The sequence below is a fragment of the Heptranchias perlo genome, chromosome 1 (genome assembly GCF_035084215.1).
Source record: "Heptranchias perlo isolate sHepPer1 chromosome 1, sHepPer1.hap1, whole genome shotgun sequence".
Classification (NCBI taxonomy): domain Eukaryota; kingdom Metazoa; phylum Chordata; class Chondrichthyes; order Hexanchiformes; family Hexanchidae; genus Heptranchias; species Heptranchias perlo.
In genome coordinates, this window is record NC_090325.1 from 66,803,563 (window position 1) to 66,947,741 (window position 144,179).

Genomic DNA, 144,179 nt, shown 5'->3' on the forward strand with positions numbered 1-144,179 from the left:
TTTTCTTGGGTAGTTTGATATAGTAATAAGAATTTGTAGCAACACAGGGATTGCTGGACTCAAACAGACATTTTTTCCCCACCCTTGCCGCATAATATAGTTGTACGAAGGTTTCCACACACTGTCTCCCCTGTCCATTTAATCCCTGGGTGATTATAGTGACGGGATCGAGCTCCGCCTTGTACGAGCAGAGTAGACGATGATCGGCGGGCAGCGCACGTCGCTGGCTGCCTGCCCGCCCAGGAGACGGCAAGTAGACGGGATGGAAGGGAAGCTCTCCACAGCAATCACACTTTGCAACCGAGTCCTGCGCTTCTTGCTCCTGATGTCCTTCGCACCCATCGCATGTGATGAAGGTAAGGGCTCAAACAAGCAGCTTCGTTTCCTTGTAACAAGTCCAACTCTTTATCGAAACCCAAGACGCTGGGTCAACTGAACACAAAGGCGAAGTTTCCGCCCTGTGTGAAGTGATTGATGTACTCGCTGTCTAATTAAATAACTAACTACAGTGCCATTCGGGGCACTGGACGAATGAGGGTCGAATAGGCGGGATTTCCTCTAAATTGGACCATCGCTAAGCAACTATTAAGTTTCCAATCAATTCTGGATGACGCGATTACTTATTTTAAAGCTAATTTTTGAGCGCTGCTACTTATTTATACGATGGACAGAATATTATACTTAGCTCGTTCTTTCGAATTCATTCTACTAAATGCAGTAACTGGATGGGATACACAACCTCGATTCATAATGAGGCACAAAACTTGAGACACAAGCGGAGCAGTTATTTACATTATTGAACTGACTTACACCTGTGATGCATTGGCCCCTCTCATTTTTAATCTGTCGTGTTTGTTTAAAGATACAAAACTCTACAAATTAATTCACCGTAGAACAGGATGGAGCCTCTTGGATAGAACAATACCAGGAGTAAGATTTTATAAACAAAATCGCAATTCAAACTGTAACACCCTACAACCCTCTGACTTTCCTCCAATTCTGCCCTCGTGTATCCCCGACTTCCTTCGTGTTGGCTGTGCCTTCAACTGTCTAGACCCTAAGCTCTAGATTACCTCCCTAAACCTCTCTCTCTCTCCATCTTTCAGCTCCTTAAAACCTACCTCTTTGACCACCTGTCCAAATGTCCCCTTCTTTGGCTCGGTGTCAGTTTTTTTGTCCAATTACAGTCCTGTGAAGTGCCTTGGGATTTTTTTTTCATTCTCGGAATGGGGACGGCACTGGCAAGGTCAGCATTTATTGCCCATCCCCAGTTGCCCTTGAGAAGGTGGTGGGCCGCCTTCTTGAACCGCTGCCACCCAGGGGCTATGTGGCCGGGTCCTGCTCCGACTTCTTGTGTTCTTTAGATTTGTGGTTGGGATCAGATCAGCCATGATCTTATTGAATGGCGGAGCAGGCTCGAGGGGCCGATTGGCCTACTCCTGCTCCAATTTCTTATGTTCTTATGTTCTTATGTTCTTATGTGGTGAAGGTGATCCTGCAATGCTGTTCGGTAGGGACGTCTAACAACCGTGAAGGAACGGCGGTATATGTCCAAGTTGGGATGGTGTGTGACTTAGAAGGGAACTTGGAGGTGATGATGTTCCCATGCATCTGCTGCCCTTGTCTTTCTAGGTGGTGGAGATCTTCTATAGGCATGTAAACAGTAAACGGGTAGTAAGAGGAGAGGCGGGGCTGATTAGGGACCAAAAAGGAGATGTACTCATGGAGGCAGAGGGGATGGCTGAGGTACTAAATGAGTACTTTGCATCTGTCTTTACCAAGGAAGAAGATGCTGCCAGAGTCTCAGTGAGGGAAGATGTAGCTGAGATATTGGATGGGCTAAAAATTGATGAAGAGGAGGTACTAGAAAGGTTAGCTGTACTTAAAGTAAATAAGTCACCCAGTCTGGATGGGATGTATCCTAGGTTGCTGAGAGTAAGGGTGCAAATTGCAGAGGTACTGGCCATGATCTCCCAAACACCCTTAGATACGGGGCTGATGCCAGAGGACTGGAGAATTGCAAATGTTACACCCTTGTTCAAAAAAGGGTGTAAGGATAAACCCAGCAACTATAGGCCAGTCAGTTTAACCTCGGTGGTGGGGAAACTTTTGGAAATTATAATCTGGGACAGAATTAGCAGTCACTTGGACAAGTGTGGTTTGATTAGGGAAAGCCAGCACTGATTTGTTAAAGGCAAATTATGTTTAACTAACTTGATAGAGTTTTTTGATGAGGTAACATAGAGGGTAGATGAGGGCAATGGAGTTAATATGTATGTGGACTTTCAAAAGGCGTTTGATAAAGTGCCGCATAATAGGCTTGTCATCAAGATTGAAGTCCATGGAATAAAAGGGGCAGTAGCAGCATGGATACAGAATTGGATAAATGACAGCACGCAGAGGGTATTGGTGAACGGTTGTTTTTCAGACTGGAGGGAGGTGTACAGTGGTGTTCCCCAAGGGTCGGTGCTGGGACCACTGCTTTTCTTGATATATATTAATGACTTGGACTTGGGTGTACAGGGCACAATTTCAAACTTTGCAGATGACACAAAACTTGGAAGGGTACTAAACAGTGATGAGGATAGTGATAGACTTCAAGAGGATATAGACAGGCTGGTTGCATGGGCAGACACGTGGCAGATGAAATTTAACCCAGAAAAATGTGAGGTGATACATTTCGATCGGAAGAATGAGGAGAGGCAATATAAACCAGGGGGCACAGTTCTAAAAGGGGTACAGGAACAGAGAGATCTGGAGGTATATGTACACAAATCGCTGGGGATGGTAGGGCTGGTTGAGAAAAAAGTTAAAAAAGCATACGGGATCCTGGGCTTTTTGAATAGAAGCATAGAGTACAAAAGCAAGGAAGTCACGATGAACCTTTATAAAACACTGGTTCAGCCACAACTGGAGTATTGTGTCCAGTTCTGGGCACCGCACTTTAGGAAAGATGTGAAGGCCTTAGAGAGGGTGCAGAAGAGATTTACTAGAATGATTCCAGGGATGAGGGACTTTAGTTACGTGGATAGACTGGTGAAGCTGGGGTTGTTCTACTTGGAACAGAGAAGGTTGAGAGGAGATTTGATAGAGGTATTCAAAATCATGAAGGGTCTGGACAGAGTAGATAGAGAGAAACTGTTCCCATTGGCGGAAGGGCCAGGGGACATAGATTGAAGGTGAGTGGCAAAAGAATCAAAGGTGACATAAGGAAAAACTTTTTTACACAGCGAGTGGTTAGGATCTGGAATACACTGCCCGAGGGAGTGGTGGAGGCAGATTCAATCATGGCCTTCAAAAGGGAACTGGATATGTACTTGAAAATAAAGAATTTGTAGGGCTATGGGGATAGGGCGGGGGAGTGGAACTAGCTGGATTGCTCTTGCATTGAGCTGGCACAGACTTGTTGGGCTGAATGGCCTCCTTCCATGGTGTAACCTTTCTATGATTCTAGGCTTGGGAGGTGCTGTCGAAGAAGGCTTGGCAAGTTGATGCAGTGCATCTGGTAGATAGTACACACTGCAGCCACAGTGCGCCTGTGGTGGAGGGAGTGGATGTTTAAGGTGGTGGACTGACTCCCGATCAAGCAGACTGCTTTGTGCTGAATGGTGTTGAGCTTCTTGAATGTTGTTGCAGCTGCACTCATCCAGGCAAGTGGAGAGTATTCAATACCCTCCTGACTTGTGCCTTGTAGATGGTGGAAAGGCTTTGGGGAGTCAGGAGGTGAGCCACTCACTGCAGAATACCCAGCCTCTGACCTGCTCTTGTAGCCACAGTATTTGTGTAGCTGGTCCAGTTAAGTTTCTGGTCAATGGTGACCCCCAGGATGTTGATGGTGGGGGATTCGGTGATGATAGTGCCATTGACTGTCAAGGGGAGATGGTTAGAGATAGTCACTGCCTGGCACTTTTCTGGCACGATTGTTACTTGCCACTTATCAGCCCAAGCCTCGATGTTGTCCAGGTCTTGTTGCATGCGGGCACAGACTGCTTCATTATCTGAGGGGTTGCGAATGGAACTGAATACTGTGCAATCATCAGCGAACACCCCCATTTCTGACCTTATGATGGAGGGAAGGTCATTGATGAAGCAGCTGAAGATAGTTGGGCCTAGGACACTGCCCTGAGGAACTCCTACAGTGATGTATTGGGGCTGAGATGATTGTCCTCCAACAACCACAACAATCTTCCTTTGTGTTAGGTATAACTCCAGCTACTGGAGAGTTTTCCCCCTGATTCCTATTGACTTCAGTTTTACTAGGGCTCCTTGGTGCTACACTCAGTCAAATGCTACCTTGATGTCAAGAGCAGTCACTCTCACCTCACCTTTGGAATTCAGCTCTTTTGTCCATGTTTGGACCAAGCCTGTAATGAGGTCTGGGGCAGAGTGGTTCTGGCAGAACCCAAACTGAGCATCGGTGAGTAAATGCTGCTTGATAGCACTTTGCTGATGATTGAGAGTAGGTTGATAGTATGATAATTGGCCGAGTTGGATTTGTCCTGCTTTTTTTGTGTGGACAGGACATACCTGGGCAGTTTTCCACATTGTTGGGTAGATGCCAGTTTTGTAGTTGTACTGGAACAGCTTGACTAAGACGTGGCTCGTTCTGAGCACAAATGTTCAGCACTACAGCTGGGATGTTGTCGGGCCCATAGCCTTTGCTGTGTCCAGTGCACTCAGCTGTTTCTTGATCTCACATGGAGTGAATTGAATTGGCTGAAGACTGGCATCTGTGATGATGGGGACCTCAGGAGGAGTCCGAGATGGACTCAGCACTTCTGGCTGAAGATGGTTGCAAATGCTTCAGCCTTGTCTTTTGCACTCACGTGCTGGGATCCGCCATCATTGAGGATGGGGATGTTCATGGAGCCTCCTCTTCACATTAGTTGTTTAATTGTCCACCACCATTGACGACGGGGTGGCAGGACTGCAGAGCTTTGACCTGATTTGTTGGTTGTGGGATTTCTTAGCTCTGTCTATATCACACTGCTTCCGCTGTTTAACATGCTTGTAGTCCTCTGTTGTAGCTTCACCAGGTTGGCACCTCATTTTCAGGTAGGCCTAGGGCTGCCCCTGGCATGCTCTTCTACAGTCCTCGTTGAACCAGGGTTGGTCACCTGGCTTAATGGTGATGGAGGAATAAGGGATATGCACAAGAGGCCAGAATTGGAGGAGCGCAGAGTTCTCGGAGTGTTGTAGGGCTGGAGGAGGTTACAGAAATGGGGAGGGGCGAAGCCACGGAGGGATTTGAACACAAGGATGAGAATTTTAAAATCGAGGCATTGCTGGACCGGGAGCCAATGCATAGATCACATATTATGGGAGAGGGTAGGAACATAGGAACAGGAGTAGGCCATTCAGCCCCTCGTACCTGCTCTGCCATTTGATAAGGTCATGGCTGATCTGTGATCTAACTCCATATACCTGCCTTTGGCCCATATTCCTTAATACCTTTGGTTGCCAAAAAGCTATCTATCTCAGATTTAAATTTAGCAATTGATCTAGTATCAATTGCCGTTTGCGGAAGAGAGTTCCAAACTTCTACCACCCTTTGTGTGTAGAAATGTTTTCTAAACTCACTCCTGAAAGGTCTGGCTCTAATTTTTAGACTGTGCCCGCTACTCCTAAAATCCCCAACCAGCGGAAATAGTTTCTCTCTATCCACCCTATCTGTTCCCCTTAATATCTTATAAACTTCGATCAGATCACCCCTTAACCTTCGAAACTCCAGAGAATACAACCCCAATTTGTGTAATCTCTCCTCGTAACTTAACCCTTGAAGTCCGGGTATCATTCTAGTAAACCTACGCTGCACTCCCTCCAAGGCCAATATGTCCTTCCGAAGGTGCGGTGCCCAGAACTGCTCACAGTACTCCAGGTGCGGTCTAACCAGGGTTTTGTATAGCTGCAGCATAACTTTTGCCCCCTTGTACTCTCGTCCTCTAGATATAAAGGCCAGCATTCCATTAGCCTTATTGATTATTTTCTGCACCTGTTCATGACACTTCAATGATCTATGTACCTGAACCCCTAAGTCCCTTTGGACATCCACTGTTTTTAACTTTTTACCATTTAGAAAGTACCCTGTTTTATCCTTTTTTGATCCAAAGTGGATGACCTCACATTTGTCTACATTGAATTCCATTTGCCACAGTTTTGCCCATTCACCTAATCTATCAATATCAGTATGTAACCTTATCCCCTAAATTCCTCCCCCCACCCACATTGAGCTGGAAATCTCATCCCCACTGCAACTAGCCTCATCACCATAGTAAAACTGCTTCTAAAGTTCCACCAAGATTGACACTGAAGAACTTTACTACATTACTGAAATTGTCAATGTTGCTACCGCTGGCAGAATTTCCCATTCCACGCCCACCCCACTGGCAGCATTCCTCAGCCTCTTTTCTCCACTCCCACTATGGCAATGTTGTGGCTGTTCCCTAGACATTGACCACCAGATTGCCTTCCCTGCCCCCCTCATTTCCTTCCCCTCCTCATGTCCATTTCCATTCTGCACCTTTCCTGTCCTCCCCTCTCCATCCTTCCCTTCTCCTCCACTCTCCTCACCTCCTCTCTCTTCTCGCTCCACTCCCTCCTCACCCATCTTAGTCCAGTTATATCCCCGCCCTCTAACCCTGCTTGGAATGAATTACTGCCCTTGGTCTTGACTCCTTGGGGTTGAAATTCGTCTTACATTACCACCCGTTTTGCACTACCACGCAATGGCTGCCCGTTATACACCCCAGTTATTCGCTCCGTCCGATGTTCAGTCCCATTGACTTCAATAGAACTGACTCTCGGGTGAGCGTGTTATGGGCGGCCGATGCAATAACACTCGTTTAGCATTACTGTCGAAGATGAGTTTCTATCTCCTTGTGTCTAACACAGTGGGAGATTGGCTCTGTTTCTTTAATTTTATTGCTGTCAGTATTACAGATCTGGAAGGGCAGTGCCACGGGAAAACTACAGCTAGAATTACGACATAGTACCAACAGACAATGTGGTGACATTCCTACTTTCTGGTATTTCAGGTTTTACTATTGGTGTGCTAACGTAAGTACGAGAGTCCATAGCAAATGTACCTCTTGCGAATAAAACTAAGACATAGTTTAGTGTCATATGGTACTACAGTCATGTTAAAAACGGTCTAATCACTGTGTGATTGTTCATTGTATTATACATAAATACAGCTCACAGAAAAGTTTCACTTGTCGACCCCACCCACCCAAAAAGTTTACTGACCTAGCATGAAGGTTGAGTAAATTTTACATTTTGACATTTTCAACATCAAGGTTGCTTTTCAACATGTTCTTCTGGAACCTCTTCTCATGGGACAGAGGGACGGTGACATCCTCTGTCTGATACATTTACCAAAATCATAAACAGTTTACGAAGAAATAATGCACAGAAGAAATCTTCCCCCACAAGGCTAGTTATTAATCTCGATAGTTGTATGTGGATGGCCAGGATGTTCTTTGCAGGATAGGAAACAAATAACCAGAGTAATCTGAAAATTTTTCAGGAAGGTTAAATGATGAACATTTGCTCACCTGGAACCTCCGCAGGTTTCTACCGATCTCCCGCCACTTACTCTGTATCTCTGGGGTTTGTGCCGATCTTCTGCTAAAGTTATGGCAGAAGATTGGGGAAACCCTGCGGATATTCCACCCCGGTAACTTTACAGTCAGTAAAATTGTGGTTTGTTATTTGCATTTGGCTTGATTTGTCGTGTGCAAATAAATGGGACTGGTGAAGTCAGTTGGACACTAGGCTAACTTTCAGTATTTAGTACAGATAACCCAACTTATTAAGTTAAGAGTTGCTTGGAATTTTCACAAGGGTACTTCGGCAGAAACCCTGGAAAAACTGTGTAAACGGCAGGAGATCGAGAGAACAGCATGGAAATTTTATCCCAACGTCTCCAATTCTTTTTGAACGTTCACTGAGTTTGCATTGTGAAATCCCATGCGCATTAGTTCCCACCCAATCATCTAGTTTCCCTGCCGATCCAGAATTGGGTGCAAGGCTTCAGACCTAATTCACTCTGTAGCCACTCGAAGCACAAGTGGAGCCATTGTTTTTTTTGTCGAGGATAAATGATTATGATCCATCAAACGGATAGACACTATTAGAGAAGTGCACAGCAGTGGACCAGACTGCAGTGAGAGGAAATAAAGCATCAGAGGCCAGCGTTTTCTGACAAAATATTAAAGTAGCACCAGTATATTTTAAGGCAGGAGGAAAGCTGTTTTTAGAGCAGGATTATAAAGTTGTTTTGTATTACTCTGAAAACAGGTGCATTCGTAATAATGTATAATCGTATACAGAAATTTCCACATTGTTGCATTGAAACTGGGGAATGGAAAGGTTTCATAGGAACATAGGAACAGGAGTAGGCCATTCAGCCCCTCGTGCCTGCTCCGCCATTTGATAAGATCATTGCTGATCTGTGATCTAACTCCATATACCTGCCTTTGGCCCATATCCCTTAATACCTTTGGTTGCCAAAAAACTAACTATCTCAGATTTAAATTTAGCAATTGAGCTAGTATCAATTGCAGGTTGCGGAAGAGAGTTCCAAACTTCTACCACCCTTTGTGTGTAGAAATGTTTTCTAATCTCACTCCTGAAAGGTTTGGCTCTAATTTTTAGACTGTGCACCCTACTCCTAAAATCCCCAACCAGCGGAAATAGTTTCTCTCTATCCACCCTATCTGTTCCCCTTAATATCTTATAAACTTCGATCAGATCACCCCTTAACCTTCTAAACTCTAGAGAATACAACCCCAATTTGTATAATCTCTCCTCGTAACTTAACACATGAAGTCCGGGTATCATTCTAGTAAACCTACGCTGCACTCCCTCCAAGGCCAATATGTCCTTCCAAAGGTGCAGTGCCCAGAACTGCTCACAGTACTCCAGGTGCGGTCTAACCAGGGTTTTGTATAGCTGCAGCATAACTTCTGCCCCCTTGTACTCCAGTTCTCTAGATATAAAGGTCAGCATTCCATTAGCCTTCTTGATTATTTCCTGCACCTGTTCATGACACGTCAATGATCTATGTACCTGAACCCCTAAGTCCCTTTGGACATCCACTGTTTTTAACTTTTTACCATTTAGAAAGTACCCTGTTCTATCCTTTTTTGATCCAAAGTGGATGACCTCACATTTGTCTACATTGAATTCCATTTGCCACTGTTTTGCCCATTCACCTAATCTATCAATATCACTTTGTAATTTTATGTTTTCATCTACACTGCTTACAATGCCACCAATCTTTGTGTCATCAGCAAACTTAGATACTTTCTATGCCTTTATCTGAGTCATTAATAAATATTGTGAATAATTGAGGCCCCAAGACAGATCCCTGCGGGACTCCACTAGTCACATCCTGCCATTATCCCTACTCTCCGTCGCCTTTCACTCAGCCAACTTCCTAACCAAGTCCGTACTTTTCCCCCAATTCCATGGGCTTCTATCTTAGCTAACAGTCTCTTATGTGGGACCTTATCAAATGCCTTCTGGAAGTCCATATAAATAACATCCATTGACATTCCCCTGTCCACTACTTTAGTCACTTCGTCAAAAAATTCAATCAGGTTTGTCAGGCACAACCTACCTTTCACAAATCCATGCTGGCTCTCTCTGATTAACTGAAAATTCTCGAGGTGTTCAATCACCCTATCCTTAATTATAGACTCCAGCATTTTCCTCACAACAGATGTTAGGCTAACTAGTCTATAATTCCCTGGTTTCCCCCTCTCTCCTTTCTTAAAAAGCAGAGTGACATGTGCAATTTTCCAATCTAGAGGGACAGTTCCTGAATCTAGAGAACTTCGAAAGATTATAGTTAGGGCATCCGCAATGTGCTCACCTACTTCCTTTAAAACCCTGGGATGGAAACCATCTGGTCCTGGGGATTTGTCACTCTTTAGTGCTATTATTTTCTTCATTACTGTTGCTTTACTTATGTTAATTTTATTGAGTCCATGACACTTCAATGATCTATGTACCTAAACCCCTAAGTCCCTTTGGACATCCACCGTATCTCCTCCGTTTCAGTATCTCCTCCATGCTCAGTCTTACAGCGCATGTGATTAGCAGGAAGGGCTTTGGGAGATCACCATATACTGAAACCAGATAGTATTTTTTTTAATACAGAAATTAATTTCATCTGCCTTTACCATGAACAGTTCACAAGATTTTCTCTTAGGAAGGATATCTCAGTCTGCAACCAAGAGTTTTTTAAGCAATGTAAGATTTTTTTTAATAAATACATTTTGTTTTGTTTGGTTGCATATTCATTTATTTTTTGTTCTGTTGTAAACCTAATACAGGAGAGGATACAGGGTCTGTACTGAGAGGGGTTACGGGGTCTGTACTGAGAGAGTACGGGGTCTGTACTGAGAGAGTACGGGGTCTGTACTGAGAGAGTACGGGGTCTGTACTGAGAGGTTGGGGGTACGGGGTCTGTACTGAGAGGTTGGGGGTACGGGGTCTGTACTGAGGTGGGGGGGTACGGGGACTGTACTGAGGGGGGGGGGGTACGGGGACTGTACCTGGAGGGGGAGGGGGCACTGGGTCTGTACTGAGAGGGGGAAGCGGTACAGGGTCTGAAATGAGAGTGGGAGGGGGCACGGCGCCTGTACTGGGAGGCGGAGGGGGCACGGCGCCTGTACTGGGAGGCGGAGGGGGCACGGCGCCTGTACTGGGAGGCGGAGGGGGCACGGGGTGGGGGTGGGTGGGGTGGGGGTATGGGGGGTGGGGTGGGTGGGGGGAGGGGTGGGTTGGGGTGGGGTGGGGGCGATCCTATACGGGTGCGGTAGCATAGCAGTTATCTTACTGGACTAGTAATCTAGAGGCCTGGACTAATAATTCCGAGCCATGAGTTCAAATCCCATCACGGCAGCTGGGGAATTTAAGTTCAGTTAATTAAATAAAAATCTGGAATAAAAAGTTAGTTTCATGGTCACCATAACTGATGCTAATGGATTTTCATAAAAACCCATCTGGTTCACTAATGCCCTTTTAGGGAAGGAAACCCGCTGTCCTTACCCAGTCTGGCTTATATGTGACTCCAGACCCACAGCAATGTGGTTGATTCTCAACTGCCCTCTGAAATGGCCGAGCAAGCCACTCAATTATAAATCTCGCTACTGAAAGTCATAACAAGAATAAAACTGGATGGACCACCCGGCATCAGACCACTAGGCACCGGACACGACAAAGGCAAACCAAGCCCTGCAAAGTCCTCCTCACTAACATCTGGGGATTTGTGCCAAAATTGGGAGAGCTGTCTCACAGACTAGTCAAGCACCAGCCTGACATAGCCATACTCACAGAATCATACCTTTCAGCCAACGTCCCAGACTCTTCCATCACCATCCCTGGGTATGTCCTGTCCCACTGGCAGGACAGACCAACCAGAGGTGGCGGTACAGTGATATACAGTCAGGAGGGAGTGGCCCTGGGAGTCCTCAACATTGACTCCGGACCCCATGAAATCTCATGGCATCAGGTCAAACATGGGCAAGGAAACCTCCTGCTGATTACCACTTACCGCTCTCCCTCAGCTGATGAATCAGTTCTCCTCCATGTTGAGGAAGCACTGAGGGTAGCAAGGGCACAGAATCTACTCTGGGCGGGGGACTTCAATGTCTATCATCAAGAATGGCTCAGTAGCACCACTACTGACCGGGCTGGCCGAGTCCTGAAGGACATAGCTGCCAGACTGGGCCTGCGGCAGGTGGTGAGAGAACCAACACAAGGGGAAACACCTACTCGACCTCGTCCTCACCAATCTACCTGTCGCAGATGCATCTGTCCATGACAATATTGGTAGGAGTGACCACCGCATAGTCCTTGTGGAGACGAAGTCCCTTCTTCACACTGAGGACAGCAACCAACGTGTTGTGTGGCACTACCACCGTGCTAAATGAGATCGGTTCAGAACAGATCTAGCAGCTCAAAACTGGGCATCCATGAGGCGCTGTGGGCCATCAGCAGCAGCAGAATTGTATTCCAGCACAATCTGTAACCTCATGGCCCAGCATATTCCTCACTCTACCATTACCAACAAGCCAGGGGATCAACCCTGGTTCAATGAGGAGTGTAGAAGAGCATGCCAGGAGCAGCACCAGGCGTACCTAAAAATGAGGTGCCAACCTGGTGAAGCTACAACACAGGACTACATGCATGCTAAACAGCAGAAGCAGCATGCTATAGACAGAGCTAAGCGATTCCACAACCAACGGATCAGATCAAAGCTCTGCAGTCCTGCCACATCCAGTCGTGAATGGTGGTGGACAATTAAGCAACTAACAGGAGGAGGCTCTGTAAACATCCCCCTCCTCAATGATGGCAGAGTCCAGCACGTGAGTGCAAAAGGCACGGCTGAAGCGTTTGCAACCATCTTCAGCCAGATGTGCCGAGTGGATGATCCATCTCCGCCTCCTCCCGAGATCCCCACCATCACAGAAGCCAGTCTTCAGCCAATTCGATTCACTCCACATGATATCAAGAAATGGCTGAGTGCACTGGATACAGCAAAGGCTATGGGCCCCGACAACATCCCGGCTGTAGTGCTGAAGACTTGTGCTCCAGAACTAGCCGCCCTTCTAGCCAAACTGTTCCAGTGCAGCTACAACACTGGCATCTACCCGACAATGTGGAAAATTGCCCAGGTATGTCCTGTCCACAAAAGGCAGGACAAATCCAATCCGGCCAATTACTGCCCCATCAGTCTACTCTCAATTATCAACAAAGTGATGGAAGGTGTCATCGACACTGCTATCAAGAGGCTCCAGACCTCATTACAGCCTTGGTCCAAAACTGGACAAAAGAGCTGAATTCCAGAGGTGAGGTGAGAGTGAATGCCTTTGACATCAAGGCGGCATTTGACTGAGTGTGGCATCAAGGAGCCCTAGTAAAATTGAAGTCAATGGGAATCTGGGGGAAAACTCTCCAGTGGCTGGAGTCATACATAGCATAAAGGAAAATGTTAATGGTTGTTGGAGGTCAATCATCTCAGCCCCAGGGCATTGTTGCAGGAGTTCCTCAGGGCTGTGTCCTAAGCCCAACCATCTTCAGCTGCTTCATCAATGACCTTCCCTCCATCATAAGGTCAGAAATGGGGATGGTCGCTGATGATTGTACAGTGTTCAGTTTCATTCGCAACCCCTCAGATAATGAAGCAGTCCGTGCCCGCATGCAGCAAGACCTGGACAACATCCAGGCTTGGGCTGATAAGTGGCAAGTAACAGTCGTGCCAGACAAATGCCAGGCAATGACCATATCCAACAAGACAGAGTCTAACCACCTCCCCTTGACATTCAACGGCATTACCATCACCAAATCCCCCACCATTGACCAGAAATTAAACTGGACCAGCCATATAAATAGTGTGGCTACAAGAACAAGTCAGAGGCTGGGTATTCTACGGCGAGTGATTCACCTCCTGACTCCCCAAAGCCTTTCCACCATCTACAAGGCACAAGTCAGGAGTGTGATGGAATACTCTCCACTTGCCTGGATGAGTGCAGCTCCAACAATACTCAAGAAGCTCGACACCATCCAAGACAAAGCAGCCCACTTGATTGGCAAGCCATCTACCACCTAAAACATTCATCCCTCCATCACCGGCGCACTGCGGCTACAGTGTGTACCATCCACAGGATGCACTGCAGCTACTCGCTAAGGCTTCTTCGACAGCACCTCCCAAACCCGCGACCTCTACCACCTAGAAGGACAAGGGCAGCAGGCACATGGGAACACCACCATCTGCACGTTCCCCTCCAAGTCACACACCACCCTGACTTGGAAATATATCGCCGTTCCTTCATCGTCGCTGGGTCAAAATTCTGGAATATTCTACCTAACAGCACTGTGGGGAACCTTCACCACACGGACTGCAGTCGTTCAAGCATGGGGATCACCACCACCTTCTCGAGGGCAATTAGGGATGGGTAATAAATGCTGGCCTTGCCAGCGACGCCCACATCCCATGAATGAATAAATAAAAATTAAAAAATCCTGCCTGATCAACCTCCTTGGCTCTTTTGAGGAAGTGACAGCCCAAATGAACATGGTAACACACTATGTAGTATGTCTAGACATTCAGAGTGTCTTTGATTACATGCCGCATGAAAAGCTGCTATACAAGTCTACGGCCATAGGAATCCTCTTGCAGGTAGATAAAGAATTAATACATAGAAGTCACAACACGGAAGCAGATCATACGGCCCATCCAATCTGTGTCAGCATTTACTCTCCGCACCAGCAAATAGCCGTAATTGCATTTACCCTCCCTGCTCCCATATCCCTTCACCCCCTTTTTATAGGAAAGATAAGAAACAGCAGGTACTAGTTAGGGGAGTGTTGTTGGGTCATGGAAATATACTGAGTGGAGGGCTCATAGATCAGTGCTGGTAGCCCCATCAGAAACAACCTGGATGCACGAACATAATATATAGTGACCAAATTTACAGAACACCAGACAATATTTGCAAATGTGGAGAACTATAGCACTTGAAATTCAATACAATTATAGGTGCAAAGTCTTATGCATTGGAAGAAAAAAATTGGGCATGTACTTAATGAATGATGTTAAACTAGTTTGAGGCTGAAAGAGATCTGACCATGTCCAGTCATTGCAGAGCAGCAATCAACTGAGCGAACAGAATGTTGAGTTTTATTGCCAAATCAGTAGGGTACAAGTCAGAGGGCACATTGCTGAGGCTGCCCCTTGAGGTAGAATCATAGAATGGTTACAGCACAGAAGAAGGCTATTCGGCCCGTCGAGCCCCTGCCGGCTGTCTGCAAGAGCAATCCTGCTAGTCCCACTCCCCCGCCCTTTCCCTGTAGCCCTGCAAATTTTTTCCCTTCAAGTACTTATCCAATTCTCTTTTAAAAGCCACAATTGAATCTGCCTCCACCAACTCCTCAGGCAGTGCATTCCAGATCATAACCACGAGCTGCGTAAAAAAAAAAAAAATTCCTCGTCACGTTTGGTTCTTTTGCCAATCTGCGTAAATCTGTGCCCTCTGGTTCCTGACTCTTCCGCCAATGGGAACAGCTTCTCTCCATCTACTCTGTCTAGACCCTTCATGTTCTGATTACCAAGGCATAAGGAAAGTATCCAAACCCTGGAAGCAGTGCGGAGAAGGGCATGAGTCTGAGCCTTAAGATCCCAATTTCTGAGACCCTGATGACAGTGGGTGTGAGTGGGGAAATTGAGTCCCCTACCTCATGCAACCAATTTGCCGGGTGCCACATGTTCCGACGCATAATTGTGACCAAAAAATGAGACTGCGCTATTGGCATATAATGTACACGAGAAAGAGTCTCACATGAATTTCGCAACTGTGGGTGAAGCTCCAGCCACAGCAGTCTGCTCCCTATAAAAGCGGTGCAGAGGGAGTTCTGGAACATGGTCTGCTCAAACCTCCCAAATCCGTGGCCACCTTTCCCGCAACTCCCCATGAGAAGCATGGCCTTCTCATTGGGCTTGAGGTGTTATAGATTTGGAGTGCCCCCTCTGGTGGCCTGCCCCTCTCTCATTGACATTATGCACCATTTTCTCCTGCCACAATGAGTAAATTAGATGAAGGCTAACTGTTGAGTATGTGCCAAGTGGCATGGGAGAGTTGAAGTAAGAAATGTGGCGGTATTGCTCGGTTAAAGTGAAGGGAGGTTTTAGGGCATGCAAGTAATTCCTGTTAGGGGAGATGTGTAACTTTATTGTAAGAACCTGAATTAGTGCCCCTCTCCCCCCCCCCCCCCCCTTAAAACCATGGCAAAGTAGCAATCAACAAAGCCAGTATGACGTTGAACTACATAGCCCAAATAGTAAACGTATAGATTAGAGGGGATAACGACCAAACTTTATTGTGCTTTGGTCACTCCGCACTTTGAATGCTGCATCCTATTCTGGTTGCCAAGAAATAAGAGAAACCTCCAAGCGCTGAAGGCAGTGCAGAGAAGAGGCTAATTACCAGCGTTAGGGGTCTGAGTTATGAGAAAAGACTGGAGAAACTTGGGCTTTGCAGCTTGGAAGGAAGATATTTTAGAGTTGATCTTATGGAGGATTTTTATGGGTATAGAAAACGTGAAGCCAAAATTTAACTTTCAATTAAATTGCAGGAGTAGAAATAGGGGACACAGGTTCAAACTAGAGAAGAGTACGTATAGGACTGATATCAGGAAGTTCTTCTTCAAACAAAGATTGATCACCATGTGGAATAAACTTCCAGATAGAGTGGCGGAGGCAGAAACCCTGGAACCATTTAAGAAACAATAGATGCTACAGTGGGGAAGGGGGAGCATTAGGATCTCTCTGGATGGATGAATCTAATGGGCCAAATGGACGCCTTCAACATTAAGCATCTAACGATCTTGCAGATCAAAAGCAAGATCCTGGGTGAGATCCTGAATGAATATTTCACATCGGTATTTACGGTTGAGAAAGGCATGGATGTTAGGGAACTTGGGGAAATAAATAGTGATGTCTTGAGGAGTGTACATATTACAGAGAGGGACGTGCTGGAAGTCTTAACGCGCATCAAGGTAGATAAATCTCCGGGACCTGATGAAATGTATCCCAGGACGTTATGGGAGGTTAGGGAGGAAATTGCGGGTCCCCTAGCAGAGATATTTGAATCATCCACCGCTACAGGTGAGGTGCCTGAAGATTGGAGGGTAGCAAATGTTGTGCCTTTGTTTAAGAAGGGCAGCAGGGAAAAGCCTGGTGAGCCTGACATCTGTAGTGGGTAAGTTGTTAGAGGGTATTCTGAGGGACAGGATCTACAGGCATTTGGAGAGGCAGGGACTAATTAGGAACAGTCAGCATGGTTTTGTGAGAGGAAAATCATGTCTCACGAATTTGATTGAGTTTTTTGAAGGGGTAACCAAGAAGATAGATGAGGGCTGTGCAGTAGACGTGGTCTACATGGACTTCAGCAAAGCATTTGACAAGGTACCGCATGGTAGGTTGTTACATAAGGTTAAATCTCATGGTATCCAAGGTGAGGTAGCCAATTGGATACAAAATTGGATTGACGACAGAAGACAGAGGGTGGTTGTAGAGGGTTGTTTTTCAAACTGGATGCCTGTGTCCAGCGGTGTGCCTCAGGGATCGGTGCTGGGTCCGCTGTTATTTGTTATTTATATTAATGATTTGGATGAGAATTTAGGAGGCATGGTTAGTAAGTTTGCAGATGACACCAAGATTGGTGGCATTGTGGACAGTGAAGAAGGTTATCTAGGATTGCAACGGGATCTTGATAAATTGGGCCAGTGGGCCGATGAATGGCAGATGGAGTTTAATTTAGATAAATGTGAGGTGATACATTTTGGTAGATCGAATCGGGCCAGGACCTACTCCGTTAATGGTAGGGCGTTGGGGAGAGTTATAGAACAAAGAGATCTCGGAGTACAGGTTCATAGCTCCTTGAAAGTGGAGTCACAGGTGGATAGGGTGGTGAAGAAGGCATTCGGCATGCTTGGTTTCATTGGTCAGAACATTGAATGCAGGAGTTGGGATGTCTTGTTGAAGTTGTACAGGGCATTGGTGAGGCCACACTTGGAGTACTGTGTACAGTTCTGGTCACCCTATTATAGAAAGGATATTATTAAACTAGAAAGAGTGCAGAAAAGATTTACTAGGATGCTACCGGGACTTGATGGTTTGACTTATAGGGAGAGGTTAGACAGACTGGGACTTTATTCCCTGGAGAGTAGGAGGTTAAGGGGTGATCTTATAGAAGTCTATAAAATAATGAGGGGCATAGATAAGGTAGATAGTCAAAATCTTTTCCCAAAGGTAGGGGAGTCCATAACGAGGGGGCATAGATTTAAGGTGAGAGGGGAGAGATACAAAAGGGTCCAGAGGGGCAATTTTTTCACTCAAAGGGTGGTGAGTGTCTGGAACGAGCTGCCAGAGGCAGTAGTAGAGGCGGGTACAATTTTGTCTTTTAAAAAGCATTTGGACAGTTACATGGGTAAGATGGGTATAGAGGGATATGGGCCAAGTGCAGGAAATTGGGACTAGCTTAGTGGTATAAACTGGGCGACATGGACATGTGGGGCCGAAGGGCCTGTTTCCATGTTGTAACTTCTATGATTCTATAAAATACTGCAAATGCTGGAAATCTGAAACTGAGGGTCCATACCTGAAACATTAACTCCTCTGTTGTTTGCCTGACCTGCTGAGTGTTTCCAGCATTTTCTTATTTCACTTCAGATTTCTTGCATCTGTAGTGTTTTTGCTATTTGTTAATATTTTAATTTAGGTCTGTTACAGCACCACCTAGTGACCAAGATCAGATGTAACGACGAGTGTGTGAACTGATATGAAGGGCAAAGTAGCATCTGAGCATTGAAGAGAGAATCAGTGCAAAGCATATTACCATGCAGTCTGCAGAATTTTGTATACTTCAGACAAATCAAATTGTCTAGTAACCACCTGGTGACTTTATCACTTGTAAGCTATCTAGACAATCTTATTTGTAGAGAGATATTTATTACAATCACACTATCTGTCAAAATGTAATATTTGTATATTTTCACTGAAAATTAGTTGCCCAGTATAATAAGTGGTAACCTTGCTGGCCACTTAAAAGAAATCAGGGTAAAAAAGGTTAAATTGAGTCATTCAGTCCATCTCGGATTCACTGTTTTAGGGCATATTTTGGATGTGCTTAGAAAATTGTTGTCATTATCTTGCTTTGGAGCTATGCTCTTATTATCTCTTTACTCTTGGTTAGATCAGGAATTGGTTTATAGAAAATATTGGCCCGGAATTTCCTGGAGATTTGGGCCATTGTAATGGTGCATCAATGTTGCAGGAAATTATGATAACTTCAACCATCACTTACGTCACTCCCTAATTTCCTGAGACTTTTGCACCACTCCGCCATTTCCCTTGCTGAAACAGTTGCACAGCTAATTATCATGGCTCCACACCCCGTTAAAATCAATGGCGAGATCAAGTTTGCTGCACTAAAACCACTGAGATTGCCACTGCTACATAGACCATTACATAACGGCACTGGTAGGCTGAGTATACAGGAATCATAGCAGGAATGTATATAAAAAGGCAACATCGTTCCTGAGCATTATAATACAGTTGCTATCTGAATTCTAAATTTTCTTTATCAAAATGATCCATAAGACCATAAGGGATAGGAGCAGGAGTTGGCCATTCGGCCCCTCAAGCCTGCTCCGCCATTTAATGAGATCATAGCTGATTTTTACCTCAACTCCACTTTCCCGCCCTTTCCCCATATCATTTGACTCCTTTGCTGATCAAAAGTTTGTCTAACTCAGCCTTGAATGTATTCAATGACTCAGCCTCCACAGCTTTTTGGGGTAAAGAATTCCAAAGATTCACGACTCTCTGGGAGAAGAAATTCCTCCTCATTTCCGTCTTAAACGGGCGACCCCTTATTCTGAGACTGCCCCCTAGTTTTAGATTCCCCCATGAGGTGTAACATCCTCTCAGCATCTACCCTATCGAGTCCCCTCAGAAGCTTATATGTTTCAATAAGATCTTCTCTCATTCTTCTAAACTCCAATGAGTATAGACCCAACCTGTTCAATCTTTCCTCATAAGACAACCCTTCCATACCCGGAATCAACCTAGTGAACCTTCTCTGAACTGCCTCCAATGCAAGTATGTCCTTCCTTAAATAAGGGCACCAGAACTGTACGCAGTACTCCTGGTGTGGTCTCACCAGCACAGTTGTAGCATAAGTTCCCTGCTTCCCTGCTGATCAAAGCAGAGCCCACATTTTTGAATGTTTAATATAATGCAAATGTGAATGTTATTGATCCTTAATTCTTGCACTGCTAGATACTGTAATTGAAAAAAAAACGATGGTAATCTTTGTAACTCTGTGAAAGTACCTCCTTGGAGTGACTATTTTCTGCATAGCTTCTGAAATTGCTTTATATTGAATCACAGAAGAAGGCTATTTGGCCCATCGTGCCTGTGCCGGCTCTTTGAAAGAGCCATCCAATTAGTCCCACTCCCCCGCTCTCTCCCCAGAGCCCTGCAAATTTTTTCTTTTCAAGTATATATCCAATTCCCTTTTGAAAGTTAATATTGAATCTTTGAAGACAAAGTTTCTCGCTGTTTTTCACTGTAATGTCAGGATGTGTTGTCTTTGATTTAAGTACTGAATCCTGTAGATTTTTCTTTGATTTCAATCAGGAGTAAAGTACAGCACCCATTTGAGAATCCATAGCTCGTGATACAGTATGAGAGTTACAGAAGAACTGTTATTTTCCTAATAATTTTTGTTCTTTTGCCAATACTTATTCAGTATTTATTCCTATCTATATCTTTCAGTAATTTGCTGCCGGATATAAATAAATAAACAAATAAATTAGGCTGAAGTTCCTGCAGAAATCAACAAGCAAAATGAATTCCTAACTATCTCTAGGCCATGCCGCTCCCGATCATATTGCAATGCTCGCTGTGGCGTATTCTAATTATTTTTCCAGCAAATTGTGGTGTAAATTTGCCACCGAAGGATCAAGTAACACAGCGGTCTAACTCATGGCCTTCGTCACCAATATTGCCATTGCAGCGAATTCCGGACCATCACTAGGAGGACCTTCAAAATATAAGTCATACTGTTTTGGTCTCATTTCCTAAGGGAGGATATACTTGCCTTAGACGGGGTGCAACAAAGGTTCACTAGATTGATTCCTGGGATGAGAGAGTTGTCCTATGAGTAGAATGGGCCTATATTCTCTGGAGTTCAGGAAAACGAGAGGTGATCTCATTGAAACGTATAAAATTCTTAAGAGCTTGACAGGGTAGAGAGGCTGTTTCCCCTGGCTGGTGAATCTAGAACTAGGGGTCATAGTCTCAAGATAAGGGATTGGCCATTTAGGACCGAGCTGAGGAGAAATTTCTTCACTCAGAGGGTTGTGGATCTTTGGAATTCTCTACCCCAGAGGGCTGTGGATGCTCAGTCATTGAATATATTCAAGGCTGAGATCAGTGGATTTTTGGACACGAAGGGAAACAAGGGATATGAGGATTGGGCAGGAAAGTGGAGTTGAGGTCGAAGATCAGCCAAAATCTTATTGAATGGCAGAGCAGGCTCGAGGGACCGTGTGGCCTACTCCTGCTCCTATTTCTTATGTTCTTATGTTTCCAAAAATGGTCACGTAACTTGCTGGTGACAAGATTACAAATGAGTTATTGTTGGAGTCACTAGTGGATTTCACTTCTTTTTAAAATATGCCCTGCTTTTATACAGTATACTAAAAGTGTTAGTTGTGAAAAAACATGTCTGAATGTTTCATTGTAGAGTTGTTCCAGCGATGTTGCTCTGAACCATTTGGTGTAAAGAAATTTAAATGGAACTAGAGGCAGCCCGAATTTTAATTAGAATGCAGTTGTACTGTAGTTGCTGTGGCAACAGTGTCCATTCACAGCCTGCGGTACCTTGTTTTTATTGTTTGGCTGCGATTGGGACTGTCCAGTGCAGGATGGAGCTTTGCGCATGTTGTCTTTGTTTCCAGTAAATCAATCAATGTTTCTCATGCCTGTTGCTCATCCTGGTATAGCCCTCATCGTCCTTCAAGTCAGAGAGGTATATTCCTGAGTGTATCTGATGCACACCTAGCCCAGTCCTCAATAGCAAGTAGAAGCAGTAGTAGGTGAGTGGTAGCACAATGTAGCCCCAGGGTGCCCTGCGGTTTGTGTGCGATTGTGTAAACTAGAAAGTTATGTGAAAAGAGTAAAGGAAAGGAAAATGGCCAAACATCCTGCTGTGCTTCTCTATCTCCAGTGCCGCGTGTCCTCTCTCTGCCAATGATATCAATGACGACGTCCTCCACTGGAGTGAGAATTTTCAATGTTCTTCCAGACTCCCTTCTTCTGCGTGCACGCTTATCCTGCAAGAGTGGGACTGGGTTAGTGTGTGACATGTGAAAATCTCTGAGGTAGCTTAACAGAGCGTGCATGCTGAGAGGAAGAAGCAGCAAATGTGTGCAAGGGGGGATGGTCATTGGATGAAAGAAAGCGGTCACAGTGTGAAATATCAAAGAATTTAAGAAAAATGTGAGAATTAATCTAAGTCCAAACAAAGTTAAAGCAGAATGTTGTTTGTACCAGTTTTGAGGGAAGTAGCAGGTATTGAGTCTGTGAAAGTAAGGAAGTGTAGTAAGGTGTCCTGTGGTGATTGGAGGAGAGGCTTGTGCAGCGGAAGAGGGAACAATTGGTAATGTTGGTGGGGCGAGAAGTGTATTGCAGGGCTGTATGCAGAGTGAGAGAGCTGTGAAGTGTATTGCAGGACTGTATGCAGAGTGAGAGAGCTGTGAAGTGTATTGCAGGACTGTATGCAGAGTGAGAGAGCTGTGAAGTGTATTGCAGGACTGTATGCAGATTGAGAGAGCTGTGAAGAGGAGTCTTACCTTGGCAGCCCGGGTAAGGTCATTAAACTCTTTCTGGCAGCAGCAGGTCCTGGAGGTACTGGAAATCTTGTCACTCATTTAAAAGAGGACCAATTATCAAAATCAATCAGGCCTCTGGTTGACAACATCGGGCAGGCGAAGCGGACTCCTGCCTACTGCCCACCCGATATAATCTGCAGACGAAAATATTTAATGTAAGTTCAGTGTTTAATGTTATCTGTTACAGATGTCATGGGACCTCAAGTTGATGTGCAGGTGGAAGTGGAAAACTCTACTACCCTCCATATTGAGTGGGACTCGCATCTTCATTCTATATTGGAATGTGTCCTTTTTGTCTTTGTAAAAGGAAGCAAGGAAGATGAAATATTTTTACTGCCCAGGTAAAACAATGTGCAGGAGATATACACTAAAATTTTATAAATGTTTACAATTCTTTCTCCCCTCATTATTGCTTTTTCCTTTACTGGAATTCAAATCAGAAAATCATTCTTAAAACTGGTGAACATCAGGTATGGATTGCATAATTAAAAGGAATTTCAGACGCGTATGGTAGTCGTAAAGCTGGATGTCTTTGAAATATTTTAATAACATAGTACATTCTATAAGATGCACCACAATAATTGCATTTCGTAATTATATTAATACCTTGTTCAATTTAAAATCAGGGTTTCTGCCCCGCTTCCAGAGAAGTTACGGTGATGGAGCAGGAGCAGCTCCGAGTAAGTTCCCCGCCATAGAAATACGTAGAAGTCACAACACAGAAACGGGCAATACGGCCCAACCAAAGTATGTTGGCATTTACCCTCCATACGAGCAAATAATCCTAATCACATTTACCCACTTTGTTCCCATATCCCTTCATCTCCTTTTCCTTTTTCTATCCAATGTAATCTTGAATGTTGACATAGTTTCTATCTCAACCACAAATGTTGGAAGTGAATTCCACAGCCTCAACTCTGTGTGAAGCGGTTTCTCCTGCCCTCTGTTCCATTACATCTAATTGTGTACCTGTGATCGCTCATTTAGAAATGGTCCCCAGCAGTCAGGTAAGTGGTGGGGAGGGGTGAGGAAGCCAGGGGCAAGGGCGGACCAAGACTTCCTTGTCGAACTATAGCAGGCCCTCCATAATACGCTGAGCATTCCTCCAATATTTTGTTCCTAGCACAGATTAATTTTTCATTTCATCTAAAAATACAAGCCTCAAAGTAAATGTTTTCACTTGCTGATTTTAATTTCCTGTGGAAGATCACCAGATGGCGCTGTTACCCTCTCTACTGTCGCCAGCTGAAGTGCATGAGAAACTAGTTAATGCATTTTCAGGCAGCAGCAAGCAGGCTGCTGGGACAGATGGGAGATAGTCAAATATATATCCTGCATCTAGCTTTGTTCCTCTTGAGAAGGACAGAGTCCAAACTACGGGCCTGTAAGACAGACATGAAGAACCTTTACTGAAAGGCCTGACATCAAAGCTTCTATCAAAGTTAAATTAATTAGCCAAAACAAGATCATATACAAAAAAGTTAAACTTAAAAAATAAACGACTGATGCCAGTGGCATAGATGCTCAGATTTTCGATGCTGTATCTGAGGAACTCGGTGCACCTCTAGCTCATCTATTTTAGCTATCTCCGTCAACTGGTGTCATTCCATCTAACTGGAAAGAAGAAAATTTCAATAAAAGAGACAGAAAAAGGGAGAATAAATGAATCAGATTAGACATTTTTAAGCAGATTGCACTCAAAGTTATTAATATGGGTTCAGAGAAGAGAAGCCAGGTTGATTCCATGGCTCAAAATACTATTCAGAATGAGAGGTTGACAGAATGGGAAAAACAAGGATTTAATGCAGACATGACCCAGGTCCTTAAAATGCAGTAATCCATGAATATAAATAGATTTATTTAAATTTGAAATGTGGGTGTGGACTAGTCCACACATATAGAATTAGCAAGATAGATAGTAGAAGAAATCAATCAAAGTGTAACAATCAAGTATGCCAAATACAGTTTTACAGTTACTTTAGAATGCAACATACTTAATAAATATCTTCATCTGCTGTAAATTTGCTTTCAAAACTTCGATGTAGCTAAAAAAATAAACCTTATTTTGGGCTTATGAGAGAAGCCCTCAAGCAACTCATTGATTGAAATTGTGACTCTCATCCAAAGTTAGTAATTATCCCTGTTTTTTGGGGGAATATGTACCTCTCGTTACTAATGTAATCAAAAGAATCAAGGCGGGTGTTATAAGAATTATTCTTAATCAGAAGGTTGTAGGTTTGAGCGCCACTCCAGGACATCAGCATGTAATCTAGGCTTTCACTTTCATGTAGTACCAAGTGCAATGTTGGAGGTGCTGCCGTGGAGTTACCACCAGGGACGCAATCGGCAAAATGCACCCAGAATGCGCTAGACACTGCGCTGACATTGTGGAGGTGAAGTTATGCTTGAGTTTCTATGCAAACTCATTAGCATAAACTCAAACGTAATCGATTCATGACTGGAACAGGCATGCTCCAGCATCACAAAGAGGAGTGGGATTGACAGGAAATGAGCCATTCTTCAACTGGCTGATCTAATGATCTTGGTCTTACATTTTAAATTGGCTTCAATTGACTGCTTTGATCTGCTCTTGGTACATAAGACCTGTGACCAGCAGTCAATTGAAGCCAAACAGATATGTCCTGTTCTGCTATAATTGACTGAATTTAGACTAATTTAAACTGAATTTTATAGTAATTGCAGAAGTAGCAGGAGAAACAGCCCTGGATCAGGCTTCAGTTGACTGCTGGTCACTGCAGGTAAAGGTGATTAATGCTTGCTTCATGTGACCATGGGTTCCTGGGCGCAATTTGATGAACATCCCTCAACAGGCGCAATCGGCGGAAACTCTCCATTCCAACCTGGAGGTGCGGCCAGTTTTGTGGGCGGGGACTGCTTCGGACAAATGGACTTTTGAACCAACGTAAAAGATTGAGGATACTCCAGCGTAAAGTGGTTATGCGCGTAACTCACTTACGTTTAAAATGTTGCAATCGTTAGGGCTATTTAATTCGATTCTGCACAGATTCCGCTGATATCTGGTCATAAATCATGCAGAAACTCCAAGCTGCTGTCTTTTGGATGAGGTATTAGACTGAGACCCTGTCAGACAGACATAAAAGATTTCATGGTACTTTTCTTCACAGCAGAAAATTTTAGTTGGGGCCTGTAGATACTGGGATACCAGTTCATGTTTTGTAATATTATACAAGATACACAGATGAAGGGAAAGATGATTTATTGCCACTTTCTAAGTGTAATAAGCTACCCATATTATAAACACATTGTTGAAGTAACACTTAATTTTTAAATGGTGACTTGCCAGATAACGTACTTGTGGTGTTTTATGTTTCACATTAACATCTTTTGTTTTACAATATTTTGTAGTCACTTGGTGGCATGTCTGTATATTTAATTAACCTCTTTTTAAAACAATTCAGAAATGGAAGTTTGAAGCTAATGGATCGAAAGTCTGGGACTCTTTACACGATCAGCTTGACTTGTTTTAATGGTGAAACAATTCTCAAGTCTTCAAATGTCAGCATTGACACAGGTATAGTAGTGTAGCTTTTAATCCCTGTTTAGAAAGAAGACATGGTTTTGGTAGTCATGATATCTGGCATTAGCTTTGTCTTGTGTTTAACTATTACCATAAACTGGGGAAATGTAGGAGCATAATTTTAGTTCATTAAATATAAAGAAGAAACCTGTAGGATGTTTAAAAATGGGCACTGTATATTAGGGGAGTGGTTTCATATTTGAGATTTCTGTGGGTATGTTTATTTAATACTAGCAGCAACAGAATAGCTCTGCTTAAATGTTGTTTCTGCTTCATTTGAATCAAGGATCTTTTATTATGTAGTACGCTGCCATTATAATATGGCCTTTTAAAGTTGGGTAAAAGCCACCTTAAAATGAGGGGTGTAAGAAAGCAGGCTCTACTTTCTCTACTTGTGGTCTTTTATATCCTCACTGGAATGTTCATCAGTTCCCATCACCTCTCTGGTCTTTATTGTGATTCTGTAGTAATTAGGTGGGAAGATGGCTTTCAAACCTTGATGTATATCTGTGCCTGTGTGGTCTTTGTAGGATAAGAAGAATTGGGCTGATGTGCACTGATAGAACATATACACCCATCCAATCACTAGTAATCTAGCAGTGATGGGGGTTAACTGTCCTTTGGTGATGATATGTCCATGTTGTACTTGAGTCAACAAGACAGTGATTCTTATCCTTGCGGTATAGCACAAGTGAACCTCCTCCATGAATGATATCATCCATGCTGAGGGTAAAACTACCACCATTTTAACACATGGTATTACGGTAGGTACAGCACAGGAGGATGCCATTCGGCCCATCGTGCCTGTGCCGGCTCTTTGAAAGAGCTATCCAATTAGTCCCATTTCCCTGCTCTTTCCCCATAGCCCTGTAAATTTTTTCCCTTCAAGTATTTATCCAATTCCCTTTTGAAAGTTACTGTTGAATCTGCTTCCACCACCCTGTCAGGCAGTGCATTCCAGATCATTATAACTCGCTGCGTAAACAAAGTTTCCTCATGTCGCCTCTGGCTCTTTTGCCGATCACCTTAAATCTGTGTCCTCTGGTTATCGACCCGTCTGTCACTGGAAACAGTTTCTCCTTATTTACTCTGTCAAATGCTTTCATGATTTTGAACACCCCAATCAAATCTCCCCTTAACCTTCTCTGTTCTAAGGAGAACCACCCCAGCTTCTCCAGTCTCACCACACAACTGAAGTCCCTCATCCCTGGTACCATTCTAGTAAATCTCTTCTGCACCCTCACTAAGGCCTTGACACCTTTCCTAAAGCGTGGTGCTCAGAATTGAACACAATACTCCAGCTGAGGCCTAACCAGTGTTTTATAAAGGTTTGGCATAACTTCCTTGCTTTTGTACTCTATGCCTCTATTAATAAAGCCCAGGTACCCATATGCTTTTTTAACAGCCTTCTCAACTTGTCCTGCCATCTTCAAAGATTTGTGTGTGTGTACTCCCAGGTCTCTCTGTTCCTGCACCCCCTTTAAAATTGTACCATTTAGTTTATATTGCCTCTCCTCATTCTTCCTACCAAAATGCATCACTTCACACTTCTCAGCATTAAATTTCATCTGCCATGTGTCTACCCATTTCACCAGTCTGTCTTTGTCCTCCTGAAGCCTTTTGCCTACATTGTTTACTACATTTCCGAGTTTCATGTCATCTGCAAACTTTGAAATTGTACCCAAGTCCAGGTCATTAATATATATCAAAAAGAGCAGTGGTCCTAATACTGACCCCTGGGGAACACCACTGTATACTTCCCTCCAGTCTGAAAAACAACCGTTCACCACTACTCTCTGCTTTCTGTCCCCTAGCCAGTTTTGTATCCACGCTGCCACTGTCCCTTTAATCCCATGGGCTTTAATTTTGCTAACAAGTCTATCATGTGGTACTTTATTAAATGCCTTTTGAAAGTCCATATGTACAACATCAACTGCACTACCCTCATCAATCCTCTCCATTACTTCATCAAAGAACTCAATCCAGTTAGTCAAACACGATTTTCCGTTAACAAATCCGTGCTGACTTTCATTTAATAGCCCATACTTTTCCAAGTGCCAATTGATTTTGTCCCGGATTGTTGTCTTTAAAAGTTTCCCCACCACCGACATTAGGCTGACTGGCCTGTAATTGCCGGGTTTATCCCTCTCCCCTTTTTTGAACAGAGGTGTAACATTTGTAATCCTCCAGTCCTCCGGCATTGTCACCATATCGAAGGAGGATTGGAAGATTGTGGCCAGAGCCTCCAGAACATCTGGGGTATTTCCAATTCCTGTCTCCTTTCAACTTGGCTACAGTCAAATCCTTTTTGTATTTTTTTTCTCTTGTTGCTTCCTTGCACTGAACCTCCATTTGATGTACTACAAACAAATCAATAAGTGGTCACAGTTTTCACGGAGGGAAAAATGTTTATAAACAAATGAAAAAGGATTTGCCAATTTCACAATATGATGAGGACTGTTTTAGTTGCCTGGTGCCTTCGTGCCAATTCGATATTGTGCTCTTTTCATTGAATTGGAAGATCCAAGATTTTATACTGAATAACTTATACAACTCTGAAGCTCATTTAGGAACTGTATTAAAGCAAAATAAAGAAGGGTGTCACGACTCTGTATTCCTAAAGTTGCATTAAGTTAACTTAATCTGTTTTGTTTACATTGCATTCAAATATCATTTTTTTGCATTCCAGGTATACAGCCAAGTTCTCAACCTTCAACATTACAAGCCACATCAAGAACAAAAACTCAGTCCATTTTAGGTGGCCACCTGAACAACGCCAAGTTACTCAGTTCGTACGTACAGTTTACATACTAGTTTCAAAGTGCGATTAGTGTACAAACTGTTGTGTTTTTTTTATTATTTGTTCATGGGATGTGGGCGTTGCTGGCAAGGCCGGCATTTATTGCCCATCCCTAATTGCCCTTGAGAAGGTGGTGGTGAGCCGCCGCCTTGAACCGCTGCAGTCCATCTGGTGAAGGTTCTCCCACAGTGCTGTTAGGAAGGGAGTTCCAGGATTTTGACCCAGCGACGATGAAGGAACGGCGATATATTTCCAAGTCGGGATGGTGTGTGACTTGGAGGGGAACATGCAGGTAGTGTTGTTCCCACGTACCTGCTGCTCTTCTTCTAGGTGGTAGAGGTTGCGGGTTTGGGAGGTGCTGTCGAAGAAGCCTTGGCGAGTTGCTGCAGTGCATCCTGTGGATGGTACACACTGCAGCCACTGTGCGCCGGTGGTGAAGGGAGTGAATGTTTAGGGTGGTGGATGCGGTCCCAATCAAGCGGGCTGCTTTGTCCTGGATGGTGTCGAGCTTCTTGAGTGTTGTTGGAGCTGCACTCATCCAGGCAAGTGGAGAGTATTCCATCACACTCCTGACTTGTGCCTTGTAGATGCTGGAAAGGCTTTGGGGAGTCAGGAGGTGAGTCATCTGCTCTTGTAGCCACAGTATTTATATGGCTGGTCCAGTTAAGTTTCTGGTCAATGGTGACCCCCAGGATGTTGATGGTGGGGGATTCGGCGATGGTAATGCCGTTGAATGTCAAGGGGAGGTGGTTAGACTCTCTCTTGTTGGAGATGGTCATTGCCTGGCACTTGTCTGGCGTGAATGTTACTTGCCACTTATCAGCCCAAGCCTGGATGTTGTCCAGGTCTTGCTGCATGCGGGCTCGGACTGCCTCATTATCTGAGGGGTTGCGAATGGAACTGAACACTGTGCAGTCATCAGCGAACATCCCCATTTCTGACCTTATGATAGAGGGAAGGTCATTGATGAAGCAGCTGAAGATGGTTGGGCCTAGGACACTGCCTTGAGGAACTCCTGCAGCAATGTCCTGGGGCTGAGATGATTGGCCTCCAACAACCGCTACCATCTTCCTTTGTGCTATGTATGACTCCAGCCACTGGAGAGTTTTCCTCCTGATTCCCATTGACTTCAATTTTACTATGGCTCCTTGGTGCCACACTTGGTCAAACGCTGCCTTGATATTGTCCTCAAACTATGTATATAAGACTTTTGTCAAAATCCCTCAAAATGTAAATTGATTTTAGAAAAAAAACTTTCCAAATTTAAATTGACCTATTGCATTCTACCTTAAAATATCTCCGTACAGGATTTCTGTTTACAATTTGCGGTAAATTGAAAGCTACAGGGAGAAACACCTTTTTGAACATGTTGTAAATGGCAATTGCAAGTGTTCTTTTTACCATCCAATGTCCTGGCTTGGTCCTTCAAATGTACTATATCAACATTAATTCCCTATTCCTGATTTAATCAGCAGAAATCTTGTATGTTTTGGTTTTCAGTTTGTGTATAGTGTGTATCAGACAGTGGCTGGCACAGGAGTTTGTGTAATTTGAGTGACAAATGAACTGATTAAACTTGCTCAAATGTAGATAGATCCATTTCCAGTGGAGAAGAAGTTAATGTCTGAGATAGAAACTGAAATCTCTTACTGATACTAATTATCAGGCAGAATTCAGCAATTTCTCCAGGTAATAACTACCTAGTCTCAGTGTATGTTCTACATTATTCTGTGAATTGTTGCATATCGTGTTGTGTTTAGTGGTTAACATTTCCTTGTATCTGCATAAGACAAGTCATGTGTGAGGAAGGAGAAAAACTTTAAAAGAAAAATGATCTAAACATAAATGTCGTCAAACGTTGGTCCTTTTAATGAAAGGAGTTGGTAAAATACTTGGCTTCAGTATTTTACAGCAGCAGGGTAAATTTTAGAACAAATCCTGTAATTTTATAAAGCTTATGGGCCTAACATTCCGGTTATTTTTGCGGTACAAAGGTGATGTAGTTCTGGGATGGGGGCTGGAATTTAAAGTATTAGTCGGATATGAGTTACACCTGTTCTAAAATGAATGCTAAATTCTGGTCAAGTTTATTGCTGCAGAAGATGCGCCCATCCCCAAAGTGTTGCATGTATGTCAAGGACAGGACAATGAGGGCAAATGCTGCTGTCCCAGAAATGTTACCATTTATGCTAGAATTGCACCTGATTTAAAGTAAGCTTGTAGAAAAGAGGGGTAATATACCTGCAGTCTTGTTAAACCAGGAAGTGTTTGAGGTCACAGGCTTTAATGTCCACAAGCTTTGTCTGAAACATCAGTTTTGACTCAAGCAATTAGAAGCATCTTTTCATAGCTGTGCAACTAAGAATATCCTGCAAACTGTCTATCAGCACTTTCAGGCAGGCAAATCTTTTGCTTCCCGACCTTCTGTTTAAAAAGCACTTACCATGGATATACTAACGGCATTCCCATATATGACCTTATAATGGAGGCCTAGCAGGATCAGAAGGAAGAGGAAATGGCAGGAACGCAGCTACACTAAAGAAAATATGTAGAAATACATAGAAGTTACAATTCTAGAAACAGGCCATTCAGTCCAACTTTTATTTATTAATCCCGTTCCTATATCTGTTCAACCCCATTTCCTCCAGTCGCCTATCCAATCTAATCTTGAATACTGACGGTATCTGCCTCAACCACTAACCCTGGAAGTGTATTCCACAGCCTCACAAGTTTCTGTTCTAAATCTCTTACATTTAATTTGACTCTTAGCCCCTTGTTCTTGACCCCTCAACTGCTGGAAACAGTGTGCTTCTATCTAACCAGTCCCATCCTTTCGTAACTTTAAAACGCTTCTATCATTCTGCAATGTGCATTGTTCTAATGAAAAAAAATCCCAAGTCTTTATTCATATTTGTATTTCCTTTATAGCAGGCAGCATCCTAGTGAATTTGCGTTGTACCCTCTCTAAAGCTTCAATATCTTTCCTATAGTGTGGAGTCCAATACTACATACAGTTCTCTAACTGAGGTCTTAAGATTTTATATAGGCTCATCATTACCCATGGGCTTTTATATTCTGCACTTCTAGAGATAAAACCTAGTATTCCATTAGCTTTTTTAGTGGTCTTATCAATCTGAGGTCCTATGAACCTGTACCACCAAGTTCCTTTGCTCTTCCGCAGCACAGAACCTGCTTCCATGCAGAGTATAATTACTGGTGTTATTTATTTGACCAAAATGCATCACATCACGTTTACTGACATTGAATTCCATCTGCAACTTTCTCGCCCATTCCCCCATTTTATCAACATTCCTTTTTGTTTCCTTTGGTCTTCTGAAGAATTAACTATACCTCCTATTTTGGTATCATCAACAAATTTTGATACCACTCCCTCTAGACCTATATCCAAATCATTGATATATACAGTGGCCCCAGAACTGAACCCTGTGGGACACCACTACCCACTGGTGCAGATGTTCATGGTGCCACCACCTGCTCCAGAGAGCGCTTTATTGTGTCTATCCCTTCTTTGATATTAATTGAACCAAAGGTAGCAAATCTGCCAGTATATATGATATATAATTTACCTTCTTTAGCTTACAGTAGAAGAAAAGTGTGTGGATTGCTTTCTGTACAAGCCACTCCCTGATCTGTCTTTTCTACATTATTTTCAGGCTCATGTATATCAGCCATCTCAGTTCTCTGTTACCCTCTTCAGCCATTCTGCTGAATAAGGTTAAGGGGTCAGCCTGTGTGTGCCCTATAGTGGCTTAATTGCCTTCAGCAGGAGCCATTTCAGATTTGCTACCTTTGGTTCAATTAATATCAAAGAAGGGATAGACACAATACAGCGCTCTCTGGAGCAGGTGGAGGCACCATGAACATCTGCACCCATGGGTAGTGGTGTCCCACAGGGTTCAGTTCTGGGGCCACTATATAGCAATGATTTGGATATAGGTCCAGAGCATTGAGGCCAAAGGAAAAATCGCTATGCTGCATTGAAGGCAGTCTGACTCCAGTGTTCATGTTCTCTGTCCACTTTCAGACCACTTGGCAAGCTCCTTCATTTTTTGTTTTCTCCACCTTTATAATTTGGCTGCTAAATAAATGTACAGGGTTCCAGAGGGGAAAAACTGGAAAAACAGATCCCCGAACAAAATGATTTGAAGGATGTAATTTTTCGGAAAATAAAATATACCTTTCGGACAATCACTCTAAAATGTCTTATCAATATTTTGAAAGTAAATTGAAAGTAAATAAAGGTATACATTGAGTTTGTCGCATTGTAAGACAAAGCTAAAAAGTCATTTCTCCTTAGAACAGAGATGGTTAAGGGGAGATTTGATAGAGTCAATAAGGAGAAATTGTATCCAGTGGCAGAAGGGTTGGTAATCAGAGGATACAGATTTAAGGTAATTGGCAAAAGAACCAGAGGTGACATGAGGGAAAAAATGAATTTACGCAGCAAGTTACGATCTGGAATGCACTGCCTGAAAGGGCGGTGGAAGCAGATTCAATGATAACTTTCAAAAGGGAATTGGATAAACACTTGAAGGGGAAAATTTTTCAGGGCTATGGGGAAAGAGCAGGGGAGTGGGACTAATTGGGTAGCTCTTTCAAAGAGCCAGCACAGGCACGATGGGCTGATTGGCCTCCTGTGCTGTATTATTCTATGATTCCATTTGTAAGTGGTTTTACATTGACTAACTTGCACCAGTAGGGGACAGCAAATCATTAACTTTGACATATCACACCCATGTTAACATCACAAAGAGAAAGATGACTGTCTTGCTTCTGGTCATTATAATTATGGTATGGTATGTTATGCATTGACGAATGACAAATATCAATGGGTAGAGTTTCCGCTAGATTGCCCTGCGTTTTTTCAGCGTAATCCGGCCAGATCAGCGCAAAAGATCGAGGAATTTCGATGGGCGTAAATTATGTTCAGCATAATTCGAGTTTCTGCAATCTTTTGCGCTGACGCCGGCCCTGCCCACAAAACTGGCCACGCCCCCCCGAACGAAATAACGAGGACGGCGAGTTTCCACCCATTACGGCCGTTCGAGGAGGGTCTTCAAATTAAGTTTTTTTTTGCACATAGGCACCAGTAGGCATGTTTTAAACATTTTTAAATATTAAAAATATTTAATTTATCAAGGAACTGACTAATGTACACCAATGAAAGTAGTAAATGTTTTTTAAAGTCATTTTCAGTGATTTAAAATCAAGTTACCCACAAGCGGAGGACCAGACACACACTTATTAAAATGCTTATTTTTCATGATCAACCCATTTCCAGCCGTATTAATAAATCTGCACCAGGTTACCCACTCTTAAATATATCAATGAATATTTTTTATTGCAAAGAAAAAGAAATAAACGATTCGGCTCTGTTAAACTGCTGGATTGCGCTGGTTCATGGAAGATTTTACATTTGTAATTATGTTAATGATTTTAGCAGAAACTCAAACTGTAACCAAGGTTTTCGGGCGTAATTTGCGCCCAGTTGCTGATTGCACCCAAAGCGGAAACTCTACCCCCAAATGTTTAATACCTTTCCGCTGTATATAAACACAATTATTTTTGACAGCATAAAAAGGTATATTTTCCTAGTTCAGTGGTTAGTGAACAATTATAATTGTGGATTTCATTCTTTTTATTGACACTGCCTGTTTATGGTGAGTCACATTTTCTAAGCCACAGTTTTTTTTTCAATAAATGCTAGTAATTTTTTTTGAAATGAATGTCCCTTTTTTCTATCACTTCCTGTCTGATATCTTCCTTAACACAAAACTTTCATTCTATTTATATTTTCTGAACATTTTCTCAGGCTTGCACCTTCTCATCCAACGTAAGCTTTGTAGTTCCCTCTAAATTGAAAATATCAGAATTTCCACAAAACTCTAATAACTGGAAAAATATGTAAAATATGTCTCCAATTGTGTGCCACGTTGTAATTTTTGTCCTGTCACTTCATACATATTAAGAATTATTGGTTGTGGGAGTGGTAATGCGTTGAAGCAACAATGTCCTCCATATGGGAAATGACGAGAATACTCAGCATTAAAATTAACTTTATATTACCAAATCCTCTCTGAAAAAATGGTCAGAAAAACCAGAAACATGACACTTGTGTATTTTGTAGTGATGTGCTTGGTAACTTGTTACATTTCACATACAGAGGACATTGTTGCTTTCAATGTGACACGTAATCAGAAACATATTTCACAATAGAATGAGTTTACTTTTCCACTTACTACAGTTTTTGCAGAATTGATGATATTTACAATGATTCAAACCAAGCTTCATCTTGTTTAGTTTAACTTCGTCAGCCTTTGGAGAGATTGAGGAAATACAAGCAAAAAATGTAGATATCTGGTTTAGATCACAAGGGGGTTCTCTTGTTACTTCTCCAGGCCCCATGATTGTACAAGTAGATATAGGGTAATATAAATCAACTCCCATAAATGCAAGATGCATAGGCTATTTATTGGAGCAACAGACACCACTGAACCAGAGAAAGTATTTGCAGCAGACCAGGGTTTTTAAAAGTTACAAACAGTTACTTCATGATGTTTTGTGCATTTGCTTGTGTCCAAATGATTGTAATGGACACTTGTTTGTCACAAGGTGCTCCTTCTATAGATTTGACCAGTCCTGGATACCGTTCAGTGCTGATTTCTGGGAGTAATAGTGACAAATGTTTTTCATAAATGCACCAATTATCAGTTGGACTGTATAGCCATGCCCCATATAGTATATTTGTTCCCAGTTCATTGGAATATGTTGTTCTAGAGGCACTACTACAACAGTGCTGAACAGTGGCAGGAACTCATCGTTCAGGATTTTAATCTGCTCTCCTGAGGCAAAGACACCTGCCTAAAGATGACGTGGTTCCACTTTACATATGTACAATGATGTCGCCTGGTTCCAATGGCAATTTTAACTGAGGCATGAACAGAGAAGCCGCTGTGACTCTCCTGCCAGGTGAAGGCCAGTCAGAACCTGTGAGGTGGAAAAAGGTGACTTTTTCTTTCCTATGGGGGGCTATGAGGAGCAGGAGGCCTCCCCTACTGCAGGCTCCCCTATTCCCGAATGCGAGATACCCCCGGAACCCAATCCCGCCACTTATCTTGTGTTAGTGGGTGGCCTCTTAACTTTGTAATTTTCTGCCACTTTATGACCATCTGAACCGGAAGTGGATGGCAGCATGTTAATGAGGCCCAGGAGTTAAATTAGCCCAGTCCTCATTTCTGCGCAGTGGATGAGTTTCACACTCTCCTTACTATCCACCCGCCTGGAGTTAAAATCAAAACCTATGAATCTAAAGCAAGTTAAGCAGCTAGAAAATTGCAAAGGAAGAACTACTAAGGACTTATGAAGAAAACAATGCTGAATGACCAGTCAGGCGAACCCATCAATAAAAAAATTGAAAAAAATGAACCAATTGAATTATTCAAAATGTTCTTTTTGGAAAAGTATTCATCCACTATTTTTCTCAGTAACTGAAATTTCTAATATCCAAAATAGGTTTCAAATAAAATAACAGATTCAAAAAATTATATATTTCACAGCTGTATGATTCAATTTACCCACTGAATGATCTTTTTTGTATCTTTTAATGCCTACTGTAAAGTTTTTATTTCAAGGACTCAGCCTATCTCAAAAGCCTGGACTCCAACTGCATATTTTTCCCCAGAATAGTTGCATTTCCAATCATATTTGTGTCTTCCACACATGCTGTTTGCAGAATTTCCAACTATTGATCATGAGGTTGTTATAAATTGGATAGCCCACTGGTGAAGGATAGAATGCTAGAGCCTGATCTTCAGTTGCTTCCGAGCCTTTATTCACAGAGCTCCAAATTTACACCCGCACCACAGCCTAGATCAGCTCTCTTATAAAAGGATACAAGAGCGTTCCCAATTGATACGCACCACCTGAATACAATTAACACTAATTGATGTAAATCACATGGATGCAATTAACATAGGTCTCGGAGTTGAAGTAAAAGTTTTCTCTCCTCATCCTTCGGGAATTTGCAAGTTTCTTTGCTTCTTCCAAAAGATTTTGAAACAAACTGGAGATTGAATTCTCAAAGTTTTATTTCAGGCAAGTCTTATATTTAAAATATTAAAAATTGCTCCTTTCCTATTATGAACTGCTGACTTAAACCATGCCAGTGATTAACACATCTGTGATTAGCAGCACCTGCAGTCTGTTGACAGTTGACAACAAAAATTCTTTATCAAGAATGTATTTCATTTGTTTCCCTCAAAAGTTTGAAGAGGATCTTGGCTTGTTTTTCCAAGTTATTTAAACCCAATAGGAAAATGAGTCTTGAGTTATTGGGATTCTCTTGATTGGATTTGGTCCATTTCAATCACAGCAAGTCACATTGCTCTGCTGAAAAATCCAGTTAAAAAATTATTCTGTTTTGAATTATTCTTGGGGCTTATGGGCAATTTTTTAAATATTAAAAATGTGGAAACTGAATAAACAATGAACTATTGACTGTTTTAAGGTGTAATTTTGGTTTTTAATGAAAATCTATGTTTTTAAAAACTGTAAATTGGCTAGTTCGCTTAGTCCTTTAAGGTAGGAATGTAAAGACAAGAACTCACTGATGATAGGGAATTCAGGGGAGGCTGGTGCCTGCCAGCACAAAGAAGTCTATGGGCAGGTTGGGAGAGGAGATTGACAAGTGGGAACATGGTGGGACTTGGTTCCTAATCATTCAAAAGGAGCCAAGTGCAGTTTGGCTCCCATTGTCCTGGGCCCCTAGCCCTCACAAGACTCCAGTTGCCCAGATGCTTCCAAATCCCCTACCCATTCTGATTGGACATGATGGCCCCTCTCCCCATGATATCCCCCCCCCCCCGACTTCTAGATCTCCATACCCTTCTCAATGCCCTCAATTCCCTAGACCACATTCTCAGTGTTTTCTGGTCCCTAGACCACTCACAAAACTCCAGGATCTTGGGACCTCATTCCCCAATTGCTCACTGATCCCATAATGGTTCACTTCGTAATCCCAGATCCAAGGATCTGCCTCTGGGTTCCCAGAACATCCTCTGCAGTATTCCCAGAACCCTCTTCCCAGTGTTCCCAGATCCTGGGACCTCCACCTCATATTACTACTGGATCTTGAGACCCATTCCAAGTGCCCCCAGTCCCACGACTTCCCTCAATGCTGCTAAATGTGTCCCTCATAATACAATAGCACAGGAACACCATCACCTCCACGTTAATCTTCAAGTCACACATCGGCCTGACTTGTAAGTATATTGCGATTCCTTCATTGTTGCTGGGTCAAAATCCTTGAATTCCCTACTACCACCATCACCATAATGAGTGCAGTGGTTCAAGGAGACGGCCTATTAGGGATGAGCAATAAAAATGCAGCATTACCAGCACACCCACATGCCAAGAAAAAATTAGAAAACTACTTGGCATAATACTCTTCTTCTAAAACCCCGGACTCTCTGTGAGCAATATCTCAAGTGATCTGCCAGTAAATTAAAAGTCTTGCATATGGGATGCATTTCCTATAAGTGTCATACTGACCTCCTGGGGGGTAATTTTAACCCCCGGGGTGGGTGGGCAGTAAAAATTGTCGGTTTCATCAGCGGGACCACGACCCAGTTCCAACGCCCCCACTTCCGGGTTTAGCGCCCTCATCCGAAACCCGGAAGTTGTGTCCCCTATTAATGCTGGCAGGTGGATCGTTAAAGGGGCAATTTACCAACTTCAAATACTTAAGGTAGGTAATTTTTTGTGGATTCTGAACCTGAAACGAATTTTACCTTACCTGCATGGGTTTCCCATGGCTTCTCAAACTCGCCAATAAAACAGGCGAGATTCATGCAGAGCATTTGGCCCTTTAAACCTGTGATTGACACATCTCAAGAAAAGCTCAAGTATTGCAGTTGGTCTTTCAGTTCTCTCAGGCAAATGTTTGGCTGAGAGTTGTTTGTGTTGGGTCTGTATTCACTCATCCAGTCATCACTCAATTAAATTAAATAAACTGAAAATAATCAATTATTGACATCCTGAATCAATGTTGAGTATGTGCACCAGCTTATATTTTTAAGAATGATAACAGCTGAAATATTGGAATATTCTACAGTCAAATTACTTGAAAGAATCATAACATTTTATTAGAACTTGGCTGTTTTGCTAATAAAAATTATAGAACTCCAAATGTGTTTCTAATTCTCATCCATTCTTTCCTTTGTGAGGTCCATCGCTTCCCTTTTTCTGGCTTTCTCTCTCTGACCATCTTTGGCAATAAGCTCGGACTCCTACAACTACTTGGATTGTGTTTCTTCCCACCCCACTTCCAGTAAATACTTCAACCCTTTCTCTAATTTTCTCCTTCTCTGTCATATCTGCTCTGATAAATATATTTTCCACACCAGAGTTCTTAAAGGTTCTTCTTTTTCCTCAGCAGTGATTGACAGGCCCTTTGATTGAATCCACCACATTTCCCATATGCAGCGGAATATAACTGCCAGGGACATCCGTTATGGTTTTCATCTTTTAATGCTAATTAATTAGTGCTGGTGCTCTTAGGAAGTTCAAAAAATGAATGTTACTTACATTGCACTGATCATGAAATCACTTCTCTCCTCCACCTCATCACCTTCTCTCCCTCTCTCCTCCTCCTGCTCCCTCTCTATTCCTACCATCCTCTTTCCTTTTCTCTCTCCTCTCCCTTCATTTCTCCTTCACCCCACCCATCCCATGTCCTCACCCTCTCTCCCCTCCCCACTCCACCCCCTCACTGTCTCTCCCTTCCTTACCCTTCCTTTCCCCCTCACTCAGTCTGCCTTCACTGTTCTCACACTCTCCCTTTCTCTTACCCCTCCCCTCTCTGTCTTGGTTCAAATGTCTCCCTGAAATGTGAAAAGTTGCATTGGTTTAGACTCCCCATATGTGATACCATGGGAGGTCAACTCGGAAAAACTGCAACCAATGAAAAGAAATCTCTTCCCCCGCAGCACCACCGTTGCATCACTTTCTACATCCCCCGGTAGAATAATAAATGTTGCCCCCACTCAACTGAGCAAAAAAATAAAAATCAAAACCCACCTACTAAGTAAAGATTGGGAACCAAGCCAATGAGTATACATCCGGGAACAACCCCCCAAAAAATGACCATAAGGCCAAATGCATCCCCACTGCATAGAACCACAAACACATAGCAGAAATTCCAGGTTAGGACAACAAACCTTCTCCCCCCCACCACTGGGCAGAAATTTTGGCATAGGATCACAAACTCTTATTCAACCTCAACCACCCCATCTCAGAAATTACTGGTTAGGATATTAAACCAGCATTCACGTCGATACCACCCCCACCCCCCCCCGATGGTTGAGACCCCCCTCTTGCAATGGCCGAGATCCCCCCCGGCCATGGTGGAGACCTCACTTGATGGCTGCCTCTGGCATCAAACCCACCCCCCACCCCCCCAACCCACCATGTCCTCCACGGCCCCGATCTCTCCCTCCCTCCCTCTCTCCTCTCTGATTCCCAGCTGTTTTCCCTCCTGACAGCCAGCCAATCACCCGAAACAGGTGGGAGACTGTTTAAATATGCAAATTGGGTTCTGTGCCTGTTGTAGGGCCCCACTGAAACTTTTAAGGTGAAATGGGAGAAACATGCACGGTGCACGTCAGTCCCAATTTCTCTAAGCCTTGAGAGACCTAACCAGCGGTCCTTAAAGGGGCCACTGAAGGTCTCTCCCAAAAGGTAAGTTTATTGTTCTTTTAAATATTTTTTTGGGGTCAGGAGGAACATCCATTACCCCCCAACAAGCCTTAGCAGGCATTCAGCTGCATGCAGTAGCTAGCCGATTTTGTTCCTCAACAGACTGATGAGTTGCCTGTTTGACGCCCATAGCTCAGCGAGTAAATATTAGTGAGGCCCGAACCCGAAAGAGGTTCAGGCCTCCCAACTATCGGCATCCAACCCGATAGTCTCCTCTGGTGTATCTTCTGATTCACCATGAGCAACATCATGATAGGCCTTCCAATTATATGAATATATTGCACACAATATATATCCCAGCAGAATAGTCATTGGGAAAACAGTCCAGGTGTTCAAATTGAATGCAGAATTTATTATTGACTGAAAAGTATGACCTAAAGTAATCTGCCTAATCTCCGAGTTGAGGGAAAGTGACACCACAGTAAAATGAGTTCCTTTAAATCTGAATGACAGCTAATTTGGACAATGTATACAGCCCTTCAGTATTGGATATGGTTGAATACATAAGGTACTTGGCCAATGTTTTTTTTAATGACTTTTTGAAGAGAAAAGGTTTTCACATCTTTAATTATGAAACTTCATTTGAGTTTAGTGACCGCTGCAGTGCCAACTTGTCTGAAAAATTAACAAAATTGGTAAATCAGTAGTGGGGGCGGGGTGGGGGGGGGGGGGGGGGAGAGAGAGAGGAGCGGAAAATATATAGACTACAGAAAAAGTCAGGAGCCAACGTTCCCAGTAGACTAATTAGAATGACACATTGTAAACTGAAATGAATATAGAATACTGTTGCTGGTGCTGACAGTTGAGGTTTTTAGATTTGCATACAGTATGTTCATTTATAAATATTCATTTTGGTTGAATAGAATTACTGTCGCAATTGTTGTATAAGTCACCTTTATGCAGATTCTTAGGACACAATCTTATGGAGCATCTTAAGAATTAATGAACACTAAGCTTCACTGCTGGACAGTTTGACACAACACACAATATCCCCCTTTCACCATTTTGTTATGATTATTTTGACATTGAACACAATTATGACATACATGATATCATGGGATATCACCCAGAAGGAGCAGATGAAGTGGACTATTCTCTGGAATATGATTCCCGTTCTTATGGAAAAGTGACATTATACAAAGGTGCTTTTAATAAGAATGGAAATAGCATTCAGAATTGTTCCAGCTAATTACAGCCATCATCCAATAGGTTTTCTTTTAAGAAATAATATCCATTTTACATTTATTTGATCCACATTAACAAAAGTCACTTTAAAATTTCACCATTTGTTTTCATTTCTGTATGGCTGCACAGACAGACTAGCAATGAAGTTTAAATGCATTTGTGTTCCAACAGTTTAGACACATGCAACAATGAGTCATTATGCATATGGCATGAAAATGAGTAAGATTATATAATGGTCACATTGATTTTATTTGAAATTCATTGTGGATAGTTAAATTGCGCAAAACATATCTAAAAGTAGAGTAAGCCCTCTTCACTGAAAATTTACACAACTTTTCTGTGAATCGGGAGTTTGTTTATAGAGTACATTTGAGTCCACATCTGCTTCAGTTTAGATTAAATGTGACGCAAAGGTTCAACACTGAGTGGGTGTTGACATTTTTACATTGTGCAGTTTGTATTTTCAACAGCTGAGTGAAAATGTGAAGTTGTCCAGTATTGCATCAGCTTTAAAGGTAACAGTGCTGTACACTTTGCACGCTTTGTATCTGTACATTGTAGGCTACAGTGGCAAATTTGGATGGTGCTGTAGTACTGATCCAGAGGAAGTGCCTCAAGTTTTTAGAACGCTTTTTTAATAAAATTTGAAGGTTTGTTATTGTAAATGAAAATACAGTCCTTTATGGTTGTAAAGTTTTTTTTATTCATTCATGGGATGTGGGCGTCGCTGGGAAGGCCGGCATTTTTTGCCTATCCATAATTGCCCTTGAGAAGGTGGTGGTGAGCCGCCTTCTTGAACCGCTGCAGTCCGTGTGGTGAAGGTTCTCCCACAGTGCTGTTAGGTAGAGAGTTCTAGGATTTGACCCAGCGACGATGAAGGAATGATGACCCCCAGAATGTTGATGGTGGGGTATTCGGTGATGGTAATGCCGTTGAATGTCAAGGGGAGGTGGTTAGACTCTCTCTTGTTGGAGGTGTTCATTGCCTGGCACTTGTCCGGTGCAAATGTTACTTGCCACTTATCAGCCCAAGCCTGGATGTTGTCCAGGTCTTGCTGCACGCGGGCGTAGACTGCTTCATTGAGTTTGAGGGGTTGCGAATGGAACTGAACACTGCAGTCATCAGCGAACAGTCCCACTTCTGACCCTATTATGGAGGGAAGGTCATTAATGAAGCAGCTGAAGATGGTTGGGCCTAGGATACTGCCCTGAGGAACTCCTGCAGCGATGTTCTGGGGCTGAGATGATAGGCCTCCAACAACCATTACCATCATCCTTTGTGCTAGGTTTGAAAGTGATATCTAACTAAGGCATTTGTGGGGCATAAAGGTTACCAGTGTAATTATTTAAAAACGGTTCATATCCTCAAATCAATTTATTAATCACTTTTTCCTGCAATCAGTTCTAAATTTGCCTTTTACCAATTTGAACCTATGATCCCTTATCTTACTCCTGCAATTTAATTTAAAGTAATTTTACAGATTCACCTTTTCCACACTGTTTACCATTTTATATCCCTCTGTAAGTTCACCTTTTTCATGCACCAAATTTCTCTAAGGATCAACACTGGAGATCAGTCTCATGGCTCTTCTCTGCATTGACTTCAGTCATTGAATGTCTGTCTTGTGTCTCAGTGATCAGAACTGGACCCAGTACTCAAGGCGTGGTCTGACTATTACAGTATACAATTTGATCAGGTTTTCGCCTGACTTGTATTCTACTGTTTTGATTATACATTTTAATATTTTGGCTTTGTTGATTGCTCCTCTGCATTGGTTGGACACATTGACTGTTAAGTCTACTAAGACTCCCAGATCTTTTTCAACTTTATCTTTATCTATTTTGACACTATTCATGGAGTACTATGCCAAAGCTATTTGTATAATTGGAAGACAAAAGAAGTCCCAGCACAGAAGCCTAGGACACAACACTAAACACATCTTGACAATCTATAAAATATCTGTTTACCCCTAATCTTTGCATTATGTCCCCTAGCCATCACCATCTCCCTATTCATGCATCCTCTTTATGTGCCTTATCAAATGCATTCTGAAAATCTATATATACAATGTCCACCACATTTCCTTTACCTATATACTTTGGGGTAATTTCCTGAGTACATGCTGATGAAAAGGATCCTTGTCCATTGCCAGACATTGTCAGAAAATACTATTTAATGTATATTTCCTCTCCTTATTCTTCCTTCCAAATGTATTACCTCACACTTCTCAGCATTAAGTTTCATCTGATGTCTATTAACCTGATCTATTAATCTGTCTATGTAATCTTGAAGTTGGTTGCACTTCTCTTTATGATTAACCATGGTCCCTATTTTTGTGTTGTCTGCAAATTTCAATATTGTGCCCCCTATACCTGAGTCCATATCACTCATACAAAGAGATACCTGCAGTGGTCCTAACACTAACCCCTGGAAGGCACCACTGTTTATATCCCTGCAATCCAAAAAAATCCATTAAGCGCTACTCTTTTTTTTGTCCTGTAATCAACTTCCTATCCACACTGCCACAGTCCCTTTAATACCGCACCCCTTAATTTTATCCACAAGCCTCCTATGCAGCACCTTATCAAATGCCTTTTGAAAATGCTTATACACAACATCCACTACATTTCCTTTATCAATACATTCCATTATTTCCTTTGAGTAATGTTTCATTCCTGCAACTTAAAAAAAAAATAGTGTAAAAGAGTAGGTCATATGCATTTTATAATGTGAGTAATAATTGATATTTGGAAGGACTTGCAAGGCTTTGTGGAGGGGTTCAAATTATGCTGTGAGCTGCAAGAGTGAAGCCTGATTTGTTTTTGTAACAGTCATTCGATCATCAAGATGACAAGATTTCATTCCAGTGCTGCCTTGACTTCACTTCAGTGTTTTGAAATAGGGCTTTATTCTGTCTTGGGGTTTATATCTTTTGCTAGCAGCATCGTGGCTGCCAGGGCGTACCATGTTGTTGATATATGATGTACAAACTAAAGGATTAACATTTGGAATATGCAAGTTCATTGAGTGATGATCTTGGAAAGAAGTCAGTATATATTCTGAGTAATTTATGATTTAAATTTTTATATCGAAAATATCAAACCATGAATACTCTATCAGAACAGCATGAGCTGAAAGTGGATTACATTAGCAGCATATGGTCTATAGTAATGTAGTGACTTGTTCTTTAAAAATTGAGATTATACATAAACAGGAAGCATATAATTAAACAGCATCGACCCAAAACCAGTTATATAACTGATCCATAAGCTTCCCCTTTAGTGACTCAATACGCAGATACATTTCCACATCTCACATTGGGGATTGAATAGTTAATTTCTATAAAATTGTTTAATTTTCCCAGATCTGTTTAATCATATGCTTCCCGTTTATGTATGATTTCAAGTTTAAAAAACACATTAATTCTCAGGATGTGAGCGATGTTGGCAAGGTCAGCATTTATTGCCCATCCCTAGTTGCCTTAAGAAGATAGTGGTGGGCCTTCTTCTATTTGATACAATCGAGTGGCTTGCTAGGTTACTTCAGAGGGCAGCCAAGAGTCAACGATGCTGTTGTGAGACTGGAGTCACATATAAACCAGACTGGATGAGGACGGCCGGTTTCCTTCAACACTAGTGAACCAGTTGGGGTTTTACAACAATCCAAAAACATCATGGTCACTTTTACTGATTCCAGCTTTTTAAAACTGAAGTCAAATTCTCAAACTGCCATGGTGGTATTTGAAGTCTCGTCCTCTGGATTACTAGTCCAGTAACATAACCACTACACTACTGTACTCCTATGAGTGGAGGCCGCTACAATACTGCAGTCCATATGCTGCTAATGAAATCAATTTTCAGCTCATGCTGTTTCAGAGGAAGAATATTTATGGCTTGATATTTCAAGAGTTGTTGCGAGCATAAATGTGAGGATCTGATGTGAAGATCGACTCTGCCCTCAATTCTCTGATCTTGCTTCGGTCAAATGAGACTCCATACCGGGAACAGAGTTTTGCGGTTTTAGGGCTTAAGAAGGAACTTGTGTTTATATAGCACCTCAGGGTGTTTCAAAGCGCTTTACAGGCTACCAATACTTTTTTCAAGTGTAGTCACTATTGTAATGTAGGGAACACGGCAGCTAATTTGCCTACAGTAAGGTCCCATAAGCAGCAATGAGATAAATGACCAGATAATCTGTTTCAGTGATGTTGGCTGAGAAATTAATATTGGCCAGGACATTGGGAGAACTAGAGGACACAGATTTAAAGGTAACCAGAGGTCATAGATTTAAGATAATTGGCAAAAGAGCTAGAGGCAAGATGAGAATTTTTTTTAATGCAGTGAACTATTGTGATCTGGAATGCATTACCTGAAAGGATGGTGGAAGCAGATTCAGTAGTAACTTTCAAAAGGGAATTGGATAAATATGTGAAGGGGAGAAAATTGCAGGGCTATGAGGAAAGAGCAGGGGAGTGGGACTAATTGGATAGCTCTTTCAAAGAGCCAGCACAGGCACGATGGGCTGAATGACCCTTCTGTGTTGTAAGATTCTGTGATTCTATGAACTCCCCTGCTCTTCTTTGAAGAGTGCCATGGGATCTTGTACATCCACCCAAGAGAGCAGACGGGGCCTCGGTTTAACATCTCATCCAAACGATGGCACCTCTGACGGTGCAGCACTCCCTCAGCACTGCACTGATGTGTCAGCCCAGATTATCTGTTTAAGTTTCTGGAGTGGGGGCTTGAACCTCTAACCTTCTGATTCAGAAGCGAGAGTACTACCGCTGATCCAAGGCTTACATCTGGTACCAGCAGCCTCTTGGAGTGTGGGAGAGGGATAAACCTGATACTACCCTCAGCTAACATTCACATGTTTGCCTTTTCTTGAGGGAATTGCCGGATAACAATCAGTTATAGGAGCCTTGGATGCTTTTTTTTTCCTCCATCCCTCTCTAGTCGGAGTGCTGAGACCAATTGTGGTGACCCCACTAAGAATGTAAGAAATAGGAGCAGGAGTAGGCCATACGGCCCCTCGAGCCTGCTCCACCATTCAATAAGATCATGGTTGATCTTCGACCTCAACTCCACTTTCCTGCCCGATCCCCATGTCCCTTGATTCCCCTAGAGTCCAAAAATCTATCGACCTCAGCCTTGAATATACTCAACGACTCAGCATCCACAGCCCTCTGAGGTAGAGAATTCCAAAGATTCACAACCCTCTGAGTGAAGAAATTGCTCCTCATCTCAGTCCTAAACAGCTGCCCCCTTATCTTGAGACTATGACCCCTGGCTCTAGACTCTCCAGCCAGGGGAAACAACCTCAGTATCTACCCTGTTAAGCCCTCTTAAGAATTTTATACGATTCAATGAGATCATCTCTCATTCTTCTAAACTCCAGAGTATAGGCCCATTGTACTCAATCTCTCCTCATAGGACAACTCTCTCATCCCAGGAATCAATCTAGTGAACCTTTGTAGGACCCCCTCTAAGGCAAATATATATTTTCTTAGGTAAGGAGACGAAAACTGTACACAGTACTCCAGGTGTGGTCTCACCAGAGCCCTATATCTTGTTCCAACTGAGATAAGTTAACTGAGCACAGACTACGGATTGAATCTGGAACCTTTTAGGCTGGTCCGGCTCAATTCCAACGTAGGCTGCATGCTTACCAACAGAACTATTGGGGGAACTATGCGTCATTACTGTTTACTGAAATCATAGTGACAACATGCAACATGTTTAAATGATAAGAGCTGTTTGTTTTTGTTGCCTGGCCGAATTCTGTCTCATTTATTTTAATAGATCTAGTCATAGAATTAATCATCACCCTAGTTCTGTAACTCAGTGCTTCAGAACATTGTGTTTCAAGCTAAAATGGTCCTGTGGAAACAGAATGTCTCCACATTTGCCACAAAGGTGGCTTTAAAGATGGTGGCCACTCAATTTTGGAGAGGCAAGTAATGACTCCCGACCTACTGAGGAGTCTTTAAGGACCATCTCTGCTTGTAGTAGCTTTCATTAAAGGAAAACTCTAAGCTTCATACAACTTCAGTTTAATATACAGAGTACTCCTTCAGTACCTAGTTCTTAGCAATAAATCATCCATTATTAATGTTTCATCTACAGATTAAACACAGGTTTCAAAGTGGATGATTTCCTCTCACTGAGAACAGCCATTGATCGCTGTGGAGAGATTGTTAGCGGTGCTTTGTCAGCTGTGAACACTTCATCTTTTTCCCAGTGGATGCATTTCCTCAGTGATTATGCAGAGGTGAAAAGGAAGGAAAGAGTAGCAATTCAATGGCAAAGGAGAGTGGCAAGCTCTGAATAGAAATAGGATCCCCCTATTGTCCGAGGCACCAAATCAGATGGTTTCAACCTTAGTAGCCAGGAGACTAGAACTGCATGAGCTTGTACTTGCACAGTTTCAAATTGATCCAGCTGAAATGTAAATATTGCAATTTGTACAGCAGTGTTTGAGAGTCAGTATTGAAGAACCACTTTCATACAGGGACAAACTTGATGCTTTAAAATTAAAAATTGACTTTAAGATGCTACTTATAATGGAGTTGAATTTCCACAGGGGTTCTCCCAACTGTCTGCTGTAACTACGGTGGAAGATCCTAGGAAGCCCCAGATAAACACCGTAAATGCCTTTTATGCTATTTTTCTGGGGTCTCTGCGACTTTCTGCTGAATTTTCAGTGGATGAGCGGGAGAACCAGCACGGAAATTCACCCATTATATCACCGATCAGTGGAAGTAATAATAGTGGGGGATTTCAACTTCCCCAATATTAACTGGGATACTCAGAGTGTAAAAGGCTTAGAGGGTACAAAATTCTTAACGTGCATCCAGGAGAGCTTTTTGAGCCAGCATGTAGAAAGTCCTACAAGAGAGGGGGCGGTACTGGACCTAATTCTAGGGAATGTGGCCGGCCAAGTGGAAGAAGTGCTAGTAGGTGAGCACTTTGATGACAGTGACCATAATTCGGTGAGATTTAAGGTGGTCATGGAAAAGGACAGGGAGGGGCCGGAAATAAAGGTTCTAAATTGGGGGAAGGCCGATTTTAATAGGATAAGGCAGGATCTGGCCAAAATGGACTGGGATCAGCTGCTTGTAGGAAAATCCGCATCGGAGCAATGGGAGTCTTTCAGAAGGGAGATTGAGACCATACAATGGCAACATGTTCCCGTAAAGGTCAAGGGTGGTTCCAAGAACTCCAGGGAACCTTGGATGTCAGGGGATATACGAGAATGGATTAGGAAAAAAAGGAGGGCTTTTGGCAGATACAAAAGGCTAAAGACGGAGGAAGCCCTAGAGGAGTACAAAAAGTGCAGGGGGATACTTAAAAAAGAAATTAGGAGATCAAGGAGGGGCCATGAAATAACACTGGCGAGCAAAATAAAGGAAAATCCTAAGATGTTTTATAAGTATATTAAGGGTAAGAGGATGACTAGGGAAAAAATAGGGCCCATTAGGGACAAAAATGGCAATCTGTGTGTGGAGCCGGCAGATGTAGGAGGGGTTCTAAATGAATTTTTTGCATCTGTTTTCACGATGGAGAAGGACGATGTAGACATAGAAATACGGCAGGGGGACTGTGATATACTCGAACATATTAACATCGAGCGGGAGGAGGTATTGGCGGTTTTAGCAGGCCTAAAAATGGATAAATCCCCAGGCCCGGACGAAATGTATCCCAGGCTACTGTGTGAGGCAAAGGAGGAGATTGCGGGGGCTCTGACACATATATTCAGAACCTCTCTGGCCACTGGGGATGTGCCAGAGGACTGGAGAACCGCTAATGTAATACCATTATTCAAGAAGGGGAGTAGGGAAAAACCGGGGAACTACAGGCCAGTGAGCCTAACATCAGTGGTAGGAAAATTATTGGAAAAATTTCTGAAGGACAAAATTAGTCTCCACTTGGAGAAGCAAGGATTAATCAGGGATAGTCAACATGGCTTTGTCAAGGGAAGATCATGTCTGACTAATTTGATTGAATTTTTTGAGGAGGTGACTAGGCGTGTGGATGAGGGTAACGCAGTGGATGTGGTATACATGGATTTCAGTAAGGCCTTCGATAAAGTCCCCCACAGGAGACTGGTCAAGAAGGTACGAGCCCATGGAATCCAGGGTGCCTTGGCACTTTGGATACAAAACTGGCTTAGTGACAGAAGGCAGAGGGTGATGGTCGAAGGTTGTTTTTGTGACTGGAAGCCTGTGGCCAGTGGGGTACCACAGAGATCGGTGCTGGGTCCCTTGCTGTTTGTGGTCTACATTAATGACTTGGATATGAATGTAAAAGGTATGATCAGTAAGTTCGCTGATGATACAAAAATTGGTAGGGTGGTAAATAGCGAGGAGGATAGCCTCAGTCTGCAGGACGATATAGATGGGTTGGTCAGATGGGCGGAACAGTGGCAAATGGAATTTAACCCGGAAAAGTGCGAGGTGATGCACTTTGGAGGGACTAACAAGGCAAGGGAATACACAATGAATGGGAGGACCCTAGGCAAGACAGAGGGTCAGAGGGATCTTGGTGTGCAAGTTCACAGATCCCTGAAGGCGGCGGAACAGGTAGATAAGGTGGTAAAGAAGGCATATGGGATACTTGCCTTTATTAGCCGAGGCATAGAATATAAGAGCAAGGAGGTTATGATGGAGCTGTATAAAACACTGGTTAGGCCACAGCTGAAGTACTGTGTGCAGTTCTGGTCGCCACACTACAGGAAGGATGTGATCGCTTTGGAGAGGGTGCAGAGGAGATTCACCAGGATGTTACCAGGGCTGGAGCGCTTCAGCTATGAAGAGAGACTGGGAAGATTGGGTTTGTTTTCCTTGGAGCAGAGGAGGCTGAGGGGGGACATGATTGAGGTGTACAAAACTATGAGGGGCACAGATAGGATGGATACTAAGGAGCTTTTTCCCTTCGTTGAGGGTTCTATAACAAGGGGACATAGATTCAAGGTAAAAGGCGGGAGGTTTAGAGGGGATTTGAGAAAGAACTTTTTCACCCAGAGGATGGTTGGAGTCTGGAACTCACTGCCTGAAAGGGTTGTGGAGGCAGGAACCCTCACAACATTCAAGAAGCATTTGGATGAGCACTTGAAATGCCATAGCATACAAGGCTACGGACCAAATGCTGGAATATGGGATTAGAGTAGACAGGGCTGATGGCCGGCGCGGACACGATGGGCCGAAGGGCCTCTATCCGTGCTGTATAACTCTATGACTCTATGACTCTATGACTCTAAGTAGTTTTTCCCTTACCTTTGGAAAAACCTCTCACAGCTTTGAACTCCTCTATCAGAACTCTTAACCTCTCTTTTTTCCCACAAGTTCCAGATTCTCTAATGTCTCCTCATAATCAAAGCCTCTCATTTCTGCTGTCATCCTAGTGAATCTCTTCTGAATCCTTTCTATGTCCTTGACATCCTTCCTAGAGTTGCCAAAACTGCGCACAATTTCTGCGGCCTAGCTAACGATTTGTATGCATTTAGCACTAACTATTTGCTTTTGTACTCTAAACACCTACTAATAACGTTTAGAATCCCAATTTAAAAAAAAAACAATTATCAACTTGTGCTTTCACTTTTAAAGTTTTGTCTATTTGAAACCCTAAAGCCCCTATTTTAACCCTGCCAGCCTGACTGGAATGGGAGGGCAGGTGGTTAAAATAGCGGTAGAGTACTTTCTGTAAGTACCCGTCTGCCGCCATATTAACCGTACACTTTTCAGTGTCGACCAAGGTGCCTACCACAGACAGCCGGAGGCCTCATGAATGCATGTCCTATGATGTAATGGGGACCCTCAACGCCATTTTAACTACAAATTGTGGAAGTCCTGCCCAGTCCCATCCCGTCACTAAAACAGTGGCTTCAGTCTCTTGGAGCCACTGAAGCAGCATTACCTGCAGCTGTTAGGATCACAGGATCTTTGTGCTGTTTGGATTGCCAGGTGAGTTGCCAGCTTTCAGATTGTTTCTTTCTCATTTTGTTTTGCCTTAATACGATGACGACTTGCATTTATATAGCGCTTTTCATGATCTCAGGATGTCCCAAAGCGCTTTACAGCCAATGAAGTACCCTCAATAAGCTTTATCTGCTTGTAACAGATGCTATTATTGGTAGTTCATTTGAATGAAGGAACACTTGGAGGAAGAGGAGCAGCAGCAACTGGGCCTATCATAAGACAGCAGGTGAGGGGGGCTGCTCGTAGTAAACCATACCCAGCATACAGGATGTACAGGCCAAGAATCACTTTCTTGGATCTAACTGAGCAGCAGTGCTTTAGGAGGCTGCGTTTCTCCAGGGAGACTTCCTGCAACAAGACCTGCCGCTTGCTGGACCAGGGGTTCATGCTTTGCCAGTGGCTGTCACCACAGCCCTTAACTTCTTTGCCACCGGTTCCTTCTATCTGTTACTGGGGACATCAGCCACATCTCCCAGTCTGCAGTACACAGCTGCATTAACCAGGCCACCGATGCGCTGTTCGCTAGGGCTGACCAATACATCGCCTTCCCCATTGACCTCAACATTCAACAGGAGAGAGCTCGTGGATTTGCAGTAGTGGCTGGCTTCCCGTGCATTCAGGGCATCATTGACTGCACACTTTGTCATAAGGGCACCAGAACACCAGCCAGCAGTATTCATTAATAGAAAAGGCTACCGCTCCATTAATGTCCCGCTAGTGTCTGATCACAGAAACAGGATCATGTGAGTTCGTGCACAGTACTTAGGTTGCTGTCTATGCATTTATACTGTGCCAATCCACCATCCCCACTCCAATATTTGACCCTCCCAGAAACGTGGCAAGATGGCTGCTGGGGGACTACACATGTGGCTCATGACACCCCTCCGCAACCCCACTATGCTTGAGCAACACAGTTATAATCAGAGCCAGGAGATTGACAGGTTCATTATTGAGTACACCATAGGGATGCTGAAGTAGAGATTCAGGTGTCCCGACAGGTCTGCGGGCTCCCTACAATATGCCCCCAATGAGTCTCCTGCATCACAGTGGAGTGTTGCATCCTGCAAACCTCGCCAGACAGAGAGCCCTGCATTTAGAAGAGGCACAGAAGTAGCAGCAACAGTCCTCATCGGATGAGGACGGCCAGGAGGAAGGCAAGGAAGCAGCAGAAGAAGGGCCACCTCAACACCTTGCAGCAAGAGATGTGAGGGGTGCCCAGCAATTCTGGTCACCTGCTCATTCCCCTGCCCTCAAAACTTACATACAGTCCCTCTTCTGTGAAAACTGAGGCGAAGCACCTATTTAGTATTTATGCTATCCATTTTCTAGGAAAAGATTTCCTATTTAATCTTATTACCTTTCTTTTACTATCCTTTTACTTTCCATCTGTTTACAATATGCTTTACTATTCCCTCTGAGTTACCTGCCTGACTTCCTACCTGTTCTTATCCTTTCTAATCTTTTTTTGCTTCCCCTCTATATTTTCTATAACTCTGCTGGATTTTCTTTTGAATTATTAATTTTGTGATATGCCTCTTTTTTTTCCATTGAAATCAATGGAAATGAAAATCGTGGGATTTCTACCACGGGCAGCTGAGCTTCAATGTCAGTTTTTGACCTAGGCGGCAAGTTGTGAACCTACTTATGTTGTCAGACCATATAAATCAGGCCAAAACTACAAAAAGAATTTATTACAAGAGGTTCACACAAGCAAAAAATGAATATAGTAGAGCAATGTTTAACTTACACATTACTAATTTCCTGACTTGAAAATCACAGTGCTCTGAAGTCTTGAAAATAAATTTCCACTTGTGTGCTCCCAACATGGAACTTCCCCTGCTGGGAACATCTATAATTGCAGGCACTTAGTCCATGATTTTTCAACCATTAAAATGAATGGATGACAAATCATGGGTTGCATATCCATAATTTGCCGATGTGCACATCTGGCAGGCGGGGCTTTCCACCAGGATTGTGCAAGCAGAGTCCCTTTCTCCTCAGAAAGTTGAACCTGAGTCCTTTGATCTTTTAGTTAGGTGCAAATACTGAGCTCTATTTCACAGCTGTGAACTCAGTGAATTAAACATCCTGGGGCTGTTACCCAGATATATCCCTCACATTCTTTCTCAAACAACTTGCTCAATTAATGATAGAAATTATTTCTATCACCCGAGTAGATAGGGATGTGGATAGCAGCCCCATCGCTGGAGAGAAGTTTATCAGATTTTACTGTAAGTAAAGTAATAAGAAAGGGAAGATCTGCAGGTTTTATAGCAGATAGTGTTTTTTTTTTAGTGATCCTAGGTCCCTAGTATAGTTAACATTTTCTAATTTCAACGTAATTTAAAAGGGGTAACTCAGCTAAGGCAAGTCATGGCAGCAGACCTCGCACCCGTGATATGCTCCTCCTGCAAGATGTGGGAAGTCATGGACACTACCAGTGTCCCTGCCGACCATGTGTGCGGGAAGTGTGTCCACCTGCAGCTACTGACCGATCGTATCTCGGAGCTGGAGCTGCGGGTGGACTCACTGTGGAGCATCCGCGATGCAGAGAAACTCGTGGATAGCACGTTTAGCGAGTTGGTCACACCGCAGGTAAAGGGTATACAGGCAGGAAGTGAATGGGTGACCACCAGGAAGAGTAAGAGATGCAGGCAGGTAGTGCAGGGGTCCCCTGTGTCCATCCCCCTCTCAAACAGATATGCCACTTTGGATGCTGTTGGGGGGGATGACTTATCAGGGGAAGGCAGCAGCAGCCAACTTCCTGGCACCACGGGTAGCTCTGCTGCACAGGCTGGGAGGAAAAAGAGTGGCAGAGCTATAGTGATAGAGGACTCAATTGTAAGGGGAATAGACAGGCGTTTCTGCGGCCGCAACCGAGACTCCAGGATGGTGTGTTGCCTCCCTGGTGCAAGGATCAAGGATGTCTCGGAGCGGCTACAGAACATTTTGGAGGGGGAGGGCGAACAGCCAGCTGTCGTGGTGCACATTGGAGTTCAGAAGAATGAGAGGCGATCTTATTGAAACATATAAGATTGTGAAGGGTCTTGATCGGGTGGATGCAGTAAGGATGTTCCCAAAGATGGGTGAAACTAGAACTAGGGGGCATAATCTTAGAATAAGGGGCTGCTCTTTCAAAACTGAGATGAGGAGAAACTTCTTCACTCAGAGGGTGGTAGGTCTGTGGAATTTGCTGCCCCAGGAAGCTGTGGAAGCTACATCATTAGATAAATTTAAAACAGAAATAGACAGTTTCCTAGAAGTAAAGGGAATTAGGGGTTATGGGGAGCGGGCAGGAAATTGGACATGAAGCTGAGTTCGGATCGGTCAATGCCCTGTGGGTGGCGGAGAGGGCCCAGGGGCTATGTGGCCGGGTCCTGCTCCGACTTCTTGTGTTCTTTAGATTTGTGGTTGGGATCAGATCAGCCATGATCTTATTGAATGGCGGAGCAGGCTCGAGGGGCCGATTGGCCTACTCCTGCTCCAATTTCTTATGTTCTTATGAGGCCTAAAATGAAAGATTTTTGCAAATTCTGTCAGCTATGCTACCTCCTTAATGGTTATGGCAATTAGTAATGAGTTCTGTTTCTTCAAACAATGGCAAACTTGCCCACATTATCATTTCACAAGCAGAAAGTACTAGCCAGACAACCTTGACCTGATTAAATATTGTTTATAGGTCATAATGTAAACAGAGGTGAGTTGCCTTCTCTTGAACAGATAGCTTTCCTATAGCAGTATTGTATATTGCTTAAAACTGAACCCCAGGGCAAGCACAAGAGAAATTCCTTTCGAAGCAACTGATAGAGATCCATTTTAAATTCAGTCCATTGGCTAAGATACAATTTCATATGAACAAGATGTTTTAATGGTAATTTTACAAACAGATGGAAAGTTGTGATGAGCCCAAACCTCAATTTCCAATATGCGATCCTGGTGGATGAAACTCAGGCTTGGTTTGTGGATTCATAAAATGATTCCTTTTATGATATGACACAGGAGAGAGCTCCACATCTATCACAATGCTAGCATCCTTTTCTGTTTGTTGTGATATGTTATTGTAATGTTTGAACAGTGATTTTTAAAGAAAGGTCTTGTACCTTTGCAGCATCACAGCCTTCAAAGTACTGAAGTAGTGTCATTCTTAAAAAAAAAGAGGCAATTGTTTGTAATTTTGTTTGAAACTGTTTATTTTTATGTGCAGATGCATAGTCTCACTGAGTATATGTAATGCAGACATTGCTGAGTTTCTGGCAATGTAATTTTTGAGCATCGCTTCATTTCTTCAAAGATTATTTTGCTTTTTTTTCTTGATAAGGGATGTACTGACTGGAGCTGTGTTCGGTTGCATTGGTGGTGTAATCCTGATATACCTGTCCTATTCTTTTTATAAAAAGTGGAGAAGAGATGAAAGACTTCGAGCATTCTTAAGGTAAAGCACATTTAGTTGACTCAACAGCTTATTAGTATCTTTTTTTGTTTGGAAAAATTATGGACCATGTTTTCTTGATAAGTGTCTGGGGTTAAAATGAGTTGGCTGCTGAAGTAACTGCAGCTAAGTAGGTTTTATCATAGAATCATAGAATCATAGAAGTTACAACATGGAAACAGGCCCTTCGGCCCAACATATCCATGTCGCCCAGTTTATACCACTAAGCTAGTCCCAATTGCCTGCACTTGGCCCATATAACCTCTATACCCATCTTACCCATGTAACTGTCCAAATGCTTTTTAAAAGACAAAATTGTACCCGCCTCTACTACTGCCTCTGGCAGCTCGTTCCAGGATTGAGCAGATTTTTGCATAGTAATGAGATTTCCATATTTCATTGAGGCCTTACACTTTCAAATAAAAAAATAAATCAGACTTTGCATCTTGGAGGAGGAATTATTCATTAAGTAAATAAATCTGTAGAGGTTCTTGTTTCCAGATTTTTTAAAACTGTTAATATATTTCAATGTATTGGTTTTATTGATGCAAAGATATACCTAAATTTGGGAAGATTGTTCCTCAACTTTCACTATATATTCCTACCTTTCTGCTTCTTGCATTTTCTTTCAATTCATATTCCAGAAAGGTATGAATGTATATAAGGTGCAGAATGCAGAATATCCTGGAGTTAATTACAAGCCAGTAACATGGTTAGGATTTGGGATAAAATCTTAAACCCTAAGAGTGAAACTTGAGTGCTTTGTCAGTCATTTAAACCCGAAATGTATTGTTACCTTGAAACATTGCTATATATGGACAAGAAAAGATCAATATCAGAAAAAGAGGAATGTGACATCTGTGACAGAGACTACACACTAAAATTTAAAGATCTATGCAAGTGTTACTTAGTTTCACTATTTTGTGCATAAATGTGCCAAAAACTGTTGAATAGTTCACTGTAGGAGCTTTTTAATCATAGTTGCTGTTGAACATTGGCTTTGTTGGAATGAACTGGCAGCTGGGGCACAAAGAAACCAGTTGCCAAGTGTATAGAGTTCAAGATAGGATGTGAACTGTTCATTGTGGGATGCAGCATGGGATGAGCTACAAGCCAGTGGTTGGTGGGGAAAGGAGGGGAGGAAATGTTAATATTTGCCCCAAGGGCTGAGATCAGCTGTCCTATTTTAGTTACTAAAATGAAGAGAAGGAAATTCAGTGGTGGTCAGGGGGAGGGGAATGTTTAAGAACAGATGGCACTAGACTTGTCCATGTGAATTTAAAAGAAATTACAGCCCTTCAAGTTGCCTGTAAGGAGCAGCTTCCGCCATCTAATGCCATATTATTAATGGGGATTCATTTCAATGCTGTAGAGCTTCATTCTCTGCTTATTGGGAATCTGCTTCCAGCAGCTGGTGATAATGAATGAATTATGGACACTGGAAGCAATAAGTATAGTCCATCTGTTTGTTGGGCAGAAAAAGTGCATGTTCTGAAGGAAAAGTCAAAGATTCTGCAGGATTATATGTGTTTACGGTAATAGACATGAACTGCAGATTTAATTATTTTTGAAATGCATAGCATTCTTGTGGGATAATTAATGTTGTTGATTTTTAAAAGTAGTCATTAAGGTAACAAGAAAAGGATGAGCCAGACATGCATACATGTGTGCAGCAAAGACATACAAGTCTGCAGCAAAACTTTGATAAATTAGGTCCAAATGTTAAAGAGTTGGAAATGCAGTATTGTGATGTTTTCATTCATTGATGCTGGTACCAATTACTTGTTCAGTATTTGCCACACAGATAGAATGGGGCAGTTTCGTGTATTTTTTTCATGTTTTTAGCTTCTTTTACTCTTCAACTTTGAAATTACACTGCGAATATTGTATGAATCCCTAAAACATTTATATGAAATCTTTTTGTCTGCTGTTTTAATAAAGGCATTAACCCATTTACTTTAAAATAGTTAAAGTAGACAAAGGAATTTCATATGAACTCAAATGCTCATATAGCAGTATTCACAGTGTAATTTCAAGGTCTGTATTTGTGTCATAATATTGGATTTTTGTGCTAGATATTCTCTTGAGTTCATTGTTACTGGTAACTGTGGACTTTGACTAAGATCCATAGGGCATCTTTTACTGCCCAATATCTAGTTAAACAATATCATGACCCAGGTGTCAAAATGGAGAACCTTTGCTCTGTATATTGTCTACTGCAATACGACGTGTGCTGCCCACACGAGTTCACCTCTCATTACTGAAGATGGAACTGAAATAGTGCTTTACCGAGATGAGACACAACTTCAAACTATCAATTGGTTTATTTATATAGAGTACATGAATAAGTTAGAAAACAGTAATAGTTAATGGGTGCTTTTCAGACAGGAGGGATGTAATTAATGGTGTCCCTCATGGGTCAGTTTTGGGACCATTACTCTGAGACCGTGCATGAATGTGTGTGTGTTTATGATTTGATTGATATAAGGGGCAAATATCAAAAGTTACAGACAATGCAAAATAGGGAGTGTGGTTAACTCTGAAAAGGACTGTAAGCGACTTCAGGAGTTAGTAGATTGAGTAATAGATGTCAAGTTCACTAGGATGCAGCCTGGTATGAAGAGATACAAATATGAAGAAGGACTTGAAAAATTGGGGCTTTTTCTGTTAGAATATTGCAGATTAAGGGACAATATGATAGAAGTGTTATTATGAAGGGATGGGAAAGGGAAGATGGAAGTAGACTGTTTCCAGTAGTTGGGGGCCGAGAACAAAGGGCCATAGATACAAGATTAAATGTAGGATATTTAGAGCAGAAGGCAAGAGTTACATCTTTACACAGAGAGTTGTGAAGCTGTGGAATTCACTTCTAGGGTTAGTGCTTGAGGCAGAGGCTATGCCAACATTTAATATTAGATTGAATAGGGGATAAAGGAATATGGGAACAGGGTGGGTAAATGTGATTAACACTGTTTGTTTTGCGTGAAGCGTAAATGCCGATATTAGCTAATTTCAGTGGGATAAAAGGGAACCCAGCCCAGATTAAATGTTTGAAAAAAAAAGGTGGGCAAAATAGACAAAGTACATTCCAACTAGAAGTAAAGGGGGTGCATCCAAAGTGGGTTTTTTCTGGATAGATAGAGAAGTTAGAACAAAAATGAGATTTGAAAAGAGACATATAATATTGCATGGATAATACAAAAGAAAACTATGAATTACATAGAACGTACAGCACAGAAACAGGCCATTCGGCCCAAAAGGCCCATGCTGGTGTTTATGCTCCTCCCTCCTTCATCTAACTCTAGCAACATACCCTTCTATTCCTTTCTCCCTAATGTGTTTATCTAGCTTCCCCTTAAATACATCTATGCTAGCCGCCTCAACTACTCCTTGTGGTAGTGAGTTCCAAATTCTAACCACTGTCTGGGTAAAGAGGTTTCTCCTGAATTTCCTGTTGGATTTATTAGTGACTATCTTATAGTTATGGCCCCTACTTCTGGTCTCCCCTGCAAGTGGAAACATTTTCTCTACGTCTACCCTATCATACCTTTTCATAATCTTAAAGACCTCTATCAGGTCACCGCTCAGTCTTCTCTTTTCTAAAGAAAAGAGCCCCAGCCTGCTCAATCTTTCCTGATAGGTATAATCTCTCAGTTCTGGTATCATCCTAGTAAATATTTTTTGTATCTTCTCCAATGCCTCTATATCCTTTTTATAATATGGAGACCAGGACTGTGCACAGTACTCCAAGTGTGGTCTAACCAAGGTTCCATACAAGTTTAACATAACTTCTCTGCTTTTCAATTCCAACCCTCTAGAAATGAATCCCAGTGCTTGGTTTGCTTATTTTTTGGCTTTATTAACCTGCATCGCTACTTTTAGTGATCTGTGTATCTGTACCCCAGATCCCTTTGATCCTCTACCTCATTTAGACTCTTATTATCCAAGCAGTATGTGGCCCCCTTATTCTTCCTACCAAAATGCACCACCTCACACTTATCTATATTGAAATTCATTTGCCAATTACGCGCCCATTCTGCAAGTTTATTAATGTCTTTGTGTGTATTGTCGCATCCTCCTCAGTATTGACTATAGTCCCCAATTTGGTGTCGTGTGCAAATTTTGAAATTATACTTCCGATTCCCGAGTCCAAATCGTTTATGTAAATGGTGAACAACAGTGGTCCCAGCACCGATCCTTGTGGAACACCACTTCCCACCTTTTGCTAGTCTGAGTAACTACCTTTAACCCCTATTCTCCGTTTTCTGTTTTGTAGCCAGCTTGCTATCCATTCTGCTACCTGTCCCCTGACTCCACATGCTCTGACTTTAATTTACAAAAACCTTTGGAAATGGAAATTGTGCCATATGACTGGAGGATAGAAAATGATATACCCCTGTTCAAAAAAGAGAAATGTGTCTGCCGGGAAATTATGCCCCAATTAATTTTACCTCCATGGAATCATAGAATGATATAGCACAGAGGAGGCCATTTAGCCCATCGTGCCTGTGCCGGCTCTTTGAAAGAGCTATCCAATTAATCCTATTCCCCTGTCCTTTTCTCATGGCCTTGCAATTTTTTTCCCCTTCAAGACCATATATTGGTGAAATTTAGAAAGGCATGGGTTAATCACGGACAGCTGGCATGGGTCTGAAAAGGTCAGGTCGTGCTTAATTTCTTTGAGGAAATCACAGCATATGGAGAAAGAGAATGAATGTTGTGTGGGTGACATTTGATAAGGTGCCACATATGAGAATTGTTACGAAAATTATGGGGTAGTACACATTGTGGGGGGGAGGAGAAGACCATGGAATGGAAGTATACCCCAAATAGTAAGATTTGTAGCAGAGTGGAGCAGAGAGATCTACCAGTACAGAGACATAGGGGGAAACTGACGGTATCGGATTGGCTGCCTGGTAGGTAACTGACGGAAGTAAATTGAAAGTAAAAACGGGCGAGGTGTAAAACAGGCGGCTGATCCCAACCTGTCAGTTTCCCACTGGTGGGACAAGATTAAAATGACCTGCCATGGATCTTTAAAGGTGGGAATTCAGGTAGAAAAGGCCATAAAGAGGGCAAGGGGGATTCTGGGCTTTATATATATAAGATAATTAAATATAAAAGAAAGGATGTTGAATTTGTACAAGAGTTTGTTTCCACTAGTTGTCAAATCAGTAACAAGGGGGCAAGACTAATGACTGTTACTAGAAGACAAAGGAGTCAGTTAGAAGAACATTTCTCTCATAGTGGTTTAGTGAAACATGGGGCGCTTTACTTTAACATGGCGATTGAGGCAGAGCCTATAACATAATTTAAAAGAGAATTGGATAAATATTTGAAAAGGGAAAATATAAAACGATATAGAGAAAGGGCAGGGAATTGGGATTAGAGTAGCTATTCGAGAAAGGAGGGAGAGAGAAAACAGGGAACTATAGACCAGTTAACCTGACATCAGAAGGCGGGAAAATGCTGGAATCCATTATTAAGGAAGTGGTAACAGGGCACTTAGAAAATCATAATTTGATTAGGCAGAGTCAACACAGTTTTATGAAAGGGAAATCGTGTTTGACAAACTTATTAGAGTTTTTTGTAACTAGCAGGGTAGATAAAGGCGAACCAGTGGATGTAGTATATTTGGATTTTCAAAAGGCATTCGATAAGGTGCCACATAAAAGGTTGTTCCACAAGATAAAGGTTCATGGGGTTGGGGGTAATATATTAGCATGGATAGAGGATTGGTTAATAGACAGAAAACAGAGAGTAGGGATAAACGGGTCATTTTCAGGCTGGTAGGCTGTAACTAGCGGGGTGCCACAAGGATCAGTGCTTGGGCCTCAGCTACTTACAATCTACATTAATGACTTAGATGAAGGGACCGAGTGTAATGTACCCAAGTTTACTGTTGCTACAAAGCTAGCTGGGAGAGTAAGCTGTGAGGAGGACACGAAGAGTCTGCAAAGGGATATGGACACATTAAGTGAGTGGGCAAGAAGGTGGCAGATGGAGTATAATCTGGGGAAATGTGAAGATATTCACTTTGGTAGGAAGAATAGAAAAACAGAATATTTTTTAAATGGTGAGAAACTATTAAATGTTGGTGTTCAGAGAGACTTGGGTGTCCTGGTACAAGAAACACAAAAGGTTAACATGCAGGTACAGCAGGCAATTAGGAGAGCAAATAGAATGTTGGTCTTTATTGCAAGGGGGTTGGAGTACAAGAGTAAGGAAGTCTTGCTACAATTGTACAGGGCTTTGGTGAGACCTCACCTGGAGTACTGTGTACAGTTTTGGTTTCCTTATCAAAGGAAGGATATACTTGCCTTAGAGGTGGTGCAGCGAAGGTTCACTAGATTAATTCCTGGGATGAGAGGATTTTCCTACGAGGTGAGATTGAGTAGAATGGGCCTATACTCTCTGGAATTTAGAAGAATGAGAGGTGATCTCATTGAAACATGTAAGATTATTAGGGTCTTGACAGGGTAGATGCTGAGAGATTGTATCCCATGGCTGGTGAGTCTAGAATTAGGGGGCATAGTCTCAGGATAAGGGATTAGCCATTTAAGACTGAGATGAGGAGGAATTTCTTCACTCAGAGGTTTGTGAATCTTTTGAATTCTCTATCCCAGAGGGCTGAGGATGCTCAGTCGTTGAATATATTCAAGGCTAAGATCAATAGATTTCAGGACTCTAGGGGAATCAAGGGATATGGGCATCGGGCAGGAAAGTGGAGTTGAGATCGAAGATCAGCCATGGTCTTATTGAATGGCGGAGCAGGCTCAAGGGACCACGTGGCCTACTCCTGCTCCTATTTCTTATGTTCTAGCTCCAGTTAAAAAATTTAGCACAGGCGCAATGGACCAAATGGCTCCTTCTGTGTTAGAATTTCTATGGTCTAGCCTGTACTCAGATGTTTTACAACGATAACTTGCGTATATATTTATTTAAAGAAGCTTGAGAAATCTTTGGATGCTTGTGTAAATTTCTATTTTGCAATTTCAAGTGTAATTTAATGAAAAAGTTAATATAAACATGCATTTTTGTGTACTTTAGGAGAAGATATGATTGGTCCAAGTTTCTAATTTCCTGTTATATATTTGTCTAGTGACGTAAGACATTGCCGATAGTTTGGTTTGGTCACTTGCATATGGTGATGGGTTTCCAGCTGACCAAAAAATATGGATTAGCAACAGTGATGTGTCACATTTGTGTGTTTCAAGTAATATGCGGGTGTATATTTCAAAACTAGTTTATTTATTAAGTTGTGTTTTACTGTCATTAGTCATTGTTATTGGCAAGCAAAGACATTTTTTTAAAAAAGTTTATATCCTAAACTACTCTGCCACCAGTAATGAATTAGCCAAGAAATATTAGGTCTTGGATTCTACTTGTGTGTTTAGCAAAGAGAAAAACAAATACAGCAGGAGTACTGTATGAAGAGTGTGTGCTTTTTTCCCTCAATAATAAAGCTGAAAGCCTGCATTTTGCATTCTAAAGCAAGAGTGCTTAGAGCTATCATTAAATGCTTTGAAATCCCTTTCTCTGCTATTTTAGCAGAGGTGCAAACATGCTCATTTTATAATGAACAAAGGAATTTCACTTGACTGCGTTAAATGTTCATATGCTAATATCCAAAGAGCCTAATTTCAAGACATTAAAATTGAGGAGTTTGTGTTATTGGATTTCTCTTTTTGAAGGGTAGTCACAGCACATTAAGTAACCAGAGACCAAGTTCTTTAGTTGCAGGGAGGCAAAAACTCTCATGTATTCTGTTATGAAGTCAACTTATAAAGAGAAACATATTGGGGGAAAAATTGGATAGGGCCTGTTTTTGGGTGAGGGTAGCGCGATCCGCTATTACCCCACGCCCAATGGCCCCAACGCAGGAAGGATGAGACTTGCGTCAGGCCTGAGGACTAAGCTGCAATCTGCGTTGGAAATCAGCATTGAACAAGGATTCCATGCAATTTGCACTTTCCACCAGCAGGGGGATATCCAATCTCTTAAAGGCAGGCTGTTTGTTAGAAATCTCTTAAAGGTAGCTGGTTCCTGTTACTTGCTGAAAATAACAGTCTGCTGTCTGAACGGTGATCAGACATCACACACATAAAACACAAATGCAGGTCCCGTCCCTATGTTTACACATTGATGAATTATGTTAAAACATTTAATAAAGGTTGCACACCACTAAATCCCACATTCTCTAATCTGCACTCTAAGACACGTTCAGATGGTTGGGGTTAAGACTGTGCATTGAGTTGAGCGTTATGTCCTAAAATGGTGTCTATAACTTTAAATCAGCGATGCACACTGATTGTATCCATTTCCTCCTTACTTTACATGTTCCCGGCGTTCGTTATCTGCACATGCGCTAACTCCTATACCAAGATGACATCCGGCGCATGTCATGCTGGAAACGTGCGCAGCCAAGACACCATCTTGGCACTTCGGGAGGTCACGTAATGCCAAAACAACGGGTGCTACATGGCCCAATTTGGCGTTCATTATGGCTACTAACCTGTAGAACACAATGAATTTGGGAAGCAATAGACCCCAGTGTCATCAGTGGGGTACCTATCCATAAAGATTCTGACTGCATGTTTTTGTTGAGACTTTTGAGTACAAATTAGGAATTAGGTTACCTTGCCTGTTTTCCTGCAATTAAATATGATTTTAGTCCATGAAAAAGTTGGGGGAAAGGGTTAATGAGGCTGTTACAATTGAGCACAAGAAGGGCTGGTTCAGCCTAACATTACATCAGGGCATATCCATTGCCTCTTGAATGATTGACATGATATAAGGGTCCTGATTTTCCGTGGAGGTTTGTCCGAATTCCTGCCGTAACTTTGGCAGGAGATCAGCTGAAACCCTGGAGAAATGGTGGGAACGGCCACTTTCATCGTTTCTCTGGGAGCTCTGCTGATCTCCTAAAAAGTTACAGTGGGAGCTCGGGACAACTCCCACAGAAATTCAGGGCCAAAAGTATTTGCAGTATTAATTTTATTTTTTTTTACTAGGAAATGTACATGTATATGTACGGTGATTTGAAGCAGAGGCTGTGCTTATTAAGCCCCATAGGTGATTGGCTATTTTCAAGAATGTCCACTTTTGCATGGCAAGACCAGTTATCCTTGTTTCCACTTTTCTTCCCCTCTTTCCCCCCTGCTCCCCCCACAAATCTTGTCCTATAACAAGCTCATAATCATCACTAGGTAAGTTTAACTAGTTAAGATTGAGATTTTGATTTACAAGGGCACCAGGCCACACAGCCAGGGAGTGGAGAGGAGGGACGGAGGGAGAGATAGTGGGTCAATGGGGAAACATCGGGTGGGGGGGCCCTGGAGAGATCGGTGGTCGATGGGGGAGACATCGGGGGCAGAGCCTGGAGAGATTGTGGATCGTGGTGGACGTCGGGTGGGGCCAGAAAGATCGGTTCGGGGTCCGATCGATTGCGGGGATCGGATTACGGGAGGGTTCCGATTGCGGGAGTCTGATCACGGGGTGGGGGGGGGGGGGCGGGGGTGATCATGGGGGTCCGATCGCGGGGAGGTCAGCAGGTTTGCTTGGGGGGCTGGGAGGAAGCACTCATGCTCCTCCTGGCTGACAAACGGGGCTGGAAAGGCACTTACCTGTTCTCACCTCCCTTCAGCTGCCGGGGTTCCCGAGGCCTGGAAAACCCGGCCGGCCAGCGTTAAACCTGAAACAGAGGTAAAATCTGAGCCACGCAGCCTCATTAAAATATTTCAATTAGGGTCTAGCCTCCAGAGAGCAGGTTAATCACCTGCCCCTCAACTCACCTCCGTTAAAACTGGAAGTGGGTTGTTGGAAGCGGGTTGGGGTCGGGTTTCCCATTTTAGAATTTTTAGCCCCCCCGCCCATCCTGGGGGGTTCAAATTCCGCCCCCCCCCACCCAAGGAATCTGAGCTGTTGCAAGCCTCAATTTTATTGATTTATCTTCAACATTACAGGGTATATTTTCCTCCATTCAAGGTGTTCCCACTTCCTATCTTTTCACTAAAATTACCTGAGGAAAATATAGCCCTATGTGTAACATAAAAAAATCTCTTTGTACTTCCATAATGGTTTTGAAAAGAAGTTTAATTGTCGAGATTTTAATACATTCCAGTTAATTCCAGCTGTATTTATCTGCTCTTTCATTCTGAGGGAAGGTTTAATCATGGAGACTATTGCTTACACAAGCAATCCTCAGCGCACTTTAAAGAAAACACAAATGCATTTGATTTGAGATACAAAGATATGCATCTTTCCTGCCAAATCTAACTGTTACACTGTACTTATCAGCCAAACTCTTAATTTTCTCAGTAGAGGCAAGTGACATGTTCCCATTTCACATTTTCCAGTTAGTGATGCATTTATGCTACAAGTAATGTTGTATAAATCCATTGCTATAGAACCTCAAGCTAGTTTTTAGTTGCTTACATTTCCCAGATTTAGATATTCAGCAAATGTTAAAATATTTATAGATGCATTGTCATTTGGAAAAAAAATCTGTGGTATATTTGCTTTTTTAGCAGTTCACTGAAGCATTTTGCCTTTCACTCTGATGTCTGTCAATGGTAATTATTTGTAGTTGTCCAAGCAGCATCAATAAAAATGCTTTACTGTGCCAGAGCAGCCTTTCCTGTAGAGTAGCTGCATCATATATGTGAGAAATTAAAATTCTAGTTTCTTGTTTCTTTTTAAAGTCAGTCGTAACAAGTGATCTGTTGTGTTTATTGCTGCCCCCCAAATCAATGGGAGGGCGGAATCATTCCTTTCCAATTCCTGTGCCTATCTAATGTTCACAAGAAAAGCAGCTGAAATATAGTACATTAGCTTTATTCTGTCAAACATTTATAGAGCAGCTACTTGCTTTCCTGGTTCAAGAATACAACAATAATGGAAATAGGATAACTGGATTTTGTTTCTAATTTGGAGGAAATAAAGATTCATTACATCAGTAAAGCACACATAAAAACTCTGTAGAGACTGTTATAATGTGTTCTTTTTCTTTCCTCACCCAGACTCCGTCGCAATGCAGAGGTGGCACCTTACTTCATTTTTGGCGAGAATGAAGAGAATGCTGGGTGAACTGTCAGTCATCCAGAAGAGAGTGATGCACACAGTAACTTTAATGACTTATTTGCACATTTTAGATTTTTGGATTGTTAATTTTACTTGTCAGGTCGTGCCTATTTTTCAGAACTGCATACAGCTTTAAATCAACCATGTGTGTGTATAAAAAAAATAATTGAAATATTCATGCCAGTTTTTGAAAAGCTGTTGTGAAATCTGAATCATCCCACACAGACTTTGAATGTTGCTTTCAATCTGTTCATGAATCAATGACGCTCTTTGCACTGTGGGATTTTTCACCTTTTCTAATTTTTTTAAAATAGGAGGCTTATTACTGATGAGGTTTAGAGGTTGACAAGAACATTAATAAAATTTTATACAATGTAACTGTTTTATTTCTGTACTGTCATAGTTTTGTACTAAGTTAAATAAGTTTACCTACCAGGATAAGGTGGACTCTCCAATGGCTCACTGATAATGTGTCATGTGGTGTAATACTGAGCAACATAGACCAGGAAGGTCTCAGGTTCAGCTCCTAAACCTCTATGTTAGATTTGAGCTGGGGCAATAGTGGGGATGTTCTAATTGGCCTAAATGCCCCAGGGCTGGGCAAGAGAAATCAGCCAAGCTTTTTGCTCCTGATTGCTGCGTAGTGGCCCTGTTAAAAAAGTGCAAGTGTGGTGAGCCACCTTCTTGAACTGCTGCAGTCCGTGTGGTGACGGTTCTCCCACAGTGCTGTTAGGAAGGGAGTTCCAGGATTTTGACCCAGTGACGATGAAGGAACGGTGATATATTTCCAAGTCAGGGTGGTGTGTGATTTGGAGGGGAACGTGCAGGTGGTGTTGTTCCCATGTGCCTGCTGCCCTTGTCCTTCTAGGTGGTAGAGGTCGCAGGTTTGGGAGGTGCTGTCGGAGGAGCCTTGGCGAGTTGCTGCAGTGCATCCTGTAGAAGGTACACACTGCAGCCACGGTGTGCCGATGGTGAAGGGGGTGAATGTTTAGGGTGGTGTTTGGGGTGCCAATCAAGCGTACTGCTTTGTCCTGGATGGTGTCGAGCTTCTTAAGTGTTGTTGGAGCTGCACTTATCCAGGCAAGTAGAGATTATTCCATCACACTCTTGACTTGTGCCTTGTGGATGGTGGAAAGGCTTTGGGGAGTCAGGAGGTGAATCACTCGCTGCAGAATACCCAGCCTCTGACCTGCTCTCGTAGCCGTAGTATTTATGTGGCTGGTCCAGTTAAGTTTCTGGTCAATGGTGACCCCCCAGGATGAAGGTGAACAAAAGCAGGATTTTTGTTGAAGGTGGGGGATTCGGTGATGGTAATGCCATCAAATGTCAAGGGGAGATGGTTAGAGATGGTCATTGCCTGGCACTTGTCTGGCGTGAATGTTACTTGCCACTTATCAGCCCAAGCCTGGATGTTGTCCAGGTCCTACTGCATGCAGGCACGGACTGCTTCATTATTTGAGGGATTGCGAATGAAACGGAACACTGTGCAATCATCAGCGACCATCCCCATTTCTGACCTTATGATGGAGGAAAGGTCATTGATGAATCATCTGAAGATGGTTGGGCCTAGGACACTGCCCTGAGGAACTCCTGCAGCAATGTCCTGGGGCTGAGATGATTGGCCTCCAACAACCAATACCATCTTCCTTTGTGCTAGGTATGACTCCAGCCACTGGAGAGTTTTCCGCCTAATTCCCACTGACTTCAATTTCACTAGGGCTCCTTGGTGCCACACTCGGTCAAATGCTGCCTTGATGTCAAGGGCAGCCACTCTCACCTCATCTCTGGAATTCAGCTCTTTTGTCCATGTTTGGACCAAGCCTGTAATGAGGTTTGGAGCCGAGTGTTCCTGGTGGAACCAAAACTGAGCATCGGTGAGCAGGTTATGGGAACAACACCACCTGCACGGTCCCCTCCAAGCCACACATCACCCCGACTTGGAAATATATCGCCGTTCCTTCTTCGTTGCTGGGTCAAAATCCTGGAACTCCCTTCCTAACAGTACTGTGGGAGAACCTTCACCACATGGACTGCAGCGGTTCAAGAAGGCGGCTCACCACCACCTTCTCAAGGGCAATTAGGGATGGGCAATAAATGCCGGCCTCGCCAGCGACGCCCACATCCCATGAACGAATTTAAAAAAAGGTTATTGGTGAGTAAGTGCCGCTTGATAGCACTGTTGACGACACCTTCCATCACTTTGCTGATGATTGAGAGACTGATGTGGCGGTAGTTGGCCAGATTGGATTTGTCCTGCTTTTTGTGGACACAACATACCTGGGCAATTTTCCACATTGTTGGGTAGATGCCAATGTTGTAGCTGTACTGGAACTCTTGCTCTCTTTAGGCTTGAAAATGCACTTGTAAATAGGTGATTGGAGTCAGGAAACAGAGTGGAATTTGGTCCTGCCCACTTAATGCCAGTTGCAGGGACTGTTGAGTTTTCTGGAAGGTTTTTTTATGACACAGGCAGGAGCTTCCTTTCCACATTAAAATGGGGACAGGAAAGGGTGCTAGGATATTTTCTAGCCTACGACATTCTGGAATTCCCTGCATGCCCATAGAAACCTGGCGGGAAGGAGGCCTGGAATGGACCTGCAGGTGGGAGGGCCTTTAAAAGACTCACAGATGTTAAAGACCCTTCAGCAATCAATTCTCTGAACAGCATAATTTTGAAAAGCAAACACAAGACTCTTGATAAGGTTACAGCATGTACCAAGCCATAAAACCTTATATCACTTAAAAATGTTAGAGAATTAATTGTTCTTCCTTAACCCGCTCACACATACACTTGGGGAGGCCGATAGTTTCACAGGGTTTCACAAAATATTTCAGCTATGGGCTGATAAATATCAAAAATTGATATTGATACAATGGGATTATAGTAGTGCCAATCAGTGGTGTGTTACAAGCTTTGTAATTTATATCAAACAAATGCTTCATTTTTAAACTTTTTTTAGCTTACAACTGCGCAGCGCCTTGGAACACCTTTGGGTGGAACTTTGGATAGAATTCAGCCACGAGTATTAGAGTTTTTTGAGGATGTAACTAGCAGGGTAGATAAAGGGGAACCAGTGGATGTAGTATATTTGGATTTCCAAAAGGATTCGATAAGGTGCCACACAAAAGGTTGTTACACAAGATAAAGGCTCATGGGCGTGGAGGTAACATATTAACATGGATAGAGGATTGGTTAACGGACAGAAAACAGAGAGTAGAGATAAATGGGTCATTTTCACGTTGGCAAGTTTAACTAGTGGGGTACCTCAAGGATCAGTGCTTGGGTCTCAACTATTTACAATCTATATTAATAACTTAGATGAAGGGACCGAGTGTAATGTATCCAAGTTTGCTGATGATACAAAGCTAGGTGGGAATGTAAGCTGTTAGGAGGGCACAAAGGGATCGATTTTAAAAGGGTGGCGGGATGGCAGCGGTGGGGGGGGGCGGTCAATGGGTGCACGGCAAACCCGGATAATAAAAACTTACCGTTCCCCACGCGATTGCGACTTAATTGGTGACCATTAATCATGTTTCCGGGTTTGCCGTCCGAAAGCTGCGCAGTGGGCGGGCTGCGCACCGCGTGACCTGCTGTCAGCTGGAGCGTCTAGATTTAAAGGGCCATTGCTCCAGTGGATTTTGCTGGAGCGAAGAGCAAGAAGGCCCAATGGATCAGCACAGGGGCAGCTGTGGAGAGTTCGCGTCAGTGGGCGCACTCCTCTCCAGGCTCTGCTCAGCTGGACGCAGATGCTGAACCCCTGGGGCCATCCTTTAAAAGGAGAATGCTCGAGGGTCAGCAACACATTTGCGAGGTATTGGAACAAGTGCCATGCACACTCTCCACAATCGCGCAGAGGATGGAGGAGTCCAACTCCTGCATGAGTGGAATGGCGGCATGGGTACATGAGGGAATGTCTGAGATAGTGTCACAGGGACTTGAGGAACTGTCTGAGATAGTGTTGCAGGTAACTGCTGAAATGCCTGAGATAGTGTCACAGGTAGGTGCGGGAATGTCTGCAATGGAGAGAAGGCGAACCTCCATTGAGCTGCAAGCACGGCTCACAAATGAGTCCATTCAGGCCCTGACAACGGCCGTTCGGACTCACGGTGAACAACATTCTGTCGCCTTAAACAGGCAGACAGAAACTTTACAACTGGGCTTCCAAGGCGTCGTACATGTCCTCCAAACTGTTGTCCAGCAGGGTGGTAGGAGTGATGTGGGCCTGGTCCAGGAGAGGGATGATGGCGAAAGGGGACATGGAAGTGGGGACGCCACTCAAAGCGCTCCCGCGTCTCACCCGTTGCCCCCCTCTCAACCAGTACTCGCAATGCTGCCTCCTCTCCGAGTCTGCCCCTACACAGGTGCAGGTGGAGCAGTCTTTGGAGGGGCCCTCACGGGCTCCAAAACCCAGGGGAAAAGCTCGATAGCATCCACGCAGTCTGGCCATGGACATGAGCAACCTGCCACCACCTCTGCTGCAGCCACAGGGGATGCACCATGTAGAAGTGATAGGAGGAGAAAGGCTAATGTTTAGTGATCACGAAGAGTATGCACAAGGGTGTCTGACAGACTGTCATATTTTCCATTTATTTATTTTTTTAGTTAAAGTCATATTAAATGTTATCATTCTCACCACTACTGCCACGTCTTGCCCATTCTTGACTGGCTTTTGTGATAGGGCCCTTTCATGTGCTTCATCATGAACAGCGACACTTGATACCATCCAGTGGGTCACTTTACAGTGGGTGTATGTGTAGTTGCCGGACTGTTTTGTGCAGAGAGTGGGGGGCTGGTGTTGGTGCTGGTCTTTCCAGGTGGTGTGAGGACTGGATTCTGCTCACTTTCTGATCTTACGAGAACCGTTCACATATGAGTGACTCCCTGGCCTCACGAGCAGCCAGGTGAGCTGCTGCTCTGCCGATGGGTTCGCCCTCCTCCTCCTCCTCCTCCTCCTGCTGCTCCTCAATGTGGATGGCAGATGTGAATGGTGGATTGGGGTATGGGGCCTCATCAACCGGCACCGCTCTCTGTTGCACCCTGTTGTGCAGGACACAACACAAGACGATAATGCGACCCATTCTCACTGGTGTGTATTGAAGCCCTCCTCCAGAACGATCGAGGCACCACAATCGCATCTTCAGCAGTCCTATCGCATGTTCAATTATAGACCTGGTGGCGATGTGGCTGTCGTTGTATTGACGCTGTTGCTCGCTAATGGGGTTCCTCAGAGGTGTTATGAGCTACATATGCAAGGATTATCCCTTGTCCCCAAGGAGCCAGCCCTTAAGGGTGTTTGGTGCGTGGAAGAGGCCCGGGATGTTGGATTCCCTCAGAATGAACGAATCGTGGCAGCTGCCAGGGAATCTGGCGCACACGTGAAGGAATCTTTTGTGGTGGTCATAAACGAGCTGAGCGTTGATGGAGTGATACCCCTTTCAGTTGAAGAACAGTCCTGGCTCCTGGCTCATTACAAAGGGATATTGATAGATTAGGTGAATGGGCAAAATTGTGGCAAATGGAATTCAATGTAGACAAATGTGAGGTCATCCACTTTGGATCAAAAAAGGATAGAACAGGGTACTTTCTAAATGGTAAAAAGTTAAAAACTGTGGATGTCCAAAGGGACTTAGGGGTTCAGATACATAGATCTTTGAAGTGTCATGAACAGGTGCAGGAAATAATCAGGAAGGCTAATGGAATGCTGGCCTTTATATCTAGAGGACTGGAGTACAAGGGGGCAGAAGTTATGCTGCAGCTATACAAAACCCTGGTTAGACCGCACCTGGAGTACTGTGAGCAGTTCTGGGCACCGCACCTTCGGAAGGACATATTGGCCTTGGAGGGAGTGCAGTGTAGGTTTACTAGAATGATACCCGGACTTCAAGTGTTAAGTTACGAGGAGAGATTACACAAATTGGGGTTGTATTCTCTAGAGTTTCGAAGGTTAAGGGGTGATCTGATCGAAGTTTATAAGATATTAAGGGGAACAGATAGGGTGGATAGAGAGAAACTATTTCCGCTGGTTGGGGATTCTAGGAGTAGGGGGCACAGTCTAAAAATTAGAGCCAGACCTTTCAGGAGTGAGATTAGAAAACATTTCTACACACAAAGGGTGGTAGAAGTTTGGAACTCTCTTCCGCAAACGGCAATTGATACTAGCTCAATTGCTAAATTTAAATGTGAGATAGATAGCTTTTTGGCAACCAAAGGTATTAAGGGAAATGGGCCAAAGGCGGGTATATGGAGCTAGATCACAGATCAGCCATGATCTTATCAAATGGCGGAGCAGGCACGAGGGGCTGAATGGCCTACTCCTGTACGCGTGGGAAGCCAGTCACAGAATGGAATCCCACCGCCCTCTCCGTCTGGCTGAGGTCGTCCATGGGGACGTTGACGTATTGCGAGGCCCTGCGAAACAAGCCGTCGGTGACATGTGCACTTGTATGCCGACAGCTGAGTAGACCCCGGCGATGTCACCGGTGGCACCCTGGAATGATCGGGAGGCTAAGAATTTGAGGGCAGTGGTCAATTTAACTGCAACGGGCTTCCTTCATGCCGAGATACTGCCAGGCCTAGCCGGGAGCAGCTCAGCATGAAGGAAGCTTCAGATGTCTGCGACCGCCTGGAGACTTGCTCTCATCCTCCGTATGCACTGCTCCTCAGAGAGGTCCAGGAAGCTGAGCCTTGATCTGAGCTGAGCCAAGGGTACATAAGAACATAAGAACATAAGAAATTGGAGCAGGAGTAGGCCAATCGGCCCCTCGAGCCTGCTCCGCCATTCAATAAGATCATGGCTGATCTGATCCCAACCACAAATCTAAAGAACACAAGAAGTCGGAGCAGGACCCGGCCACATAGCCCCTGGGCCCTCTCCGCCACCCACAGGGCATTGACCGATCCGAACTCAGCTTCATGTCCAATTTCCTGCCCGCTCCCCATAACCCCTAATTCCCTTTACTTCTAGGAAACTGTCTATTTCTGTTTTAAATTTATCTAATGATGTAGCTTCCACAGCTTCCTGGGGCAGCAAATTCCACAGACCTACCACCCTCTGAGTGAAGAAGTTTCTCCTCATCTCAGTTTTGAAAGAGCAGCCCCTTATTCTAAGATTATGCCCCCTAGTTCTAGTTTCACCCATCTTTGGGAACATCCTTACTGCATCCACCCGATCAAGACCCTTCACAATCTTATATGTTTCAATAAGATCGCCTCTCATTCTTCTGAACTCCAATGAGTAGAGTCCCAATCTACTCAACCTCTCCTCATATGTCCGCCCCCTCATCCCCGGGATTAACCGAGTGAACCTTCTTTGTACTGCCTCGAGAGCAAGTATGTCTTTTCTTAAGTATGGAGACCAAAACTGTATGCAGTATTCCAGGTGCAGTCTCACCAATACCTTATATAACTGCAGCAATACCTCCTTGTTTTTATATTCTATCCCCCTAGCAATAAAAGCCAACATTCCGTTGGCTTTCTTGATCACCTGCTGCACCTGCATACCAACTTTTTGATTTTCTTGCACTAGGACCCCCAGATCCCTTTGTACTTCAGTACTTTCCAGTCTCTCGCCATTAAGAAAATAACTTGCTCTCTGATTTTTCCTGCCAAAGTGCATAACCTCACATTTTCCAATATTATATTGCATCTGCCAAATCTCCGCCCACTCACCCAGCCTGTCTATATCCCCTTGCAGGTTTTTTATGTCCTCCTCACTCTCTACTTTCCCTCCCATCTTTGTATCATCTGCAAATTTTGATATGTTGCACTCGGTCCCCTCCTCCAAATCGTTAATATAGATTGTAAAGAGTTGGGGACCCAGCACCGACCCCTGTGGAACACCACTGGTTACTGGTTGCCAGTCCGAAAATGAACCATTTATCCCAACTCTCTGCTTCCTGTTCGATAACCAATCCTCCACCCATGCCAGAATATTACCCCCAATCCCGTGATTTTTTATCTTAAGTAATAATCTTTTATGTGGCACCTTGTCGAATGCCTTCTGGAAGTCTAAATACACTACGTCCACTGGTTCCCCTTTATCCACCCTATACGTTATATCCTCGAAGAACTCAAGCAAATTTGTCAGACATGACTTCCCCTTCATAAAGCCATGCTGACTTTGTCCTATTAAATTATGCTTATCTAAATGTTCCGTTACTGTCTCCTTAATAATAGACTCCAAAATTTTACCCACCACAGATGTTAAGCTAACTGGCCTATAATTTCCAGCCTTCTGCCTACTACCCTTTTTAAATAACGGTGTTACATTAGCAGTTTTCCAATCTGCCGGGACCTCTCCTGAGTCCAGGGAATTTTGGAAAACTATCACCAAAGCATCCACAATCCCTACTGCCACTTCCCTCAAGACCCTAGGATGGAAGCCATCAGGTCCAGGGGATTTATCCGCCTTGAGTCCCATTATTTTACTGAGTACCATCTCCTGAGTGATTTTAATCGTATTTAGCTCCTCCCCCCCGAGAGTCCCCTGTTTGTCCAGTGTTGGGATATTCTTAGTGTCCTCTACTGTAAAGACTGAAACAAAATATTTGTTCAGCATTTTTGCCATCTCCATGTTTCCCACCATTAATTTCCCGGTCTCATCCTCTAAGGGACCTATGTTTGCCTTAGCCACCCTTTTTCTTTTTATATAACTATAGAAACTCTTGCTATCTGTTTTTATATTTTTTGCTAATTTCTTTTCATAATCTAACTTCCCTTTCTTAATCAATCCTTTAGTTACTTTTTGCTGTCTTTTGAAGAATTCCCAATCTTCTATCCTCCCACTAAGTTTGGCTACCTTATATGTCCTTGTTTTTAGTCGGATACTATCCTTGATTTCTTTACTTAGCCACGGGTGGCTGTCATTTCTTTTACACCCTTTTTTCCTCAGTGGAATATATTTATTTTGAAAGTTGTAAAATAACTCCCTAAATGAACACCACTGCTCATGTACCGTCTTACCCTTTAATCTATTTTCCCAGTCCACTTTAATCAATTCCGCTCTCATACCATCATAGTCTCCTTTATTCAAGCTCAGTACGCTTGTTTGAGAATCAACCTTCTCACCCTCTAATTGGATATGGAATTCAACCATGTTGTGATCGCTCGTTCCAAGGGGATCCTTAACTAGGACATTATTAATTAATCCTGACTCATTACACAGGACCAGGTCCAAGGTTGCCTGCCCCCTTGTAGGATCAGTTACATACTGCTCAAGAAATCCATCCCTGATGCACTCAATGAACTCGTCCTCAAGGCTGCTCTGCCCAATTTGATTTGTCCAGTTAATATGATAATTAAAATCCCCCATAATTATGGCTGTTCCCTTATTACATGCCCCGACTATCTCCTGATTAATACTTCTTCCAGCAGAGTTGCAACTATTAGGAGGCCTATATACTACGCCCACTAATGTTTTTTTTCCCTTATTATTCCTTATCTCCACCCAAACTGTTTCATTATCTTGATGCTTTGTCCCAATATCATTTCTCTGTATTACAGTGATTCCTTCCTTTATTAACATAGCCACCCCACCTCCCCTTCCTTCCTGCCTGTCCTTCCTGATTGTTAAATACCCTGGCATATTTAATTCCCAGTCGTTGTCACCCTGCAGCCATGTTTCTGTAATGGCCACAAGATCATACCCATACGTAGTTATTTGTGCCGTTAACTCGTCCATTTTATTACGAATGCTACGTGCATTCAGATAAAGAACTTTCAAATCTGTTTTGTGACGCTTAGTTCCTGCTTTCTCCTTTTTTAACACTTTACCTATTACTCCATACCTTCTGTCCCTTCCTGTTACGCTTTCCTCTCTCTCCCTGCTCAGGTTCCCAACCCCCTGCCACTTTAGTTTAAACCCTCCCCATCAGCACTAGCAAACACTCCTCCTAGGACAGCGGTCCCGGCCCTGCCCAGGTGCAGACCATCCGGTTTGTACTGGTCCCACCTCCCCCAGAACCGTTTCCAGTTTCCCAGGAATTTGAATCCCTCCCCCTTGCACCATTCCTCTAGCCACGTATTCATTTGAAATATCCTCCTATTTCTACTCTGACTAGCACGTGGCACTGGCAGCAATCCTGAGATTACTACCTTTGAGGTCCTATTTTTTAATTTACCTCCTAACTCCCTATATTCTGCTTTTAGGACCTCATCCCCTTTTTTACCTATATCGTTGGTGCCTATGTGCACCACGACAGCTGGCTTTTCGCCCTCCCCCTCCAAAATGTTCTGTAGCCGCTCCGAGACATCCTTGATCCTTGCACCAGGGAGGCAACACACCATCCTGGAGTCTCGGTTGCGGCCGCAGAAATGCCTGTCTATTCCCCTTACAATTGAGTCCCCTATCACTATAGCTCTGCCACTCTTTTTCCTCCCAGCCTGTGCAGCAGAGCTACCCGTGGTGCCAGGAAGTTGGCTGCTGCTGCCTTCCCCTGATAAGTCATCCCCCCCAACAGCATCCAAAGTGGCATATCTGTTTGAGAGGGGGATGGCCACAGGGGACCACTGCACTACCTGCCTGCATCTCTTACTCTTCCTGGTGGTCACCCATTCACTTCCTGCCTGTATACCCTTTACCTGCGGTATGACCAACTCGCTAAACGTGCTATCCACGAGTTTCTCTGCATCGCGGATGCTCCACAGTGAGTCCACCCGCAGCTCCAGCTCCGAGATACGATCGGTCAGTAGCTGCAGGTGGACACACTTCCCGCACACATGGTCGGCAGGGACACTGGTAGTGTCCATGACTTCCCACATCTTGCAGGAGGAGCATATCACGGGTGCGAGGTCTGCTGCCATGACTTGCCTTAGCTGAGTTACCCCTTTTAAATTACGTTGAAATTAGAAAATGTTAACTATACTAGGGACCTAGGTTCACTAAAAAAAAACACTATCTGCTATAAAACCTGCAGATCTTCCCTTTCTTATTACTTTACTTACAGTAAAATGGTAGAAATACTCACCTGAACCTACTCACCAATCAGCTGCCTCCCCTGTGCCGCGTCACTTTCTGACTGGTGACGTCACCCCGAACTGCCGCTGGTCTCAGAGTCTCGCTCTCAGAGTGAGCTCTGGTCTCGCTCTCTCCGCGCTGTTTATATCTCCGCTCTGGTCTCACTCTCTCCTGCCGCTCACCGACTGGACTCTCGCTCTCTCCGCGCTGTTTATATCTCCGCTCTGGTCTCGCTCTCTCCCGCCGCTCACCGACTGAACTCTCGCTCTCTCCGCGCTGTTTTTATCCCCGCTCTGGTCTCGCTCTTTACCGCCGCTCACCGACTGAACTCTCGCTCTCTCCGCGCTGTTTTTATCCCCGCTCTGGTCTCGCTCTCTCCCGCCGCTCACCGCTCTCAGGTCCACTACCGCTCTGCAGGAAAAGCAAGGCAAAGCAGCACCTCCTTCCCCCACTTCACCAAACTCCCACACGTACCGAACTCTCAGCACACTGTGTTGTCCTCACACATAGAGGGGAACAACAGAGGGAGCGACGTAGCAGGTAGTGCCTCCTGCTACGTCGCTCCCTCTGTTGTTCCCCTCTATGCTCTTGTGCAGGTGCCTGTGGCGCAGCACTGTGTTGTCGAGTTACAAGTGGCGGAATTGCACGCCGTGCCTGACGAGGATGGTGATGTTCCTCGTCCTCGGATATACTGGTGAATGCAGCCATTGTTCCCCCCATCCTAATGGTGTCAGTTTGAGGGGGTCCGAGAAATTGGTAAATATGTGTAAACAGAATAATTCTGCATGGATTCCAAGAATTTTCAGTCTAACCACAAAGAAATCCCAGCCAAAAGTTTGTCTGAGAGAACTGAGTGCCTTGCTGCAATAACTGATCTTTTATCCTTATCTGTCAAACAGGGATTTAAATGTTCAAATGGCTGCTGGCTGAAACACGACTCATGGTGTGTTTCACACAGCACGGGAAACACTTTGAAGCAGCATTGAAATCGCTTGCCTTCATAGCTAAATGCATTTTTAGATTTTTTAACTAGTTTAAATACTTCAATTGCTGCTTTAAATATCATCCCGCCGGCTTTAATTGCTGGCGGGACTTCTGAGTTCGGGAACGGCACCCGCACCCAGATGTCTCTGGGTCGTGCGTGTTCTTAGATGTGTTGGAGCCCGGATTTCTGCCCACTCCTGGAAAACACAATTTTCTTTCCCCCACCCCCACCCCCAACGCACCCGCACTTTTGTTTCAAAATCGAGCCTAAAGTCTGCAAAGGGATATAGACACGTTAAGTGAGTGGGCAAGAAGGTGGCAGATGGAGTATAATGTGGGGAAATGTGAGGTTATTCACTTTAGTAGGAAGAATAGAAAAACAGAATATTTTTTAAATGATGAGAAACTATTAAATGTTGGAGTCCAGAGATACTTGGGTGTCCTCGTACAAGAAACACAAAAAGTTCACATGCAGGTACAGCAGGCAATTAGGAAAGCAAATGGAATGTTGGCCTTTATTGCAAAGGTGGTTGGAGTACAAGAGTAAGGAAGTCTTACTACAATTGTACAGGGCTTTGGTGAGACCTCGCTTGGAGTGCTGTGTACAGTTTTGGTCTCCTTATCTGAGGAAGGATATACTTGCCTTAGAGGCGGTGCAACGAAGGGTCACGAGATTAATTCCTGGGATGAGAGGGTCATCCTATGAGGAGAGGTTGAGTAGAATGGGCCTATACTCTCTGGAGTTTAGAAGAATGAGAGGTGATCTAATTGAAACATATAAGATTCTGAGAGAGCTTGGCAGAGTAGATGTTGTGAGGTTGTTTCCCCTGGCTGGAGCGTCTAGAACTAGGGGCATAGTCGCAGGATAATGGGTTGGCCATTTAAGACTGAGATGAGGAGGAATTTCTTCACTCAGAGGGTTGTGAATCTTTGGAATTTTCTACCCCAGAGGGCTGTGGATGCTGCGTTTAGTATAGTCAAGGCTGAGATCGATAACTTTTTGGACTCTAGGGGAATCAAGGGATATGGGGATTGGACAGGAAAGTGGAGTTGAGGTTGAAGATCAGCCATGATCTTATTGAATGGTGGAGCAGGCTTGAGGGGCCGTATGGCCTACTCCCGCTCCTATTTCTTATATTCTTATGAGTGAGGAAGTTAAAGTCACATCTCTAATGGTGGCAAAATTCCTAAAATGAAATGAATATGGTTCTACAGACTATAAATATCCACTATTTAGTAGACTCATTGCTAGGACCTAATATTTTTCCCAAAAACCTGCAAGACAGCAGTGAGCACTGCATTATAGAAGTAACGATTTTATCCCAGTTATATATCCCTGAAAATACTGAAATGAAATAGACCACTAAACATGTGAAAATTGCTTCATCATTTAGCGGCACTTCATTATTTGCTATCTTCACACTCTCAACTAAAGCAGTGATCTGGAAAGAATGTGAATCTGAATGATGAAAGGCAGCACAATCTCCTCGTGCAGTTTCTCAAACTGGCTCACAACTGCCTCTCCTTTGATTGCCTCAACTAGATCAATTCCAGTCACATGAGAAAAACATGTTCTACAAAATTAACAAAACTGCTAACAAAATCACAGGAATGTGCACCTTTCAAATGTGCGATATGTGAAAATTCAATTTAGTTAGCGACTATGAAAAAGTAGCCACAATGCAGCTGCAATTATGATCCTTGAACACTTCTCAAACAGCTAATGAACCAGTTAATCTGTATAATTATCACAGTTTGATAATCTAGCTGTGGAGTGCACATTTATTGGAGAAAAATGTCTAAATGGCAGCCGAGAAAAAACTAAATTAGTAATGAGGCCCCGAAAATACTGGTAAGCACAATGGTGCAAAGCAAACACAATTTTGGTTGGGAAGGACAGCTCCCTAACTGTAAAGAAGACAGGAAACATGACAATATATATTATAGGCAGAGACAACGCTGTCTCAAAAAAAGGCACCAAAACTTCCAAAATGTTGTTTCTTGTGGAGTCAGAAGGAGCAGGCGTGCTCTTCCTGGTTCCACAAAAAAACAGGCTGCTACCAGCCCGCCCTCGCTCCCCTCCTGATTGTCTACCCCCGCTCCTGGACTTACCCATGGGCCTCGGCTGGGGCCGTAATTTTTAAGGCCCTGACAGGTGAGCTGTGTCAACTTACCTGATTTATTTTGATGACGCCTGAGGATGAATTTACATCGGTCCTTGGGCCTCTCTGTTTCAGCGCGTTGTCACTGCACCACTGGAAATCGCACACAGTTTGGGACGCTTAGGAATTTAGAGCCCTTTGTCTGCTATGCTTTCTCACCATTCAATCACTCTTTAATTATGTCTACATTTTCAGTACAATTACTGAACACAGGAATGTTTGGGCACTGCAGCCCACAAGAATGGTTGGTGTGGGAAGTGGAAGTGTCATGCTTGAGCCTGAGACAACTCAGAAATACTATAATCTGAAAATTGAACATTCTATATTAATGAAGCTTGGATAGGAGTGTATATGTGGGAAGAGACGGCACACTGGTCTGAGTATAATTTGTGAATACCATCACTAAGACTAAAAGTTGCAGACTATCCAAAATAATGCCAAGAATTTGATGTACACTTTTAGTCCTTGAGTATTAGTGTTCCAGTTATATTACTATGATTGTAGCCAGCACGGTGTGCGGATATTACACAGTGTGCTGAGAGTTCGGTACGTGTGGGAGTTTGGTGAAGTGGGGGAAGGAGGTGCTGCTTTGCCTTGCTTTTCCTGCAGAGCGGTAGTGGACCTGAGAGCGGTGAGCGGCGGGAGAGAGCGAGACCAGAGCGGAGATATAAACAGCGCGGAGAGAGCGAGACCAGAGCTTACTCTGAGAGCGAGACTCTGAGACCAGCGGCAGAGTTCGGGGTGACGTCACCAGTCAGAAAGTGACGCGGCACAGGGGAGGCAGCTGATTGGTGAGTAGGTTCAGGTGAGTATTTCTACCATTTTACTGTAAGTAAAGTAATAAGAAAGGGAAGATCTGCAGGTTTTATAGCAGATAGTGTTTTTTTTTTAGTGAACCTAGGTCCCTAGTATAGTTAACATTTTCTAATTTCAACGTAATTTAAAAGGGGTAACTCAGCTAAGGCAAGTCATGGCAGCAGACCTCGCACCCGTGATATGCTCCTCCTGCAAGATGTGGGAAGTCATGGACACTACCAGTGTCCCTGCCGACCATGTGTGCGGGAAGTGTGTCCACCTGCAGCTACTGACCGATCGTATCTCGGAGCTGGAGCTGCGGGTGGACTCACTGTGGAGCATCCGCGATGCAGAGAAACTCGTGGATAGCACGTTTAGCGAGTTGGTCACACCGCAAGAAAAGGGTATACAGGCAGGAAGTGAATGGGTGACCACCAGGAAGAGTAAGAGATGCAGGCAGGTAGTGCAGGGGTCCCCTGTGTCCATCCCCCTCTCAAACAGATATGCCACTTTGGATGCTGTTGGGGGGGATGACTTATCAGGGGAAGGCAGCAGCAGCCAACTTCCTGGCACCACGGGTAGCTCTGCTGCACAGGCTGGGAGGAAAAAGAGTGGCAGAGCTATAGTGATAGGGGACTCAATTGTAAGGGGAATAGACAGGCGTTTCTGCGGCCGCAACCGAGACTCCAGGATGGTGTGTTGCCTCCCTGGTGCAAGGATCAAGGATGTCTCGGAGCGGCTACAGAACATTTTGGAGGGGGAGGGCGAACAGCCAGCTGTCGTGGTGCACATAGGCACCAACGATATAGGTAAAAAAGGGGATGAGGTCCTAAAAGCAGAATATAGGGAGTTAGGAGGTAAATTAAAAAATAGGACCTCAAAGGTAGTAATCTCAGGATTGCTGCCAGTGCCACGTGCTAGTCAGAGTAGAAATAGGAGGATATTTCAAATGAATACGTGGCTAGAGGAATGGTGCAAGGGGGAGGGATTCAAATTCCTGGGACACTGGAAACGGTTCTGGGGGAGGTGGGACCAGTACAAACCGGATGGTCTGCACCTGGGCAGGGCCGGGACCGCTGTCCTAGGAGGAGTGTTTGCTAGTGCTGTTGGGGAGGGTTTAAACTAAAGTGGCAGGGGGTTGGGAACCTGAGCAGGGAGAGAGAGGAAAGCGTAACAGGAAGGGACAGAAGGTATGGAGTAATAGGTAAAGTGTTAAAAAAGGAAAAAGCAGGAACTAAGCGTCACAAAACAGATTTGAAAGTTCTTTATCTGAATGCACGTAGCATTCGTAATAAAATGGACGAGTTAACGGCACAAATAACTACGTATGGGTATGATCTTGTGGCCATTACAGAAACATGGCTGCAGGGTGACAACGACTGGGAATTAAATATGCCAGGGTATTTAACAATCAGGAAGGACAGGCAGGAAGGAAGGGGAGGTGGGGTGGCTATGTTAATAAAGGAAGGAATCACTGTAATACAGAGAAATGATATTGGGACAAAGCATCAAGATAATGAAACAGTTTGGGTGGAGATAAGGAATAATAAGGGAAAAAAAACATTAGTGGGCGTAGTATATAGGCCTCCTAATAGTTGCAACTCTGCTGGAAGAAGTATTAATCAGGAGATAGTCGGGGCATGTAATAAGGGAACAGCCATAATTATGGGGGATTTTAATTATCATATTAACTGGACAAATCAAATTGGGCAGAGCAGCCTTGAGGACGAGTTCATTGAGTGCATCAGGGATGGATTTCTTGAGCAGTATGTAACTGATCCTACAAGGGGGCAGGCAACCTTGGACCTGGTCCTGTGTAATGAGTCAGGATTAATTAATAATGTCCTAGTTAAGGATCCCCTTGGAACGAGCGACCACAACATGGTTGAATTCCATATCCAATTAGAGGGTGAGAAGGTTGATTCTCAAACAAGCGTACTGAGCTTGAATAAAGGAGACTATGATGGTATGAGAGCGGAATTGATTAAAGTGGACTGGGAAAATAGATTAAAGGGTAAGACGGTACATGAGCAGTGGTGTTCATTTAGGGAGTTATTTTACAACTTTCAAAATAAATATATTCCACTGAGGAAAAAAGGGTGTAAAAGAAATGACAGCCACCCGTGGCTAAGTAAAGAAATCAAGGATAGTATCCGACTAAAAACAAGGACATATAAGGTAGCCAAACTTAGTGGGAGGATAGAAGATTGGGAATTCTTCAAAAGACAGCAAAAAGTAACTAAAGGATTGATTAAGAAAGGGAAGTTAGATTATGAAAAGAAATTAGCAAAAAATATAAAAACAGATAGCAAGAGTTTCTATAGTTATATAAAAAGAAAAAGGGTGGCTAAGGCAAACATAGGTCCCTTAGAGGATGAGACCGGGAAATTAATGGTGGGAAACATGGAGATGGCAAAAATGCTGAACAAATATTTTGTTTCAGTCTTTACAGTAGAGGACACTAAGAATATCCCAACACTGGACAAACAGGGGACTCTCGGGGGGGAGGAGCTAAATACGATTAAAATCACTCAAGAGATGGTACTCAGTAAAATAATGGGACTCAAGGCGGATAAATCCCCTGGACCTGATGGCTTCCATCCTAGGGTCTTGAGGGAAGTGGCAGTAGGGATTGTGGATGCTTTGGTGATAGTTTTCCAAAATTCCCTGGACTCAGGAGAGGTCCCGGCAGATTGGAAAACTGCTAATGTAACACCCTTATTTAAAAAGGGTAGTAGGCAGAAGGCTGGAAATTATAGGCCAGTTAGCTTAACATCTGTGGTGGGTAAAATTTTGGAGTCTATTATTAAGGAGACAGTAACGGAACATTTAGATAAGCATAATTTAATAGGACAAAGTCAGCATGGCTTTATGAAGGGGAAGTCATGTCTGACAAATTTGCTTGAGTTCTTCGAGGATATAACGTATAGGGTGGATAAAGGGGAACCAGTGGACGTAGTGTATTTAGACTTCCAGAACATAAGAAATTGGAGCAGGAGTAGGCCAATCGGCCCCTCGAGCCTGCTCCGCCATTCAATAAGATCATGGCTGATCTGATCCCAACCACAAATCTAAAGAACACAAGAAGTCGGAGCAGGACCTGGCCACATAGCCCCTGGGCCCTCTCCGCCACCCACAGGGCATTGACCGATCCGAACTCAGCTTCATGTCCAATTTCCTGCCCGCTCCCCATAACCCCTAATTCCCTTTACTTCTAGGAAACTGTCTATTTCTGTTTTAAATTTATCTAATGATGTAGCTTCCACAGCTTCCTGGGGCAGCAAATTCCACAGACCTACCACCCTCTGAGTGAAGAAGTTTCTCCTCATCTCAGTTTTGAAAGAGCAGCCCCTTATTCTAAGATTATGCCCCCTAGTTCTAGTTTCACCCATCTTTGGGAACATCCTTACTGCATCCACCCGATCAAGACCCTTCACAATCTTATATGTTTCAATAAGATCGCCTCTCATTCTTCTGAACTCCAATGAGTAGAGTCCCAATCTACTCAACCTCTCCTCATATGTCCGCCCCCTCATCCCCGGGATTAACCGAGTGAACCTTCTTTGTACTGCCTCGAGAGCAAGTATGTCTTTTCTTAAGTATGGAGACCAAAACTGTATGCAGTATTCCAGGTGCGGTCTCACCAATACCTTATATAACTGCAGCAATACCTCCTTGTTTTTATATTCTATCCCCCGAGCAATAAAAGCCAACATTCCGTTGGCTTTCTTGATCACCTGCTGCACCTGCATACCAACTTTTTGATTTTCTTGCACTAGGACCCCCAGATCCCTTTGTACTGCAGTACTTTCCAGTCTCTCGCCATTAAGAAAATAACTTGCTCTCTGATTTTTCCTGCCAAAGTGCATAACCTCACATTTTCCAATATTATATTGCATCTGCCAAATCTCCGCCCACTCACCCAGCCTGTCTATATCCCCTTGCAGGTTTTTTATGTCCTCCTCACTCTCTACTTTCCCTCCCATCTTTGTATCATCTGCAAATTTTGATATGTTGCACTCGGTCCCCTCCTCCAAATCGTTAATATAGATTGTAAAGAGTTGGGGACCCAGCACCGACCCCTGTGGAACACCACTGGTTACTGGTTGCCAGTCCGAAAATGAACCATTTATCCCAACTCTCTGCTTCCTGTTTGATAACCAATCCTCCACCCATGCCAGAATATTACCCCCAATCCCGTGATTTTTTATCTTAAGTAATAATCTTTTATGTGGCACCTTGTCGAATGCCTTCTGGAAGTCTAAATACACTACGTCCACTGGTTCCCCTTTATCCACCCTGTACGTTATATCCTCGAAGAACTCAAGCAAATTTGTCAGACATGACTTCCCCTTCATAAAGCCATGCTGACTTTGTCCTATTAAATTATGCTTATCTAAATGTTCCGTTACTGTCTCCTTAATAATAGACTCCAAAATTTTACCCACAACAGATGTTAAGCTAACTGGCCTATAATTTCCAGCCTTCTGCCTACTACCCTTTTTAAATAACGGTGTTACATTAGCAGTTTTCCAATCTGCCGGGACCTCTCCTGAGTCCAGGGAATTTTGGAAAACTATCACCAAAGCATCCACAATCCCTACTGCCACTTCCCTCAAGACCCTAGGATGGAAGCCATCAGGTCCAGGGGATTTATCCGCCTTGAGTCCCATTATTTTACTGAGTACCATCTCTTGAGTGATTTTAATCGTATTTAGCTCCTCCCCCCCGAGAGTCCCCTGTTTGTCCAGTGTTGGGATATTCTTAGTGTCCTCTACTGTAAAGACTGAAACAAAATATTTGTTCAGCATTTTTGCCATCTCCATGTTTCCCACCATTAATTTCCCGGTCTCATCCTCTAAGGGACCTATGTTTGCCTTAGCCACCCTTTTTCTTTTTATATAACTATAGAAACTCTTGCTATCTGTTTTTATATTTTTTGCTAATTTCTTTTCATAATCTAACTTCCTTTTCTTAATCAATCCTTTAGTTACTTTTTGCTGTCTTTTGAAGAATTCCCAATCTTCTGTCTTCCCACTAAGTTTGGCTACCTTATATGTCCTTGTTTTTAGTCGGATACTATCCTTGATTCGACAAGGTGCCACATAAAAGATTATTACTTAAGATAAAAAATCACGGGATTGGGGGTAATATTCTGGCATGGGTGGAGGATTGGTTATCGAACAGGAAGCAGAGAGTTGGGATAAATGGTTCATTTTCGGACTGGCAACCAGTAACCAGTGGTGTTCCACAGGGGTCGGTGCTGGGTCCCCAACTCTTTACAATCTATATTAACGATTTGGAGGAGGGGACCGAGTGCAACATATCAAAATTTGCAGATGATACAAAGATGGGAGGGAAAGTAGAGAGTGAGGAGGACATAAAAAACCTGCAAGGGGATATAGACAGGCTGCGTGAGTGGGCGGAGATTTGGCAGATGCAATATAATATTGGAAAATGTGAGGTTATGCACTTTGGCAGGAAAAATCAGAGAGCAAGTTATTTTCTTAATGGCGAGAGACTGGAAAGTACTGCAGTACAAAGGGATCTGGGGGTCCTAGTGCAAGAAAATCAAAAAGTTGGTATGCAGGTGCAGCAGGTGATCAAGAAAGCCAACGGAATGTTGGCTTTTATTGCTCGGGGGATAGAATATAAAAACAAGGAGGTATTGCTGCAGTTATATAAGGTATTGGTGAGACCGCACCTGGAATACTGCATACAGTTTTGGTCTCCATACTTAAGAAAAGACATACTTGCTCTCGAGGCAGTACAAAGAAGGTTCACTCGGTTAATCCCGGGGATGAGGGGGCGGACATATGAGGAGAGGTTGAGTAGATTGGGACTCTACTCATTGGAGTTCAGAAGAATGAGAGGCGATCTTATTGAAACATATAAGATTGTGAAGGGTCTTGATCGGGTGGATGCAGTAAGGATGTTCCCAAAGATGGGTGAAACTAGAACTAGGGGGCATAATCTTAGAATAAGGGGCTGCTCTTTCAAAACTGAGATGAGGAGAAACTTCTTCACTCAGAGGGTGGTAGGTCTGTGGAATTTGCTGCCCCAGGAAGCTGTGGAAGCTACATCATTAGATAAATTTAAAACAGAAATAGACAGTTTCCTAGAAGTAAAGGGAATTAGGGGTTATGGGGAGCGGGCAGGAAATTGGACATGAAGCTGAGTTCGGATCGGTCAATGCCCTGTGGGTGGCGGAGAGGGCCCAGGGGCTATGTGGCCGGGTCCTGCTCCGACTTCTTGTGTTCTTTAGATTTGTGGTTGGGATCAGATCAGCCATGATCTTATTGAATGGCGGAGCAGGCTCGAGGGGCCGATTGGCCTACTCCTGCTCCAATTTCTTATGTTCTTATGTTCTTATTATAGTATGAGTACAGACTGGCTAATTGCGTGGACATGTATGAGGCAAGATAATAATCTTGCAGTGGATCAGTGTTGAATCCAGCTCCGCTGTGATGGCTGAGAAATTATATCAGCATTGAGACCTTGTCTGCTATATTTATGTACTGATGGCAGTCCAATCCTCAGGCTGATTCTGAATTGGGGCTACACTTAATGTGACTGAATTGTACTGGCTGCACCTTTTGGATGCTCTGATTTTCTCCAAAATTGGGAGTACTGACAGCACCACGACCAGCTGCTTACACATGGACTTGGATTGTGACATTTATCGTCAATGGGTTCACTCAGGAATGCGCAAAAGCAAAACTAATCCACTCGCATACGTACACAGCATTTTATAATGTGACAATCGAAAGTTGATTGTTGATTTGTTGTCTGGTTTTCATGATTAAAATTATTGAGTAGCTACCCTTGAACTGGATGGTCCAGTTCACAACTGAATGAGTGGCCATTCTTTAATGGCTGGTAGGATAACAGGACACAGATGGTCAGTTTTGTTTGTCAGACAGCCCACTGACAGCAGACCTGAGCACCCCTAGATTCCACTTTTGCAGTAAAATTTCTAGAGGTTTCATAAATTGCTGTCTTGTATGCAAGCATTTTTCTGACGAGATTTGGAGTGTAATGGCAGCACTTTGTGGTTTTAATTAAATTCAAAAAGTTCTTATATAATAAAATTACAGAGCAGACCTGAGAAAGAAGAAACCAGACTCGTCACATATCTGAAAAAAGCTGACACGACTCAAAGACACTTGATCACAGTATTAATCTGATACATGCTGTCAAACATGGCATTGGGCAGAGAAACATTGTAGCTCAATTGCTACTGATTAAGTGAAACTTTTCATTTTATTGTTTTGCCTTATCTGACATGATCAAAATAGAGTGTAAGCATCACCAGTTAGAAGGTTTTTATTATCAATAGGCATTATTTGTAATAAGCTGCAGTTACTCTTTAAGGCAGGGTTTTGGAGACGAGGTTGGCTTCCTTTACAGGCTTGTTCATAATTATAGAAATAAAAACATTTTAATTGTTCAATACAGGAAAGATGGTCAAGCTACATTTTCATATCTTTTCCAAAATATTGCAACTATTATATTTACTGTCTAGATTCCATCAACCCTGTGCTAAATTCTGATGTAGGTAAAAAAGAACTCTCACTTATCTAGCGCCTCTTGCAGGATGTTAAAAAGTGCTTCACGGATAATGAATTACTTTGAAATGCAGTCATTGTTAAGTGGGCAAACTTAAAAGATACAGGAGAGTTTCATTGGGGTTGATTTTGCCATCAGTGTCGTCTGATAAACAAATGTAAAGAGGATGTAACTGATTGGAGATCACTTATGCCCATTTAGCACCCAGTTTAATTTTCCAGTCCGATTTCCAAGCTGTCCCAGAAGCACCCATCAGTTTTCCAGTTGCAACACTTAATGAGGCGCCAATGATGCGCTTTAGATATCCATGCTCTTTCCAACAACTAGTGTGGGAGTAACACTGTCATCAACCCACCCATATAAAATGAGCCTCCAGGTTTGCTAGGGATTGTGTTAAATGCATTTTTAGTGAAGTTTGAAGGAGACTTTCTAGTATCATAAAGCTATTGTTTCAGCTTTCTTGTTTTTTGTTGCTAAGAAGTCTTTTTGCCAAGTGTTTTTACACCCCCAATTATTTGGAACTTGTGCAATATTGGCACACTAGGTTGACCCATAGGGTCTCAACTCCTATATTTATGTTTTTAGAGGAAGAAGAGGAGGGCTATTGGAAGGATGCTAGGCTGGTCAGGCTGTACTAGAAGCAGAGCCCGCACATCCGGTGGTATCATCACATTCACATTTACAAGCAGGGACATAACTACGTGGTTTTATCAAAGGAACTTTCCCTCAGACTCTCTGAATTATTAGGGAGGCAGTGACGGAGGTGGGTCAGTTCCTGCAGGACAAGGTGCAACTAATATGTACTTTAGGGCTGGAACTGCCGGTGGCAGTAATTTCAGCTGTGGTCTCTGTTTCCACCTACTTCCTGACTTACTGCAATGTTGTCCTATGGGGAAGGTGCCCTGGAACAACAAACAGGCCCACCTCTCACTATTACCTCATGCAGTATCACCTCCACTTCGCCAGCTATTAAACAAGTGTTATGTTGTTCAGGCCCTTAGTGGAAGACTGTGCTTCCTGTCTCCACATTTATTGTGCCAGCCACTGACTTTTGGCAGTCATTTGTTATTTAAGTAGCCGTTGCAATGGCTGAAATATACATTAAAAATATTAGAAGCCTTTCTAAAGACTACCAAACAATTTTGTCCTTTAAGTGACCATATCCTTTTAAATGTGCCCATTACCTCTTATGAGTAACCCTTCTACGACCATTCAGCCCATCCATGTTAATCCTTCCATCGAAATCAATGGGTCCATCCATTACAACATTCCAATTGCTTCTTGAATGATTCCAGAGTTCGGGTCTCTATTACCCTACCTAGAAGACTATTGATCACTCCTTTTGTGAAGAGGTGCTTCTTGAAGTGCTCACTGGGACCAGCCAGATAGACCACAGTGGTCTTTAAGGGTCTTGTATATTTCGATGATCTCAGTCCTGAAATTGCCTTTTACGAGTTTGTGCCAATAATGCCTTCTCTTTGTATGGTGGTTTAACTTGAAATAATGCTACAGATTTTCTTATTCCATTTACTTTTTTAACTCTCCACATTCACTTGCTTTTTTCCCCCCCATTTAAAAAAAAAATACATGTGCGTTTGATGACGCGCCTGTGCAGTTTTGTTACATATTACTTCCAGGACAATACATTGACATACCAATGTTACAAATAAAGTTTTCTATTCTTGTATCGCTTGGTGGAAGGTGGAGAAAGCACATTAAGGGTTTTTAAATTAATACTAAAACCTGTCATAAGACTTCAATTCTAAGAGTGGGATTTAAATTAGAATTTAAAATCCTGGCATACATAATATTGGAATAAAAGAATATGAATATGGACAGGAAAGCATTAACTGGTTCATCAAGCCTATCCCATCCTCACACGGTGTGTCCTATGTGCATAATCAACCCACCCCTCGGTCATGCAATCTCCTGAGAGAGGCTAAAAATACCGTAGGAAAAAACACAGGGAAATTCCTCTCCAACAGCTGAAGGCAATCAAGCAAGCTCCAGAAGATACTGTGACTGGTATCACTAGCCCCGGTTAACCCACCTACCCCTTCTATAACTTGAGATGTCTTTCAGTCATCGGAATTCGTTCATTTCCTTTTTGAATGCCTGCAGTGAATCCACGCTCATCACATATACTGGCAATCTATTCCAGGGAGCAAAGACTTTCTGCGGAAAGAACTACATTCTGGCGGCTAACCTAACTCTGTGCTTTTCACAACTTGTACTGATGCTCCCGGACCTTCCCTGTCTATCTATCTTAAATAATCTGTCCATTTAGAATCTAATCCCTTCATTATGTTAGATAATACCTCATTCATATCCCCTCGATGTTTATGCTCATCCAAAGAAATAAAATCCTTTTTACTGTTCAATATAGGAACGATGGTCAAGCTACATTTTCACATCTTTTCCAAAATATTGAAACGTTTACATTTACTATCTAGAATCCATTAACCCTGTGCTAAATTCAGATGTAGATAAGAAAGATCTCTCACTTATCTAGCACCTCATGTCTCGCAGGATATTGCAAAGTGCTTCACAGATAATGTAAGGAATCTTACAACACCAGGTTATAGTCCAACAATTTTATTTTAAAATCACAAGCTTTCGGAGATTATCCCCTTCGTCAGGTGAGTGAATGAATAAGAGGTTCTCAAATCGCATATCTTATATTAGGCTGGGATGCCATCACACCAATCAAAAGGTGTCGTTGGTGTTCAAACAGGCCAGTCATGGAAAACAGTAGGTCCCAGTATGCTGAATACACATTGTGTCAAATTATACAGACAGAGAGAAAGAGACCCAAAAGGCAGAGAGAGAGAGAGAGAATATTAAAAACAGATAACTTTTTTTTCCCCCTTGCTGGTGGGGTTACGTGTAGCGTGACATGAACCCAAGATCCCGGTTGAGGCCGTCCTCATAGGTGCGGAACTTGGCTATCAATTTCTGCTCGACGATTTTGCGTTGTCGTGTGTCTTGAAGGCCGCCTTGGAGAATGCTTACCCGAAGATCGGTGGCTGAATGTCCTTGACTGCTAAAGTGTTCCCCGACTGGGAGGGAACCCTCCTGTCTGGCGATTGTTGCGCGGTGTCCGTTCATCCATTGTCGCAGTGTCTGCATGATCTCGCCAATGTACCATGCTCCGGGGCATCCTTTCCTGCAACGTATGAGGTAGACAACGTTGGCCGAGTCACAGGAGTATGAACCATGTACCTGGTGGGTGGTGTCCTCTCGTGTGATGGTGGTATCTGTGTCGATGATCTGGCATGTCTTGCAGAGGTTGCCGTGGCAGGGTTGCGTGGTGTCGTGGACGCTGTTCTCCTGAAAGCTGGGTAATTTGCTGCGAACGATGGTCTGTTTGAGGTTGGGTGGCTGTTTGAAGGCGAGTAGTGGAGGTGTGGGGATGGCCTTAGTGAGGTGTTCGTCATCATCGATGACATGTTGAAGGCTACGGAGAACATGGTGTAGTTTCTCCGCTCCGGCGAAGTACTGGACGACGAAGGGTACTCTGTTGGTTGCGTCCCGTGTTTGTCTTCTGAGGAGGTCTATGCGATTCTTCGCTGTGGCCTGTCGGAACTGTCGATCGACAAGTCGAGCGTCATATCCCATTCTTACGAGGGCGTCTTTCAGCGTCTGTAGATGTCCATCGCGTTCCTCCTTGTCTGAGCAGATCCTGTGTATTCGTAGGGCCTGTCCATAGGGGATGGCCTCTTTGACGTGGTTGGGGTGGAAGCTGGAAAAGTGGAGCATCGTGAGGTTGTCCGTGGGCTTGCGGTAGAGTGAGGTGCTGAGGTGCCCGTCTTTGATGGAGATTTGTGTGTCCAAGAAAGAAACCGATTCTGAGGAGTAGTCCATGGTGAGTTTGGACTATGGACTTAGTTATTTGTTATCAGGTATCCAGAATGTGGGCTCCCTGGCAGATGATTTTGCTGGTGCTGTAATGTTGAGTCACTTTCAAATATTGAAATGCAAACTATTGTACAGTTCTACGGCAAACAACATTGTCAATGAGATTAGCAATACAAAAATAAAATGGTACATTATTTAGTTTGTGGACATGTCTGGTCTGGTTAATTGGGCGCACAAAACTAATAAAGATAAAGATGAAGAACACGGTTAGTTCTGGCAAGAGCAAATAGTGGCCCTGGATTTGGCCGCTGATGTGATGTGGAATGGAGGGAGGGGGCAGGGAAGGTGGGATAAGTCAGCGGAGGTGGAAAATGGGACAGACCCTGGAAACGCTAGGTATCCACCCAGAAGAGGCCTCAGCAAGAATTTCTATTGGGACCTGGGGCGGGCGCCACTTTCTTCTGCCCCAAATCTTGCCTACGACATCAGGGGAAGCAAGGCTGGCAGGAGGGCTTTCCCATGCCAGAAATCTTGTGGCTTCCAACTCCTTTTCACCCAGCAATCTGGGCGCTGGGAAGAACCCGGCATATAGGTCAGTTTAGGGGCAGAAGTGTCATCCACCTGTGGGTCCAGGACTTGGTCCTAGCCTGGACAACCGTGAAATCTGCCGGCACATTCAGTCATATTAACCCCCTTTTAGCCAGTGATGCTGGCTGGTTTCCCAAGCAGGTAATATATGTCCATATTGGCACAGGTGCCTGCGGAAAATATTTAAATGACAGATACTTCAGCGGGGCTAGGAATGGAAGTCAGCGGCACCTGTTCTGCCGGACTTACGCCGACGCGGCGATCCCAACAATTTTCGGGGGCAGTGTGATTAACTTCATGTCAGGATGCAAGTTAAACCGATATCTGTTTTTCCCATTCTAAACCCCAGGTCCCAGGGGTGAAAGGGCAGTGTGCTAAACCATTGTGCCCCTCAGTCCCCTTTAATACACATAGTCCTGAGTTAACATATTTCATTGTTAAATGCTGTAAGATTGAACATTGGTGTCTGACAACGTCCACTTGTGCTCCATATATCATGCTGTCCTGAGACTGCAGTGCCAATATCTTGTCATTATTGCTAAGACCCATGTCTGATTTATAGAGGATATTGTTTTAAAAGAACACTTTAAAGCACAATGCAATTGCTCGGAAAGGCCACTTGGAACTATAACCTTTAAACTGAAGTCTTCTGAGAATTGGTTAAATAACCAAAAAATATGCAATTTGTACAGACAGATTATGTTACTAGATTAGTAATCCAGAGGCCTGGACTAATACTCCAGAAAACATGAGTTTAAATCCCACCATGTCAGTTTGAGAATTTAAATTAAGTTTTTAAAAAATCTGGTGTGAGTAAAAGAAGCTGTCAGATTGTCATAAGACCCCAACTGGTTCACTAATGTCCTTTGGGAGAGGAAACCTGCCGACCTTACACGGTCTGGCCTACATGAGACTCCAGTTCCACACCAACATGGTTGATGCTTAACTTCCCTCGGAGTGGCTTAACAAGCCATTCAGTTGTATCAAACAGCTATTGCAGCGGTTCAAAAAGAAGGCCGATCACCGCCTTCTCAGGGCAATAACTGCTGGCCTTGTCAGCGACGCCCACATCCTGAGAATGAATTAAAAAGATAGTTAAATTAAAAGAAAAAAGCTTCTTATTTTAATCATTTTTAACAATGTTTTAATACATCAGACATAAAATAATGGCTTCTCCGGCGGGGATTGAAAAGAGGTTCTGTGGATATGCATGTCCGGTTTGAGCATAATCCAAGCCAAGGCACTGAATCATAATCTATTACTCCTACAATTATATATTTTATTTTATATAATGTGTAGTAAGTGCATTGCCAAAGCAGAAATAATCTCCTACTGTTACAGCTGCGCTGCTGAAGATGCTGACTGCTGTGAAGACAATGACAGTGACATTTGGAATCTAAACTGCAGTGGTTTAGAGAGCTGCGTGTAATTGGTATTCATTATACTGTAGTATTGTTATACTTTTATTGCATGCTCACAAGGGCGTCTGATTTATATCAGAACAATTGCAGAACATTTTGATTTTTTAACAGTGTTTTAATGATTAAAATACAAATTGCTATTGTACTAAACCTCAAACTAACTGACCAATTCTTAGTCACAAATATGTAAGTGCATATAGAATTTTGCAAAATAATCCAGATCTAATTTTAAATATATATATTTTGGTATATGTTGTATTATAAGTCCTAGTTACAAGTGCTATATAATTGCAAGTTTTTATTTGTTGTATGAAGGAGAAGGTATACTAGGAAGGATTACTTTTGATAAATAAAGAAATCAAGGACATTTTTTGGTTGTAAATTCATAATGGAAACAGAGAACATACTAAAGAAAATTAGATCATTTTCCCCTGACTATAACATTAAATTAAATATGCTCTTAAAAGTGTAGTTTTTTGGACCTAGTGCCTATGCAAATCAAAGAGTGAGAAAGTCACTGTGCAGCTCATCTCTCGTCCATTTGAAATGGCCTGCTCAACTTTTTGTCCTCTGCGACTGTGGACTAATTAACATACATTATTTAATGATGCCACACTGCAATCAGAATGAAAGATCTTATGCTGTTGCTTTGGTGACTGCCCCAAGCCACCTTCATTAATCAGTCTGCTGTGTGTCTGGATAGGATATAATCAGATCCAGGCTGATGTAATTATATATAATATATATACGGCTTTTTATAACTAGAATTAAAATCTAATCTTTTCAGGTGTAAATCATTCTGAAAGTTGATCTAAACACTGCTGTTAGACATTTAATTTGGTCTATTATTTTGTATTTTAATATAAAAATTTAAATATCAAGGCCCCCTGTTAAAATCTCTCATGGGCTGGAAATTGCTTTAAAAAGAATGGTGAGCTCAACTCCGTTGTTAGTGGCCAAATGAAAGAGCAAGTTCCGGCATTCGCACACGCGCAGACAAACGCGGAAATCCGGAACTTGCTCTTCCTGGTTTGCCGTCGATATGACAGCTTTGAATTAAAGGGATATCGCAGGCTGCAGTCAATAGAATCAGCAGACCAGCGTCAACTTGCTCTTCTGCCCGGCTAGAAACTGACTAATATCGTCACATAATGGGTACGCTTAAATATACCATGTCTAAACTAAGTTTTAACAGTAAGTCTTAATTGCCAAACAACTAAAAATTAACTTTTTAAAATGTGGACTATCATTACTCCTTATTTTAATAGTTTTTGGCCATTTTAAAAAAAAGTTTTAAAAATTTAAAAAATTTAAAAACATTTTTATAACTTTTTCTTTCTGTCTCTTTTATTTAATTCGATTATTTCTTACCTTCTATTTTCTCGCTGTCTATAACTGTTTTTACAAATGATTTTATTTTTGTAACTTTCATTTCCTGGTTTTCACATTGCAGCTTACACTTCAAGGTTTTGACTTTGTGCGGCTTTTCAAGGGTGCTGCAATCTGATTGGTCGAGGGGAGAGATCGCTCATCTTGCTTCTCCCATGGGTCCTAGCATCGCTGGAGTTAACATTGGGCTCTTCTCAGCTTCCTCCAATAGAGGAAGTTCCCGCAGTAAGGACCGTGGTAAGTTAGTGGGTGAGTGTAAATCTATGGAGTGGCGAGTGCTGCTCGGAGCAATTTATGGGCCAATGTATGCAGGATTCATGACACAATGTATTATTTCAGAGCCTTCAGCTTCATAAGTGACCCACTTTTGTAGATACTGAACTGTATCTGAACTAGTAGAGGTAAAAGTCCAGTGTCAGATTTGTGAAGAACGGAGTTAGGCAGCCTCATAATATCGTGGTCCCTTCAGTCTTAGGTTGGCTGGTACCTGAATCTGCTTGGATGGTACTCAGGTTTGCTTGACTGAATTCTATTGCCGTAAATTTATTTGCTGATGGGCTATAAAATAGCATCTTGTGATTGGGGTAGAATTCTGGAGGAGGGACTCTAATATTGTTCATTAGCTACCATAACCCTCCTAAAGTGGCAACTCCACCACCCAAAAGGACGAGGGCAGCTGGCACTTGGGAACATCATCACCTCCAAGTTCCCCTCCACATACCATCCTGACTTGGACATATGTCGCCGTTCCTTCATTGTTGCTGGATCAAAATCCTGGAACTCCTCACCTAACAGCTTTGTGGGAGCTCTTTCAACACACGGACTGCAGCGGTTCAAGAAGGTGGCTCACCATCACCTTCTCAAAGGCAACTAGAGATGGGCAATAAATGCTGGCCTTGCCAGTGATACCGACATCCCAAGAATTATTTTTTAAAACATATCCATTGTTAAATTAAAAGTTTTAGTAATTTGACAGTTTTTGGAACAGATGCATCTATCCAAATATCACGTAGAGAATTCACAATTTATTTGATCTTTGTGAAAATGGAAGCACGTGTCTGTAACTAGCCATTTCCCCGTCACCAGAAAAGCCTCTATTTAAAGGGATTGTTAAGTGAAATGGTTAAATGAGATAGATTGCATCATACCAGTACTGTTTGAAAGCATTTTCCTCATTACAATTTAGTGCATTCTGTTTAAATGTTTAAAAAAAATTCTGTGCCAAAGGTGGTCCTACTGATGAAATGTATGGATCAATTGCTATTGATCAGAAAGTTATTTTTCAAATTTTAGGATTGGTGTATGGTTGAATGCACCAACACAATGTAGGTGTAAATTTTTCTAATTTACAAAGAAGTAATGTAGTGTATTTGACACCTGTACCATCAACATGTCTTGGAATTGTGCATCTTACTGACTAATGATGGAATACTATTGATGGTAGCCAGGAAGAGCAGTAGGCCCAGATGGTTCTACACTCCTTTCTGGAGGAGAGGAGGATGTGATGAGCTGTGCAGACAATGCAGAGAAAAATCTTTCTAAAGATTCTAAGGGGACAAAAAAACGACCAGTGCCATTCATTTTTCTTTATTGTTTGTGTATGTTTTAGTTAAATAGATTTGTTTTAGTACTGAGCAGGTTGTGTGAGTTATACAGGTAAGGCTGATACTTGCATGCATTGCTGGCGGAATTGAAACTTACTCAAGATAAGTAACAAGCAGCACTAATTTATTCCCAGAACACAGCTAAATTCTTCACTCTGCCTAACAAACCTACCCATGTGATATACATTTCCATCTAAGGATGTGTTATTTGGTGAATTTGTTGGATAGTTGCCAGCAATGTGATTTAAACCTGACTCTACTGAGGTTAATTGGCAACAGAAGAAAAATAAATGCTATTTTTCATGCACCCTTATCTAAATGGCGACAACAGAATGAAAGGAGATAATGGAATCTGCTCAATCTGCACAAATAGGTAATTTTGGCCCACAAAGGGCAAATTTTGATTGGCATGATGCCACCCTTAGTTTTGTTAGTGGAGCTTAAATGTGATTTAGCAACATGCAAACTGCTTGCTGTAATTTGAACCCTGTTTCTCCCCTCTAAGCTTATTCTTGGCAGGTCACTATGGTGAAGGCAGAATCTAGATTAATGTAACTTGGCAATACTGCCAGTATAAATTCATTTCTTTTTGATATCAGTGACTAACGGATAGCACAGCAGTAGTTCTATAGTGGTACTCTAAACAAAACAAAATGCAAAATAAGCAAGAAGTTCCTTCCACACTTCACCCCATTGCTGTGGGGGATTTTAATGAACTTAGTACTGTATTTTCTTTCAGTCTTGTTGTTGGGTAGGAAATGTTTTTCAAACTGTTCTGGCATATGAGCTGACTTCTGGTGTTCAGAATAAATTCTGGCACACTAACGTAAAAAGATGCTGGAAAGTGATTCAAGGGAATCCAGTGATATTAATTTGTCGGCGCAACACTTGATTCAGTGCCCCAATCAAAATGTAATCGTTGCACCACAGTGCTCTGAATTATGTTTTATCTGTATTGACACCAACACAGGTATTTGTTATTCCACTGTAGTGTCGTGCCTTAATGTTCATTTTGAGTCCTGTTCTTGTATCAGAAGCTATGACAATACTGCTGCTCTTAAACATTTTATCAACAACAACTTGTATTATAAAGCACTTTTAATGTAGAAAAATGTCCTAAGGAAGCATAATCAGACAAGAATTGGCACCAAACTAAAGAAGGAGATATTAGGAAGAGTGACTAAAAGCTTTGTCAAGGAAATTGGTTTTAAGGAGGGTCTTAAAGGAGGAGAGAGGTGGAGAGGCGAATGGTTTTAGGGAGGGAATTCCAAAGCTTAGGGCCTAAATGGAAGAGTGCATGGTCACCAATGGAATGGTGAAGGGATGTTGGGATGCACGAGGCCAGAGCTGGAGGAACACAGAGTTCTGGAAGGGTTGTGGGGCTGAAGCAGGTTAGAGAGAAAGGAAGGGGGTGAGGCTATGAAGGAATTTGATCACGAGGATTAGAATTTTACTTTTGAGACTCTGGGGACCGAGAGCCACTGTAGGTCAGTGAGCACTGGGGTGATAGGTGAACAGGACTTGGTGTAAGATAGGATATGGGCAACAGAGTTTTGGATGAGCTGAAGTTTATGGAGGGTAGGGGATGGGAGGCCAGCCAGGCGAGCATTGGAATAGTCAAGTCTGGAGTTGACAAAGGCATGGATGAGGGACTCAGTGGTGGATCAGTGAGGCAGGGGTGGAGATGGGTGATATTATGGACATCGCAGTAGGTGGTCTTTGTGATGGAGAGGATGTGGGGTTGGAAGCTCAGTTTGGGGTCAAATAGGAAACTGAGGCTGCGGACAGAGGCCAGGGTGGGGGATGGAATCAGTGACAAGGGTAAGGAGTTTGTGGTGGGGGCCAAAGATGATTGTTTCAGTCTTCCTAATGTTTAAGTGGAAGAAATTGCAGCTCATCCAGAACTGGATGTCGGATAAGCAGTCAGACAACACAGATGAAGTGCAGGGGTTGAGAGATGTGGGAGAGATAGAGCTGGGTGTCGTCAGCATACATGTGAAGCCTGACCCTGTGTCTTTGGATGTTATCACCAAGGAGAAGCACATGTGCATGGAAGAGGAGTGTGCCAAAGAGGGAGGGGGACAGATTCTGAGGAGAGGGAACCATTTACACTGTCAGGTAGCATGGGGGCCATGAAGGGAAGTTGGGTGATCAACACTTCATTGGGAATGAGTCAAGAGAGCAGGAAGTGGAATATTTGGGAAGGTTTGGCTTGGTAGGCAAAGGGAAGAGGGGTATGTATCAGAGGCAGCTGAACAAATGGTCTCAATCACTGTAATAAAGAAGTCCATGAACTCCTCATGGTTGTTGTTGGAGGTGAAGGTGGAGGGGACATGGGAGAGGGGTTTAAGGAGATGGTTGATTATGGAGAAAGGAGCTAGGGGTTACTTTTGCTTTCCAGGATGATCCTGGAGCGATTTTGGCAGAAGAGAGCAAGTCCCAATAGAGCTTGATATGGTCAGCCAGATCTGGTGATGGGTGGTTAAATCAGTTGTGTGCCAGATATGCTCAAGTCTGTGCTCCTTGGACTTAAGGGAGCGAAGTTGAGGGCCATAACAGGGGGAACAAGCAAGCTGGGTGAGAGTAAAGGTTTTACTGGGGACAAGGGCAGCAAAGGTGATGGTAAGGGAGTGGTTGAATAGATAGACAGCTGCAGAAGTATTGTGGCGAATGGAGGGCCAAAGGCTAGACAGTTGGGAGTTTGAAAGTGCAAAGCTCTTTAAGGTGTTTTTCTAAAATTTTCTGTTGAAATTACATTAGCCAAAATGTAGAAGAAAAAAATACTAGAGCAAAGCGATTGAGTCATTTTCACAATAACCAGCTGTTTGCACTTTATTTTTGGAAGTTGTGGTCTGGGGTGAGGTGGATCTTATACACTGTCACACTATAAAATACTGTAAGTCTATCTGAAATACCAACATAGCTTACAGCTCCACTTTGAAGCTTGCTCCATTAATTTACGGTTTCATGTTTATTATTTAAACAGTTTTAGATGGTAGTTCAAGGCTGCCAACTGGTTCAGTTCCCTCAGGCATGAATGTTTTGTCAGAAAACTTGCAACAAGGGAACCTTAAGTTCAACTCCTAGAAATTCATCTCAAAATATATATAGTGGGAAATACCAACAGTAATAGTTGATAAATTTCATAAAATCACATGCACAACACAATTGGCGGCAACAGTTAAAAGAGAGGGCACAATTCTGTTGCAGAGTTCTTTTGTCGGGGTCAAATTTCAACCTTTTAACAGTATATTCAAGGTAGTAATGTTGGCCATTTTGTTCACTATAGCAAAGGCTTCAAGTAGCAGAGGACACTAGTTAAAAATTAAGTTAGGTGTAATTAGGGAGCAGGGCCTAACTTGTATATACAAGGGGTAATAAACTTTGGGATCAGTTACCAGGGATTTCCATTGAAGTAGACACTATGGCCCTGATATTTACAGGGAGGCGGGGAGGGAGAGGGGGACTGTGTCAGCGGCCGGGAAACCTGGAAATACTGGGATGGTGGAGGTCCAGCTGAATTTAATGGCAGGACTTCACTAATATTTTTATATTCCGTTTCCCGCCTGGCAACTGGCCAGATTGAGAGGCCGGCCGGCTGTCAGGTGGGAAAGCCTGCTGTACAAAGCAACAGCTGGGGGCGGTCCCCGACAGTGGAGAAGATCAGTGGTTGGTCGGGGTTGGGGGGGGAGGGGGCTCGGAGCGCGGTAGCAAGGATGAGGGGAGGAGGGAGTGATCAAGGGGTGGGGGCGGGAGAGATAGCGGGGGTGGAGTGATAGACATTGCAGGGGGGTCAGAAGATTGCGGGGAGGTCGGCAGATCGTGGGGAGGGATCACGGGGGGGACGGCAGATTGCAGGGAGGGAGAGATTGTGACAGAAGATGTGCTTGAGGGGCCAAGGGGAAGCACTCCTACTCATTCTGGCCCACAAGCGGTGCTTCAAACATTACCTGCTGGATCTGGCAGTTCTTGCCTCCCTTTAGTTGCCAGGTTTCCTGAGCCCTGGGAAACCCGTCCCGCAGCTGTTAATTCCAAAAGGCTCCCAAAATCTGAGGAGCGGAACCTCATTTAAATATTAAAATCACTGACCCGCCTCTCCAGAGCAGGTTACTCACATGCCCCCGAACCTGCCGCGGTAAAACCGGAAGTCAGTGCATTCATGGCGGGTTGGGGTCGGGTTTCACATTTTTAACAATTTAACCCCCGACCTCCCCTGACCCTGACCCTCTCCTGCCCGTTGGGGGGGGGGGGGGGATTAAAATTACCCCCGATGAGTGGATCCAAGTGCATTTCTGGGGGCAGAAAGGATTGCGGGATATGATGAGATAGTGGATAAAAAAATTTGAAATTAACCAAAGAAAGCTAAACTTGTTCAGCCTAATAACATTTCCCTGTTCCTAAAAATTCTGATCTTATTAAGATAAGGGTGGGCAAATATGAGAGAAGAATATGATCCCGTTCAATGGGCCCCTATCCATTCAGTTGTTAAAGAAAATCAATGGAGATTAATCATTAGTAAGGTTAAACAAAGTCCAGTCAAGCATGGTGTGGACAACAAGGCAACTAACAGGAGGTGGAAGCTTCACGAGCAATTCCTATCCTCAACCATGGTGGAGCCCAGCAAGTGGAAGGATACATTGGCCTTGGAGGCGGTGTGGTGCAGATTCACCAGAATGATACCGGGACTAAAAGGGTTAAATTATGAGGACAGGTTGCATAGATTAGGTTTGTATTCCCTTGAGTATAAAAGATTAAGGGGTGATCTAAGTGATGAGTTTAAGATGATTAAAGGATTTAATAGGGTAGATGGAGAGAAACCATTTCCTCTGATGGGAGAAACCTGAACAAGGAGACACAACCTTAAAATTAGAGCTAGGCCGTTCGGGGTGATGAGAAATCACTTCTTCACACAAAGGAAACCTGGAACTCTTCCCCAGAAACCTGTTGAGGCTAGGTCAATTGAAAATTTCAAAACTGAGATTGATGAATTTTTGTTAGGATATGGAACCAAGGTGGGTAAATGGAGTTACGATACAGATCGATCGTGATCCAATTGAATGACAGAACAGGCTCGAGGAGCAGAATGGCCCACTCCTATTCACTGTGTTCTTACAAGGTTGAAGTGTTTGCATGCATATTCAGCCAAAAGTTCCAAGCAGGTGATCCTACTCCGCCTCCTCCCGAGGTCCCCACCATTATAGATACCAGCGTCCCGGCAATTTGGTTTACTCCATGTGATATTAAGATACGACTAAGCGCATTGGACACAACAAAGGCTATGGGCCCCAACAACATCCCAGTGGCAATGTTAAAGATCTGTGCACCAGCTTTAGCTGCTCCTCTAGCCAAGCTGTGCCAGTATAGATCACTGGCATCTCCCAACAATGTGGAAGATTGCCCACATATGTCCTATCCACAAAAAACAGGACAAATCTAACCAGCCAGTTACCACCCTATCAGCTTCCTCGCAATCCATCAGTAACATGATGGAAAGAGTCATCAATAGTGCCATCAAGCAACACCTACTCACCAATAACCTGCTCGGCGATGCTTAGTTCGAATTCTTTCAAGGGGAGGGAGGCAATCGGGTGGGGGGCAAACGCTGGCTGCTGGTGGCCAGTGGTTTTAATGTGGAGCTCCTCCTGGCTCCACAATAAGGTCAGTAAAAAAACTTAAAACTTACCTTTTGGGTGGAAACCCTCAGTGGTCCCTTTAAGGACCGTTAGGTTGGCTATTGCACGCCTAACGAAATTGACCACAGCATGCATGGCACATGCTGTGGTCATTCATAAACCATTTGGCAAAGGGGCCTGAAACAGGCAATACGCCCCTGAATTGCATATGCAGTGGGCCTACTGCCAGTTTCAGGCGAGTGCCCTGGACGCCTACTGAGCAGGCCTAACCAATATGGCGGGCGGCGCACTTCTGGTGTGGAATGAGTGCCCGCGCGCTGCCCGCCATATTGAACCCTTAGCAGCACAATCCAATTTTTAGGCTGAGATTTTCTGACATCAGAACATCTTTTTAAATTAGTTACATTGTTACTTCAGGTTTTCGGTCTCTATTAATAGTTTTGCGATTTTCATTTTGCCCAACATTTCCAGTCAGCCTGGCTAGCACTTGAACTCCTTACTCAGTGCTGCATCATTGCTCAGTAAGGTAACTTCAGACAGGCAAAAAAGAAAAGGAAGTGGGGTGGTGTTGTTAGTAAAGGATGAAATCAGAGCAATAATGAGAAAGGATATTGGTTCAGAAAATCAAGATGTAGAATCAGTCTGGGTGGAGATAAGAAGCACCAAGGGGCAGAAAACACTGGTGGGATTTGTCTATAGGCCTCCAAACAGTAGTAATGTAGGGGACGGCATCAAACAGGAAATTAGAGATGCATGTAACAAGGGTACTACAGTAATCATGGGTGACATTAATCTACATATAAACTGGCCAAACCAAATTAGCCATAATACTGTGGAGGATGAATTCCTGAAGTGTGTACGAGATGGTTTTTTAGACCAGTACGTTGAGGAGCCAACCAGGGAATAAGCTATCCTAGATTGGGTATTGTGCAATGAGAAGGGTTAATTAATAATCTTATTGTGCGGGGTCCTTTAGGGAAGAGTGACCATAACATGATAGAATTCTGCATTTTGATGGAAAGTGAAGTAGTCAAATCTGAAACTAAGGTCCTAAATCTAAACAAAGGAAACTACGAAGGTATGAGGAGTGAGTTGGCTATGATAAATGTAAGGAATCTTACAACACCAGGTTATAGTCCAACAGTTTTATTTGAAAATCACAAGGTTTCGGAGCTTACCTCCTTCATCAGGTGAGTGAGTGAAGGGTTTTAAAATTGCATATCATATATTAGGCTGGGAGACAATCACAGCAATCAAAGGTGTCGTTGGTGTTCAGACAGGTTAGCCACGGAAAACATTACATCCCAGTATACTGAATACACAATGGGTCAGATTACACAGACAGAGAGAGAAAAAAAAAGAGACCCGAAAGGCAGAGAGAGAGAGAATGTCCAGTTGTATTAAAAACAGATAACTTTTTTTTCCCGCTGGTGGGGTTACGTGTAGCATGACATGAACCCAAGATCCCGGTTGAGGCCGTCCTCATGGGTGCGGAACTTGGCTATCAATTTCTGCTCGACGATTTTGTGTTGTCGTGTGTCTCGAAGGCCGCCTTGGAGAATGCTTACCCGAAGATCGGTGGCTAAATGTCCTTGACTGCTGAAGTGTTCCCCGACTGGGAGGGAACCCTCCTGTCTGGCAATTGTTGCGCGGTGTCCGTTCATCCATTGTCGCAGTGTCTGCATGGTCTCGCCAATGTACCATGCTCTGGGGCATCCTTTCCTGCAACGTATGAGGTAGACAACGTTGGCCGAGTCACAGGAGTATGAACCTTGTACCTGGTGGGTGGTGTCCTCTCGTGTGATGGTGGTATCTGTGTCGATAATCTGGCTTGTCTTGCAGAGGTTACCGTGGCAGGGTTGTGTGGTGTCGTGGACGTTGTTCTCCTGAAAGCTGGGTAATTTGCCGCGAACGATGGTCTGTTTGAGGTTGGGTGGCTGTTTGAAGGCGAGTAGTGGAGGTGTGGGGATGGCCTTAGCGAGGTGTTCGTCGTCATTGATGACATGTTGAAGGCTGCGGAGAACATGGCGTAGTTTCTCCGCTCTGGGAAAGTACTGGATAACGAAGGGTACTCTGTTGGTTGCGTCCCGTGTTTGTCTCCTGAGGAGGTCTATGCGATTGTTCGCTGTGGCCCGTCGGAACTGTCGGTCGACGAGTCGAGCGTCATATCCCGTTCTTACGAGGGCGGAGCATGGTACATTGGCGAGACCATGCAGACACTGCGACAACGGATGAACGGACACCGCGCAACAATCGCCAGACAGGAGGGTTCCCTCCCAGTCGGGGAACGCTTCAGCAGTCAAGGACATTCAGCCACCGATCTTCAGGTAAGCGTTCTCCAAGGCAGCCTTCGAGACACACGACAACGCAAAATCGTCGAGCAGAAATTGATAGCCAAGTTCCGCACCCATGAGGACGGCCTCAACCGGGATCTTGGGTTCATGTCACGCTACACGTTACCCCACCAGCGGGAAAAAAAAGTTATCTGTTTTTAATACAACTGGACATTCTCTCTCTCTCTGCCTTTCGGGTCTCTTTCTCTCTCTGTCTGTGTAATCTGACCCATTGTGTATTCAGTATACTGGGATGTAATGTTTTCCGTGGCTAACCTGTCTGAACACCAACGACACCTTTGATTGCTGTGATTGTCTCCCAGCCTAATATATGCTATGTGATTTTAAAACCTTTCACTCACTCACCTGACGAAGGAGGTAAGCTCCGAAAGCTTGTGATTTTCAAATAAAACTGTTGGACTATAACCTGGTGTTGTAAGATTCCTTACATTTGTCCACCCCAGTCCATCACCGGCATCTCCACATCTTGGCTATGATAGATTGGGAAGATTCATTAAAAGGCATGACGGTGGATAGGCAATGGCTAACATTTAAGGAACGAATGCATGAATTGCAACAATTATACATTCCTTTCTGGCAAAAACACAATAGGAAATGCGGCCCAACCATGGCTAACAAAAGAAATTAAGGATAGCATTAGATCCAAAGAGGAGTCATATAAAGTTGCCAGAAAAAGGATTGGGAGCAATTTAAAATTCAGCAAAAAAGGACCAAGAGATTGATTAAGAGGGGAAAAATAGAATATGAGAATAAATTTGCAAGGAACATAAAAGTGGACTGTAAAAGCTTCTACAAGTATGTAAAAAGAAAAAGATTAGCGAAGACAAATGTAGGTCCCTTACCATCAGAAACGAGAGAATTTATAATGGGGAACAGGGAAATTGCAGAACAATTAAACAAATACTTTAGTTCTGTCTTCATGGAAGAGGACACAAATAACTTCACAGTAATGCTAGGGAACCAAGGGACGAGTGAGAAGGAGGAATTAAAGGAAATTATTATTATTTAAAAATGTAGTGCTGGAGAAATTAATGGGACTGAAAGCCGATAAATCCCCAGGACCTGATAATCTGCACTAAAAGAGGTAGCCATGGAAATAGTGGCTGCATTAGTTGTCATCTTCTAAAATTCTATAGATTATGGAACAGTTCCTACAGATTGGAGGGTGGCAAATGTAACCACACTATTTAAAAAAGGAGGGAGAGAGAAAACAGGGTACTACAGACCAGTTAGCCAAACATCAGTAGTAGGGAAAATGCTAGAGTCTACTATAAAGGATGTGAGAACACCTAGAAAATATCAACGGGATTAGACAAAGTCAACATGAATTTATGAAAGGGAAACCTTGCTTGATAAACCGACTGGACTTTTTTGAGGATGTAACTGGTAGAATAGAAAAGGGAGAACCAGTGGATGTGGTTTAATTGGATTTTCAGAAGGCCTTTGATAATGTCCCACATAAGAGGTTAATATGCAAAATTAAAGCACATGGGATTGGTGATAATATACTGGTATGGATTGAAAATTGGTTGACAGGAAACAGAGAGTAGGAATAAATGGGTCTTTTTCAGGGAGGCAGGCAGTGACTAGTGGGGTACCACAGGGATCAGTGCTTGGGCCCCAGCTATTCACAATATATATCAATGATTTGGATGAGGGAACCAAATGTAATATTTCCAAGTTTGCTGATGACACAAAACTAGGTGGGATCGTGAGTAGTGAGGAGGATGGAAAGAGGCTTCAAGGCAATTTAGACAAGTTGAGTGAGTGGGCAAATACATAGCAAATGCAGTATAATGTGGATAAATGTGAAGTTATCCACTTCGGAAGGAAAAACAGAAAGGCAGAGTATTATTTAAATGGTGATAGATTGGGGAATGTTGATGTACAAAGGGACCTGGGTGTCCTTGTACACCAGGCACTGAAAGCAAACATGCAGGTGCAGCAAGCAGTTAGGAAGGCAAAATGGTATGTTGGCCTTCATTGCAAGAGAATTTGAGTACAGGAGCAAGGATGTCTTACTGCAGTTATACAGGGCCTTGGTGAGACCACACCTGGAGTATTGTGTGCAGTTTTGGTCTCCTTACCTAAGAAAGGATATACTTGCCATAGAGTGAGTGCAGCGAAGGTTCACCAGACTGATTCCTGGGATGGCAGGACTGTCATATGAGGAGAGATTGGGTCGCCTTGGCCTGTATTCACTAGAGTTTAGAAGAATGAGAGGGGATCTCATTGAAACATATAAAATTCTGACAGGGCTAGACAGACTGGATGAGGGAAGATGTTTCCCCTGGCTGGGGGGTGCAGAACGAGGGGTCACAGTCTCATGATACGGGGTAGGACATTTAGGACTGAGATGAGGAGAAATGTCTTCACTCAGAGGGTGGTGAACCTGTGGAATTCCCTACCACAGGAGGCTGTGGAGGCCAAGTCACTGAATATATTTAAGAAGGAGCTAGATAGATTTCTAGACACAAATGGCATCAAGGGGTATGGGGAGAGAGCGGGAATATGATATTGAGATAGAGGATCAGCCATGATCATATTGAATGGTGGAGCAGACTCGAAGGGCCGAATGGCCTACTCCTGCTCCTATTTTCAATGTTTCTATGTTTCTGTTCTGTTTTCACTTTAACACCATTGTTTGACCATCTGAGGGTTGGAGTGTTTTCCAACTTTTCAATACAGTGCTAACCTGTCCTATTATAGGGACAATTATCTGACTACACAAAAACACAGTAGAAATGTTTTGACTTTCCTGGTCTGTATGGCTTCGTCAGTCAATGGATAAGCTCTGAGCTGATGGGGACGCTTCTATTTTTAAATATGTATAACATACAAATATTTAGTTAGCTCAACATTTTTATTGACTGAGATTGAGCAGGCAGCTTATTTGCCTCTCCAGAAGTGATGGATAAAATTAAAATCGCACTATGATTAATGCAGGCTCTGTCCCATGTCATGTTACAAAATATTTCTATTTTATATCACTCATGAGAAACTGTAGCCAGAATAGTGCACTGGGATTTGTTTTCAATGGAGCTATGCCTGCTGTTTCTGAGAGAATTTCCTTTCTCCTGATTTTAAGGCTTTGCTGTAAATAATCCAGAACTGCTCTGCAGTAAACATTAAGATTCAAAGAGAAAGGCCTACCTTTGTTTATGGTACAGGCTATTTGAGTAATATCTCAGTGAGTGTATGAAACTTTTCCACTGTGAGAAGGGAACTTTTCCATATTGGTTGACTCATCAGGGAGCATCCTCTGAGAAAGCAGTTGTTGCCTCAAGATTAATGCCTGTGACACAAAAGACCTGCTTAGTTCATGGAAGAGGAATGTTCTTCAAACAACTTGGCCTATCTGGAAGGCAGTTCTCATTTCTTGAGTTTACTCAGTCCAGCTGGATTTCTTCATCATGGTGCTGAGGTACAACTCTTTGGGCTCAATTTTACCATGGTGACAGGTTGGCAGCGGGGGGTGAAGGTACGTGTGGCAAACCCGCATGAACCAAACTTACCGTTTCCAATGTGATCGCACGTTGATTGATAGTGGTTAACGTCCTTTCCGGGTTTCGTGCCCGGCAGCTAGTCTGATTGACAGGCTGGCTGCCATCAGGAGCTGCAACACGAGGGGGTAGGGCGAGAAAGAGAGAGAGTGAGATGTCATCCAGCACTGAAACAGAAGATCGGGGGGGGGGGGGGAAGAATGGAAGATCCAGCACTGGACTGGAAGATCGGGGGAAAATCGGTGGGGGACATCGGGGGAAGATCGGGAGGAAGATCCGGGGGGGACATCGGGGCAAGATCGGGGGGTACATCGGGGGAAGATCGGGCGGGACATCGGGGGAAGATCGGGGGAAGATCGGGGACATCGGGGGAAGATCGGGGGGGCACATCGGGGGAAGATCGGGCGGGACATCGGGGGAAGTTCGGGGGAAGATCGGGAACATCGGGGGAAGATCGGGGGGGCACATCGGGGGAAGATCGGGCGGGACATCGGGGGAAGTTCGGGGGAAGATCGGGGACATCGGGGGAAGATCGGGCGGGACATCGGGGGAAGATCGGGGACATCGGGGGAAGATCGCGGGGGGACATCGGGGGAAGATCGGGCGGGACATCGGGGGAAGATCGGGCAGAAGATCGGGGTGGGGGACATCGGGGGAAGATCGCGGGGGGACATCGGGGGAAGATCGGGCGGGACATCGGGGGACGATCGGGCGGGACATCGGGGGAAGATAGGGCGGAAGATCGGTGGGGGACATCGGGGGAAGATCGGGGACATCGGGGGACGATCGGGTGGGACATCGGGGGAAGATCGGGGACATCGGGGGAAGATCGGGCGGAAGATCGGGGGGGGGGGACATCGGGGGAAGATCGGGGGGGAACATCGGGGGAAGATCGGGCGGGACATCGGGGGAAGATCGGGGGAAGATCGGGGACATCGGGGGAAGATTGGGCGGGACATCGGGGGAAGATCGGGGGAAGATCGGGGACATCGGGGGAAGATCGGGGACATTGGGGGAAGATCGGGGACATCGGGGACATCGGGGGAAGATCGGGGGAAGATCGGCGGGACATCGGGGGTAGATCGGGGGAGCATCGGGGGAAGATCGGGAGGGTGAAGAGGGGGACATTGAGAGGGTGAAGAGGGGGACTTCGGGAGAGTGAAGAGGGGGACATCGGGAGAGTGAAGAGGGGGACATGGGGGTGAAGAGGGGGACACGGGAGGGTGAAGAGGGGGACACAGGGTGGACATCGGGAGGGTGAAGAGGGGGTTATCGGGGGGACATCGGAACGGGAGACATCGGACATAGGAGCAAGTTTCAAAGGTAGGTTCATTTAGTGTTTTCACTTCCTAGCATGGTTTTTTATTTAATTTATTTAGTTTCTTATTCCCTGATTCGGCCCTTCACGCCTGGTTCAGGCATGAATCAGAAGCGGTGGGCAAGCCGCCCAGGTAAGTTAAAAATCTTTCTAATCACTTCATCTGTCACAGGTAAAGTGCCGTAAGTACCTCAATGAGGTACATTTGGCTCTTTAACTGTCATCGGAGGGACTTCCATTTGCGGGTTGCCCGCCTGCACACAGGTGGGTCTGTGGGAAACTCGGAAGTCGGCGGGTTGGAGCTGGCTTCCAAACCCTTTCGGGATTTCTGCGATTTTCAGAGCCCCCCCCACCCTCAATGCACCCACAATTGCCCCCTAAAATCACCCCTTTTGAGTTTGCTCTATGCTCCACATAGAATCATCACAAGACTTGGATTGGGAAATTCCTCAGAGTTGCTCCCTGGAAAAAATTCTCCTCAAAGTTACTTTCAGCTGCACTTTCTAAATCCCAGCAGTCTAGCCTTTGGTCTTCCTTTCGTCGCAATTTTGCAGCCTTTGATCTGCTCATCCATTGCTTCTACTTTTACTGCCCTTGTCACCAGCAACACCTTTACTGTCTCTCATCTTGGTCGTTCTCCCGGTACGGCACCCATCTTCACTCCGTCAAGACCATGTAGTGCAGACTTGAGTGTACCTGGGGCACAACTGATTTAGTCATCACCAGATTTGGCTAGATCACATCAAGTGCTATCAGACCTCTCTATCCTTTGCTAAAACCTCTCACTACTCCAGGATCATCCTGGAGAGCAAAGATAACTCCTGGCTTCTTTTCTCCACTATCAACCATCTCCTTAAACCCCACTCTCCTGCCTCCTCCACCCTCACCTTCCAAAAACAAGTGCAAGAAGCTCATGGACTTCTTTGTCACTAAGTTTGAGACCATCCGTTCAGCTGCCTTTGCTACTTCTGCCCCTTCTCCTTGCTCACCAAGCCAAACCTCCCCACAGGTTTCCCCCCGCACTAGCCCTGAACCTGCACCTTCCTCTAGCTTTGCATCACTGCATTTTGTTTTCCTAAGCATATGAAAACCGTTTTGCATCAGAGAAACTATTCTAGCACTGGAAAGGGATGATGTAGTTGAGGGGTCAAAGACAGAATCTATTTGGTTAGAATCAAGGAACAATAGAGGAGCTATTACACCACTGGGTGTATACTATAGGCCACCAAATAGTGGGAAGGAGGTGGAGGACAAAATTTGCAGGAAATTTACAGAAAGATGCAAGAACTATAGAGTAGTGATAATGGGGGACTTCAATTATCCCAATATAGACTGGGACAGGAACAATATAAAGGGCAAAGAGGGGGAGAAGTTCCTGAAATATGTTCAAAAGAATTTTCTGGAACAGTGTGTTTCCAGCCCAACCAGGAAGGAAACAGTGCTGGATCTAGTTCTGGGGAATGAAGTGGGGCAGGTGGAGCATGTTTCAGTGGGGGAGCATTTGGGGAACAGTGATCATAATATCATTAGGTTTAGAATAATAACGTAAAAGGACAAGGAACAACCAAATGTAAAAATGTTTAACTGGAGGAGGCCAAATTTCAGCGAGTTAAAAAGGGATCTTGCCCAGGTGGATTGGAATCATAAACTGGTAGGCAAAACAGTAATTGAACAATGGGAGGCCTTCAAGGAGGAGTTGGTTCGGGTACAGAGTAGACACATTCCCATGAGGGAGAAAGGAAGGGCATCCAAAGCTAGAGCTCCCTGGATGACTAAAGATATAGAGATTAAAATGAAACAGAAAAAGGAGGCTTATGACAAATATAAGGTTTATAATACAGTAGAGAACCAGGCTGAATACAGAAAGTACAGAGGAGATCTAAAAATGGGAATGAGGGGCAAAGGTGGGCGACGAGAATAGATTAGCGAATAACATAAAAGGGAACCCAAAAGTCTTTTATAAACAGATAAATAGTAAAAGGGCAGTCACAGGAAGGGTAGGACCGATTAGGGACAAAAATGGAGATCTTCTTATGGGGGCAGAGGGCATGGCTGAGCTACTAAATGAATTCTTCGCATCCGTCTTCACTAGAGAAGAGGATACTGCCACTGTAGCAGTAAAGGAGGAGGTAGTAGCGATAAAAATAAATAAAGAGGAGGTACTTAAAAGATTGGCAGTACTCAAAGTAGAAAAGTCACCCGGTCCAAATGGGATACATCCTGGGTTACTGAGGGAAGTAAATGTGGAAATTGCAGAGGCTCTGGCCACAATCTTCAAATCCTCCTCAGATATGGGGGCGGTGCCAGAGGACTGGAGGATTGCAAATGTTACACCCCTGTTCAAAAAAGAGGAGAGGGATAAACCCAGCAATTACAGGTCAGTCAGCCTAACATCGGTGGTGTGGAAACTTTTAGAGATAATAATCTGGGACAAAATTAATTAGCACTTGGAAAAGTATGGGCTAATAAATGAAAGTCAGCACAGATTTGTTAAAGGAAAATTGTGTTTGACTAACTTGATTGAGCTCTTTGATGAAGTAACAGAGAGGGTTGAAGAGAATAGTGCGGTTGATGTGTATATGGACTTTCAAAAGGCATTTGATAAAGTACCACATAATAGACTTGTTAGCAAAATTAAAGCCCATGAGATTAAAAGGATAGAGGCAGTGTGGATACAAAATTGGCTAGGGGACAGAAAGCAGAGAGTAGAGGCGAACGGTTGTTTTTCAGACTGGTGTTCCCCAGGGGTTAGTATTTGGAAACTGCTCTTTTTGATATATATTGATGACTTGGACTTGGGTATAGAAGGTATAATTTCAAAGTTTGCAGATGACACATAACTCGGAAATGTAATAAACAATGTGGAGGATAGTAACAGACTTCAGGAGGACATGGACAGACTGGTGAAATGGGCAGATACATGACAGATGACATTTAACACAAGAAGTGTGAAGTGATGCACTTTGGTGGGAAGAATGAGGAGAGGCAATATAAACTAAATGGTACCATTCTAAAGGGGGTTCAAGAACAGAAAGACCTGGGAGTGCACATACACAAATCTTTGAAGATGGCAGGACAAGTTGAGAAGGCTGTTGAAAAAAGTTTGTGGGATCCTGAGCTATATTAATAGAGGCATAGAGTACACAAGCAAGGAAGTTAAGTTAAACTTTTATAAAAGACCGGTTAGGCCCCAGCTGGAATATTGTGTTCAATTCTGGGCACCACACTTTCGGAAGGATGCCAAAGCCTTAGAGAGTGTGCAGAAGAGATTTACTAGAATGGTACCAGGAATAAGCAACTTCAGTTATGTGGAGAGACTGGAGAAGCTGGGGTTGTTCTCCTTAGAATAGAGAAGGTTAAGGGGAGATTTGATAGAGGTGTTCAGGATCATGAACAGTTTTGATAAAGCAAATAAGGAGAAACTGTTTCCAGTGGCAGAAGGGTCGGTAACCAGAGGACACAGATTTAAGGTAATTGGCAAAAAAGCCAGAGTCGACATGAGGAAATATTTTTTTCCGCAGGGAGCTGTAATGATCTGGAACGCACTGCCTGAAAGGGTGGTGGAAGCAGATTCAATAGTAACTTTCAAAAGGGAATTAGATAAATACTTGAAGGGGAAAAAATGTACAGGGCTATGGGAAAAGAGCAGAGGAATGGGACTAATTGGATAGCTCTTTCAAAGAGCCAACACAGGCATGATGGGCTGAATGGCCTCTTCCTGTACTGTAGCTACTATGATACTTTTTATGAAGATAGTGCCCCTTTAATCCGTGCAGACAGCTATTCAAAGAAAAGATTTCATCGCACTCAAAATTTCACTCTGAAAGATTGAGTACCTGCACCAGAAACAAAAGCCAGTATTTTTCTGTTCCTGCTCCTAGCAGGATTTATGCCCAAAGGCCTGACCCTGCCATGACTCCAGCCCATTTTTCTGGGTCAGGGGTCATTGGTTATTCATGATAGGCTCCTAGTGGGAGTCCTGCTAGAAAACAGAAGCCGACGAGTGGCCCCCATGAAAATTGAAGTGGTACTGCACTTGAGAGGGCATTTGAAAAGGGCCTGGAGGCCTGAAGAAAAAGATAGCTCAATTTTTTGTGAGCCTCGATCAAGACCAAGGCCAACAGAGGGCCAAATTGGAGGGAGAGGAGGCCACTATCACACCATCGGCTTCTATTCTCGCACTTCCAGGCCTTCAACACTATTACCCCAGGAACAACTGCACGGCTTCACCTGGCGATCCCAGAAAGCGGTGGTAAGAGGGGTGGGTGGGAAAGAAATGGGCCTAAAACCCGGTCTCTGCCTCCATGCGGTAATTGAGGAAGGAGTGGGCAACAGTGGTCCCCATGGTATCGGGGGGAGAAAAATCAAGGTTGGGAACAGGGACCTGGCAGTAGGCCTCACTGCCCGATTTTCCCTGCTGTTTCCGATCCTCCACTGCCCAATTTGGGGAAGGATAGCCAAAGGAAATCCAGGCCAGAATCTCCTGTCGTTTTCTTAAGATTGACTGCCAGGTACATCAAGATTAATTCTTTTTTTGAAGCGTACCTGATGACTATATTTGAGGAACAAGGAGAATAACTTTTAGCAGCAGCAGTGGAAGCTAGGTCCTCAAATTTAACCCAAAATAACCATTGATTGTTAAAGGTGACAGTTGCCTTTGTATGGTACTGATGTTTACTCTACCACAAGATGGTGCCATTCAATAAACAAAAGATGGTTTTACAGCAATTTTGAAACTTCATTTTTAACCTTTAGAACATTGGTAATGAGCAGTTCAATCAGCTCTTTGCTAATGTTAAGATTTTATTGATTTTTGGATACTGGTAGACATATCTTTTCCTGCCTAGAAGTAATGTGGACTGGCAGGGTAACTCATTCTGCTGCCTCTGGATCGGTTGAAGCAGGTACAGGTCCAGAACTGATACTGTACCATAAATATTCATGGCCTTTCCAGCACATTCCCACCATAAATGTGGTGGGAATCCCATGGAAAGGCTGAGACCCAGATAAGCGAGATTATATAAAACTGCAGATGTTTTAACAAGAGGATTGTTGTAGAATACAGAGCCACTTACAAATTATATGGTGTTGTAGAGAGGGCAAATTCTCTTTAATCAAGCACCTTTTACAGTTTCTTTCTGGTGTATATATAATTAAAAAGAAAAATATCCTCCCTTATGGGAAGAAAAGTCTAACCCCACCCTTTTTGTGCCCCTTGAAATGATAGATGTTAGAGGTGAGAATGGAGCATTCAGTATAAGCATTAAGCACTCCCAGATAAGGTACCACATGATTAGATACATACTAAAGCTCTCTCGACTCTGTTCCAGTTTCACAGTCTGACATTTGAGTGAGATCACACAAGGTCACAAGATACTTATGGATGAGGAAGGCCATTCAGCCCATCTTAATTCATCCATCCAGAACAACCCTACACTCCCCTCATTACTGGAACTGATTGTTTCTTAAATGATTCCAGGGCTTTTGCCTCTACTAGAAGTGGAGTTCTGGAAGTCTGTTTCAAGTGTTGATCACTCTCTGTGTGAAGAAGAACTTGCTGATATCAGTCTTAAAGTTACCTTTAAATCTGTGTCCCCTTGTCCTGCTTCCACAGTTTAATTTAAAGTGGTATTCCATTGTCAATTTAGTTTTGTGCTGTGACTTTTGCTCACTAGCAATTGGATTGAGATTTACATATGAGCATACGAAATTGACGGGCATGAAAAGACCAGCTGGTCCATCAAGCCTGCCCCACACTATGATGGCCAGACCATCATGGCTAAACACTTCTTCCCTCCCCCCACCTCCCACACACCCCTGCAAACATGTAATCTCCTGGGAGAGGCAAAAAAACAGAGAAAAAACCCAGGGCTAATAAGGGAAAAAATACTCTGGAAAATACATTTCTACAGCCAGCAGATTTCCATCCATCTCTATATGAACTGAGGTCTCAGAAGTGAAAGCCTAAATGTCTAACCCACTGCACCATCTAACACCATCATATTGAAAAAAATGACAGATTCTTCTAAAATGATACATTCATTTTATTTATTAGGCAAAACATTTTGATGGGATCTATTTAGTATAATGGACCCCTAGTCTGCTATGCCTATTTTGTGTACTCCATGCCCTAGAGAGATAGCTAATGGAGTTATTTTCATTCATACAGCGTGCCCCTGATCATACACACTTTTGAAATTAGACACTGCAGTATATTTTACATGAGCTGAATGTATAACGACTCTGGCAGGCTCTCCCATCTGTACCAGATGTGCTGCAAACACTGAGACCTTTGTGCATGTTGTGTGGGAGAGCTCTGAAAGCAGAGTCCTATGGAGCAGAACTGTTAATGAGTTCTTGTGTTCCTTGATGAATCTTAAACACATTGGAAATACATGAGCCCTATATCCCCAACAATATTTATTATATTGAATTTCTTTCATGCCTTGAAGTTTATGGGCTCAATCTTAAAAGGACGGTGGGATGGCAGTGGGGGTGGGGGGGGCAGGCGCGTGATTTGCGGGTGCCACCCCGGAAGGGAAGTAGGCGAGTTGTGACGATCGCAACCCGAATGAGACCAATTAAAGCCTCTTCCGAGTTTCGCACCCGGCAGCCAGCCTGGTTGACAGGCCGGCTGCCGACAGGAGCTGCGCATCTGAGGCGGGGTGGGGGGTGGCAAGGGGAAGAGAGAGAGAGAAACCTTATCGGCCGTTGAGGGAGAGTGGGGTGGGGGGAGACAAAGATCGGAGGGGGGGAGAAGACATCAGACATTGGAGGAGGGGTGATGTGCAGAAGACATCAGACATCGAAAGGGGGGGAAGACACCGGACATCGGAAGGGGGAATGGTGTGCAGAAGACATCGGACATCGGGGGGGTGGGGGAGAAGATATCAGACATCAGAGGGGCGGTTGCTGTGCAGAAACATAGAAACATAGAAACATAGAAAATAGGAGCAAGAGTAGGCCATTCGGCCCTTCGGGCCTGCTCCGCCATTCAAAATGATCATGACTGGTCATCTATCTCAGTACCCTGTTCCCACTTTTTCCCCATATCCCTTGATCCCTTTAGCATTAAGAAATATATCTATCTCCTTCTTGAATATATTTAATGACTTGGCCTCCACTGCCTTCTGTGGTAGAGAATTCCACAGGTTCACCACCCTCTGAGTGAAGAAATTTCTCCTCATCTCGGTTCTAAATGGCATACCCCGTATCCTGAGACTGTTTGACCCCTGCTTCTGGACTCCCCATCCATCAGGAACATCCTCCCTGCATCTAGTCTGTCTAGTCCTGTTAGAATTTTATATGTTTCGATGAGATCATCTCTCATTCTTCTAAACTCTAGTGAATATAGGCCTAGTTGACCCAATCTCTCTTCATACGTCAGTCCTGCCATCCCAGGAATCAGTCTGGTAAACCTTTGTTGCACTCCCTCCATGGCAAGGACATTCTTCCTCAGATAAGGAGACCAAAACTGCACATAATACTCCAGAAGACATCTGACATCGGGGGAGGGGGCTGTGCAGAAGACATCATACATCGGAGCAGGGGGTTGCAGGTGACATTGTTTGTAAGGTATGTTTATTTATTTTTTTACAATAGTAAATGTAATTTTATTTAATTTATTTAGTTTAATTTTGCCTGATCCGGCCCGTTAGAATTAAACAGTATATTTTCTGAGTAAATAAAAAAAAATGTTATGTTTAATAGAGGCAGGAAGGTAAATTATTGATGACACCAAAAGTAGTGATGTGTCCTTACTTGAGCTGTGCATATATAGGAACAGCACTAGACCATTCAGCCCCTTGAGCATGATCCGCCATTTAATTAGATCACGGCTGATCTAATTTCCTGCCTTTGCCCAATTCGCTTGACACTCTTACCTCACAAAAATCTCAGTCTTAAAAATTTCAATTGACCCAATGTCCACAGCCTTTTGGGGGAGTGTGTTCCAGATTTCCACTAACCTTTGTGTGAAAAAGTACTTCCTGATTTCACTCCTGAATGGCCTCGCTCTAATTTTAAGATTATGCCCCCTTGTTTCTGGATTCCCCCACCAGAGGAAATAGTTTCTCTATATCTACCCTATCAAATTACAAAATTATTTTAAAGCCCTCAATATATAGGAATTGCTTCATATGGATGCAAATGTGATTTTGGTGATAATGAATAATTTTATAACTTTGTGATATCGGGGGAGAGCTTCACATGTGGGATCGCATGTTGAAATGTTGGTGTATAGCACATGTCTGAATTCCCTATATGCACTGCTGATGGGTGACACTCCCTCCTGGTAGCATGAAGTTGCAAAATTGACCCTCAGGAAGAGAAAGATGGTAGCATGGCAACCATCAATCACAAAGGCTAAATCAAATAGTTTACACAAGTTAATGCACTAAACCTCCCTTTCCTCTTCAAAGTTGTTGAACGTGTTGTCGCCTCCCAAATATGTGCACATCTTTCCTGCAACTCCAAGAATCATAGAAAGGTTACAGCACTGAAGGAGGCCATTCAGCCCATCGAGTCCGCGCCGGTTCTACGCATGAACAATCCAGTTAGTCCCACTCCCCTGCCCTACCCACGTGGCCCTGCACATTTTTTCGTTTCAAGCACTTATCCAGTTCCCTTTTGAAGGTCATGATTGAATCTGCCTCCACCACTCCCTCGGGCAATGCATCCTAATGATCCTAACCGCTCGCTGTTAAAAAAAAGTTTTTCCTCATGTCACCTTTGGTTCTTTTGCATTCACCTTAAATCTATGCCCTCTGGTTCTTGACCCTTCCGCCAATGGGAACAGTTTCTCTCGATCTACTCTGTCTAGACCCTTCATGATTTTGAATACCTCCATCAAATTTCCTCTCAACCCTCTCTGTTCCAAGGAGAACAATCCCAGCTTCTCCAGTCTATCCACGTAATTTAAGCCCCTCATCCCTGGAATCATTCTAGTAAATCTCCTCTGCACTCTAAGGCCTTCAAATTCTTCCTCAAATGCAGTGCCCAGAATTGGACACAATATTCCAATTGTGGCCGAACCAATGTTTTATAAAGGTTCATCATGACTTCCTTGCTTTTATACTCTATGCCTCTATTTATAAAGCCCAGGACCCTGTTTGCTTTTTTAACCGCTTTTTCAACCTGTCCTGCCACCTTCAACGATTTGTGCACATATACCCCCAGATCACTCTGTTCCTCTACCCCTTTTAGAATTGTGCCCTCTAGTTTATATTGCCTCTCCTCATTTTTCCTACTGAAATGCATCACCTTGCATTTTTCCACATTAAACTTCATCTGCCACGTGTAAGCCCATGCCACCAGCCTGTCTATATCCTTTTCAAGTCTATCACTATCCTCCTCACTATTCACTACCCTTCCAAGTTTTGTGTCATCTGCAAATTTTGAAATTGTGCCCTATACTTTCAAGTCCAAGTCATTAATATATATCAAGAAAAGCAGTGGTCCCAGCACCGACCCCTGGGGAACACCAATGCACACCTCCCTTGAGTCCGAAAAACAACCGTTCACCACTACTCTCTGTTTCCTGTCATTTAGCCAATTCTGGATCCATGTTGCTATTGCCCCCTTTATTCCATGGGCCGCAATCTTAATAGCAAACCTACCATGTGGCACGTTATCAAACGCTTTTTGAAAATCATAATACACCAAATCAACTGCACTGCCCTCATTTACCCTCCCTATAACCTCATCAAAAAACTCTATCAAGTTGGCTAAACACGATTTGCCTTTACCAAATCCGTGCTGGCTTTCCCTAATCAATCTACGCTCGTCCAAGTGACTGTTAATTCCTTCCAGGATTATCGTTTCCAAAAGTTTCCCCACCACTGAGGTTAAACTGTCTGGCCTATAGTTGCTGGGTTTATCTTTACACCCTTTTTTGAACAAGAGTGTAATGTTTGCAATTCTCCAGTCCTTTGGCACCACCCTTGTATCTAAGGATGTCTGGAAGATTATGGCCAGTAGCTTCGCAATTTCCACCCTTACTTCCCTCAGCAACCTAGGATGCATCCCATCCGGACTGGGTGACTTATCTATTTTAAGTGCAGCTAGCCTTTCAAGTACCTCTTCTTTCTCAATTTTTAGCCCATCCAGTATCTTAACTATATCTTCCTTTACCGAGACTCTGGCAGCATCTTCTTCCTTGGTAGAGAGCGATGCATAGTACTCGTTTAGTACATCAGCCATGCCCACTGCCTCCATGAGTAGATCTCCTTTATGGTCCTTAATTGGCCCCACTCCTCCTTTTACTACCTTTTACTGTTAACATATCTGTAGAAGACTTTTGGATTTCCTTTCATGTTGTCCGCTAATCTATTCTCATATTCTCTCTTTGCCTCTCTTATTTCATTTTTCACTTCCCCTCTGAACATTCTATATTCTGCCTGGTTCACATGTTTGAATCCCTCCAATCAGGCTTCCGCCCTTGCCACAGTACTGAAATGGCCCTTATCAAAGTCACAAATGACATCCTATGTGACTGTGACGATGGTAAACTATCCCTCCTCATCCTTCTCGACCTGTCTGCAACCTTTGACATGGTTGACCACACCATCCTCCTCTGATGCCTCTCCTCCGTCGTCCAGCTGGATGGGACTCTGCTCGCCTGGTTCCATTCTTATCTATCCAGTCATAGCCAAAGAATCACCTGCAATGGCTTCTCTTCCCGCTCCTGCACTGTTACCCCTGGAGTCCCCCAAGGATCTATCCTTGACCCCCTCCTATTTCTCATCGACATGCTGCCCCTCGGCGATATCATCCGAAAACACAACATCCAATTCCACATGAACGCTGATGACACCCAGCTCTACCTCACAACCACCCCCCTCGACCCCTCCAATGTCATTCATTTGTCACATTGCTTATCCGACATCCAGAACTGGATGAGCAAAAATTTCCTCCAACTAAATATGGGGAAGACCGAAGCCATTGTCTTTGGTTCCCGCCGCAAACTCCGTCCCCTAGCCACTCACTCCATCGCTCTCCCTGGCCACTGTCTGAGGCTGAACCAGACATTCTCAACCTTGGTGTCCATTTGACTCTGAGATGTGCTTCCGACCACGTATCCGCTCCATCACCAAGACCGCCTACTTCCACCTCCATAACATCACCCATCTCTGCCCCTGTCTCAGCTTATCTGCTGCTCAAACACACATCCATGCCTTTGTTACCTCCAGACTGGACTATTCCAATGCTCTCCTGGCTGGCCTCCCATCTTCCACCCTCCATAAACTTGAACTCATCCAAAACTCTGCTGCCTGTTACCTAACTCGCACCGAGTCCCGTTCTCCCATCACCCCTGTGCTCACTGACCTACATTGGCTCTCAGTCCGGGAACACCTAGATTTTAAAATTCTCATCCTTGTTTTCAAATCCTTCCATGGCCTATCTCTTTAACCTCCTCCAGCCCTACTACCCTCCGAGATCTCTGCGGTCCTCCAATTTTTGCCTCTTGCCCATCCCTGATTTTAGTTGCTCCACCATTGGCGGCCGTGCCTTCAGCTGCCTAGGCTCTAAGCTCTGGAATTCCCTCCCTAAACCTCTCCGCCTCTCTACATCTCTCTCCTCCTTTAAGACACTCCTTAAAACCTACCTCTTTGACCAAACTTTTGGTCACCTGTCTTAATACCTCCTTATGTAGCTCGGTGTCAAATTTTGTTTGATAACACTCCTGTGAAGCGCCTTGGGACGTTTTACTACGTTAAAGGGGCCATATAAATGCAGGTTGTTGTTATTTTTGTTGTTGTAAACACCTATTTAAAAGTTACACAAATTTGATAATGTTGATCATTTATAATCCCATGTAATTTACTAACTTTGAACTGCCTCAGTTAATTGTGGGCTTTTCATGTACGCAAATATGTGATAGCAGGTCTCATACTTAGCAGAAGGGCATTGCAAGATAGTTTTTTTTGTTGCAGCATTGTATTTGATTATTTGGTACTTTGTAGACATGAAGGAAAATTTTCCAAGGGTCTGCTAGTGGTGTGGGTCCTTGCTGATGGTGTGTGTGGGTTGAGTAATCAGGCCTCCGATCCCGCACACTGCTGCTGTATCGCGTCCAATTTTCTGATGGGTGAATTTGAGCTGTGCTGCATGCATGTAAAATCCCACTTACTGTGGCAAATATATTCAAATAAGATCACATGCCACATTTCTGCATCCGTTCTTGCTCATGAAAATGGAATGCTTCTGGGGAAATGCTGGTCAACGTCCCAGACTCTTCCATCACCATCCCTGGAGTATGTCCTGTCCCACCGGCAGAACAGACCGACCAGAGGTGGCGGTACAGTGATATACAGTCAGGAGGGAGTGGCCCTGGGAGTCCTCAACATTGACTCTGGACCCCATGAAATTTCATGGCATCAGGTCAAACATTGGCAAGGAAACCTCCTGCTGATTACCACCTATTGCCCTCCCTCAGCTGATAAATCAGTCCTCCTCCATGTTGAACACCACTTGGAGGAAGCACTAAGGGTAGCAAGGGCACAGAATGTACTCCGGATGGGGGACTTCAAAGTCCATCACCAAGAGTGGCTCAGTAGCACCACTACTGACCGAGCTGGGCGAGTCCCGAAGGACATAACTGCCAGACTGGGCCTGTGGCAGGTGGTGAGCGAACCAACACGAAGGAAAAACTTACTTGACCTCATCCTCACCAATCTATCTGTCGCAAATGCATCTGTCCATGACAGTATTGGTAGGAGTGACCACCGCACAGTCCTCGTGGAGACGAAGTCCTATCTTTGCACTGAGGACACCATCCAACATGTTGTGTGGCACTACCACCGTGCTAAATGGGATAGATTCAGAACAGATCTAGCAGCTCAAAACTGGGCATCCATGAGGCGCTGAGGGCCATCAGCAGCAGTAGAATTGTATTCCAGCACAATCTGTAACCTCATGGCCCGGCATATTCCTCACTCTACCATTACCAACAAGCCAGGGGATCAACCCTGGTTCAATGAGGAGTGTAGAAGAGCATGCCAGGAGCAGCACCAGGCGTACCTAAAAATGAGGTGCCAACCTGGTGAAGCTACAACTCAGGACTACATGCATGCTAAACAGTGGAAGCAACATGCTATAGACAGAGCTTAGCAATTCCACAACCAACAGATCAGATCAAAGCTCTGCAGTCCTGCCACATCCAGTCGTGAATGGTGGTCAATTAAACAACTAACGGGAGGAGGAGGCTTTGTAAACATCCCCATCCTCAATGATGGCGGAGTCTAGCACGTGAGTGCAAAAGACAAGACTGAATCGTTTGCAACCATCTTCAGCCAGAAGTGATCGAGAGGATGATCCATCTCGGCCTCCTCCCGCTATCCCCACCATCACAGAAGCCAGTCTTCAGCCAATTCGATTCACTCCACATGATATCAAGAAACGGCTGACTGCACTGGATATAGCAAAGGCTATGGGGCCCAACAACATCCCAGCTGTAGTGCTGAAGACTTGTGCTCCAGAACTAGCTGCGCCTCTAACTAAGCTGTTCCAGTATAGCTACAACACTGGCATCTACCCAACAATGTGGAAAATTGTTCAGGTAGGTCCTGTCCAAAAAAGCAGGACAATTCCAATCCGGCCAATTACCGCCCCATCAGTCTACTCACAATTATCAACAAAGTGATGGAAGATGTCACTGACAGTGCTATCAAGCGACACTTACTCACCAATAACCTGGTCACCGGTGCTCAGTTTGTGTTCCACCAGGACCATTCGGCTCCAGACCTCATTACAGGCTTGGTCCAAACATGGACAAAAGAGCTGAATTCCAGAGGTGAGGTGAGAGTGACTGTCCTTGACATCAAGGTAGCATTTGACCGAGTGTGGCACCAAGGAGCCCTAGTAAAATTGAAGTCAATGGGAATCAGGGGGGAAACTCTCCAGTGGCTGGAATCATATCTAGCACAAAGGAAAATGGTAGTGGTTGTTGGAGGCCAATCATCTCAGCCCCAGGACATTGCTGCAGGAATTCCTCAGGGCAGTGTCCTTGGCCCAACCATCTTCAGCTGCTTCATCAATGACCTTCCCTCCATCATTAGTTCAGAAATGGGGATGTTCGCTGATGATTGCACAGTGTTCAGTTCCATTCGCAACCCCTCAAATAATGAAGCAGTCCGAGCCCGCATGCAGCAAGATCTGGACAACATCCAGGCTTGGGCTGATAAGTGGCAAGTAACATTCGCGCCAGACAAGTGCCAGGCAATGACCATCTCCAACAAGAGAGAGTCTAACCACCTCCCCTTGACATTCAATGGCATTACCATTGTCGAATCCCCCACCATCAACGTCCTGGGGGTCACCATTGACCAGAAACTTAACTGGACCAGCCATATAAATACTGTGGCTACAAGAGCAGGTCAGAGGCTGGGTATTCTGAGGCAAGTGACTCACCTCCTGACTCCACAAAGCCTTTCCACCATCTACAAGGCACAAGTCAGGAGTGTGATGGAATACTCTCCACTTGCCTGGATGAGTGCAGCTCCAACAACACTCAAGAAGCTCGACACCATCCAGGACAAAGCAGCCCGCTTGATTGGTACCCCATCCACCTCCCTAAACATTCACTCCCTTCACCACCAGCGCACTGTGGCTGCTGTGTGTACTATCCACAGGATGCACTGCAGTAACTCGCCAAGGCTTCTTCCCAAACCTGCGACCTCTGCCACCTAGAAGGACAAGAGCAGCAGGAACATGGGAATAACACCACCTTGCACGTTCCCCTCCAAGTGACACACCATCCCGACTTGGAAATATATCGCCGTTCCTTCATCGTCGCTGGGTCAAAATCCTGGAACTCCATTCCTAACAGCACTGTGGGAGAACCTTCACCACACGGACTGCAGCGGTTCAAGAAGGCGGCTCACCACCACCATCTCAAGGGCAATTAGGGATGGGCAATAAATGCCGGCCCTCGCCAGCGACGCCCACATCCCATGAACGAATAAAAAAAAAATTATTTAAGAAGATGTCACAAGAGCCTACACATTTCCAATTTTTCTGCTGCCTCATTTTTTGCATAGACATGAAAGCTTCTACTGTTGTAATTGATTGCCGCAGCCTTCATTTTAACAGCAAACCATTGCCTGCAGTCCTCCTCATTACTGTTGCTGCACAAGGCACTGGGAAAGCAGAACGGGAGAATGGGAAGCCCTTTGGATGTTGCAACACTGTATGACCTGAATGACAAGGATGAATTTATGAGGGGACACCACCTTCATTTAAAAAGGCAGTTCAGGTGCTATGTACCCTCTCAATGTTATCCCAGGACTGGAGTCTACAGACTTCGCTGGTCATTCCAGGGGGATGTCGGAAGAGATCTGTCTCCGGTGCCTTCTCTGCACCAGAGAAGCAGTGACCAAGTTGATTCACCTGCATCAGGGTCTTCAGACTACATCTATTACTGGAAGCGTACTTCCTGTAGTTGTGAAGGTAAGGGCGGCCTTAATTTTTTATGCTATAGGATCCTTCCAGGCTACTGAAGGGCTTGGGCTTGACAAGATAGATGCTGTGAGGTTGTTTCTCCTGGCTGGAGAGTCTAGAACTAGGGGTCATAGTGTCAAGATAAGGGGTTGGCCATTTAGGACCGAGATGAGAAAAAATTTCTTCACTCAGAGGGTTGTGAATCTTTGCAATTCTCTACCCCAGAGGGCAGTGGATGCTCAGTCGTTGAGTATGTTCAAGACTGAGATCGATAGATTTTTGGACTAAAAGGGAATTAAGGGATATTGGGATCGGGCGGGAAAGTGGAGTTAAGGTCAAAGATCAGCCATGATCTTATTGAATGGTGGAGCAGGCTCAAGGGGCCACATGGCCTACTCCTGCTCCTATTTCTTATGTTCTTACATCAGCCAAATGAGCCAATCTGCTATGCACACTTACTCTGTTTGCTAAAGGAAACTACTTTCATCACTTTCTTATTGGAAAATACCCAGCAACTGGAGAGGGTATAGAAATTATTTCAGAGTGGCAGAGTTTCCTTGAGTTCATCTTAGATGTTAGATATTCACTTATGGAGCCCTCCTGTGGCTATCAGTGCTCCATATGTGAACTATGCTCCATATGCTATCACTAGAGTTACTGTCGAGCATGTCATAGGTATGCTTCGGAACACTTCTGTTGTTGATGGGTGCTCCATTAAAGTTGAGCAAAGGAGAGCAAGATCATCAATTGAATATTACATGCTGATGTTATGGTGAGAGATTGGGACAATCCCATGGAAAATCAGGGCCTATATTTTCTGACTTACAGTGAACAATGCAATGGGAAGACCTCTGGTAAAGAACAAAAATCAGCCTTGTATTATAGTAAGGGAAACAATACATAGTCAGTAGTCACCTTTGTGTTTTAATCTTAAAGGCTAAGCAGATACTTGCCTCTGTCTGATATTTCTCAATTTTGTATTATCCTCCACTAATTAAATCAAATTGTTTAGTTCTCTGTTCCCATTTTGAACAACGCCTCTTCAGTTCTGTTTGTTTTATCCTACATTTAAAGATAATATATGAAGCATCATAGCATTACCTATCTTCATTCTTGCCCTCTCTTTAAAGTTTTTTTCTGAGCTATGATAAAGCCACATTGTTGGTTTTTTACTTTGTTTAGACAAGATTTGCAATAAATTCAGTTCTCTTCCACTCCATTGACCCCTAAGTCATCTATTCTGTTTACTTTTCTTAGGCCTTCAATAAAAACATCATATTATAGTACACAGATACAGAACTGGCCAGTGTTTAACAGTTCCTGGAAGCTTAAGTTTGCTGGTTTTGGCTTGTTTGCCTGCCCCTAGTTATTTGGCAAAGATCCTGTCAATAGTCATGAATGTGTTGGGAGGGATCTTGACAGGAAGCACGGAAGCAAGATAATTGAGTCCTTTGGAGATGTTCAATAAATAGTAGCGACATTTTCTGAAAGAGCTTTTGTGGCATCATCAATACATGTCCATCTAATGTCTGAAACTTCTTTTTGTGTACTATCAATCAACACTTTTCATTTGAATATCCTTTTAGTGGATCATTACAAGACCCCGTTCACTGAAAAAAGTTGTACAGTTTCCAGGCAAACATTAACACCAACTTTTCCCACAAGATTCAGTAAGTGGGCAGCACAGAGGAACACTTTGCCTTGCAGTGAATTTGAATACATTTGAAGTGCTTTGAAATTCTAGACATATTCCATGCATCACTGTAGATCGGACCTTTGCAGTCCTTGGTCTCTATTTTGAAGTCTTCCAATACAATTAGGACAAATGTAGTTAGCATTTCTTTGGTGCACACAAACTTAATAAATCATCCATTGGTAAACCTTCAGGCATAGCTTCGCAAACATCAAAATGATTATTAGCAGAGGAATCAACATTTTGAGTAATATACTTAGCTTTTTTGTGATAGCTAAAACATTTTTTGTCATATGAAATCAATGAATTCAAATTGAATTTGTCTTTCGGATGAGACATTAAACCAAGTCTGGCCTCTCAGGTGGACACACAAAATCCCATGGTACTATTTCGAAGAAGAGCAGGGGACTTCTCCCTGGTGTCCTGGCCAATATTTATCCCTCAATCCACATCTATCTGTTCATTATCATATTGCTGTTTGTGGGAGCTTGCTGTGCGCAAAATTGGCTGCCGCAGTTCATACATTACAACGGTGACTATACTGCAAAAGCACTTAATTGGCGGTAAAGTGCTTTGGGACATCCTGAGGTCATGAAAGGCGCTGTATAAATGGAAGTTCTTTCTTTAAGAGTAATGAGGAGGAAGGGTTTCTCCTTTCTTTCAATGTTTCTCAATCTGATTAGGGTCAAACAGCGCTAGGAAGTTCCTAAGAAATTTCCTTTTTTGATTAAAAAAATATTTTTCTTTCCGGTTTTCTCTTCTCTGCTCCTGAAGATGCTGACTCATGCTGGCATACGGTTTCACAGACACCTTTGATATCTCACCCGAGAAGCCAGTCTTCAGAATGGAGTCTAGGCAATGGATATCTGTGAGCTGCTAAACCACTAGAGTATCACAGCTGAGCATGAGCATGATCTTGTCCATAAAATGTCATGGATAGCAATAGGATGACCCTTATCACAGAGTAAAGAGTTTTTCTTCCTAAGGATTTCTGTACCAAAATTGAAAATGCTACCTTTCTTGGCAATGTGTTTTCACATAGTTTACGCAATGGAGTAATGATGAACGAGAAGTAACACCTTCACCTGGAATCAGTTTTTGCACAAACTACAAATCGTTTGGAATGCAATTACATCATGAATGGTAGATTAAAACACTGGATTATACTTGATTACCTTTCAGGATCAGGGAGTATTTATATAGAGTAGGAGTGGGAATCCTGGCCAATTTTGCCCACTCTGGAGCAATCCAACACTAATTCCACTGCCCTGCTCTCTCCCCATATTCCTGTATCCTCCTCTGCTTCAAATATTTATCTAATTTTCCCTTAAATGATGCAATGGTCTCGACCTAAACCATTCCTTGTTGCAAAACAAACCATGCTCCAATTACCCTCTGCATGAAGAAATTTCTCCTAACCTCTTTCCTCACTCTCTTAGTTTTAAATCAATGATCCCTCATCACTGATTTCCCCAACCAGAGGAAATAGTCTTTCCCTGTTCACCTTATCAAACCCTTCATAATTTAAAAAACATCTATTACATTTTCTCTTAGCCTTTTCTGCTGCAATGGAAATAGTCCTAGTATCTAATGTCTCTCCTCAAAACTATAGTTTTCCATCACTGTTATCACCTTGTGAACCTATGCTGTACATTCTCTATGGCTTTAATATCCTTTCTATAATGGAGTGCCCAAAACCACACACTGTCCTCGAACTGTGGCCTAACCATCGCCTGGACCAGAACTGTATGCAGTGTACCAGGTACAGCCTAACTATGGCTCTGTTTAGCTTCAGCACGACCTCTGAGGATTCAGGCTCAAAAGGGAGACGGCAGAGGAGGCAAACTGCTAATGTCTACTAAGGTGACAATTGCCTTGAATACTTTTTGTCTCGGGATCTTTCCAGGAGGCCACTGGGGATATCAGCAACGTTAGTCAGTCTGCAATGCATTGCTGCATAAAAAAGTGACTGACACATTGTGCCAGAGCAAGAAGGTGACATCACTTCCCCATGGACACCAGGAGGTATCAAACCTGAGCCCGAGGTTTCCATTGCATTGTACGATTACCAAAAATTCAAGGCATTATTGATGGCACTCATAGCCCTTAGTACTCTCATTAACAGGAGTGCCCCATAAATGAACCACAAGGGCTTCTACTCAATCAGTGTTCAGCTTGTGTGTAACCCTCCACACTGGATACCGCATGTCAGTGCCTGATCCCTGGTAGCAGTCATGATTCATCACTTAATGCCAGTCTAACGTGCCACCATTATTTTCTGTTCCCCAGTAGCGAAGGGTTGGATTCTGAGAGACCAAGAATGCCCACTGCTGCCTTAGCTGACTACCCCTTGTGCAGTATCCCCACATCAAAGCCAAACATAGATATATGTGCCTCCACCAGATGCATTATACAGCACACCATTGAAATATATTTCTGGGGCCTTGACAAGTCAGGGCATTTTACAATATAATCCAGTTGAAATGTTATAGATTATCATGGTCTGTTGCATTCTCCATAACATGCCAAATGAAAGAGGCATTGACATGGCTCAACTGCAACAGGAACTGTCTAAAGAGCAACTGGAGGAAGAGGCTGAAGACACATCAAGGCAGCATTTGATCAAGTATGGCACCAGGAGCCCTAGAAAAATTGAAGCCAATGGAGGTGATTGGGAATACCCTGCAGTGGCTGGAGTCATACTAACATACTGGAAAGTGGTTGTGGTTGTTGGAAGCCAATCATGGCAGTTCCAGGATATCATTGCAGGAATAGCTTGGGGCAGCATTCTGGGCCTAATAATTTTCAGCTGTTTCACCAATGACCTTTGCTGTATCATAAGGTCAGGAGTGTGGCTGTTTGTTGATTCCACAGTCTTCTGCTCCATTCATAACTCCCTTGATCATAGAGTAGAGCATGTTGACCTACAGCAGGACTTGGAAAACATCCAGGTTTGGGCTGACAAGTGACAGGATAAAATTTGCACCACGTAAATGCCAGGTAATGACCATCTCCAACAAGCGAATGACCAACCAGCTCTCTTTATCAGCAGCACCATAATTACCGAGTGTCCCACCATCAATATCTTGGGGGTCACTTGGACCAGTCATATCAGCATTGTGCCTACAAGCACAGGGCAGATGCTAAGTACTCTCTGACGAGTGGCTTACCTCCTGACCCTAGACAGCCTCTCCAACAATCAGCCTCTGCTGGCTGTTAATCACCTTGGCATGCATTTTTTATCCAGTACGATTTAAAGGCTCAATTTAACCAAGGTATTATTATCACTAAAGTCTCCTGAGCAATTGCAACCAGGCAAGCATTTTTGGATACAAAAGGAGTCAGCAAAGGCAGAACTTAGACCTGGCATTCTTCCCAATCAGACTTTCCCTTTCACCATGTGTGCCTTCCCTGGGTAACATTTTTCATGGAATTATGATACTGTGCAGAAACTCAATTCTCCAGTGAATGCCCGTATAATCACCACCGTCTGAAATTAGGAAACTTTGTTATAATTTTGTGATCGGTGCTTCTTGTCATTTGAGGACTTTTCTCTGTCTGCACAGGATGTTGCTGATGTTTCTTGTCAACTAACAGCCATATCAGGAAAAATAAAAACAGACTAACAGATTCCTCTGTGGCAGTTTGTTTATCCGTTTAACTGATTGGTGGTCATTAAGGGAATATTATACATTCTATTTTAGCAAAAGATACAGGTTATAGTGTTCGTGTTAATGGGTGACTAGAACACCTGCCATCCCATTTTATCATCTAATTCTTTGCACTTGAACAATGTGGCTTAAGTTCATTTAGCAGCAAAGACATATTTAAAAGGATAGTATCTCGACCTAGTTAGTGGAATAGAAAAGGAATTGTACAATGATATTACACAATACATGACCACTGTGCCGTCAGCACACCTGGACTGTCCCCCTCCACCATGAAGTATCTGCCAATTGTTACTAGACTTTCTGACAAAGCAATGCTGTGCACAGCATAAATTCAGAAGCTTTTTGCTAATGCACGGAATGAGGGAACACAGAGTAGCAGCTATCGACGGAGTCTGGTTTCGACAGAGTCTGTAATTGGGAATTTGGTGAGTGAGGGGATTTTTAAGGGTTGATCTTTATCTAAAATTTGACTAAGTTTGGTATCAAGCATTTAACTTAAATTTAATCTTAACTTGCAGTTTTCAGTTAGTGATAAACAAGCAGCCTGAAGTGGCAGTTGGTCACCTAGTTAATTAGGTGACTGGTTAGAACAGGTAATCTACTGTCACCTGGGGTTGACTCAGGTGATTGGCATTCTAGCTATCATAAATTCAGAAGGGTTTTGCCAACGCATGGAGTGAGGGAGCATGGAGTAGCAGCTATCGACAGAGTCTGTAATTGGGAATTTGGTGAGTGAGGGGATTCGGTGCATTTGTTTAGAGAGCAGAGAGGGGCGTACCGAGAGAGGAGAGGGGCGTACCGAGAGAGGAGAGGGGCGTACCGAGAGCGGAGAGGGGCGTACCGAGAGAGGAGAGGGGCGTACCGAGAGAGGAGAGGGGCGTACCGAGAGCGGAGAGGGGCGTACCGAGAGCGGAGAGGGGCGTACCGAGAGCGGAGAGGGGCGTACCGAGAGCGGAGAGGGGCGTACCGAGAGCGGAGAGGAGCGTACCGAGAGAGGAGAGGAGAGGAGCGTACCGAGAGAGGAGAGGAGAGGAGAGGAGCGTACCGAGAGAGGAGAGGAGAGGAGCGTACGGAGAGCGGAGAGGAGCGTACGGAGAGCGGAGAGGAGCGTACCGAGAGAGGAGAGGGGCGTACCGAGAGAGGAGAGGGGCGTACCGAGAGAGGAGAGGGGCGTACCGAGAGAGGAGAGGGGCGTACCGAGAGAGGAGAGGGGCGTACCGAGAGAGGAGAGGGGCGTACCGAGAGAGGAGAGGGGCGTACCGAGAGAGGAGAGGGGCGTACCGAGAGAGGAGAGGGGCGTACCGAGAGAGGAGAGGGGCGTACCGAGAGAGGAGAGGGGCGTACCGAGAGAGGAGAGGGGCGTACCGAGAGAGGAGAGGAGAGGGGCGTACCGAGAGAGGAGAGGGGCGTACCGAGAGGAGAGGAGAGGGGCGTACCGAGAGGAGAGGAGAGGGGCGTACCGAGAGAGGAGAGGGGCGTACCGAGAGAGGAGAGGGGCGTACCGAGAGAGGAGAGGGGCGTACCGAGAGAGGAGAGGAGAGGGGCGTACCGAGAGAGGAGAGGGGCGTACCGAGAGAGGAGAGGAGAGGAGCGTACCGAGAGAGGAGAGGGGCGTACCGAGAGAGGAGAGGGGCGTACCGAGAGAGGAGAGGGGCGTACCGAGAGAGGAGAGGGGCGTACCGAGAGAGGAGAGGGGCGTACCGAGAGAGGAGAGGGGCGTACCGAGAGAGGAGAGGGGCGTACCGAGAGAGGAGAGGGGCGTACCGAGAGAGGAGAGGGGCGTACCGAGAGAGGAGAGGAGAGGGGCGTACCGAGAGAGGAGAGGAGCGTACCGAGAGAGGAGAGGGGCGTACCGAGAGAGGAGAGGGGCGTACCGAGAGAGGAGAGGAGAGGGGCGTACCGAGAGAGGAGAGGAGAGGGGCGTACCGAGAGAGGAGAGGGGCGTACCGAGAGAGGAGAGGGGCGTACCGAGAGGAGAGGAGAGGGGCGTACCGAGAGAGGAGAGGGGCGTACCGAGAGAGGAGAGGGGCGTACCGAGAGAGGAGAGGGGCGTACCGAGAGAGGAGAGGGGCGTACCGAGAGAGGAGAGGAGAGGGGCGTACCGAGAGAGGAGAGGGGCGTACCGAGAGAGGAGAGGAGAGGAGCGTACCGAGAGAGGAGAGGGGCGTACCGAGAGAGGAGAGGAGAGGGGCGTACCGAGAGAGGAGAGGGGCGTACCGAGAGAGGAGAGGAGAGGAGCGTACCGAGAGAGGAGAGGGGCGTACCGAGAGAGGAGAGGGGCGTACCGAGAGAGGAGAGGGGCGTACCGAGAGAGGAGAGGGGCGTACCGAGAGAGGAGAGGGGCGTACCGAGAGAGGAGAGGGGCGTACCGAGAGCGGAGAGGAGAGGGGCGTACCGAGAGCGGAGAGGAGAGGGGCGTACCGAGAGAGGAGAGGAGCGTACCGAGAGAGGAGAGGGGCGTACCGAGAGCGGAGAGGGGCGTACCGAGAGCGGAGAGGGGCGTACCGAGAGCGGAGAGGGGCGTACCGAGAGCGGAGAGGGGCGTTCCGAGAGAGGAGAGGAGCGTACCGAGAGAGGAGAGGGGCGTACCGAGAGAGGAGAGGAGAGGGGCGTACCGAGAGCGGAGAGGGGCGTACCGAGAGCGGAGAGGAGCGTACCGAGAGAGGAGAGGGGCGTACCGAGAGAGGAGAGGGGCGTACCGAGAGAGGAGAGGGGCGAACCGAGAGAGGAGAGGGGCGTACCGAGAGAGGAGAGGGGCGTACCGAGAGCGGAGAGGAGCGTACCGAGAGAGGAGAGGGGCGTACCGAGAGCGGAGAGGGGCGTACCGAGAGCGGAGAGGGGCGTACCGAGAGCGGAGAGGGGCGTACCGAGAGCGGAGAGGAGCGTACCGAGAGAGGAGAGGAGAGGAGAGGAGCGTACCGAGAGCGGAGAGGAGAGGAGAGGAGCGTACCGAGAGCGGAGAGGGGCGTACCGAGAGCGGAGAGGAGCGTACCGAGAGCGGAGAGGGGCGTACCGAGAGAGGAGAGGGGCGTACCGAGAGAGGAGAGGGGCGTACCGAGAGCGGAGAGGAGCGTACCGAGAGCGGAGAGGAGCGTACCGAGAGCGGAGAGGGGCGTACCGAGAGCGGAGAGGGGCGTACCGAGAGAGGAGAGGGGCGTACCGAGAGAGGAGAGGGGCGTACCGAGAGAGGAGAGGGGCGTACCGAGAGCGGAGAGGGGCGTACCGAGAGCGGAGAGGGGCGTACCGAGAGCGGAGAGGGGCGTACCGAGAGCGGAGAGGGGCGTACCGAGAGCGGAGAGGGGCGTACCGAGAGCGGAGAGGGGCGTACCGAGAGAGGAGAGGGGCGTACCGAGAGAGGAGAGGGGCGTACCGAGAGAGGAGAGGGGCGTACCGAGAGAGGAGAGGGGCGTACCGAGAGAGGAGAGGGGCGTACCGAGAGAGGAGAGGGGCGTACCGAGAGAGGAGAGGAGAGGGGCGTACCGAGAGAGGAGAGGAGAGGGGCGTACCGAGAGAGGAGAGGAGAGGGGCGTACCGAGAGAGGAGAGGAGAGGGGCGTACCGAGAGCGGAGAGGGGCGTACCGAGAGAGGAGAGGGGCGTACCGAGAGCGGAGAGGGGCGTACCGAGAGCGGAGAGGGGCGTACCGAGAGCGGAGAGGGGCGTACCGAGAGCGGAGAGGGGCGTACCGAGAGAGGAGAGGGGCGTACCGAGAGAGGAGAGGGGCGTACCGAGAGAGGAGAGGGGCGTACCGAGAGAGGAGAGGGGCGTACCGAGAGAGGAGAGGAGAGGGGCGTACCGAGAGAGGAGAGGAGAGGGGCGTACCGAGAGCGGAGAGGAGAGGGGCGTACCGAGAGCGGAGAGGAGAGGGGCGTACCGAGAGCGGAGAGGAGAGGGGCGTACCGAGAGCGGAGAGGAGAGGGGCGTACCGAGAGCGGAGAGGAGAGGGGCGTACCGAGAGAGGAGAGGAGCGTACCGAGAGAGGAGAGGGGCGTACCGAGAGAGGAGAGGGGCGTACCGAGAGAGGAGAGGAGAGGGGCGTACCGAGAGAGGAGAGGGGCGTACCGAGAGCGGAGAGGAGCGTACCGAGAGAGGAGAGGAGAGGGGCGTACCGAGAGAGGAGAGGGGCGTACCGAGAGCGGAGAGGGGCGTACCGAGAGCGGAGAGGAGCGTACCGAGAGAGGAGAGGGGCGTACCGAGAGAGGAGAGGGGCGTACCGAGAGCGGAGAGGAGCGTACCGAGAGCGGAGAGGGGCGTACCGAGAGAGGAGAGGGGCGTACCGAGAGAGGAGAGGGGCGTACCGAGAGAGGAGAGGGGCGTACCGAGAGAGGAGAGGGGCGTACCGAGAGCGGAGAGGGGCGTACCGAGAGCGGAGAGGGGCGTACCGAGAGCGGAGAGGGGCGTACCGAGAGCGGAGAGGGGCGTACCGAGAGCGGAGAGGGGCGTACCGAGAGCGGAGAGGGGCGTACCGAGAGCGGAGAGGGGCGTACCGAGAGCGGAGAGGGGCGTACCGAGAGCGGAGAGGGGCGTACCGAGAGCGGAGAGGGGCGTACCGAGAGCGGAGAGGGGCGTACCGAGAGAGGAGAGGGGCGTACCGAGAGAGGAGAGGGGCGTACCGAGAGAGGAGAGGGGCGTACCGAGAGAGGAGAGGGGCGTACCGAGAGAGGAGAGGAGAGGGGCGTACCGAGAGAGGAGAGGAGAGGGGCGTACCGAGAGAGGAGAGGAGAGGGGCGTACCGAGAGAGGAGAGGAGAGGGGCGTACCGAGAGAGGAGAGGAGAGGGGCGTACCGAGAGAGGAGAGGGGCGTACCGAGAGAGGAGAGGAGAGGGGCGTACCGAGAGAGGAGAGGAGAGGGGCGTACCGAGAGAGGAGAGGAGAGGGGCGTACCGAGAGCGGAGAGGAGAGGGGCGTACCGAGAGAGGAGAGGAGCGTACCGAGAGAGGAGAGGGGCGTACCGAGAGCGGAGAGGGGCGTACCGAGAGAGGAGAGGGGCGTACCGAGAGAGGAGAGGGGCGTACCGAGAGCGGAGAGGGGCGTACCGAGAGAGGAGAGGGGCGTACCGAGAGAGGAGAGGAGCGTACCGAGAGAGGAGAGGGGCGTACCGAGAGCGGAGAGGGGCGTACCGAGAGAGGAGAGGGGCGTACCGAGAGAGGAGAGGGGCGTACCGAGAGCGGAGAGGGGCGTACCGAGAGAGGAGAGGAGCGTACCGAGAGAGGAGAGGAGAGGGGCGTACCGAGAGAGGAGTGGAGAGGGGCGTACCGAGAGAGGAGAGGAGAGGGGCGTACCGAGAGCGGAGAGGAGAGGGGCGTACCGAGAGCGGAGAGGAGAGGGGCGCACCGAGAGAGGAGAGGGGCGTACCGAGAGAGGAGAGGAGAGGGGCGTACCGAGAGAGGAGAGGAGAGGGGCGTACCGAGAGAGGAGAGGGGCGTACCGAGAGCGGAGAGGAGCGTACCGAGAGAGGAGAGGAGAGGGGCGTACCGAGAGAGGAGAGGGGCGTACCGAGAGCGGAGAGGAGCGTACCGAGAGCGGAGAGGAGCGTACCGAGAGCGGAGAGGAGCGTACCGAGAGCGGAGAGGAGCGTTCCGAGAGCGGAGAGGGGCGTACCGAGAGCGGAGAGGAGCGTACCGAGAGCGGAGAGGAGCGTTCCGAGAGAGGAGAGGGGCGTACCGAGAGCGGAGAGGGGCGTACCGAGAGCGGAGAGGAGCGTACCGAGAGAGGAGAGGAGAGGAGCGTACCGAGAGCGGAGAGGAGCGTTCCGAGAGAGGAGAGGGGCGTACCGAGAGAGGAGAGGGGCGTACCGAGAGCGGAGAGGGGAGTACCGAGAGAGGAGAGGGGCGTTCCGAGAGAGGAGAGGGGCGTACCGAGAGAGGAGAGGGGCGTACCGAGAGAGGAGAGGAGCGTACCGAGAGAGGAGAGGGGCGTACCGAGAGAGGAGAGGAGCGTACCGAGAGAGGAGACGGGCGTACCGAGAGAGGAGAGGAGAGGAGCGTACCGAGAGAGGAGAGGAGCGTACCGAGAGCGGAGAGGGGCGTACCGAGAGAGGAGAGGGGCGTACCGAGAGCGGAGAGGAGCGTACCGAGAGAGGAGAGGAGAGGGGCGTACCGAGAGAGGAGAGGAGAGGGGCGTACCGAGAGAGGAGAGGAGAGGGGCGTACCGAGAGAGGAGAGGAGAGGGGCGTACCGAGAGAGGAGAGGGGCGTACCGAGAGAGGAGAGGAGAGGAGCGTACCGAGAGAGGAGAGGAGCGTACCGAGAGCGGAGAGGGGCGTACCGAGAGCGGAGAGGGGCGTACCGAGAGCGGAGAGGGGCGTACCGAGAGAGGAGAGGAGAGGGGCGTACCGAGAGAGGAGAGGAGAGGGGCGTACCGAGAGAGGAGAGGAGAGGGGCGTACCGAGAGCGGAGAGGGGCGTACCGAGAGCGGAGAGGGGCGTACCGAGAGAGGAGAGGGGCGTACCGAGAGAGGAGAGGAGAGGGGCGTACCGAGAGAGGAGAGGAGAGGGGCGTACCGAGAGAGGAGAGGAGCGTTCCGAGAGAGGAGAGGGGCGTACCGAGAGAGGAGAGGGGCGTACCGAGAGAGGAGAGGGGCGTACCGAGAGAGGAGAGGGGCGTACCGAGAGCGGAGAGGAGCGTACCGAGAGCGGAGAGGAGCGTACCGAGAGAGGAGAGGAGCGTACCGAGAGAGGAGAGGAGCGTACCGAGAGAGGAGAGGAGCGTACGAGAGAGGAGAGGAGAGGGGCGTACCGAGAGAGGAGAGGAGAGGGGCGTACCGAGAGAGGAGAGGAGAGGGCGTACCGAGAGCGGAGAGGAGCGTACCGAGAGAGGAGAGGGGCGTACCGAGAGAGGAGAGGGGCGTACCGAGAGAGGAGAGGGGCGTACCGAGAGAGGAGAGGGGCGTACCGAGAGAGGAGAGGGGCGTACCGAGAGAGGAGAGGGCGTACCGAGAGAGGAGAGGGGCGTTCCGAGAGAGGAGAGGGGCGTTCCGAGAGAGGAGAGGAGAGGAGCGTACCGAGAGCGGAGAGGAGCGTACCGAGGGAGGAGAGGGGCGTACCGAGGGAGGAGAGGGGCGTACCGAGGGAGGAGAGGGGCGTACCGAGGGAGGAGAGGGGCGTACCGAGGGAGGAGAGGGGCGTACCGAGAGAGGAGAGGGGCGTACCGAGAGAGGAGAGGGGCGTACCGAGAGCGGAGAGGGGCGTACCGAGAGCGGAGAGGGGCGTTCCGAGAGAGGAGAGGGGCGTACCGAGAGAGGAGAGGGGCGTACCGAGAGAGGAGAGGGGCGTACCGAGAGCGGAGAGGGGCGTACCGAGAGCGGAGAGGGGCGTACCGAGAGCGGAGAGGGGCGTACCGAGAGCGGAGAGGGGCGTACCGAGAGCGGAGAGGGGCGTACCGAGAGCGGAGAGGGGCGTACCGAGAGCGGAGAGGGGCGTACCGAGAGCGGAGAGGGGCGTACCGAGAGCGGAGAGGGGCGTACCGAGAGCGGAGAGGGGCGTACCGAGAGCGGAGAGGGGCGTACCGAGAGCGGAGAGGGGCGTACCGAGAGCGGAGAGGGGCGTACCGAGAGCGGAGAGGGGGCGTACCGAGAGCGGAGAGGGGCGTACCGAGAGCGGAGAGGGGCGTACCGAGAGCGGAGAGGGGCGTACCGAGAGCGGAGAGGGGCGTACCGAGAGCGGAGAGGGGCGTACCGAGAGCGGAGAGGGGCGTACCGAGAGCGAGAGGGGCGTACCGAGAGCGGAGAGGGGCGTACCGAGAGCGGAGAGGGGCGTACCGAGAGCGGAGAGGGGCGTACCGAGAGCGGAGAGGGGCGTACCGAGAGCGGAGAGGGGCGTACCGAGAGCGGAGAGGGGCGTACCGAGAGCGGAGAGGGGCGTACCGAGAGCGGAGAGGGGCGTACCGAGAGCGGAGAGGGGCGTACCGAGAGCGGAGAGGGGCGTACCGAGAGCGGAGAGGGGCGTACCGAGAGCGGAGAGGGGCGTACCGAGAGCGGAGTAGGGGCGTACCGAGAGCGGAGAGGGGCGTACCGAGAGCGGAGAGGGGCGTACCGAGAGCGGAGAGGGGCGTACCGAGAGCGGAGAGGGGCGTACCGAGAGCGGAGAGGGGCGTACCGAGAGCGGAGAGGGCGTACCGAGAGCGGAGAGGGGCGTACCGAGAGCGGAGAGGGGCGTACCGAGAGCGGAGAGGGCGTACCGAGAGCGGAGAGGGGCGTACCGAGAGCGGAGAGGGGCGTACCGAGAGCGGAGAGGGGCGTACCGAGAGCGGAGAGGGGCGTACCGAGAGCGGAGAGGGGCGTACCGAGAGCGGAGAGGGGCGTACCGAGAGCGGAGAGGGGCGTACCGAGAGCGGAGAGGGGCGTACCGAGAGCGGAGAGGGGCGTACCGAGAGCGGAGAGGGGCGTACCGAGAGCGGAGAGGGGCGTACCGAGAGCGGAGAGGGGCGTACCGAGAGCGGAGAGGGGCGTACCGAGAGCGGAGAGGGGCGTACCGAGAGCGGAGAGGGGCGTACCGAGAGCGGAGAGGGGCGTACCGAGAGCGGAGAGGGGCGTACCGAGAGCGGAGAGGGGCGTACCGAGAGCGGAGAGGGGCGTACCGAGAGCGGAGAGGGGCGTACCGAGAGCGGAGAGGGGCGTACCGAGAGCGGAGAGGGGCGTACCGAGAGCGGAGAGGGGCGTACCGAGAGCGGAGAGGGGCGTACCGAGAGCGGAGAGGGGCGTACCGAGAGCGGAGAGGGGCGTACCGAGAGCGGAGAGGGGCGTACGAGAGCGGAGAGGGGCGTACCGAGAGCGGAGAGGGGCGTACCGAGAGCGGAGAGGGGCGTACCGAGAGCGGAGAGGGGCGTACCGAGAGCGGAGAGGGGCGTACCGAGAGCGGAGAGGGGCGTACCGAGAGCGGAGAGGGGCGTACCGAGAGCGGAGAGGGGCGTACCGAGAGCGGAGAGGGGCGTACCGAGAGCGGAGAGGGGCGTACCGAGAGCGGAGAGGGGCGTACCGAGAGCGGAGAGGGGCGTACCGAGAGCGGAGAGGGGCGTACCGAGAGCGGAGAGGGGCGTACCGAGAGCGGAGAGGGGCGTACCGAGAGCGGAGAGGGGCGTACCGAGAGCGGAGAGGGGCGTACCGAGAGCGGAGAGGGGCGTACCGAGAGAGCGGAGAGGGGCGTACCGAGAGCGGAGAGGGGGGCGTACCGAGAGCGGAGAGGGGCGTACCGAGAGCGGAGAGGGGGCGTACCGAGAGCGGAGAGGGGGCGTACCGAGAGCGGAGAGGGGCGTACCGAGAGCGGAGAGGGGCGTACCGAGAGCGGAGAGGGGCGTACCGAGAGCGGAGAGGGGCGTACCGAGAGCGGAGAGGGGCGTACCGAGAGCGGAGAGGGGCGTACCGAGGAGCGGAGAGGGGCGTACCGAGAGCGGAGAGGGGCGTACCGAGAGCGGAGAGGGGCGTACCGAGAGCGGAGAGGGGCGTACCGAGAGCGGAGAGGGGCGTACCGAGAGCGGAGAGGGGCGTACCGAGAGCGGAGAGGGGCGTACCGAGAGCGGAGAGGGGCGTACCGAGAGCGGAGAGGGGCGTACCGAGAGCGGAGAGGGGCGTACCGAGAGCGGAGAGGGGCGTACCGAGAGCGGAGAGGGGCGTACCGAGAGCGGAGAGGGGCGTACCGAGAGCGGAGAGGGCGTACCGAGAGCGGAGAGAGAGGCGTACCGAGAGCGGAGAGGGGCGTACCGAGAGAGGAGAGGGGCGTACCGAGAGAGGAGAGGGGCGTACCGAGAGAGGAGAGGAGAGGGGCGTACCGAGAGAGGAGAGGAGCGTACCGAGAGAGGAGAGGAGCGTACCGAGAGAGGAGAGGAGAGGGGCGTACCGAGAGAGGAGAGGGGCGTACCGAGAGAGGAGAGGAGAGGGGCGTACCGAGAGAGGAGAGGAGCGTACCGAGAGAGGAGAGGAGCGTACCGAGAGAGGAGAGGAGAGGGGCGTACCGAGAGAGGAGAGGAGAGGGGCGTACCGAGAGAGGAGAGGAGAGGGGCGTACCGAGAGAGGAGAGGAGAGGGGCGTACCGAGAGAGGAGAGGAGAGGGGCGTACCGAGAGAGGCGTACCGAGAGAGGAGAGGAGAGGGGCGTACCGAGAGAGGAGAGGAGAGGGGCGTACCGAGAGAGGAGAGGAGAGGGGCGTACCGAGAGAGGAGAGGAGAGGGGCGTACCGAGAGAGGAGAGGAGAGGGGCGTACCGAGAGAGGAGAGGAGAGGGGCGTACCGAGAGAGGAGAGGAGAGGGGCGTACCGAGAGAGGAGAGGAGAGGGGCGTACCGAGAGAGGAGAGGAGAGGGGCGTACCGAGAGAGGAGAGGAGAGGGGCGTACCGAGAGAGGAGAGGAGAGGGGCGTACCGAGAGAGGAGAGGGGCGTACCGAGAGAGGAGAGGGGCGTACCGAGAGAGGAGAGGAGAGTGGCGTACCGAGAGCGGAGAGGGGCGTACCGAGAGCGGAGAGGGGCGTACCGAGAGAGGAGAGGAGCGTACCGAGAGAGGAGAGGAGAGGGGCGTACCGAGAGAGGAGAGGAGAGGGGCGTACCGAGAGCGGAGAGGAGAGGGGCGTACCGAGAGAGGAGAGGGGCGTACCGAGAGAGGAGAGGGGCGTACCGAGAGAGGAGAGGGGCGTACCGAGAGAGGAGAGGGGCGTACCGAGAGAGGAGAGGGGCGTACCGAGAGCGGAGAGGGGCGTTCCGAGAGAGGAGAGGGGCGTACCGAGAGCGGAGAGGGGAGTACCGAGAGAGGAGAGGAGCGTTCCGAGAGAGGAGAGGGGCGTACCGAGAGAGGAGAGGAGCGTACCGAGAGAGGAGAGGGGCGTACCGAGAGAGGAGAGGGGCGTACCGAGAGAGGAGAGGAGCGTACCGAGAGAGGAGAGGGGCGTACCGAGAGAGGAGAGGAGAGGAGCGTACCGAGAGCGGAGAGGGGCGTACCGAGAGCGGAGAGGGGCGTACCGAGAGAGGAGAGGGGCGTACCGAGAGCGGAGAGGAGCGTACCGAGAGAGGAGAGGGGCGTACCGAGAGAGGAGAGGGGCGTACCGAGAGAGGAGAGGAGAGGAGCGTACCGAGAGAGGAGAGGAGCGTACCGAGAGCGGAGAGGGGCGTACCGAGAGCGGAGAGGGGCGTACCGAGAGAGGAGAGGGGCGTACCGAGAGAGGAGAGGAGAGGGGCGGACCGAGAGAGGAGAGGAGCGTTCCGAGAGAGGAGAGGGGCGTACCGAGAGAGGAGAGGGGCGTACCGAGAGCGGAGAGGAGCGTACCGAGAGAGGAGAGGAGCGTACCGAGAGCGGAGAGGGGCGTACCGAGAGAGGAGAGGGGCGTACCGAGAGCGGAGAGGAGCGTACCGAGAGAGGAGAGGGGCGTACCGAGAGAGGAGAGGGGCGTACCGAGAGAGGAGAGGAGAGGAGCGTACCGAGAGAGGAGAGGAGCGTACCGAGAGCGGAGAGGGGCGTACCGAGAGCGGAGAGGGGCGTACCGAGAGAGGAGAGGGGCGTACCGAGAGAGGAGAGGAGAGGGGCGGACCGAGAGAGGAGAGGAGCGTTCCGAGAGAGGAGAGGGGCGTACCGAGAGAGGAGAGGGGCGTACCGAGAGCGGAGAGGAGCGTACCGAGAGAGGAGAGGAGCGTACCGAGAGAGGAGAGGAGCGTACCGAGAGAGGAGAGGAGCGTACCGAGAGAGGAGAGGGGCGTACCGAGAGAGGAGAGGAGAGGGGCGTACCGAGAGAGGAGAGGGGCGTACCGAGAGAGGAGAGGGGCGTACCGAGAGAGGAGAGGGGCGTACCGAGAGAGGAGAGGGGCGTACCGAGAGAGGAGAGGGGCGTACCGAGAGAGGAGAGGGGCGTACCGAGAGAGGAGAGGGGCGTACCGAGAGAGGAGAGGGGCGTACCGAGAGAGGAGAGGGGCGTACCGAGAGAGGAGAGGGGCGTACCGAGAGAGGAGAGGGGCGTACCGAGAGAGGAGAGGGGCGTACCGAGAGAGGAGAGGGG

The 144,179-nt window shown here is 45.5% G+C and overlaps 1 protein-coding gene across 1 annotated transcript; it reads left to right on the forward strand.

Annotated features, from left to right (window-relative positions):
• The first annotated feature begins 203 nt into the window (after nt 1–203).
• Nucleotides 204–67,624, forward strand: LOC137330975 (uncharacterized). The gene is made up of 6 exons (XM_067994592.1): nt 204–356; nt 22,658–22,811; nt 25,911–26,023; nt 28,719–28,821; nt 56,084–56,197; nt 67,216–67,624. The coding sequence occupies exons 1-6, from the start codon at nt 263–265 to the stop codon at nt 67,280–67,282; spliced, it is 645 nt and encodes a 214-aa protein (XP_067850693.1). The 5' UTR covers nt 204–262; the 3' UTR covers nt 67,283–67,624.
• The last annotated feature ends 76,555 nt before the right edge of the window (nt 67,625–144,179 follow it).

What these genes read in the sequence shown, in the direction of transcription:
- LOC137330975 (XM_067994592.1), top strand. Translation starts at nt 263, where the DNA reads ATGGAAGGGAAGCTCTCCACAGCAATCACACTTTGCAACCGAGTCCTG. An exon ending in GAAATATTTTTACTGCCCAG is followed by an intron (nt 22,812 to 25,910) that starts GTAAAACAATGT and finishes AAAACAATTCAG; the next exon opens with AAATGGAAGTTTGAAGCTAA. An exon ending in AAATGTCAGCATTGACACAG is followed by an intron (nt 26,024 to 28,718) that starts GTATAGTAGTGT and finishes TTTGCATTCCAG; the next exon opens with GTATACAGCCAAGTTCTCAA.